This window comes from Sminthopsis crassicaudata, chromosome 1 (genome assembly GCF_048593235.1).
Source record: "Sminthopsis crassicaudata isolate SCR6 chromosome 1, ASM4859323v1, whole genome shotgun sequence".
Lineage (NCBI taxonomy): Eukaryota > Metazoa > Chordata > Mammalia > Dasyuromorphia > Dasyuridae > Sminthopsis > Sminthopsis crassicaudata.
Genome location: NC_133617.1, coordinates 395,475,630 through 395,597,525, shown reverse-complemented (window position 1 = coordinate 395,597,525; position 121,896 = coordinate 395,475,630). Strand labels below are relative to the sequence as shown.

The window sequence follows — 121,896 nt, the reverse complement described above, 5'->3', positions numbered from 1 at the left end:
GAAAAATAAAAAATGAAATAGCTGAATTTCTACCTCCCAGCTTTTCAATTGGGAAAGATTGACCAAAAAAGGATAAGGTAAAGACAATTGTAGGAGGAATTGTGGAAGAACTAACAAACTGAAGTACTCTTGATGGAGTTGTGAAAGTAGTCTTTCTATTCTGGAAAGTAATTTGTAATTATATCCCAAAAGTCACATTCTTTGAACCCCATTTTTTCCACTATCTTTCCCAATTAGAAGACTGAGAGGTTCACTTTCATTAAAAAAAAAAAAAAAAAATTAAAAAAAAACCAACCCACTTAATTTGATCTTTCCATGTCCATTAGATACATCCCAAATGTCTCCAATCTTTTGTGACTAAATTCCCTGAGAAATCCATTTACTTTTCTACTTCCTTTTCTTCACTCTTGTCTCAACTCTTTCCAATTTGGCTTCTGACTTTATTTTGCAACCTTTAACAGATACTTCTCTATCCAAAATTAGTGATCTCTTATTGCCAAATGTAATGGCCTTTTTTCAATTTTTATCTTTCTCGAACTTGGATATGTCCAATTTAAGAAGTTTATAAGACATCTAGTTTGACAGTCTGCATTACTAGGATTGATCCTATTAATCACCCTTTTCTCCTTGATATTCTCTTCTCTTTAGGTTTTCCTAGACAGAATATTATTTTATCTTCACAATCCTCCTACCCACCTGATAATTCCTCCTTAGTCTCCTTTGCTAGGTATAAAAAAAGGGTATTCCTTTGGTAGGTATTTATTCAGATAATTTTATTAATGCTCCATATCAGAGGCCATTATCTTAGAATAAAGTCTGAATGCATGGCAACCTGGCTATGCAAACCCTTGCTCTATGATGGGGGAGTGGGGCATTAGGGCCATAGAGGAAACAACATAAGGGATCTGTGTTCCATTTCCCTAAGTCATTGAGAGGCTCATGTCCAGAGGACAGATTGACAAAAATGGGTGAGGCCGGAAACCCAGCCCAGTCCTTTGCCTCCTGTAATATCTCCCAAGTAACCTCACCCATACATGACTTAGGAGATACTTACAGATACTAGATATTTCTAGACTATCACTCCCTGGGGGGAGGGGGGGGTAGCTAGGTGGGGAAGTTAAGATAACAAAGTCAAAACTCCCAAGTAGCTCCAAGGGTAGAGCCCTCACATCCTCTTAGGCTCTTTTGCATATTTATGTTCTATATTCTCTTCCAAAATAACCTTTTTGCCAGAGTGCATTTTGGGAGTGGGAAAGAGGGTTCTCTCAGATGTCTGTGTGTATGCAGCCCAACTTGGTAAACCCCCCACATCGGGTTCATGGTAGTTGGCCATCCCTAGAACAAAGGAGGAAGATATCTAATATGTTGACTAGAGACAAAACTCTCAGATTGGTGGAAGGGAGAATATAGGGAGCTGGGAGGTTTGTAATGAAACTTTATACAGCTAGAGGATCAGGAAATCATTGTATACTTCAACAACAATACTATATGATGATCAATCTGATGGATGTGGCCCTCTTCAACAATGAGATGAACCAAATCAATTCCAATAGAGCAGTAATGAATTGAACCAGCTACACCCAGCAAAAGAACTCTGGGAGATGAGTGTGAACCACTACATGGAATTGCCAATCCCTCTAATTTTGTCCGCCTGCATTTTGGATTTACTTCACAGGCTAATTGTACACTATTTCAAAGTCTGATTCTTTTTGTACAGCAAAACAACTGTTTGGACATGTATACATATATTGTTTTTAACATATATAACATGTATTGGTCAACCTGCCATCTGGGGGGGGGGAAGGAGGGGAAAAATTAGAACAAAAGGTTTGGCAATTGTCAATGTTGTAAAATTACTCATGCTTATATCTGGTAAATAAAAACTATTAAAATATGAAAAAAGAAAAGAAAAGAAAAAAAGAAACTTTATACAGCTAGCTGGTCCACCAAAGGCCTACCTGCTGGAAGATTGTTGATCCACCCCCCAACACTTCACCATTAAATGACCTTAAATTAGTTACTTCTGTTGGGGGACATCTGTTTCTCCTTCTTATAAAATGAGAAGGCTCAATTGGATTAGGTCCTCTCCATTTCTGACATTACATGTTCCTTTCCAGATCTACTATTCTCTATTCTAAGGCCCCTTATAAATACTACAGCAGCATGGTAAGATGGCAAGAGAACTTGGAGTGAGAAGATGTTAGTCCCCACTCAAGTACTTATTAATCATGTGACTTTGGGCAGATCTTTTAATGTCTCTGAGATACAATTTCTGCATCAACAAAAAGGAAATAATAATGCCTGTCCTAAAACAAAGCTTATATCCATTGACTGCAGATTAGCTAAATAAATTATAATGTTGTATGAATGTAATAAAATGTGGCTGTTATGTAAAAAGCAACAAATAGGGATATGATTAAATAAATAAAGGAATAAAGGAAATAAATAAAGGAAAGCATGAAAGGACTCAAGTAAATTGATACAAAATCAAGTTAAGTAGAACCAGAAAAACAATATAAACAATGACCATAGCAATATAAATGGAAAACAACAATAAAACAATCAAAATGGAATGTTATAAAATTACATTGATTAGGCCTGACCAAAAAATGCATCTCATTTTTTTGTTGCAGAAGTGTGAAATTATGGAACACAGCAAATAACAACATGTATTGATTAGTTTTGCTGGTCCAGCAGGAGTTCAGAGCAAAGATCAAAGCACTGTCTCTGTTTGTGTCTCTTTCTCTTTCTCCCTGTCTCTCTGTAACTCTGCCCTCTGAGTCTCTCTCGCTCTCTCTTCTCACCTTTGTTTCTCTGTCTCTGTCTCTCTCTCTCCCCCATCCTGTCTCTCTATGTCTCTCTGTGTGCTTCCCTGTCCCGACCTCTCTGTCTCTGTCTCTCTCGTTCTCTCTTCTCTGTCTCTGTATGTCTCTCCACTACTATCTGAGGAATGGTACAGAAAAGGAATGGGATGAAGTAGAATAGTAGGGGATAATAATGGAATTGGGGAAGAGAAATGAATTTTATGGAGATGGGATTGGAAAAGATGGGGACAAGGATAGAATGGTTTGTAACAGGAGTAGAATAGGTTGGGATGTGAATACGATGGGGATACAAATTGATTTGGGCGGTAAATGGGGAGGAACAAGCAGTTAGTTAGTTAACAAGCATCTGTTAAGTGCCTACAATGTGACAGATATTGTGCTGAGCCCTGGGGATAAGAAGACAAAAATAATCCCTGATCTCAAGAAGCTCACAATATATTAGGAAAGACAGCACATAAACAATTATGGACAAACAAGATACATACAGTATAGGTAGAAGGTAATATCAGAGGGAAAATACTAGCATTAAGGGGGACTGGAAAATGAGCAGAAAACAAGATTTTCACTGAGACCAGAAGGAAAACAGAAAGTGGCAATGAGGAAAGAAAGCATTTCAGGCCTGGGATACAAAGTTGGGAGTTGGACTGTCCTCCGTGAGGGACAGCAAGGAAACCAACGTCAGGAGCAGAAGGGAGGAAAGTCAAGATGGGTCATTTCTAGAAGAGGAAGAAGTAAACTTCTGTCCATACTTAGTAGATAGAGCATTGGAGTTGGAGTCAAAGATAAGTTAAAATTCAGTCATACTCTTGCTAGCTGTGTGACCCTTGGGAGACACTTAAATGGTCTCCTCGGTTTTCTTATCTGCAAAAATGAGAATAATAATAATAACATCATGTTATTATTATAAGAGAAAAATATAATAATGGCATTTACCTCCCAGGGTTGTTATGAGGATTAACTGTTTTTTTGCAAAACTTTAAGCGCTATATTAACACTAATAATCATCCTCACTATTACAATTGCTGTTGTTACTACAGTTCCACAATCCGAGTTTGCGAGGTAAGGGATGGGAGGGCGATATACAGGTTAGGGATTCCGGGCTGATGCTGAGTTTGCACAGGTGATCTGGCCCAGGCGGGAATGCAGCGCCCCCTGTTGCGGAGACTCGGCCTCGCACCACCTGGGCTGGTGACTGCACGATCCGTGCCAGCCAATGAGCTCCACCTCCTCAGTGCCAAGTCTGGGACATGCCATCCTCGGTGAACCCCTGACAGACAGACGTGGGAAAGAAGGATGGCTCTGTCCGCGGCAGACAAGTGCAACGTGAGAGAATTCTGGGAAAAACTGGGTGAGAACACCAAGGTGTACGGCACTGAAGCCCTGGTGAGGTGAGGCAGCAGCCAGCACGTGAATCCGCCACTTCCCCTGGGACCCCTCCTTTCTCCCCGCTCCCCAGCCTCTGGGAAGCCAACCGCGTTCTCGCGTCGCCGCCGCCTCTCGGAAGCCGCTGGCGATCCCTTCCTCCCCGGCCGGCTCTCCATCCTTTGCCCCTCTCCCGGGTCCCACCCGAGAGAACCTTCAGCCTGCCCTCCTTTTTGGTTGGCAGGACCTTTCTTTGTTTCCCCGAAACCAAGACCTACTTCCCCCACTTTGACCTCTCCCGGGGCTCCCGCCAGGTTCAGGCCCATGGCAAGAAGGTGGCGGACGCACTGACTCTGGCCGTCAGCCACCTGGATGACTTGCCAGCCTCCCTTTCATCCCTGAGCGAGCTCCACGCCCACAGACTCAAGGTGGATCCCATCAACTTCAAAGTGAGTGGAGACCCCGGGCGGGGGCGGGGGGGAGCTGGATCTAGGGAGAAGTCGGGCTTTGCCCGTCATCCAACTAGGTCAACTGTCCCCAAGTGCGTCCCGGCGCAGTTGGAGAGGTCGTGGGTGAGAGCTGAGCCAGTGAAAGGGGGAGAGGTTCGGTCCAGAATTCGGGGCTAGTGGCGTCCAAGAACCGGGCCCCCACAAAGATCCGCCCCGGTCTGATTCTGCACCGCCCCTTCTCTCCCCAGCTCCTGTCTCACTGCTTGCTCGTGACCCTGGCGAGGCACCATCCAGGCAACTTGAACCCCGAGGTGCACGCTTCTCTGGACAAGTTCCTGAGTTACGTGGCCTCCGTGTTAACGTCCAAGTACCGTTAGGCTGTAGGGGACCGCCAGAGCGCGATGTCGGCGGCTCCCTCCGCCAGTTGTGATACACGTGAAACTTAAAATAAAGGCGAAATCTATGGCAACCTAGCTGTGTGCGCTGGAGCTTTGCGTTGGGGAGCATCTGTTCACAACTGCAGCCCCTTCCCCAGCTCCAGAGAAAGCTGAGCTGTCTGAGTGACTACACCTAGATCCTGACACAGGGGAGAGGTCTCTGGCAGGGCTGAAGGGCTGCTGTCTAGCCCTCCTTCCCAACCTCAGAGAGTGCAAAACCTCTCCCATCGATTTTCCTGCCTCGGTTTATCGTTTCAATGGTTTTGATTTTTATTCATATATTTTGCTCTTCCATACTAATCATTTCTGGATATAATTCCACCCACCCACCCCAGTCACTCCTTGTAAAGAAACAAACGAAAAGAGAGAAAACAATTCAATGAATTAATGAGCACATCAACATCCATAGAACCCCCACACTCACTCATCCTCATAAAGAGAGGGAGAGGCATTTTCTTATTTTCCCAAGCTGCAGCATTCAGTTCAGTTTTGCTGTAATTTGTATTTTTCACCATTTACATTGCTAGAACCATTTTGCACATATATTGTTTTCCTGCAGCCTCAGAACCCAGAGTCATTCACGAAACACCCCACTCTCAATCTCCCTCTCTATCTTCATTCTTCTTGGGTGTTAGGACAATGTGCTTTTGAACCCAAACCTGGGGAGACAGTCTGGTACACAGATGCCAGTAACCCTCTCCTGTCCCTCCAGAAACTGGGGCTTCTGGATGGGCAATAAGTTTTAGGGCCACCATTGAAACCCTAGCCAGGCCCAAAGGGGCTTGGGTTTGAGAATAGGACCTTGGGAGATTAATCAACGTGCTGCATCTGGATGAGTTCAAGAGTTTGGGCCCTGGTCGGGCAGAATTTGTGGGCCCAGCCCCAGGAAAGAGTTATCCCCACAACCAGCCTGGGTCTGGCTCCAGATTAGGAGGCATGTGGTCACACCTCTGCCTTTGTCTCACTAACTCAACTCTAACCTATCCTTCAACACCTCCCTCCCCTCTCTTATCACACTATCACAGGCCCTTTAACTTCTAAAACCATCTTGGGCCCAGAGCCCAAGGTCACTATTCTCCCTAGACTTAGTGCCCCCCAACTCCCACAGATCCTAACATCCTGCCCTTATTGCCCTCCTGAAAGGACCCTCATCCCTCCTTAATGCCCAATGTCCTGAGGAGCACTCCTGAATTTCTGTCCTCACATCCCACCCAGAAATGCCATAACCTGCAGTCAAATCCTACTTCTGACATAATACCTTTGTGACCTTGAGCAAATCTATGGACCTCAGTTTTCTCATTTGTAAAGCATAGGAGTTGAACTAGATAACCCTTAAGGTCCTTTCCAATTCTGAGTTTAAGATCCAAGGTCTTTGTAGCCCAGTACCTGGATGTTACCTGGCAGTGACATCAGGGGTAAGTATCTGAGTCATCATCTTCTGATAACTTTATGTGCTAAAGATCCCAGAAGGGAAAGACAGCTTTTGTCCTCTCTCTCCATCAGCCCAATCCCGGGACTGCCTCCCACCTAGTTCAGAATGGTCTGAAAGAATCTGACAGGTGTGAGGAATGCAGGTTTGGTTTTTTTGTTTGTTTGTTTGTTTTGGGGGGGAGTTAATTAAACATGCCTGCAAATATATCTAAACCCAAAAATATTTATAGCAGCATTTTTTTGTGATAGCAAAGAAAGGGTAACTCCCCATTGTTTGGGGAGTAGTTAAATAAATGGTAGTATATGAATATAATGAAATAATATTGTGCTGCAAGAAATAAGATGTGTAATGAATACAGAGACACATGGGAAGATCTATACGAACATAATGCAGGATGAAGAAAACAGAATCAAGAAGATACTATGTACCCTAAATACAAGAATAAAATGTGAAGAAGCACAAGAGAATAATTTGTGCACTCTTTCTATCACAGGGACATTATGAGGAAAGCACATTGTATAATCTAGAGCATTCTAGAAATATGAGCTGTTCTTATTTCTAGTTCACTGATATTCATTTTCTGTTCCCTGGTATTTCCTCAGTTCAAGTTGTTCATTTTTTTCTTATTTTGATACTTGAAGAGTTGATCATTTCAGTTGGGCAAGGTCAATATAGGCATCCATTCATTCATTTAGCAGACTAGGAGCTGCTTGCTCGGGTCATGGTGTCTGGGAGGGTCCTTGATAGGCATATTTTTAAGGGCCCTGGAAACTCTGGATCTACAGTCCAGGTTTTTCCAAAGGAATTGCTTCTTTTGACCAGAGTTGGGACCTGACAAATCAAGGTACTTCAATTCTCTCCTGCCCCACACACCCCAATAAAAATCTTGTCCAGGGATTAGACACTTTATTACTGTGAAGGGACCTTCAACTGACCAAATATTACTTCTGTCACAAGGTTGCCTTCCCCAAAAACTTCTCCTAGGGGTCAGGTCAGCAAAGAATAACATGGACCTGACCCTAGTCTCAACCAGTGTGTGTGTGTGTGTGTGTGTGTGTGTGTGTGTGTGTGTGTGTGTGTGTGTGTTTAAAACATTCTGTAATCCCCAACATAGAAAGGGAGCTCCCACCATATCTGCATGTGTGAGAAAACCCTGGCTGCCCTGCTCTAATTATAATTTTGCTCACTTCACTACCTGAAAGAGGTGAGAACAAACTCTTCCATTAAAAAGCAATAAATGGAGATAGAAACCTGAATTGGGAATTAGAAGATCCAAGTTTCAATTCAAAAAATAAGTAACAATTAATAAGTACTATTTTTGGATAGATCTTTTAATTAATTTGCATTGTGAGCAGGGATAAGGACAGGGATAGGACATATGAGTTCACTTATATAGGGCCAATTCTCCAACAATGCAATTGGCAATTTCTCAAACAAGTTATGGCTTTAGGAAATTGCCTGGATCGTTGAAGATTAAGTGATTGGCCTGCAGATACACAGCCAGCTTTGTCAAGGGTAAGAACTGTACCTCCCTTCCTCTGAAGTTGTAGCTAACTCTATTCATTATACCATTCTACCTCTCATCCATAAAGTAAAAGCAAGAAGAGTTACAAAATGTTTTAAACTTTATAAAGCACCTTCTCTATAATGGTCTTATGAAACAGGTCATATAATTTTATTGTACCCATTTATGAATAAAGAAACTCAAATTGAATGATTTGTCTATAGTTATAAACCCTATAAACTAGGATTTGAATAGCATCCAGGATGAAACTAATGAAACACTGCTGCCACTAGCCAGACAACTTTCAAGGTTAAAAAATGATAGATTTTGATATTAAACTTTTGCTAGTTTGCCATGCTGCCCTAGCTCCTTAAGGGTAGATGCCCTGAAGGTTCTTTTACATTCCCTCTTATATCTGTGTCCTTTTTCTGCGTTATTTCACAAACTCACATAACTTCAATTGGCAGTTTCTATGAATTTGACTCCCAAATCTCTCATTACATCAACCTCTCCTGACAGTTTCTATAAGTACTATTATTAATAAAGTACCAGTAACTGCTGTGGGGGAGAAGGTAGAGACTTATGATTTCTTTTATATAGGAATGCTCCAATGAGGAAAATCCCTTCAGGAATGCAAGTTAGCACCTTCTCTCAAACTTACAGCCTTTCAAGAGCTGTCTCTCAATGAGTGACTTGCTCAGTGTCACAGTTTGTGGCCAGGTCTCTGGTCTCTATGCTGGGAAATGAGGCTTCCTCTCATGGAGGTAGATGCTAGTTTTAAATGACCACTCCTGCCTTTGAAGAGCAGAGAAGGAGCATAAAACATGGCATATCACATGGCAAGTGCATCAAAGCGTGCAAAACACAGGGCTCTCCCATGTCAGTAGGGAAGTGCTTTGTAGCAGATAAGGCTCCAGTGGGGCTTTAAAGAATAGATTGATATTATGGAACATTATTGTTCTGTAAGAAATGACCAGCAGGATGATTTCAGAAAAGCCTGGAGAGACTTATATGAACTGATGCTGAGTGAAATAAATAGAACCAAAAGAACTTTGTACACAGCAATAAAAGAATTATATAATGATCAATTGATGGGCATGGCTCTCTTCAACAATGAGATGAACCAAATCAGTTTCAACAGAGCAGTAATGAACTGAACCAGCTACACCCAGAAAGAACTCTGGGAGATGACTATGAACCACTACATGGAGTTCCCAATCCCTCTATTTTTGTCCGCCTGCATTTTGGATTTCCTTCACAGGCTAATTGTACACTATTTCAAAGTCCGATTCTTCTTGTGCAGCAAAATAACTGTATGGATATGTATACATATATTGTTTTTAACATATATAACATGTATTGGTCAACCTAACATCTGGGAGAGGGTGGGGGGAAGGAGGGGAAATATTGGAACAAAAGGTTTGGCAATTGTCAATGCTGTAAAATTACCCGTGCATGTATCTGGTAAATAAAAACCTATAATTTAAAAATATATATATTAAAAAAAAAGAAAGAAATGACCAGCAGGATGATTTCAGAAAGGCCTGGAGAAACTTACATGAACTGATGATAAGTGAAATGAGCAGAACCAGGAGATCATTGTACACGGCAACAGCAAAATTATAAGATGATCAATTCTGATGGAAGTGTCTCTTTTCAACAAGGAGGTGATCCAGACCAGTTCCAATGATTTTGTGTTGGAGAGTCATCTACACCCAGAGAGGGGACTGTGGGGACTGAGTGTGGATCATAATATAACATTTTCACTCTTTTTGTTGTTTGTTGCATTTTATTTTCTTTCTCATTTTTTTAATCTGATTTTTTGTTTACAGCATGATAATTGTGGAAATATGTATAAAAGAATTGCACATGTTTAACAGAGAAAAAAATAGGTTGGCATTCAACAAAGAGGGGAGGGAAGACTGAATAAAGAAACAGAAACTTTAGTTCCAGTTGTGCCATTTACTTCATACATGAGCAACTGGGGTATTTGGTTTCTTTGCTCTCTGTTCCAAGTATCAGTTTTTTCATCTATAAAATGTAAGAGATAAACTCACCAGGGCTGCTGTGAGGGAGGTTATGACAGATCCTAAAGGGGAAAATGCTCTGCAAGGGAAATGCCCTATGTACACCTGTGCACCAGCTTTCTACTTTCTCATACGGACTTTTACTTCTATTGTAATCGTGTTTTTCAGCTGTGTCTGATTCTTTGTGAACCCCTTTACAGTTTTCTTTGGCAAAAACACTGGAGTAGTTTGCCATTTCCTTTTCCAGACCATTTTATGGATGAGGAAACTGAGGCAAATAGGATTAAGTGACTTGCTCAGTCATACAGCTATGTTTGAGGCCAGAAGAGACTTCTTGATTCCAGTTCACTTTGCAACCTAGCTGCTAACACACAAGATAAATGACAGAATTTGGGAAGGGGGGTTTACTACTGACAGAGCCAGGAGTCCAGAATCCTTGAAGTGGAGAGAGGTAAGGGGAGAACAGATTCTGATCAGCTGCCCTGGACTAAGCAGGCTCCTAAATCAATCAATAACCATTTAAGTGCCTACTGTGAGCCAGGAACTGTGCTGAATTCTGAAGGCATAAAAAAGCCTTCAAGGAACTGACAATCTATTTCTTGTCTGATCCGAAAGACAAGAAATATTTAGAAACAAATTATGTACAGGATAAATAGGAGAGAGTTAACAGAGGGACATCACTAGAACTGAGGGATTGGAAAAAGCCTCCTGTAGAAGGTAGAATTTTAGTTGGGACATGGAAGGGGGTGGGGGGGGAAGAAGTTCAGGCATGGAGCACAATCAGAAAAAAAATCCTAGGAGCAAGGAGAGGAGTATTAGGGTCACTGGTCTAGTATTCCAGCCTCTGCCTTTGCCACTGACCACTGGCTACTGGCTTATGCTGAGTCCTGTGCACAAAGTTCAAAGGAAATATGACTTCCATCTGCGGCTTAGGAGCTGAAAGGATAAGACAGAAGGGAAGGCTTCAGTTTCCATACAGAGCCTTGATGTGGAATCCTTGATTTTCTCAGTACAAGTATTCTGGCTGCATTTATATCTGGATGGATCAGTAAGTGGGATTAGGCAGAAGATTTCCACATCTGGATCAGAATATGGGCTGGGCACAGGGTCAACATGTTGTACTAGACACAGATCAATATCATAGGTCGTTAAAGGGAACTGGACACTGAAGAAGGCATAAGAACTATTTTCTCATAAATGATCTTAGGAGTTCCTATACAGAGGAGATAACTATGTCTATACTGAGCTTAGTCCATGTGACCTCGAGAAGTTTTTTGTAGGCTTTCCTACCACAGAATCATGACCTATATACATGGATTGTACTTTGAACTTGATAGTAGTCAAATCATTTAACTTAATCAACAATATAGTATTTTTTTAACTCGTTTAAGAGTATATCTGAAAATTTTAGTTTTCTACTTGGTTTTGGTTTGAAGTCCATTAAAAAAGGCCAAAGTCTCCCATTTCATCCAGGTCATTTCCAGTCCTCCTGATCTATATCTTTCCACTGGACCCAGGTAGCTCTGGAGGGGAACGTGAAGCAGGTGACCTTGCCCAGCCCTCCCTTCCTCACTTCAATCCAATTCACTTGCATGTCATAGCATCACCCCCTTAATGTCATGATCTTCTTCAAGAACAAAAGACAAATACAGAACCTTCTAAAACACTTCATTTCTGGAGTTCTAAAAATCAGCTCTGTAGGGAAGTCACTTTAAGCCCTAGCCATCTCCCTCCATCTCCTAGCCCCCACAACTTCCTCTATGTCCCAGAGATGCTGGAAGGAAGACCTGACATCTGCACAGGCAGCTCCCTCATTAGGAGGGAAAAGAGAAAAAGTGAATTCCAAGGATTCTTGGAGTAGAGATCTAATGGGGCTATGAATTAGGTTGATCTGGCCTAGAGCTCTAGGGAAAGGGGGTGATGAGACAAAGGTTGATGGTGCTTGTGGGGGAATATTGTGTGGTTGCTGAATTCACTGAATGGGAGTGAACTGGGGTGAAGGTATTGAAGACATTGAAGATGGATTCAATACTAGGAACATAGGTTGAAACTGAATAAAATAAGGGAGCTTCTTGGAAAATGGGGAAGCTGCAAGAATAGAATGAGGAAGACAAATAGCGCTGGTGGTCAGGGAGAGCTGAATTACCGAGGCTGAGGGCAAGTTTGTGGGTTGGACCTAGAAGTCCTATTATCCCAGCAATAAGATAATTCTTTTGTCAGACATATTTCTATATTTGTGAGGGAATACATGATAGAGTAACGGGTAAGGAGATAAATCATAGACATAGTGCTAATGTCAAGGGAAGAAAATTTTTTTCATAGAAGATGTATAAGTTGATGGTAGCAAAAACTCGGATATGAAGCTCGGACTCATAGGAAGATCATAGTAAAAAATAGTGTTTTTAGTATGAAAGAGATAGAGTCCAATAAGAAAATTGGATTTACACACATATATTTATCTAGGTTATACTGTAACACATGTAAAATGTATGGGATTGCCTGTCACCTAGGGGAGGGGGTAGAGGGAAGGAGGGGAAAATTTGGAAAAATGAATACAAGGGATAATGTTATTTAAAAAAATACTCATGAAAAAAAAAAAAGAAAAGAAAAAGAAAGAGTGTCGATATGGGTAAGATTAGTAATAAGGAATGATCCTAGGAAGAGGATGGTTGTGATAGCATTTATAGCAATGATGTTTGCATATTCAGCTAAAAAGAATATGGCAAAAGGACCAGATTTTCCCTGGCACTACCTAGGGACAGACCCACTGAAATCAAAAAGGGCTTTAAAAGAGCAATCTTTGATCAAGAAGAATGAATAAGGTGAATTAATGAATTAGCCCTTTGGTATTCCTCTCCCAACCCCCAAGCCTCTGGCCACCTCCTCAGTGCCCTCAGAGCTGACCAATAGGAAAAGAGTTGGGTGGGGCCAGGACTGTGGCCGGAGGATAAAAGGAGAGCCCTTGAGCCACTGACCACAGCACTCAGCTTCACTTCTCTCTCCTGCAGTCTCTACTCAGGCCTGCTCCACCCTCTACCAACCAACCATGGTGAACTGGACAGCAGAAGAGAAACAGGCCATTTCAACCATCTGGGCCAAAATTGACATCGAGGAAGTGGGAGCCGGTGCTCTTAGCAGGTGGGAGAAGAGACTAGGGCTGTTCCCGGCTTGGGGCTAAACTGGGTTAGGCTGGGGTCATGAATGCTTTCTCTGCTAACCAGAAAGATCGGGAGGTAGGGAACTGAGGGAATATTGGCTAGGGGCCTGGAAAAACCCGTGGCTGACCGTTCTTTCTCTCTCTCTCTCTCTGGTTTCCAGGCTGTTAGTGGTCTATCCCTGGACCCAGAGGTACTTCAGCAACTTCGGGAACCTCTCCAGCCCACAAGCCATTGAGGGGAATCCCCGGGTCAGGAATCATGGCAAGAAGGTGCTGACCTCATTTGGGGAGGCTGTGAAGAACCTGGACAATGTGAAGGCCACCTTTGACAAGCTGAGCGAGCTGCACTCAGACAAGCTGCACGTGGACCCCCAGAACTTCAGGGTGAGTGCCCTTGTACTTCTCCAGAGTTTGGGGGACAAGTCTTACAGATGCTAAAAAACTGGAGGGTCCTTGGCTGGGCATACAGCCCATCCTACTTGAACATCTCCAAGGACAGGGAGCTCACTCTTTGGCTTTTTTTCTTCTCCATAATGGCTTCAAGTATTTAATGAGATCCTATCTCCTTCCCTTTCCCAACCCCACCTTGTCTCTGAGCTCACAATCCTCCCTCCCTCAGGGACCTCGAAACAGAAACCCTCTTCTCCTTCCTGGGAATGTTGCTTTACCTAAAAGTGCCAGTCAGAAGGGTCCTCAGACATCATCCTAACCTAATCCCTCGCATTTTATAGAAGAGGATACCTGATTTGCTCCATCCCCCTAGAAGGAATCATTCACTTAGTGCAAGCCAGAGGCTTCCTTCTGCCCTGGCACAAGTTTTCCAGAGTTACTATTGACCCAGCTTCGGTTCCCCTAGGGGCACAACGCACTGTCCTTCCCCAGGCTTGCAGCCATTCCCCCACTGTACAGGAATGCCCAGACCTAATCCTCTGTCCTCTCTTCCTTCCAGCTCCTTGGAGACAACCTGATCATTGTCCTGGCAGCCACCATGGGCAAGGACTTTACCCCCGAGGCCCAAGCTGCCTGGCAGAAGCTGGTGGGAGTGGTGGCCTCTGCCCTGAGCCGAAAATACCACTAAACACCTCCGGGACAACACTCCTAGAGTTGGGGGTGGGTGGGATATGTGCTACCTCCATACATAGTGATTATGGTTAATACAATAAAGTTGATTTACTTGACAAATCTCTGTCTAGTTGTCTTTTTGGGGGAAGGTAAAAAGATGCTTTTGAGGGTCTATAAAAGGGAGCACAGCTGCTTCTCCAAAAGGTTAAATAGGCTTTTCCTCCCCACAAACTTCTCACTTCCTAATTCTGACCACGGAGTCCATGTCAAGAATTAAGGTAATCAAACTCAGAAGATCCAGGGGCCAGGTGAGGGACAAGTAACCGCCAGGACTACAATGCTGGGCAGGGAAAATATGCACTATGGGAAAATAGTGCAGAACCAATGAGGCCTGGAAGCCTCCCAAAAAAAATCCAAAAAACCCCAAAAAACAACAACAACAACAACAACAACAACAACAAAAAACAACTCTGGCTTGGAGGCAGATCCAGATGGTTTCTGCAAGTAGCCTACTTATCCCCAAACTCCTATTTCCTTGCTCTGCACAGCAGTTAAACAGGAAACCTCCTGATATTCTCCATGATGAAAAAAGGATCAGGTGACAGAAAGAGAGAAAAGTGGCTTTGGATTCTTGAAGCCTTGCAAATTGAGACACCCAAGTTTGAACTGAGCAGATCTGTATTTAATCCAGTCGGGCAGAATTAGAAAACGACCGTGTTACTAAATTCATTATTTCCACAGAATGGAGTGATCATTTAGAATAGCTGTTCTCATGTTGCTGTGAATTAGGACCATTTTATATTTCTAAGCTTTATGAAGATGTTTGTTTTCCAAGATGATTTCTAACCCATAAATATAACAAAGGTTATTGAATAACCTTTAAACGGTTCTGTCTCAGTTTTAGTGATGTGATAAAAAATAAATTAATTAATAAATACCTGGGAGAAAACTCTGATATCCTAATTGGATGATCTGGAAAGAAATTTGTAATGAGGATGCTTATGGTGCTTATTAAGCACATCCTTAATCTTTCATTTGGAAGCAAGTCCAAAGAATGTTATCCTAATGTTATTTTCTAAGAGAGGAAGAAAAAAGGATTTACTCCAGCCATTCTGGAGAGCAATCTGGAATTATGCCCAAAAAGTTATCAAACTGTGCATACCCTTTGACCCAGCAGCGCTACTACTGGGATTATATCCCAAAGAAATACTAAAGAAGGGAAAGGGACCTGTATGTGCCAAAATGTTTGTGGCAGCTCTTTTTGTTGTAGCTAGAAACTGGAAGATGAATGGATGTCCATCAGTTGGAGAATGGTTGGGTAAATTGTGGTATATGAAGGTTATGGAATATTATTGCTCGGTAAGAAATGACCAGCAGGAGGAATATAGAGAGGGTTGGAGAGACTTAAATCAACTGATGCTGAGTGAAATGAGCAGAACCAGAAGATCGCTGTACACTTCAACAACAATACTGTATGAGGATGTATTCTGATGGAAGTGGAAATCTTCAACATAAAGAAGATCCAACTCACTTCCAGTTGATCAATGATGGACAGAGGTAGCTACACCCAGAGAAGAAACACTGGGAGGGGAATGAAAATTGTTAGCACTAATATCTGTCTGCCCAGGTTGCATGTACCTTCGGATTCTAATGTTTATTGTGCAACAAGAAAATGATATTCGCACACATGTATTGTACCTAGACTATATTGTAACACATGTAAAATGTATGGTATTGCCTGTCGTCGGGGGGAGGGAATAAGGGAGGGGGGGTAATTTGGAAAAATGAATACAAGGGATAATATTATAAAATATATATATATATAAAATAAAAAAAAGAAAAAATAAAAAAAAAAAAGAAAAAAGGATTTACTATGGGAAATTCCCAATTAAGACTATGTTGTTGGGGGTGGGATGTGAAGAATTTAAGACTTTCATTTTAACTTTGAAATTATAAGTTAATGTGACAACTTTAATTTTTTGTTTTTATAAGAATCATAAGAAATATTAAGAAAATGGGACAGATTTAGAATAACGTCTGAAAATCAAGGAAAATAAAACATTTCTTATATGAAATAGCAAATAAACTTTATTTAGTAGATATGAAAATGTCAGTTTCATGGTAAAGTAGGATACAAATGAGACAATCCTTGTTTATCACTAGTGGATTTCTCTTAAGTAACAAAAGTTGAGTTGTGAATCTGCAATCTTTATTCTACTATCCTAGTTAGGATATTTTGTACAACTTAAAATTTCAAGGGGTGGAAAGACATTGTAAATACTGTCTTAAATGCTGACAGTTTTAAGCATTTTTCCTGAGAAAATCTATTTGAGCATGTATATAGGTCAGGTTTGATTGCCTTAACTCACTCCAGAAAATAAGAAAGTGGGTTGAAATTCAGTACAGTTGATTTCTTTAAACCTAGATGATTAACAGATTGTCAACTAAAAAAAAAAAAAAAAAAAAAAAAAATTTGTCAGTGTGGGAAAATCAAGGACTAAAGCTGATGATCAGTATCTCTTCCAGTAGTAGTCTGTAGCATAGAACAACTGGGAATAAAGCTCTTTAAACTTTTCTTTTGAATGTTTAATAAAAATTAGTTAAATTTAAAAAGAAAAAAGAACTAAGGTAACTTTTGGTAAGTTGGGTCACAGGGAGTTTCTACATGATTCCTGGGTTGCCTTATAGAGCAAAAAAGAGGAACCTGCCTTTTCTCAAAATTTTTTCATCCTTCAAGGTTGACCTCAAATCTGAACTTCAGTAAATTTACACTGATTTCTAAAACACTTTAGCATATGCATCCCTCATTTGGCCTTTAGCTAAGGCTCCCTGGCACTGTAGTTTGTCTCCCTAACAAGACTGAGTTCTAGGGAGGGATGTGTGTTTCATCCCCACTGCCCAGTACTGTTCACTGCTAGGGATAAAACATATACATGTTGAGTAACAGTATTCTATTCCCAGCTCTGGGGACTCCTTTTTAGGTTATATCAGTGCTGTAGAGCATCTTTTGTTCATGGAACAGAGTATCAAAGCTAAGAGTAAACAAAATATAAAATCCCAATGATTATCACCATATTTGAAAATGAATACCAGAAGAGAGAATGCAGCTAGATTTAACTAGATAAAAAGCTGACCTCTGAATCAGAATACATTGGATTCCGTTCTAGCCTCTGATATACTGTGTAACCCTCACAAAAGCCATTTAACCTTTCAACGCCAAGGGGGCAGCTAGGTGGCACAGTGAATAGAGCAACAGCCTTGATTCAGGAGGTAACCGAGTTCAAATCTGATCTCAGATACTTGACACTTCCTGGCTGTGTGACCCTGGGCAAGTCACTTAACCCCAACCTCAGGAAAAACAAACAAACAAACAAAAAAAAACCTTTCAAGCCCCTAGCAATTCTATTAAAAGATTTCATTGCAGGTGACAGCCAGTCTGCTTTGGGAGTAAAAATTCCCTCATTAGGAGCTCCCTTTGATCAATAAAGTCACAAGTCAGGGTTCTTTTCAACAATGAGGTAATTCAGATCAGTTTCAATAGACTTGTGATGAGAGAGCTATCTACACCCAGAGAAAGGTCTATGGGAACTGAGTGTGGATCACAACATAGTATTTTCACCTTTGTTGTTTGCTTTTTTTCTCATTTTTTCCCTTTTTGATCTGATCTTGTGCAGAATAATAAATAGGAAATATGTTTAGAAGAACTGTACATTTAACCTATATTGGATTACTTGCTGTTTTAGGGGAGGGTGAAGAAAAATTTGAAACACAAGGTTTTACAAAGATGAATGAAAAAACTATCTCTGCATGTATTTTGAAATATTAGAATATTAGAACATAGAATGCAGATCCAAATGGGAATCTGGAAATTATCTTGTTCAGCCACTTCATTTTATAGAGGAAATAAGCACAAGGAGAAATTATTTTAGAGGTCATTTCTAAGACTAGGGTCAAGGAAAGAGTTCTTAGTAACCCTTTCCTTTATAATCCTCCTCCACAAATCCACTTTTATTTCCCTGCAGGAACTGGAGTGTAAGTTGGACATGGCCCCATAGCAAAATGTTTTCTTAAATGACTGAGAGAGAAAGTATAGGCCAGTGATAGGAGGGAAGAAAGTGGGTCAAGGCCCCTCTTGCTGCTTCCAAGGCTTCAGATATTTTAGCACTTCACTTGGGATCCCCCCCCCCCTATCTTTATAGCCCAACATGAGATGTGTGCACACACACAGAGCAGATGCCCAATGAAGGAGATGAAAAGTGCACTTATCACAATAGGAACAAAAAGTTCCTCTCCCTGTTAGACAGCGTCTCATATTCTTGAGGCCAAATTATAAAAATGATTTAAAATCGAATATTTGTGTGTGTATTGACTCCTGTGTAATATGCTGTGTCAAGTGTCAATCTTCATTTAACAAAGACATCAAGGAATTATCTCAATTACGGCTCTAGACTGAACCAGCTATATAATCCATACCTGCTTACCAGCAACAAAGAATAAGCCTTCATAATGCTCCATTATTACTGACAAGAAATGAGTTATTTTATGTATTTTTTTTGTATTTATTTATCTCTGTACTTATTTCCCTCCCCTCATTAGAATAAAAGCTCCTTAAAGGAAAGGACTGTTTCAATTTTTGTTTTTATATCTCTAGTACATAGCACAATGACCAACACACAGAAAGTTCTTAATAAATCCTTGTTGAATTGGAGGGGAAAAAAAGCTAGACATCCCTCATCTTGTTTTCTCATCTCTAAGGACTGGTTTACAGCAATAACAAAATCTAATTGGATGAGCAAATGTTTGTGGCAGTCCTTTTTGTAGTGGCAAGGAACTGGAAACTGAGTGGATGCCCATCAGTTGGGGAATGTCTGAATAAGTTATGGTATGTGAATGTTATGGAATATTATTGTTCTGTAAGAAATGACCAGCAGGATGATTTCCGAAAGAAAGGCCTGGAGAGACTTACATGAACTGATGCTGAGTGAAGTGAGAGCAGAACCAGGAGATCGTTGTACATGGCAACAAGATCATATGATGATCAGTTCTGATGGACTTGGCTCTTTTCAACAGAGATGATTCAGGCCAGTTCCAATGATCTTGTAATGATGAGAGTCATCTACACCCAGAAAGGGTTGTGGGAACTGAATGTAAAGCACTACATTTCACTTTTTTGTTGTTTGCTTATTTTTTTTTTTCTTTTTGATCTGATTTTCCTTGTGCAGCAAGATAATTGTATAAATATGTATGCATATTGGATTTAACATATTTTAACATGTTAAACATTTAGGGGAGAGTGGGGGAAAAACTGGAAGACAAGGTTATGCAGGATCAATGTTGAAAAATTATCAATGCATGTTTTGAAAATAAAAAAGTAAAGTAAAATTAAAAAAAAGTTTGCCCTAACGGATCATAATCATCAATAGCTTCCCAGTCATCACACGGTGTGACCCAATGTAAATTCTTCTTTCCCTGCCTCTCAACTATGTCCTAAAGCCATATTAATTACTTTGCTGGCTCCCTTTTGTAGTATTAAGGTTTATAAAGGGCTTGACCTATATAATTTCCTTTGATCTTCAAAACACTGTTACTACTAGTCATCCCATTTTATAGATAGATCTGATCTGGCCAGTTAGTAATGGCTTGATGGAAGTACTTGAATTCAACCAGTACTTTATTCTGCTCCCTTGCCTTTACAAAGGCAATAGATGCAGAACACAGGTGGGACCACACACACATGGGAGATGGGATAGAGAGGTTCTAGGGCCTATCTCCAGTCTTAGTTTAACCATTGTTAGCATATCCTGGAGTCACAGGGCAATGTGTTAAATGAGGCTTGTTTGGCTAATGTAGTCTTTTTTCTTAGATTGTGTGTGGTCATAGCTGCTACCTCTGGAGGTGGTTAGAGACTCAAACTACAGCCACCTGGGTGTTCACATAAACTTGGATGGATAGATGGCATGTGCTGGTCCAAAATGATTATGTATTTGGCAGATTTGATGGAAGCATCAGAAATTTGACCCTTCACAACTAAACAAACCTCTGTCTCCCATTACAATGAAAGATCTATCCAGTGTATCTTCATGGCAGTCTTGCTTATCAACTACAGAGAAATATCCGGGCTAGTAAAACGAGGTGTTTTTGTAGTCCAATTTCAAATCTGCTTTCTGGGCTTGTTCCTAATTTCTAAGAATACCATTAATTGACTTCTAAGAGAACCCCACATAGTATTTTGGGGGAAGGGTCACCAGCAACTCCTCACCTCCACTTCAGAACTATTTTGGCCTGGCAAAACAAAACAGCAAACAAAACAACAAAAACCACAGCTCCTTAATTCAACAGAGACAAAACAGGGTTTAAAAGTTTTATTAGATGAGTAAGGGAAGTAATTAAGTATGCTGGTTATCAAGTTTAGGCCAATGGTTACCAAAAAGCAGTTGTTAGTTCCAACCCCTCTGGTCCAAACTAAAGTTCCTATTCCTTGCTCTACTACTTTTAAACTTGTTTTGACTCAAAACATGTATTACACAGCTATGTGCAAGGTACTATTTCCTTATTATCTCCTCTTCCTTCCAATTTGTTAAAAGAAAAAGATTCTAAGGAAATTAATGTCTCCTTTGCAAAAGAGTAGTTACAGATTAATTTCCAACCTCACCCACCCCTTTTAAAAAACATCACTTAATATTAGAAAATTTCTAAATCTTCCAACAGAAGTCACTATCCATTTAACAGCTACATTTACCCCCACTGTATTGCACAGGTTTCAGATATTTTAAAAGATGTGATTCTATAGGTGTGGGTGCTTCTTCTATAGATCTATATTGCAACCCCCACCTCAAATCTTATGATTAAGTGGTTCAATTTCTGGCCAGGCTACTGGCCAAAATAATCCTTATCTATGTTCAAAATAATCCCATTTTTAAAGCTGCCAGCAGACTCTACTCAGTCTGTATCCCAAAGAGATCATAAAAAAGGAAAAAGGGCCCATGAGTACAAAGGTATTTGTAGCAGCCCTTTTTGTAGTGGCAAAGATTTGGGAAATGAGCTAAAAACGGCTAAATAAATTATGGTATATGAAAGTAATGGGGGGCAGCTAGGTGGCACAGTGGATAGAGCACTAGCCCTGAATTCAGGAGGACCCGAGTTCAAATCTGATCTCAGATACTTAACAGTTCCTAGCTGTGTAACCCTGGGCAAGTCACTTAACCCCAGCCTCAGGGGGAAAAAAAAAGTAATGGAATATTTTTGTTCTATAAGAAATGATCAGCAGGATGATTTCAGAGAGGCCTGGAGACTTACATGAACTGAGGTTAAGTCAAAATGAGTAGAGTCAAGTGAACATTGTACACAGCAGCAAAATAACTAGACAATCAACTGTGCCAGACTGAGCTCACCTTTCATCATTGTGAGTAAAAATGCTTAATTTCATGGGAAAATCAAGACAAGACAGCTTTGTACAAGTGTTAAGAGAGAACTGCTTTTCTGGACCCCTTTCTAACCAGCAAAGGACTAATTGCTTCAATAAAATGATTATCTGGAAGAAGACTATATACATTGTAGACTCTGTTACATAAGAAAACTCTGACTTTCTTTGGGGAATTTCACTTTCTTTATCTATAAAATAAGGGGTGTAAAGAAGGAGTTGGAAGGGATAGGAAGGAGCTACACACCAAAATAATGTTTAGTAGATTAGGCTTAAAAAAAAAAAAAAAGTAGTAATCCTGATCCCAGATAAAATTAGAACTAAAATAGATTTAATCAAGAGAGAAAAATAGAATTACACTTCAGCTACATTAATCATTGTTTTAGACTATTTAAAACATTACAAGATTGGAATATTGTTGTAGTGTGAGCAATAAGTTGGTGGATTTAGAAAAATATGGAAAGCCTTGGACTTATGAAGGTATCATCTACCTTTGGAGCAATAAGCATAGTAGTCTTACCCAAAAACACATGAATGTATGTATGATTATAGAATATGTCATTATTAGACATTGTGTGAATATATATACACTTAAATATGTATATCCATACACAAAGATAATCTATTCAAACTTCATTGTAGCCTTCTTGGGAGAAAGCAAAGGGGAGAGGAAGGGGGGAGTAGGGAAAAGAGAATAAAGAAGTGCTCAGCATAAAACAAAAGAAAATCTACAAATCAGCAAAGATGAACAATGTGCAGTATTTATTATATAGGCTTTCTTGAAATTTATTTCTTTATATATTATAATTTATATTTTAACTCATGTTCTGCTATGCATATAACAATGTTGTTTTTTTTTTTCTATTTCATATTTTTTTAATTAAATAATTTTTTTTAAAAGTGAATTGCCAACTTCAATGTCAATAGCGTGTGGTATAACAGAAGTGAGTGTGAGCTTAGGTTCTACTGAACAAAGTATCCAGAACAAAGAAGGCAATAGTTATATGATTTTGTTGTGGTTACCCCAAACTGGAGAACTGTGTTCAATTCTAGGGACTGATATTTCAAAAAAGACATTAGTAAGCCCTAGCATTCCTACAGGATAATCAGGATGGATGTCAAATTTTCTATATGCACTGGCAAAAACCTTCATCATCAGAGAATAGAACAGAAGCATGACCAAACTTTCCTATTTTCTCAGGAAGGAAAGAAAATAAACATTTTATATAGTACCTACTATGTGATAGGCACTGTGCTAAGTACTTTACACATATCTCATTTGATATAACAATCTGGAGAGGTAAGTGCCATTATAAATTATCCCCACTTTGCAGTTGAGAAACTGAAGCAAAGACTTATTTATCCAGGGTCATACAGTTAGTAAAGCATGACTCCAGGAATGACGCCCTACTGTTCCACTTTTATTTCCTGGGCATCATATTTAAAATGAGCTTGCATAACTTCCCATCAAACCCCACTTGAATTCCTCTAACAACATTATAAACTGGACAACAAATCACATATTTAAGGCTGTAATAACATGCAATCTAAGCCTTTCTTTTATAAAGAAGAAAACTGAATTGCTGACAAAAACATGTCCAGGGTCATATAAGATTCAAACCAGAGTAAAAACCTATGCCTTTCCATTTCATTCTTGCATCTGGAATTGGAAAAGCTAGGCCTAATTCTCTATGCTATCACTTACAAGGTTGTAGGGCTTTCAGCAAACAGCTTCATCTCTCTCTAAATCTTATTTTTCTCATGTGAATGAGAACACTGAATACTCAGGAGAATAATGAATACTCATTATGTGGATGTAAAAAAAAACCTTTTAAATGATAAAAAGAAGTTATAACATATCTTACTTGTATAATTATTTTCCATTTTGCATAGATTATTTAAGTGTGCTTCTAAGAGAGGGTAAATTTATTGAGGGAAGAGACTGTACCTGACCATTCTTTACATACTTCCACCTAGTCCTGGGAGCACAATAAATCCTTAATGCTTGCTGATAGCAAGTGAGGAGGCAATTAATTTTGTAAAATGAAATATTCACTCAAGTTCAAATCTTAAGACTTCATCGTGATATGGAAATGACTGAGTTCTTAAAAGGTTTTGACAACATAGCACAAAGTCCAAAACTCCACCAAGTTAAAAAGGGTTGGATGAGAGGCAAATAAGGGGAGCAATCTACTAAAGCTCTGAAATGACATTTTTGGCTACTATAATTTGAAACATAAACGGAATGTAATCTATAACACTTCACACATGCTTGACAGCACTCTTTTTATCTTGATATACGCCATCCTCAGGGCCACTTGTTTTCTTCAAAGTCAATTTCTATGAAGCTTTTCTTGAAATCCAACTATCATTATATTCATTGTATTTCTATATGATACATGGTGTAAGCTCCTTGAGGGCAGTGCCTGCCAACTTTTTCTCCATATCCTTGTTGACAAGCACACAGTTGGCACTCAACTCACTGAAAAAATAGCTATGTAATGAAATCATTGCTCACATATGCAAAATTTAAAAGGACCACATAAATCATCTAGTTTTTGAATTACAGATGAGGAAATCAGAGCCCCAGAATTACTAAATAACTCAAAAGTATCAAGTTAAAGAGCAAATATTCTGTGATTATTTCCCTAATTCCCATTAAGATGACAGACATTAACAAATGGGAATAACTTTCTACAATACGCTTTCACAAAAGACTCTGCATTCCAAAGAGAAAGCTATCAGATTGAAGAATGCCCAAGATTCTTTTTCCTCCCTTCCTCAGAATCCTTGATTTAGCCTTTTAAGATCAGCTTAGCTGTCAATTTCTGCATGGTTTCCCTGCTGTGAATGCCCTTCCACCCCAACCCCAAGGAAGACATTGTATATGTTTAGATTCAGACACTTGCAAACTGCTTTCACCATGAGAATATAAGTCCTTGAGGGAAAAGAACTTAATTCTTTTGTGCTGTTACTACCTAGCACAGCATAGATCCTTAGAGACTGCATCCAAGGATTTATATGTTTTGGCATTTCCCATTTATTGCCCCAACAAAAAAAAAAAAAATTGACATAGTTCCAAGAAGTGAGGGAGAACACCTGTAGTGTGGCATTCAGGAGTATTTTCACACCCAAATGCAGTCATGGGATAAGCAAAACCTTTGCTGGAGTGCACAGGTCTCAGGATCCATACTGAAAGCTGCTCCTAAAGAAACGATTCAAAGCTTGACAGAGCATGTGGGACCTTGGCACATATTTTACAGGAGTCTTGGGATAGATAGCCACTCAAAACCTTGTTAAATTCTTCTAGATCATTCTAGAACCGGCCAACATTTAAGTCTCCTCTACCTAACTTTTGTTGTAAAATTGGAACTTTAATCACTTGTTTATTCCTTCGACAATTCAATTCTTAAGTGTCTTTCTTGAAAAAAAGGGCCAAAAAGCTGACAAAGAAGAAAGCATGCTAATTTATAATCAGAATACCCAAATTAAAATTCTAGCTCTTTTTAATGTGACCTTGGACAAGTTAATGCTTCTCCTCTGGATATGAGTGTTTTGTCCTGGAAATGAAAGTCTTGGAATTTAAAGATCTCTTGGGGAAATAATCCTGTGAAGAATGAGTAGTCTTGCTATTAGGAAAATGTGGAAAAGTCAGGGACCAACCATTCGATACAACATATGAGGATGTAACAAACATCCTATCTTTTTTCTATTATAACTTTCTAAACCATAATTCCCCACTAAATCATTGAACACTGGGAAAAGAAGACCTAAAGAAGCAATCTTGCTGGCAGTTGAAGATGGTGTGCTCTTCTGAGTATGCAGTAAATGTCACCTAAATTACAGTGCCCTTGGAATTCAAGACTTAACAAGATTCAACTATACATTTGCAAAAATAAAAACAAAGGTCTCCTGGTTAAAATAAAAAGCTAAACAAGAAATTACCCAAGTTCTACACCAAGCGACATAAACATAAATCTTTAATGTGAGTTAAGACTGGCAAGAAAACAGCATATTTTACTTACATTTGTATACTTAGACCAAAACTCCTCATAAGCAAAGGTGCCACAAAAGAAACAACTCCCAGTTGTCATAATATTTGCAAAATGTTGCACAGACAACAAATCGATGTAATGTGGGTTCCATTCTACCACTGCCTTTTTAATGTGGAATCAATTATCAGATGCTTTGGGACATTAGGTCCATTTTGTTCAAGAAAGAGAAACTCACCATGGCCATAGGCTTGTCCTCTCCTTGGGGTTTGGGAGTAGGAGGGGAAGGTCCATGAGGGAAGTATTGGGAGTACATGGAAAAGGAGAACCCTGAACATAGTAAAGACTACAAATAACCCATAATTAAAATGTAATAGTTGTTGGAAAAAACAGAACTAGATTCCCGCAATAGCTAAACATGCATCAATAAGACCAAACAGACCAAGAACAGCTTCTGTATCTCCACAGAAACTTAAGGTGGGAGAGCCTATGTTAAAAGGGAAAAAAAAAGTTTATTAGAAGCTCAGCTCCTCAAAATTCTCAACACTTAAAACTTAAAAAAAAAAAAAAAAAAAAAAAATGGAGATTTCTTCAATATCTACAAATAACATGTTCACCAATTTGAAAATATTCATTTGGTTCTAATATAAAATACCTGCTGTATGGGATTAAAACAAATTAACCTGTGGGATAAAGTTTAAGAGACTCTTGGCCGCCTCAAGAAATGGAAGAAATCAATTCAGATGAAGACGTTAGTTATGTGGAATTACATAGTATTTTAAAGAGAAAAAGAAAAAAAAAATTTATGGTAACCCTAGAAGCCAAGGTGTTCACAGCACCAACTTTTTTTTTTTTTTTTAACAGTGCCCCTACTGATGAGAATTTCTGAATATATAATTTGATTACATATTGATTTGTCATTGTCTCAAATATAAATGGTAAACAAAGAGAATACATTGTAGAGTGCAGGTAATGACACAATCCGGATTTTTTAAAAAGGTGTCAACCTGTACTATACAAAAATCAATTCAGTATACATAGAACCTTTATATGTTGAATTCAGGTTTTAACCAAGAAGGATCCAAAGACTAGAGAATGAAGAAAAGAACCAAATTTATAGTCAATCTGATTCTACTTTTTAAGAACAAATAATTTTAAGTAATTCAGGGCACCCTACCTATAAAAAACTCAAGGTGCTCCAATTATCTTTCTGAAGCAAAGGTGTACAATAAGGGGCACAGATAACAAAATTCTGGATTTGAAGCATCAAAATAATAGAAACTCAAAATGAAGAAGCCAAATAGTTTAAATTCTTGATTCTTCTGTATATAAACCTAACAAAAATAGCAAATTCAGCACCAGTGGTAGTAATGTAAATAATAAGTTAGTAAGGTAACTAATCTTATATAATTCAAATCTCTGAAAGGTCAAGGTGAATGTTTTCTAAATGTTATAAATTGTGGAACAAAAGGAGGATGAGAAAAAGGGAAGTAAGGGGGAGGAGGGAAGAGAAGAAAATGATTACATTTCTGACCATGGGGCTAAATGCTGCATTAATTAGGGTGAGGCAACCAACAAGTTACATGGGTGTCACTGGCCTATACTGAAGACAATCCATCAGATCAGGTTTTTTAAAATTCTTACTAAACAAAATTCCAGTAAACAGTATGTAACTGTATCTCTATAAACTCACAGCTATCTTCAAAACAATAAAAATTTAAAACTACAAAAGATGAGCTGTATTCGGCAAATATAAATGGAAAATTTAGGCTGTGTGTAGAATGTTTTTATCAGACTATTTACAGTGCAACACAGAGTGTGAGTTCAGATCTCGCCAGCTTCCCTTTCTTCTGATCTATTTAAACCAGCGTTGCCATTTGTACCCTCATGCCTTTGTTCAGCAAAGCTCTTTTCCTTTCTCTCTTTATCCTGGGACTTCTCTCTTGAAGATTGATCTCTAGATCTAGGAAACAGAAATACAAATCAATCAGTGTACACTGAAAATTTTTGATGTGAAGATAATTTCCCTTCCTGCCTATTAGTAAATCATAGGAGTAGGACATAGTAAACCATAGATATTAAGTCCTTTGTAGTGACAACTCAGGCATAATTTTCCCATTAATTTGATGTCAGAATATTATTGTTCAACTGTGAATTCATGTTTGACCATAATGGTCTCTGTTCAAAAGTCTAAGCTTATGACACACACTTACATTCTACTTACTGCCAGAGTAAAGATCTGCTCAAAGTCAGGCAACACTCACAAGCGATATACTCCCAGTAATCACATAATGACTATTCCATGAACACTGCCTATCCTCTCACTTTTCAAACCCCATTCTGAGTTCCAACTTCCATCCTCTCCTGTGAATTGCTAAACATTTCCATGGTAAATGGCAAAGAATTAATACAGGTCTTTTGCATATTGAGTATTTCCTGTAACCTCACACCAACCCACAGCTTGGCTAAAAACTTTTAAGACCCAATGACCCTGGTAACACAAAGAGAAGGAGCTCACTCCTGGTTGCTGCTACGTGAAGGAGTCAGAGTAGTTACTTGTGTTTCGAACTTCTGTCTCTGGAACCTCGGCGATGACCCCTGCTATGGCTACGTGAGCGGCTACGGTGTCGCCTGTGTCTGTCCCGAGATCGTGACCGGGACTTTCGTCTCTCACGAGAGCCTGACCTTGACCGCCTTCGCCGCCTGTCCCGAGATCGTGACCTAGTGGTGGCAAAAACCAAAAAGCTAAAAATTCTTAAAAGAATAATACCATAAGAAACATTTACAAAGCATGTGTTTTATATAAATTCCATTTGAACTTCACAACCCAAAGGAAAGCAGATATTTCCCTCATGGAAAATGAACAAACATAAACTAAAAGATGAAGTGACTTACCTAAAGGCATACAGCTGATAAATGGCACAGCTAAGTTTGAACTCAACTCTTCTCAATCTCTTAATTTAATATTTTCCCTTACTGCACCTTGGTTGTTCCATATAAAAATGAACTGTCTTAAAAACATTACCAGTTCCAGAGCTTTTTAGCAACCTTATAGCTCTTATATAAGGGCCTTGTTGACAAATAGTATCTGATGGAACAATCAAAGCTAAGACAAATATCAAAAAGCTTTCATTTAAAATTTCTTTTTCCAGTTCCAAAATTCTCTCTCTCCAACTCTTTCCTCCACTCAATGAGAAGGCAAAAGATATCAAAAAGCATTCCTACACAGCTATAGGAAATGGTTTCCTATGAAAATAATGGTTTTCCTCCTGCTGCAGAGCTTGAAAAATAAATAGGCACATAGAATAGAGGGCCTGGAGTCAAAAGACCAGAGTTCAAATCTGGCCTCAGACACTTACTAGTTGTGTGACCCTGAGTATGTCATTTAACTATTTGCCTTATTTTCCTCAACTGTAAAATGAACTGGAGAAGGGAATGGTAAACCACTCCAAGATCTTTGCCAAGAATACCCCACAAAGAATCAAAAGAATAGGACACAACTGATCAACGAAGATGTTATAGAAGTGATTTTTTGCTCAGAATCTTTGATTTCTCAAATCTCCTTTATATTTGGGATTCTATGTCATTGGTAAATGCCCTTGGGTTGTTGGCTAATTCATCCTGTCTTCTGCCTTTTTTTACTTATATTTTCATAATTATTTAATATTTCATTTGTAATATTCTACAATATTCCCACAAAACATTCCTAAAGACTGAGACTGGCTAAAATTTCAAGTTAAAAAACTTAAGAATAAAACATATGTGTATGGAGTTCTCACACTTATTATGTGCAGTAGACAGTAGAATTCCTGAAGTAAAAAGCATGTCCTCTCACATTACCTTGGTCTCTGTTCCTGTTCTTCCTGGTTCCTCTATTAAGTTACCACTATATCTAATTCACAATAAGGAAAAAGTCTCACCATATATATACACCTACCTTCTTCGATCTCTAGTTCTTGATCCAGACCTAGAAAAAGATGCAAACATTTCATTTTCTACAACCATCATATTGAACTAAATAAAGGAACAAATATTTATATGGAGCCTCTGGACATATGAAATGCTTTCCCCACAATTACAGGCTGAAGCAGGTGACGTTACTCCCAGTTTAATGAAACTGAGTCTGAGTCTTAAAGAGTTTGATTTATCCAGTTACATACCTAGAAATACAGGAGCCAGAACTTTTGACATACATGTTACAATGTAGCTCCACAAAGAAAATTATATTAAGGTAATAATTATGTTTGAAAATAGTTATTAACATAGCTAACTTGGAAATGTTTTGCATGACTGCATATGTATAAATTCTATCAACAGCTTGTGTCTTTATAAATGAGGGAAAGAATTTAGAGCTCAATATTTTTTTAAAAATTATTTTTACATGTAATGGGGGTGGAGAGAAGAAGAAATATTAAAAAGTTAAAAAAAAAAAAAAAAAAGGTAACGAATCCCTAAAATCCAACTCTACTAAATGTACCTTTAACAATACCACACTAATTGCATGCTTACTTTACAAATATTTTCTATTTTTATCTCCTCTTTCTTTAGGGATAAAACATGCAGAGGTGAGATAAGGGATTTAAAAAAAAAAAAAAAAAATCAGAAGGAGCCTAAAATATTTTTGTTGATTAGTTTTAACTCTTTTATCCCATCACTCCCCCTTTAAGTATTTTATGTTCTAGTTAACTGTTCCCTCAACTTGTCCTGTCCTGCCTCATTAAATTCACAAGCAACTCCATAAGACTGGATCATTCTCTTTCCCCATTTCTATATGCTAAAAGTCTTCACTTTTTTTTTTTTTCCCCAAATCTAGCTTCTCCATAAAATACTTCCTGATCTGAAAAACAGCAGTTTAACATTGCTATCCCCACTAGTAGCAAAAGTACAAAATCTGAAATCAAAAAACCTAATGATCAAATCCCATCTGCCACCTATATCTATTTACTCTGTGAGCTGGGGAAAATCACTTTCTCTGGCCTGTTCTCATCAATAAAACGAAGGGGACTAAACTCAACCTCTCTGGTCCTTTCTAATTCTGAATCTTAGATCCCATGTCATCTGTTCACCAGAAAGAAATCTTTCCACTGCTTTTATCTCACTCTGTCATTGCAACATCTATTTGTCCATGTGTACAAATTTGTCCTGCACATTTGATTATAAGCTTTAAAGTGTTTTCATCCCTAGCTCCTAATAGGAACTTAGTAAATTTTGGTTATATTAAATATGTAGAATCTTACTCCTGTTTTAAGGAAAGCTGTTAAAACCAGGGCAGCTAAGTGGCACAGTGATAGAACATTAGCCCTGAAGTCAGGAGGACCTGCATTCAAATCTGGCCTCAGACACTTAACATTCCCAGTTGTGTGACCTTGGGCAAATCAATTAACCCCAATTGCCCCAGAAAAAAAAAAAAAAAAAGAAAAGAAAAGAAAAAAGAAAGAAAGAAAGCTATTAAAACCACAAATTTTTTACAACTAGCCTATGTGCCGCCTTGATTTCCCTTGTGACTGCTGAAACTCACCTTCTGCCCAGCCTTTCTTCTCGCTCTCGCTCTTCTCTCCTCCTCAAACGATCTTGATTTCTTTTCTCCTGTTTTTCTGCCACTGTTTTCTAAGAACAGAAACACTTTTAAGATTTAAATATTGTAAAATTTTAAAGACAAAAACCCCCAAGAGAATGGCTTTACAAGAATTCAAGGGTTTTTTTTAAAGGGTCTTTATTCTGCTAAGTAAAAGACTAAGAAACTGACATAGAGAGGTCAATTTCTTTAGGGACATTTCACACATTCATGATGACACAATCAATCCAATAAGCAAGTACTTCTAGATTTCATCACAAAAATTTCCCAATTATCTACTTATATTTCAGTGCTTAGCAAGGTACCTGGCATATAGTAAGCACTTAATGCTTAATTGACTCACATTGCTTCAAAGTGAGTCAACCCAACTTCTTAGTGGATTCTATACTTTTCTATTTGTAGTTGTGCTGCTGAAATCTCTGGTGTTGAGTTGCTTGCAAAATCTTACCAATGACCTGTGTTCAAGACGAAGCATGCTAAATACACCCAGGGCAAGCACATCTAAAAAACTGTCAGTTTTAACCAAAAGAGCATCCCATTTAAAGTGTGGTTGTGAACTATTCTGTGCTAGAACAATGATCTATTGAGTATATAAAGCTGCCAGCCAGCCTAAAAGAAAGTAGGGAATCTTATTCTGAGAACTAAACTAAATAAACTAAAAAGAATATATCCTTTAATATTATCTTCTTGTTCTACTTTCTAAGCAGACTGACACACAGTCCAGCCCTGGGTGATTTGCTGAAGTGGGACAGAAAGACTGTGGTCTCAATATATTAATATGACAATAGGTAAAATAAAAAACCTCTTCATAGACATTCTTTGACCAAAAAAAAATCTGCATCTTAGAAACCAAAGAGGAAGATCTAGAGTGCTGTGATATGCCAGAATTAACAGATTTAGAGAGAAGCTTCTATAAACCAAAAGTGAACAGTCCCTATACTCAGTAGTTAAGAAATTATATTAGAATTTTAAATTTAAAAAAATAGAATTGGGATAGTGTGTCATATTGGGGGAAAAAAACAAAAACAAACAAAAAAACCCCCACTGATCTTGCAATCAGAAAGACTTTCATTAGTTAAGGTCCTAGTTCTTCTACTTACTATCTATGTGACCTGACTCTCAGTTTGGTCCTTACAAAATCGAGTTAATACAGAAGCTACTTACCTTGGAGGGCTGTTCTTCAAAGACCAAGCATATGTGAAAGTACTTTGGTAAAATGTAAAACATTATATAAATGCCAATTAAAAAGTAATTACCTCTTTTTAAAAAGAAACTTTCAAAGTTTAAAAATTCAAACATGAAAAGATTTAATTAAAAAAACTGGTATGTTAAAAGCCAATTGTTTCAGTATAAAATATGAAGCATCCAGTTAGAGATCTGTAAGACAAGGTTTCATTCTTTTGATTTGGCTCCAATGAAACCAAACATACTCCAAAGAAATTGAAAGGAAAGAAAAGACCTCCTCTTTTAAACAGATAATACAATGAACTTACCCTCAATTGATCCAGTTTCTCACGAATCTGAATAAATCCCAAGTGTAATTTGCCCCCGAAGTGATCTGCAAGACGACGATCATTATCATGGAGACCCAGGTATGCAGAACACACCTCACAAACTCGAAGTTTCTGCTGCTGGAAACTAGATGCTGGCATGGAATTTCGATATTCTTCCTAAGTAGCAGAATAGGGAGAAAATTGGCTCAAGATTTCAAACTCTTAAATTCCCATCTCTCTTGCCTTTCACTAACCACTCTCATTCTTCTGAAATTGTCCTTTGTCAGTTTCTTAACCTTCAGTCCCTTGATATCCATTTCTATTATTACTTTCCTGGCTATCCCTCCCATTCTGATCTCACTTGCTTTCCCTCTATCTAGTGTAATATCTTTTTACATTAATTCCTATAATATGATCTTTTCATTTCACTTTCCATATCTCTATCTCAACACAACTGCACTCCTCTAGTTTATGTTGGGGCTAATTGATGCAAAAGAAAGCTATGACAATAGGATGTATAATTAAGTCAGGTGATCTAATTTCACCTGGGCCAGCCACTGAGCAATCCCTTTAACTTTAATAAGTCCTGGGAGTTAAGGCAGTTACCCCAAAACTTTTCTACCTTCTGTAAATATTATCCACTACTCCTCACTCAGAGGATGTTCCCTCCTAGTCCAACACAAACTTCTTAAAGACCCCAAGGTATACTCAATTAGCGTCTCTTTGACCAGCCTAGCATAGTTTTCATCTCCTGTCTTCTCTGGAAGATGATTATTTTGGTAGAAAAGCCAACTAGTTTACCCAGATTTCAAATGTCAACACTGAGTATCTATGGAAGAAAGTTTCAATGAAAGTAACAGGGAAGATCTTAAGTATAAAGGAGAAAAGTATTACTGAATGGTGGAGCCTTCTACAGAGCTAATGCCATCAAACATGAAGGATAGATTACAGCTCTACTAAAAACTATCACACAATGATAATACTATTTTTAAATATCCTTTATACATTTTACAAAGTATTCCATAAATAGTGAAGAGGAAAAATTTGCCCTGAGCTCAGACTATGTCAGGTAGGACCTGCTGGTTTCTGACTTTCTTCAGCAGTATGGAGTTGTACTGCTACATTTTTCTTATATGCTTTTAAAATTTTTCTCCTTTCCTAAAAGATAATTCTTTCACATGCAGTCCCTCTGGGACCTGGGTTCTATCAGTTCTCTCTATTCTTTTCTTTCCCTTCTACTAACAGACTCAGTTTAAATTGATACTAAAAACAACCTAATTCCTGAAAGTTATCATCCCTTTCATTTCATTCTGACAAAATTCAGGTGTAGTTTGTTTTCTACTTACATACCAACTCATTCATCATTGCTATCATCTAACTTCTACCGTAACCATACAAGCTCAAAGATACTTCTAACTGCCGAAGGACTTTGCCATCATCTTCCACTGCTACCCATACCTTCTACCAGGAATTCCTTAAGTGCCAAATTTGATGGTCTTCCCATCACTTGCCCTGGCAAAAAATACAGCAACTAGTCACAGACTATGAATTAGAAATGCTCTCTTTCCAGCCTGAACTGGCTCTTCTCTTCCTAGGCAAATAACTTAGTTTTCTTATTGGCTCACACATAATACTCCATTTCCTTTTCTTATTGGCTCACACATAATACTCCACCATTTCCTATCTCTGTGCTTTTACAAAGACTGTTCCCTCAGGCCTAAAATGTATGTCCTCTCCTCTCCTCCACTTCTTAAGAATTCCAATTTACTTCATAGTCAGATCTTCAACTAAAGTCTTTCTCCATCCTCTTTAGCTCCAAGTGTCTTCCACTCAAACAACAAAAATTACTTTGTATTTTTATATAGTTACATGTATAGCGCTCTTTCTCCCCTCTGTTGAATATAAGTTGAGAGCTAAATATTATTGCATTTTTACTTTGTTCACCTATATATTTAGCAAATAACTCTTGTAACAAGCAAATAATCCTTGTAACTCTCTCCTACAATTTCTGATGCTTCTATTTAATAAATCTACTAACTGGGGGCAGGGGGAGGGTGTGAGGAGAGAGAACTACTTCATACCTATCAGACTGCCTAAGATACCAGAAAAAGAAAATGATATATGTAAAAGGGGATTGGGGAAAACTGGGACACTGATACATTGTTAGTGGAGTATGAACTGATCCAATCATTCAGGAGAGAAATTTGGAACCTTGGCCAAAGGGCTAAAAAAAGATCATAAAAAAGGGTAGAGGATCCACATATACAAAAATATTTGTAATAGCTTTTTTTTATAGTGGTAAGGATTTGTAAATTGAGGGGATGCCCATCATTTGGGGAGCAGCTGAACAAATTACAGAATACTATTATTCTATAAGAATTGATGAGCAGGCTGATTTCAGAAAAACCTACATGAACTGATGCTCAATAAAATGAGCATAACCTGAACAATGCATACAGAATAATAGATTATGTGATGATCAACTATTATAGAACTAACTTGTTCTCAGCAATACAGGGATGCAGGACAATTCCAATAGATTTGTGATGGAAAATGCCATTCACATTCAAAGAAACAACTATGGAGTCTGAATATGCAGATCAAAGCATACTTTTTACTCCCCCCCCTTTCTTGTGAATATGTTAATATGAACAATATTAATGTATTTAACATGACTGTACATGTATAACATGTACTTGCTGTCTTGGGGAGGGGGATGTAAGGGAGGCAGGGAGAAAAAATTTGGAACTGGAAAATCTTACAAAAATGAATGTTGAATATTATGGGCAAGAACTTGAAACAAGATGCTAAGTCACTGGAATTGATGGAGACAATGATTATGTACTTAGTACTTTATTAGAGTTCAAGAGCATATTAGAGTTTAAGAGCATATATAAGGAGGACCTCCCACAAGCGCAGAGAAACCCACAATCCCACTCTCAGAGGCAGAGGCAGATTCATTCCATTTTTTCTACCTTTGTGCTGGCTGGAGGCTTTGGATTCAGAGAGAACTAAAGGCAGAAGGCAGAGACAAAGGACTAGCGGCAAGAGCTCTTGGATCCAAGGAAAGAGAGAGAGGCCTCTAAGAAAGCTAACCGGGCTATTTTGAAGGAGACAATAAAGGATTTGGCTGCATTTCAGGTCATTATTGAACTGAACTGAAAGGAAGGCTGCCTCCAGAAGCCCCCCAAGAAACCTGCTCCAAGAGAAGATTATATTTTAGAGAAAAACATTACAGTTGAGAACTATTTTTACATATAATTGGAAAAATATAAAAGAGCCACATTGGTTAAGATGGCTAAGAAAAACCTCTCCTCCCAAAGATTTAGTTTCATATTCTCAATTTTTTGTTGCATAGTTTCATGCTAATGTTTCACCAACATTTCAGTGGAGAGGATGTGGGAAAACTGTGATAATAATGCTTTGTTGGTAGAGTTGTGAAATGATCCAAAGATTCTGAAGAACAATTTGGAATTATGCCCAAGGGATCATTCTCTTTGACCCAGCAGTACCATTACTGGGTCTGTATCCCAAGGAAATCATAAAGAAGTGAAAAGGACCCACATGTGCAAAAATGTTTGTAGCATCTCTTTTTGTGGTAGCAAGCTGTAAAAAGAATGGATGCTTATCAATTGATGAACAAACTGATTTTAGAAAGGCCTGGAAAGATTTATATGAACTGATGCTGAACAAACAAGCAGAACCAGGAACACATACACAAATCACAGCAAGAATGTGCAATTGATTAACTATGGAAGGCTTGGTTCTTGTCAATGGTTCAGTGATTTAAAGCAATCTCAATAGACTTTGGACAAAAAAATGCTATCTGCATGCAGAAAAATATCTAAGGAGACTGAATGTTGTTAATCAACATATGGTATGTTCATTCTTTGTTTTTTTTATCTCTCCCATGGTTTTTTTTTCCCTTTTGCTGATTTTTCTCTCCTAACATGATTCATAAAGCAATGTGTACTACAATAATAAAATAATGCTTCCCAAAATTCCAACATCTTTTCTTTCCCAAAATTCCAACAACTCAACATCTTTTCTCCCAAACTCTTACAGACTCATGAATTTCTGTTCACTGTACCACAGGATCCTTCCAGTCTTTTAGGCTCAACTTCATTATCTTTTCATACAAAAGTTAATGAAAAAGGCTAAGTCAATAATTATCCAAGATCTAATCTTGCATCTTTCCTCAACTCCATTTCTGTTCCAAGATGCCAAGATCATACTTCACAGTAATTCTTTCTCACCTAAATCACAATCACGGCATCATAGCATTGGATTATCACTATTCGATCAATCTGATGCTACCCAATTGGATATGATTGTGATCTCTCCTTTCCCTGGAGGCCTATAGTATTTTGTTTTTAATAAAATCTAAAGAATTCTTATTTATTTCTCTAAGTTTTCCTACCACAGTTCTTCAAGAGCAGAAATATGAAATTACATCTATCTCTATGTATCCCCTGATGAATGATATCTGATTATTTACCAGATTGTTATGTATCCTAAACTAGTCAACAGAAGTATTAGTCCAAAGCCACTGCTTACATAATCAACAACTTTTTGCCAATCACTTTCCTCATCCAGCCAGGAAAAGAAAAAAAAATCAGAATGAAAATATTGCCAGACATTCCAGTAGTTGGTTTTCCCAGCATTTGAAAAAGATTAACTACATCTGAGAAAGACTGGAAGCATTTGCTTCAGCATGACATAGAGATGGTGTTGGTGTGTGTATGTATGTACACATATACATACAAAAGATTGGCTAAACTGGATTCCAAGCAAATCAATACTACAAAGCTTTCAACTTCCACCGTATGGATGTTCAAAAGTGGCCAGGAACATGACCAAGATTTCAAGACCTGAATCTATCATTCACTGTGTGACAATGGGCAAATCATATCACCGCTTTTGGTTTCTTTACCATCCATTAATTAGGCTAAGCCAATTATAACTGCCTAAAGCTTTCTGTGAACTTTAGTGACTATCACTAAATGACAAAAACTACTATGAAAATCACTAAATATAAAAAGGCGTGGGTTTCAAGCAGTTGACTCATCTATAAAATAGAGATAATACTTCCTCAATTTTACAGAGTTGTGAAGCTCAAACAAGATGACAGTAAAAGGCTTTATAAACATAAAATTCTATATTAAGTTAATTTTTTCAAAAGATTTCAAAAAAATTTCAAAATTTTTCAAGATTTCAAATGACAAAGAAAAAGTCAAAGAAAAAGAATGTGAGTAAATGCCTACCATGTGGGGAATGACTGAATAAGTTATGGTATGTGAAAGTAATGGAATACTATTATTCTATAAATAAGCTGACTTTAGAAGGGCCTGTAAAGATTTACAAGAGCTGAAGTTAAGTGAAACAAGAAGAACCAGGAATAAAGTATACACAGTAACAAGATTGTGCAACGATGTACTATGAAGACTTGGTCCTTAGCAGCTCAATTAGATTACAGCCCAACCTCTGGGATGGCTGGGGAAAGAAATCTGAGAATGTGCTTCCAGAGATTTCTGAGATTATTCTTTTCCAGAAGAGCATGAACCTTCTTATCTAAGCAATTCCCATACTTAAAATGTGTGCTCACATAATTTAAACAGAGATGATCTAAGGAGGAATATTTGTGACATATCTCCAACAAGCACTTACATAATTTGTTTGAAGACCTTCCAAAAATAATTCAATTGTCAAACTGCCACATCAAGAACTCCTTATAATATAATATACTGAAGTTTGTTTCCATACAATCTCTATTCAATGGTCCTATTGCTTCCTTCTATGGCTAAAAAGAATAAGCTGAATTCTTCTTTTGCTGAAAAAAAAAAATCTGAAAACATATTTCCCTGCCCATCTACCAAACCTCTTTTTACTTTAAGCTAATGAGCTATATTCCTTCCTTGCAACCTCATCTTTCTCACACCTGTCAAATACACAGAATCCATTACAACTCAGGATGGCCTTTCTGAAATAAAGCTTCATTCCTGAACTACATACAATATCTAGATATGATTTAAGAAAGGGAGAACACTGGCTATCCTCATGCAGAACACACTATAACTAACAACATTAAGACTAGGATGCTAATAATTTTGGTTTTTGCCTACCATGTCAAACTACTTAAAAAGTATTGCTATTATTTATTCAAATAAGTATCTTGAATCAATGGTAGGATAGTATAATAGTACAAATTAGTAATCAGCTGACTTCTGTTTTAATCTCAGATTGAGCTTTTTACTAGTCACATTTCCTTGATCAATGCATAAAAATAAAGTTTCCATTTTCTCACACAAAAAAAGATAATATTATCTGCCCTGAAAACTTTTATGAGAGTTTTAGAACTTCCTAACAAACCTCAGCTTCTTTTTTCTTTGCTCGAACTTTCTCCACTTCCATAAGGATCTTCTGGGATTCATCCACATTTCCTTCTGCCCCCAACTGTTCAGCTTTAGCAAGCAGTTTGCCAATTTCTTCATTTAGTTCATGTACTTTTTCTGCCTAAAGAAGAAAAAAAAAGAATTGTAAATAAGTCTGAAAAACTCTTGTAACATTCCTATTGTGGTTTCAGAAATGTGTACTCAAGGAGTAGTCATATGGAAAGAATGCCAAGAGTTTTGTTCTTGTTTATTTACATCTTCTATCATATTACTAAGAATGGAACTTTTTCTTTCTTAAGATAAATATCAATTGCTGAAGCTTTAAATTTCCAAAGTGTATTCCAATTTTTCTGCTATTCCCAGTTTAGTTTGTGTTCACAATATCTGTTTTAAAAAATAAACCTCACCTCAATCATAGGTCAACCTATTCAATTTTCATTAGTCAACTGTCATAAAAAGTAATCTTTCTAGGGTTAAAACATACAATGAAAATACACATTTTTCAGTATATAATAATAGATTGTAATTTCACCTCAGCACCATTTAATTCTCTCCCCATTCCAAGATGAAAAACCACCAAAGCAAAAAAGAAAAAGGTAGTACAGCAAAAAAACCACAAATGAATGGGGAACTGAATATGGGTTGAAAAAGCACGTAACATTGGCTAAGTGATTTCTCAGGTTTAAAATGGCTGGGTGATTGATTACTAAGGTCAAGATTAACACTGGACTACATAAATTCTGATGTTCCTTCTAATTCTAACATTCTATGGTGCACTATGCATGTATTTTATTAATTTGTTTTGCCATTATACATAATGATTATTTTCAACAATTTTTACTTTGTATATAACATTAGCATTAGAAAAGAATGATGATATAATGGCAAAGAAAAAGAGAAATGAAATTCGAATTAAAAATTAAATCACAGGCACCTTCTACTGAAAATTTCAGGATATTTTACAGTTGGAAAGAAACACTTTTTTTTCTGTTCAAAAGAAAAGTTTCATTAACCAAAGACAAAGAGGTAAAATACATATATTTCTAATGCAGAAATGATAGTCAATTGGTTCACAATATTTACAACTCAAAGGGATGTATTCAAGAATCACACAAGGTAGATCCAAGATTTGAACACAATTCCCAAAATCTAAATTCAGTGGTCTTACATACACCACAATTATTTCATATCTTAGATTATTTGGGAGAATCTAGGGAGTCCTAAGACAGCAACATTCAGGGACATACTATTTTGGATATAATTAAAATACTAGAATAGTTCAAGAATCTGATTTCCATCAATGTTTCATCTATTCAACGCTATCAAAATCAATTAAGATTTAATAAGTGTTCTTCAAGAATTCCTATAGCCAAAAATTTAGCCACCTTTGCTCAAATGTTAATGAATTTGAAGACACATTACCTTCCAAAAATAACTCAATTACCAAGATGCCACATCAAGAACTCCTTATAATATATTGAAGTTTGTTTTCATATAATCTGTACTCAATGATCCTATTGCTTCCTTCTTATGGCCAAAAGGAATAAGCTGAATTTTTTTGATGGAAAAAAAAGTCTGAAAACATTTCCCTGCACATCCACCAAGCCAACCAACTTATGAGCCGCTTCTCAAAATATGAATATTCCACACCCTTGGTCTCCTATCTCTACAGTAAGAGGAGGGAGGTACATTTTCTCACCTCTTCTCCAGTTAAAGGAAGGATATATTTAGAAATAAGAGTGTGTGTGTGTGTATTTAATGCCTGTCAGAAGTGAGTCTTGGCACTGCCACTGAATAATTGCATAAAAATTTCTACTAAAGATTCTTTAATAAGTAATGTTTAAGTAACACTTCCTTTGTCTTTTAAGACAATTCACTTACACTTCTTGGGCCTGTTTTCTCATGTTTTAAAAAAGGGAAGCATGCAAAGGGCTATAAAATTATATTCCCTCTGATCTTACAGTTTTTCTACTAGGTCTGTATACCAAAAAGATTTTAAGAGTGTAGAGGACCCACATGTGCAAAAATGTTTGTAGCAGGTCCTTTTTTATAATGGCAAGGAACAGGAAGCTGAGTGGATGCTCATCAATTGGGGAATGGCTGAATAAGTAATGGTATATGAATATTACGGAATATTATTGTTCATAAGAACACATGTAAGAAATGATGAGCGGTCTGATTTCAGAAAGGTCTGTAACATGAACTGGTGTTGACTGAAATGAGAACAACCAGAATATTGTAAGATAATGTGATGATCAACCTTTTCAACAATAAAGTGATCCAAGGCACTTCCCAATAGATTTTAGAGAAAGTATTATCCACATCCAGAGAGAGAACTATGGAGACTAAATGTGGATTAAACCATAATTTTCACGTTTGTTACTTTCCCCCTTTTGATCTGAGTTTTTTTGGGTAGCATAAAGAATATGGAAATATGTTTAGAAGAATTGTGCATGCTAAACCTATTTTGTATAGCTTGTGTCTTAGGGAAGGGAAAGGAGAGGGAGAAAAATTTGGAGCATAAGATTTTGCAAAAGTTAATGCTATGAACTATCTTTGCATGTATTAAAAAAAAGAAAAAGAAACTAAGGGGCAGCTAGTTGGTGTAGTAGAGCACCAGCCCTGAAGTCAGAAGGAATTGAGTTCAAATCTGATCTCAGATACTTCATACTTCTAACTATGTGACCTGGGCAAGTCATTTAACCCCAACTGCCTCAGCAAAAAAATAAACAAACAAACAAACAAAAACCACAAAACACAAAAACAACAACAGAAACAGTTCAATAAGTCAGGAAACATTTATTAAGCCCTTACTGTGTAAAAAGCTAAAGAAATAAAATTTAATATTGTGACATCCAAAAAGGGGAGGCACGGCAACACTGATTACTTTCTAGTATCTGACCATCCATTGAAAATAAATAAGCAAGCTCCATAAAAACTATCTCCAAATTGATGAATCTCACACCCACTTTTCTGCCTTTACCATGAAAGTAATAATGTGCATCATGTGGCTATCTTTCCTAACCCCACGATCTCCAAACATTTCCGAGTCTTAAGAGTATTCCTTCAATTTTATCTATTAGACAGTATTAAACACCTTGTAGATTTTCAACAAATTCTGCCACCTTCTTTCAAAGCTGAAATTTTTAAGAACCATGCTTCTTTCCTCTTCAAAAGAAGAACAAAACTACTAACAGAATTCAAGGGTAATTTTTCTTCTTAATTGGGTCATTTTTTCCACATTAAATTTACAAAAGGCATTAAATAGTAAAATGGAGCACATTTAGCTATCTTGGGGTTAGTCTACATCTTTTACAAGGCACAACTGATCATTAGATTCCCATGCAATTTATTTCACTGAATAAGAAACATTGACAGATGTTATGTACCTTTTGGGAGCTTATTAGTTTAGAAGGTGGTAGTCAGTTTTCATGAATGCTACACATTCTAGATTACTGAACTTTAGACAATTCATTAGACAAGTGATTTTTTTTTAAAGATGTAAAATTCTAAAAGCTCTGCATTAATAGAAATGTAGGAATTTAATACAACAATTTATTAAATGATGATACCTTTGCAGAAACCTCAGCACTGATCTCTTCTTGTGTTTCAGCAAGTCGTTTCTTAGCAAGTTCAGTTCTCCTGTCACATTCTGCAATAAAGGACTCCAGATGATCCATTGCCTGCATTTAAGATAAACAGACAACTATGATCCCATTTTTTCTTGTAGCACTTGGAATTTTTTAAAAAGTATAACCTGAAGTTAGTTTCTTATAGCTGGGAAGATGTTTTAAGAGAAAAACTTCAACACATGGTTCCTCCATTTCCTAAAAAATAAAACAAACCCCACAAACTACCTAAATATTTGAAAGAAGCATATTAGAAAAAGTTGATTTTCTTGTAAATCTATTTCTTATCTGTTCTTCAATCTTTTAAAAAAGTGAGCTCAGGAAATACAAGAAATTGTGACCATAATGGGACAAATAATTCAAATGAGGAAGCCATAGTTTATTTTTTAGAAAAAACATTTATTAGAAAATTTTCAGGAAAAATTAAATATTCTCCAAGATCTAAAGAAGATTAAAAATCACAAAGGACCTTTGCTAGAGTTTCATAAAGATATATGTAATATATATTATATAACGACTGATGTGGTATTTCATCCAAAAAAACAATTTATTGATACAAATAGGATAATTTTAATCAAAAAGGAATAAAATTTGAAAGGAGAAATGCTTTATACCATACAACTGGGAAAAAAATGAAAAGATACCATTTTAGATAAATGCTTAAATGACATTTCTTAGTGGAAAAATATTTTCGTAGGGATGGACACAAATGGACTAACCAGACAAATAATCAGCACATATCTTCTGTCATATGATCAAACATTTTGGGCTGGAAGAGTCATTACAAATGATCCACTCAAAATTATCACCTCATTTTACAAAAGTGGAAACAACTATCCTAATATAAAATGAGCTGCCAAATCAGTTATTGACTAATTTTAACTCTCCATTGTTTTGACTTAAAGTTCAGTATGCCTTTCACTATGCACCATACTACCGGATGATATGCTTAAGGATATTTGAAGTCTAAATATTAATATTTAATTATTTAAGTTATAAATTCAAGCTTGTAAAAAAAAAGTTTAATTTGGAGGATGATGACAAATTTAAATATTCAAACGAAACTATAAAAGGTGGCAATCAGCCATTTTCTATCAAGGTCAGAACTAGGACAAAAGAGATTGAAGTAAAAGTGATTATCTTTCTAATAGGTTGTTTTTTTAATAGAAGGCCAGACCCAGACATAGGGAAGCCTTCTTTAGAAGATCTTTTAAAGTTACAGATCCTCATTTTCCAGAATAGTTTTAAGAAATAATATGAAGGGAAGGGATCCTAAGTGTTAATATTTAGGATCCCAACTAAGAATACTAGTCAGTTAGACCCCCCACCAAGTGTTCTGCACATGGTAAAAACTTAATAAATGCTTTAATCAAGTTTTCAATTTTAATTTTTCAGTGGCTTATATTTACACTACATGCAAAATCTCAGTATACTTTAACTAGAAATATTTAGAACTCACTTTGCTAATAAAGCTAAGTTACATATTCTCAGGTAATATGAATATTTTGTTAACCATTTAAGCAAAAACTCAAATAAAAGATCAAAAAACTAGGCATATATATACTACAAACCAAAACCAAATTTAAAAAATTAAATTTCCAGATATGCTCTTAAATAACTTAAATACACTGTATTGTTAAGTTAAATGACTTGACTATTATATAGTTCTGAATATAATACATGTACACAGGTCATGATTCTTTATGTTAGGAAATATTACTGTCATCACCATGTCATTTATTTTCTTAATTCTTCAGCACCTCATATACTTTTTACTCTTACTCACATATGCTGCTGAAGACAGCTAATCAAAAGAATACTACAAATTTGTTATCTGATGATACTGGAGAGGCAATCTTTTTACTCCTTCCTTAGTCTGTATCCCACTGTTACAACTGTTTGAAAATCTCTGTTCTCTCCTTAAGCATTCATAGTAGCCCTTTCACAAACTCAGCCCGGATACTAAAATTCATTTCTAATCTTTACCCAGTTACTGGTTCTTTCCCTCCTGAACACAAGAATGCTCAACTCTCTCTTCGTCCTCAAAGAACTACTAGAATCCCATGGTATTGCTTCATATTTTCCTTTTCTTTCTCAAAATCTTTTGAAAGGCTATCTATACTTGGTGCCTCCTCTTCCTTCCATTTCACCTTCTTCTAAACCAAGGATTATTAACCATAGGGTCTTTACTATCAGAAGAGGCTTATGCAAGTGATGTTATATAAGTAAAATCAACAGGCCTCGGCAACACAATGTACAAGGGGGGAGGGGGAGGGTAAAATACAAATAAAGGGTTGATGATACCTAGGTTTGAAACCTGGACAGTGGTGCCTCAATAACATAAAGTTGCAATGGTGGAAGGTTTGGGGGAAAAGATTTAAGATGTAGGACAGCACCTTGTAGGATACCTACAGTTAGCAAACATAACTTTCATGAAGATCTAGTGAAGGAGACCAGGAAGAAACAATCATAGATAGAACCAGGAGAAAATAGTATCACAGAAATCTAAAGAAATGTCAAGATCAATAGTAAGAAAACTTTCCTAGAGATTAAGAAGGAATAAGATTGAGAAAAGGCCATTAGATTGGAGAATTTAAGAAACATTGGTTAACTTTGTAGGGAGCAACTTAGTTTAATGATGAAGTTCTAGAAGCCAAACTACTGAAAGTTGAAGATGGGGGCAACTAGATAGTGCAGCAGATAAAGCAATGGCTCTAAACTCAGAAGGATCTGAGTTCAAATTCTGCCTCAGACATTTAATACTTACTAGCTGCATGACCCTGGGCAAGTCACTTACTCCCAATTACCTTGCCAGAACAAAGAGAGAAGTGGAAGTATTAATTGTACATGATTTCCTTAAAAAATTTAGCCACACAAAGAAATGAAAACTGAGTGGATGTGTATAAGTTAGGGAAAGCTGAATAAGTTATGGTATATGAATGTTAAAGAATATTATTGTTCTATAAGAAAATGACCAGCAGGATGATTTCAGAGGTCTGGAGAGACTTATATGAACTGATGCTAACTGAAATGAATAGAACCAAGAGAACACTGTACACAGCAACAAGATTGATTATATGATGATCAATTCTGATAGGCGTGGCTCTTTTCAACAATGAGGTGATTCAGATCAATTTCAATGGTCTTGTGATAAGGGGAGCCATCTACATTAGAGAGAAGCCTCTGGGGAACTGAGTGTGAATCACAACACAGTATTTTCACCTTTTTTGCTATTACTTGCTTGCTTTTTTTCCCCTCATTTTTTCCCCTTTTTGAGCTTTCTTGTGCAGCATGACAATTGTAGAAATGTTCGCACATATTTTAACATATATTGGATTACTTGCTGTCTAGGGAAGAGGAGAAAAGGAGAAAAAAAATTGGAACACAGGGTTTTGCAAGGGTGAATATTGATTACTACACAGGTTTTGAAAATAAAACGCTGTGATTTAAAAAAAAAAAAAAAGAATTTAGCTACAAATTGAAGGGAAAAAAAAGAATTTAGCTACAAAAATGAAGATGAGAATTTCTGAGGATGGGGAAAATATACAAATATTTTGTAGGAAAGAAGCCCATAGACAAAAGGATATTTAGGATGACAGAGAAAACAATCTATTAGAGAAGGGATAGAATGTGACCATTAGTGCAAGAAAGGGGATTAGCCCTGGCAAAGAAACAGGCCAATTCTTCATAGGAAATAAGGGTAAAGGAGGAGAAAAAAGACAGAAGGCATTTGGGTGCTAGTTGAGGAGGGGAGACAGAGGTCTAGATGAATGGACTGAAAAAACATTTTTTTTTTCCAGTAAAATATGAGATAAAGTTCTCAGCTGAAAAGGTAAAAGGAATCAAAGACATGAGGGATGAAAAGGTGTGGAAACAGTGAGTTAATTAGAAATCTGTAAAAGGATTGCCTGGCAGGAACAAGGGCTCAGGTAAAGTCATATAAGGTCAATGTTAGTGGACCCAATCAGCATTTTTTTGTAATCTTCTCCAGTTTTATTTAGCAGCATGAACAAAGGAAGAAGATAATGGCCAGGTAGAGGCTGAGGTCTAGTTGGTAAAGATCAATATATGGGGGCAAGAGACTAAAGAAAAAGACAAGAGAATTTGGTTCACCAAGGGATCAAGATGGGGAAGGGAAGAAAATATAATCAGTGCAGAGATGATTGCCTGGAAGTAAACTGTGAGATAGTGGGGATTGAAGGTCATTGTGTGGATGAAAGAATGGTGCTTGATTAGGATCAGATAATGCAATTTCAGAAATCGTGAAGAAGTGATGCATCTGTGGGGGAATGGCAAAATCAAGATTATGTGTGGTTAAGGTAGAGTGGAGATCATGGGAAATAAGTAAAATGAGGAATCGAGGTTAGTATGTGTGAAGGAATACAGTATGAACTCATTGAGAAAGGGGAGCATCCTAAAGGTTGCTAAATAGATAAAAAATTTGATTGGGTGGTATTGGATTGCACGAACAAGAAAGAATGAGAACCAAACAATAATTACTTAAGCAAAATTGGTGGAATACCAGCAATACTTAAGCAAAATTGGTGGACAGAATTAAGAAATACCTGTTCATTTCATTTTGCTTTAAACACAAGGGGACATTGTTATTTTATTTTTAAAGTTTACATCACAAGGAGGCTGATTTTCAGAAAAGTCTGGGAAGTCTTAAATGAACTAATGCTGAGTAAAGTAAGCAGAAACAGGAGAACATTGTACAAAGAAACGGCAAGGTTATGTGATGATTAACTATTAACTTCTCAGCAATACAGTGATCTAGGACAATTCTAATAGATGTGCCATCCATATCCAGAGAGAACTATGCAAACTGAATGGATTGAAGCATAGTAACTTCATCATTTTTGTTGCTTTGTTTTTTCTTTCTCATGGTTTTTTCCCTTTTGGACTGATTTTTCTTGTACAACATGACAAATATGGAAATGTTTAGAAAGATTGTATATCTAATTGCTTGCTATCTTAGGGAAAGAGGAGAAAAAATCTGGAACAAAATCTTTAAAAAAGAATGTTTAAAACTATGTTTACATGTATTTGGAAAAATAAAATATTGAAAAAAATAGTTTATATTGTTTTGTATGAAAAATATTAAGTGGTACCTATATAGTCCCATGTAAATATTTTCAGTATATTCAGATGTGTTTTCCCTAACAAATTGACTACTTTACTGGGCTTATAATAAGCTGCTCCCATTTTAACATTTTATTTAATGTATCACATATTACATTTGATGTATATTCTATATCATAAAAGTGAGTGCTATTTATACTTGATAAATATTAGAATCCTTCATTAAGGGCTTACTATCAGATAATAAGCATTTATTAAGTCTCTACTATGTGGCAGGCCCTGTGCTAAGTAACAGAAACAAAAGTGAAAGAGTCCCTAATCCAAAGTCGTTTACATTAAGAAAAAAGAGCATGCATGCACACACACAGATCTGTGTGTGTGTGTGTGTGTGTGTGTGTGTGTGTGTGTGTGTGTGTGTGTGAGAGAGAGAGAGAGAGAGGAAGAAAGAAAGAAGGGGGGGAGAAATTTAGAAAATACTCAAAATAACTTATTAGGAAAAATACTAGTAACTGGAGGAAGGAGGAAGAGAGGATCAGGAAAGGTTTTCAAGTAGAATAAAATTCTTTAACTGAATCTTAAAAGAAAATTAGGAATTTAAGAGGAGCTAACAGGGAAACCCCTGGGGTTTATTAAATACTGGAATGATATGGTCAGATCTTTTCCCAAGACAACTGTATGGAAATATGCAAGAAACCTAAGTAATCCTTAATATATAAATTGCATGATAATTCTTCTAACAATTCCCAAAAGGCAGAAACAAATTCATGCATTATCTGTAGCATAAAGTTGAAAATTTAATTAATATAACAGAGCTTTGTTTAACATTACTAGCACTATCCTTCAATCAAATCAATCAACAAATATATATCTGGAACACACTATGAACAATTGGGGAACAAAATGTAAACCATAAAAAGTAATAACTTTTATATGGTAACAAAAGCTTGCTTTCATTTGGTTAAAATATTCAAGAGCATAAAACAGAAGTGTTACCAGGAAGAGGAAAAAAAACAACAAAAAATTGAAGTCAATGTTCAAGAATATTTATGGAAAATTATATACTTCTTATTTGAAATGTTAGCTTGATACCCAATGAAAACGAAAGTAATATTATTTTCTTTACATTGGGTAAAGTGTTTTCCTTACATTAAAGATACGAAAGTCCGTGTCTTTTTACTTGTCTAGTTGTCACGTGAGAGAAGTAGAGCCATTTGTGGTTTCTATGTGAAAATTTCTATCAACTAAAAGTCCCCAAAATATCTTTTGCAAGGACACAGAGAGAAAAAAAGCACTTCATAAATAGCTATATCCTCAGAAAGAACTGAGGAAGCTGCAATTTTGTTTCTACAGAAGAATTTGCAATTCCTAAAAGTTAGCCCCAGAGGAGAAAAAAAAAAAAAAATCAAATAACACAGAGTTAATAGATATAAAACATTAAAACTTTTCTTTCATGCAGATGCATCATTTTAAGATCAAACTGGTCAGCCAAAAACAACCCCTCCCCCCTAAAAAAACAAAAACCAATCTCAAAAGAGGAAAAACTACTATTTTTTTTCCAAATCAGAAAAGGGATTCAATCTAACTGCAGATAATTTCATGTGATAAATTTTTTCATTCTTTTATCATTAAGAGTGAACCCCAGCAGGAGGTTTTAAAAAAAGATACTATTTTACTGACTCTCCCCTCTTTCAAAGACCGAATTGTGGCATAAACCTTTGAGTTTTGGGATTTTTTAAAAAAAAATTTTTTGCTGAGGCAATTGAGGTTAAGTGACTTGCCCAGAAGTCACACAGCTAAGAAGTGTTAAGTGTCTTAGGCCAGATTTGAACTCAGGTCCTCCTGACTTCAGGGACGGTACTATATCCATTAGGCCACCTAGCTGCCCCGGAGTTTTTGTTTTGTTTTTTAAAGTTATCAACTATTCTGATGTCTGAGAAAATATAGGAGCATTAAGTCTTCTTAATAATGTAGACTGTAATTCAGAATCAAAATACTATATCATCTTTGATGATCCATATTATCAACACATCTGGAATGGGATGACAGTGTGTGTGTGTCTTGAAAGTATATACTGATGAGGCCCCAAAAAATGATACTAATTGCCCAAGACCTCATATGTTAACGAAGAATGAATGCGGAATAACCTAAGCTCAAGATGTCTTTTAACTAGTGGTACAATTTAACTAAAGACAAGTGAATTAGAACACTGCAATTTTATTGTATAGTAAGCAAATGTCTCTCTCCTTTAAATACATTCAGTTCGACAGGATATTCAGATAAGGTTATATAAGATTCATAAGAATTACAGATTTAGAGCTGGAAGGTCTTGGATTTCATTAAGTTCATGCTACTGATGAGGAAAATGAGGATGCAAAAGGTTAAGTAAAGGTAAAACAGGAGATAATAGTATAAAGTGAGAGCTGGGATTTAAAACTAAGTCACAGAATCTCAAAGTTTCAAGGGACCTCACAGTACTACTTGTCCAATCCGTAGCTGAACAAAAATCCACGCTACAACATACCTGACAAGTGGTCATCCAGCCTTTGCTTGAAGACCTCCAGTGACAGGAAACCCACTACCTCCTGCAGCCCATTGCACTTTTTCAACAGCTATAATTGTTAGAAGTTAAATTAGAAAACGATAATCTCAAAGGTCTCCTGCAGCTCTCATTATGTCCACCTTATTTGTCAAGTCATTATGAAGTAAACAATCTCTAATTCAACAGGTTAATCCTGGATATCTGGGGACTGTTTTTGCTAGTCTGTGAATAAATGAGAAGGTGAAGACTGAGTTAATCCAATATTTTAGTTTCTTATGTTGACCTTTCTGAAACAGTTTGCATGAAGAAAACACGTGACGTAAAAACAAAAGGCATCAAAACAACTAACTTTTTTTAAAAAGGACCAATTTAATGCACAAGTGTCAAAGGTTTTTAACAATCAGTTCAAAAGAATTTCAAACTGTTACCAATAACAGAATTGCAAATCAGAACTCTGGTTTTTACTGTCACTCCCAGTAATTTGGTAATGACAAAAAGATGGGAAATCAATATTGGGTGGTGAGAGGAAACACTGGTACAATGTTACTAGGAAGTGGTCCAATGATTGAGTGTTGCTTTTGTAACTGTGAATAAAAATTTAACAACATGTCTATACATTTTGACCCAAAGATCCCACTACCACAAAGAGATCCTATAAACATTAAAACATTTAGCAGAATTTTTAAAGAAACAAAAACAAAGTAGATACTTATTGTTCAGGGAATAACTAAACAAACTGTGGGACACAAATGTAATGGAATATGTAGATACTCATTGTTCAGAGAATAACTTAAACAAATTGTGGAGCACAAATGTAATGGAGTATTAAAATGCCTTGAGAAACAATGGAAACAAGGAATACAGAGGATGGACACATATATGAACAAGTACAGGCTAAAATAAAACCAAACAAGTAAAAACATACACAACAATATAAATATACAGAACAACAAAAACAATTATTAGTTCTGAAGAGATGAGAAAATGCACCTCATTCTCTTCTTAGCCAACATCAGGAACTATGAATACTATTTGATGATATGTTCATTAACTGATAGCTGATTCTCCCTCTTTTTATTGTTACAGGGATGGTTCTCTGGGTAAGGGAGGAGTGATATTTTTAAATGCAGTTAATGTATATCCCCATAATAGATAGAAAAAAAAAAAAATTTATGTTTGTGAAGCACCAAACTGTGCCTCACTCCAAAGAGTTGAATAATAGTGCTGGTAACTTTCCATTCAATGGATTCAAAGAAAATACTTATTTCTATATGCAAATTGGCTTCCATTGCCCTAAGATTACCTAAAAAGATTTCCCACTATCTTTTAAAGTAGCACCCACATTTGTACTACCACAAATGGGATCACAAAAAGGCTTACAAAAATAAATTCAAAAAATTTTAGAACTGGAAAATATCTTTAAGAGATCAATCCAGTATCTTCATTTTATAGAGAAAGAGGCCCAGCTTCTCAATACTAATCTAAAGATTTTAAAGTGGCCAATGTACTTCCAGCATTTCACTAAGTATACCCCCTTTCTCCCTATAACCTGGTTGACTAGGTAATCCTCACATATATACATTTACTCCTCTTTTATGTAATCAAGTAAAAAATCCTCCGTGATTCTCCTCTCACAATGCAGATCATTAGATATTTGAACAGGAATTAAATTTACAGGAGACTAGAGCAATCTATAGCTCTGTAATACCTCATTTCTAAGATGTAATCTATAACTTCTGACCTTTGGTGAAATGTCAGAAAGATTCACATATGAATTATTGAATATAATTTAAGATAAATTCAATTACTGATTTAAAAAGGGAAAGAAAACACTAATCTAGCCCACTTCTCTTTTTCATACACAAAAAAAGCATGAGACCTTAACAAATGCTTTGTTAAAATTGAAGTTTCCTATTTTCATCATTCCCTTGGTCTATCATTCTAGTAAGTCATTAAAAAAAAAAAGAATATGATCTGCTCTTAATGAAGCTATTCTGGTTCTAACTGCCACTTCCTTTTCTAGATAATATTCATTAACCACAGAAATTAGGTATTTTCCTTTTTCCATTACTACAACAGCTCTCCCATCTTTGATGACCAGTTCTTTCATTAAGCTAAGTTGTACATAGTTCATCTGGACCAGATGGTCTTCAACACTTCAACTTGAGCTTGGCTCTCTAATAACTTCAGAATTATCTATTGGCTATTTCTGTCCTATCCTTTGCGATCTAAAAATCATCCCTATTGTCAAAGAAAACAAAAGTAGCAAAAGGGATGAATAATCTTACATTCTTATCACCTCAACCACTCTTAACATACCTGATCTGAGTCAAGGTTCCATCCTCTCTGTGATTTTCCTGTTTTTTTCCTCAAACTTTCTATTGTCTTTAGCTTTTCTCACCAGACTAGAATTCATTAACAGTGGGGTCACTTGAATACTTTTATTGTTTTTGTATCCGTATACTATTGTGTGTCCTTCTATATTCTGTACTTATTCACAGAGTGGAGGCCATCAGTTAGGGAAGGAGTGTTATGGAACATTAAGAAACACTCAGCAGGCTGATTTCATAAAGGCCTAGAGAGACTTACACAAACTGATACTAAATGAAATGAGGAGAACCAAGAGAGCATTGTACATAGCAACAAGAAGACCAGACCATGTTATGATCAACTCATGGATTTGGCTTTTTTCAGCAATGAGGTGATACTGGCCAATTCTAACAGAATTGTGATAGAGTCATCTGCACTAAGAAAGGGAACTGTCAAGTCTGAATGTGGATCACAACATATTATTTTCATTTTTTTTTTGCTGTTGTTGTTTGCCTGTGTTATTCTATCATTTTTTTCCCCTTTCTGATCTGATTTTTCTTGTGCAGCAGATAAATTCAGAAATATGTTTAGAAGAAATTACACGTTTAACCTATATTGGATTACTTGTATAAGGAGAAAAATTTGGAACACAAGGTTTTGCAAGGGTGAATGTTTAAAATTATATTTGCTTTTATTTGCATGGATTTTGAAAACAAAACTGTATTATAAAAAAAAAAAATTTTAATAAAATGACTATTTTCTCTGAAATCTTTTATCTTCTCTCTAAAATTCCAGGGTGAATATTGTAATCTGTGTAGCTTTTCTTTCCTTTTTAATCACAAATTCTAAAATGCAATCATCACTTTCTTCTAAGATTTCTAACACTGCAATCCAAGCAAGATCCCCAAAATGAATAAAGGACTCATTTTACTTTATCATTATCCAATGAACAAGTGACCACCTGCACCAACTGCAGAGACAGAAGTTCTGGTGGACTACCAGCGCTCACCACTAGTGGAGCAAGGGAGTGACAGTGCCCTGGTCCATCAGTACTCCTTACATGCCCAACCAGAATCAATCAACAAACATTTATTAAATATCTGTGTGGACAGAGGATGCAAAGAAAAAAATAATTCCTTGAACTAAAGCAACTTACATTCTGTAATGGGAGAAAAAAAATACAAATGTAGCCAGAATAAATAAAAATAAGGTAATTTAGGGAGAGTACATTAGAAAAGTGATTGTAAGAGATGGTACTTAAGCTGAGTTGTGAAGTAAACAAGAATTCTACAACTCAGGTCAGCATGGAATACATTCCAGGCATGAACAATAGCCTATTAAAAGGAATAGACAAGAGAAATTAAATATCTTGTCTGAGGAATAGCAAAAGAAAGTCAGGAGAATAAGCCTAAATAGTAATAAACCTAAAAAGGAGAATAAGCACCTAAATAATAATAAACCTAAAAGTTAAGTTGGTTGGTATCAGTTGATAAGGGTTTTAAATATGTCAGTTTTTATGAGATCCTAAAAAGTATTTTTTCAAAGACATACTCAAACCTGTGCTTTAGGAAAATTAGTTTCTCAGCCATGTGGAGTTTCATAGATTCAATAAGAAAGACCACATAGGAAGTCAGTAGAATAGCTCAGGGGAGTGACAAGGATCTAAAACCAGGATGATGTCTATGTTAACCAAGAGGAGAGAGATATGAGAGAAGATGTGGAAGTAGAAATTCAAATAAACTTGGGATGATCAGATATAAAAGAGTGAGAAGTCAAGAAGTCAACTTCTCCAATACACAATCCTTGGAGATGGGAAAGATGGACTAAAGATTTTCAAAATAAAGAAAGCACATAATGCTTGTGTCCCGCAGTACCCAACTATGTACTGCACGAGTCTTCACTTCTCATATAAGTACACATGTAAGTATTAAGTTTCATAGGGATAAAAATATTTCTAAGTTTCTTATGGTATTATTTGATGACTTCTCAATTTTTCTGGATCTTAATTTGTCATCTGTAAACTAAAAAGGGATTTGAGGGAATAGACTAGATGGTTTCTGAGGTCTATTCCACTCTAGAACTATGATTCCATAAAGTATGAAATAAAAATACAAGATCCTTCCAATTCTAAATATACAAATCTAAGAATATATATTTTCAAATTGCCTTTTGTTAGACTCACCTAAATAAAAGTACCTTGTAACTATCATTTCTCATGTATCTACATCTTCAGATTTCAACTTGAATCAGGTTGTTTTCTTTCTTTCTTTTTTTTTTTTTTTGGGGGGGGGAGATTATTTTTTCCCTAACTTTATTCTCCTTTTCAGAAGTCACAAGAAAATTTAAAAACTAAATAAAAGTTTTCTAAAGTGGTTTTTAGATTCAAAATCTGTTAGATAATTTGTATATTTCTAATACATGTACATGTGTACTAACTATATACAAAAGCAAAATTTCAGTTAATATGACTGAGCATTATATGATTATATAAAAATTAAGTACAATTTATCTATAAATTTGACAGTCAAAAAAAAAAAAAATCCCAATCTTCTCTTCCTAATTCTCCAAATCACTACTTTCTTTAAAGTCTTCAAATAAGATAATATATAATTCCAGTTTTCTCTTTTAAAACTTCATTTTTCCTCAAATTTTGATAACACATGGACTTACAACTCTCTAAATTGCTACTTAAATCTCTTTTGATCCTTGGCTCCAATTTAATCTTTTATTAAGTTCACACATTAGCTTAGTTCTCTATGGTTTTATAAATCTGACCTTTTCCCCTTGTCCTACTCATTTTCCAATGCCAGTTTCTTTACCAGTTATTGTTCATGTATGTGACGAGGAAAAGGAGGAATGGAAAATGGCATGAATCTGTATGCAGACACATAGCAAAAATGTAATTTTAAATAAATTCTGAACTATATAAAACTTTACGACTTTCCCCCCATAACATCCAGTTCCCATACCATCTATTGAAATCCCAATATTTCCAGTCCATTACATTCCAGCATGTCTGAATGTATGTGGGAAGAATACATCAGGAGAGCAACTTCAGCAACAAGCTATAAAAAAAAAAATGTCAAGCTAGGAATTTAAGTACTCACAATGGGATTGGATTAATTTATATAAAATAAGACTTACGTCCAGTTCAAAAAACAGTTCTCTTTCTTTACTTGCTATTTCATAATCTGCTCGAAGGGCCAAGTCATGAATTTTTGTACATTCTCCTAAATCCATGCGCTGTGAAGAGGAAAAAAAAAAAAAAAGGCAACACGTATTAATGCATGAAATTTTACCTATTACAAAAAGCAACTAAAAAAGACTGGCATATTTAATTATTCATTTGATTCATCAAGGCTTTCAAATTCCCAAGCCAACTTTAGAAAATTAAGAAAAAGCTTTTTCTCTACAATACTCTAAACTTTATGAATTTTTACAGATATTACATTAACAGCTAAGGAGGGACAAATTGCTATTAGTCTCACGTTATTAAGGAATAATATGTATATATTACATAAGACATGGAAAAAACACCATCATACTATAATTAGCTTACCTTTGCCAATTTTATACTGCCATCTGTCATGTCAAATTCATTCTGTTATCTGCCAAATGATTAGTGCATTTGACCCATAAATCTCAAAAAATTCATATTAGGAAGCAGTTGATTAAAAGCAATGAATAACCAAAGGATTCCAACATTAGCAAAGCTCTCAGAAGATCCGCTTCAACTATAAACCAAGGCAACAATCAATTTATAACATCCCTGCCAAGTAGTCATCCAGCCTGCCTCTCCCTAAAGAGCTCATAATAGATTAATACAGTCCATTCCATTTTCAGACATGTCTTGTTATTAGGAAGTTTTCTCCTCTTTCTCTAAATCTGCCTTACATATTCCATGAGGCCAAACTGAACATGTCTATAAAACAGATTAGTCAAGATGACCAGTTTGATCAACTTTAAGTTTTCATACAGATAAACAAAGACAATATTTAAAGTTAGTCCTAAAGCTTCCTAATTGTAACCATTACTACTGATGATACTAAATGAAGAACTTATAGAGACAGAGAGAGAGAAGAAGAGGTAATCAGGCAAAGGTAGAAGCAAAACAAACATGGAGATTTAGGTTCATATGGAGTTTTTATGTATCTAAAAGAGGTACAGACAGCTACATCAACTTGGGGTCTCCAAAGCTCTAGATCTAGGAAACTCTCGAGTTTCCTTTGTGAATTATTCCTGACATGTGCAAGCTACCAAACTTATGAGGAAACAGCTAGAACTGCTGTGGTCAAAACTCCTTCCCTGTAATCCTGATATTCCCCCAAATCAGTCATCTATGAGCATTCAGTCTTTGGTCCCGACTTTTGGAGAAACAGACAACTGAAATGACCTTGACAAACAGAAAACTTATCAAAAAAGCCAACTTATTTCCATTTAACTCTACCTAATCTTCTAGTCTTTGAACTTTAGAATGAAACTACCTTATCTCTTCCAATAAGTGTGAATAAAGACCTTCAGATCTCAGCAGTCATATATTCCAATTTGCCAAAAGACAGATAGAAAGTGACAGAGCTGATATTCAATTCCAGTTAAAGAGGGGTTAAGTGATCAAGAGCTACCCTATCCAGGAAAGTTGGTTTAAGCTCCAACTCTCTTCAACCATGGATTACTTAAGTCTTTCTAACCTTTAGTTTCCTCTTTAATGGAATGGAGATAATACCAGTAAAACCAACTTTTATAAGGTTATTATGAAGTTAAAAAAATGAAAGGCATATGAATTATGAACTTTAAAATATATAAAATTCTTTATTATTTGCTCCAGCACTGTTTACATAATATACAATCTCTATGGTATTTGCCTTTAGCAGCATTATTTTAAAGAGGCTTTTCCTCTCTTCTTTTGCCATTAAAAAAAAATATCAAGTCTCCCCTCTTCCCCCCCCAAAAAGCCAAATTTATCTCCTGATAATGATCTAGTTCCCTCTCCTAAGGAGATGATTTATTTAAAAAAAAAAAAAAGAAAGAAAGAAAAAAGAAAACAACATTTAAGCAAAACTGATTGACAAATCAAATGACATCTCTGTACATTCATTCCTCTTTGTAATGAGAGGAAGGACTGATGTTTCTTTTCTTTCTCTGTTTTCTGGAACCATTGTTTACTGTAAGTTTCAGTTTTTTCATGATTAGCAGATAATTTTGATTTCTGCAGAATCTTGGAGTTATCTATATGTGAGCAGCAAATGGTGGGAGTTTTCCAGAGTTAGTTGGGCAAGACATGATTTGACAAAAAGAAGGAGAAAAGAAGGAGGATGATACATCAGAGCAGGACCACGTACTCAACATTAACTCGGAGTTTAGATGAAAAGAAACAAAGTGAAAGCCAAGTAAGATCAATGGCCTGAACAATACTGAGGAAAAAAAGAAATGGGGGTCCCAACGAGGAGGAAGAATAGATTTAGAAGTGAGGCACAAGGAGAAGTAGAAAGACAGGTTATGCTGACATAAAGGAAGTTCAGAAAGAAAATTCAGAATTTCAGAGCATGACCATCCCTGCATAAGACTAAAGTGGAGTTAAGATCATCATAAGAGGTAAAAAGAGTTTGAGGAGCTGGAATTTGTATATTGAAGTATAAGGACAGGGATCAGTTCCAAACACCTTCACTGTGAACAAATCAGTTACACTTTGAAAAGGAAAAAACTTTTAAGCCCAAAAGATGAAAAATTCTTAACCATACAAAGGGTCAACTTGTGGGATGACCATCTGAAATATACTTATATTCATTTTTCTTAAAATGAATTCCAAATATAGAAACAAACGTGGTTATTCTTGCCCTAAGTTTTTCTTAAGATTACTCAGGCAACATTTGATTCAAGTCTCTTATTACAAAAGTAGAATTTTTTAAAAATGTACACCCCCCCCAGACAATAATTGCCCCACTTCATAATTCTTCCTGCTTTTTTTTCCTAAATAATCATAATCATTAGTTAAAATAAAAATAGATAAGAGGATTTTTAGACACTTAATTCTATCCCATGGACTATTTTAAAAGACCTACCATGTACAATAATTTACAGTTAATTACTTAAGAGAGACCCTAAGAATTTTCATCAGAGATGACAGTGTAGCCTATTCAGCTAATCAAATATATTTAATGGAACTAGATTGATCAGACTAAATTTCAATCATAGATAAAAAGAGAAAACATGGAAATGCAAGAAGTTTCCCCCAAAGTACATTCAAATTCAAAAAACATTTTACAAATCTGGCTTTTTTCATCCTTACTGTTAGCACCTAGAGGCCCTGAGAGACCATTGAATTCAACTGCCTCATTTTTATCAGAGGAAAATTCATCCCAGATTAAATCCTTTTATCTAATCACATAGCACTGCAGTTAAGAGAACAGAGGACAAAATGACTTTCCTTAGTCCAGATTCAATATACCCCAACCCTGCTACTAGTTCATGCTCTACCAAAGTTCTAACAACTGGGCCCTTAAATGAGCTATAATGACCAAATTCTGCACTCTGTACTTCATTTGGCCTTGATAATTGAATTCTCATCTAATTCCCTTGTGCTCAAGTCCCTGCCTTAATACCTTGCTTTATACTGTACCCCACTTCCAATAATATTAAGGTTCTGTTTTGCTATCTCATTAGTTCTCAGGGATTAGAACCTAGACTAAACACACACAGTTTTAGTATCTTAGTTCCATTACCTATGACCCTAAAATTCAGAGACATGATGTTATCTGCTCCTGGGATCCAAATCACCTGAGCAGTTCTTAATTGTGTCATTGACCCAACTGATCCCACTCCTCACCTCCCCCCAATCTCATGTAGTATATCTTCATACATAATAGAAATACCAAATTTCAGTCAGAAATCAGTGAAAATAAAAATATAATTTTTTTCACCATGATTCCCCGCCCCTCTTCTCTCAGAGTATATAGACTCCCAAGATAAGAACGACTGCTTTAAAATCTTTTCCACCATTACCTAAGTAAGAAGAGCAATTCAAAGAGTATTGCATACAAGTATGGGAGCTGTCCCCTTTAGTAGGATACGCCTTTAAGTAATTTCCTCTAATCAGTACTAGAGTAACTAGAGTATGAAGACTATTTGCACCAATTTAAAGCTTTCTCTCAGAACAATATTCTACATATATATAATTACTATGCTATATAGTGTGTATTGCTATTTATTATAAAAGAGACAGTTTTCATATTATTCTAGTATTTTTGGACTATATCTTAACTAAGAATGTTATTGAGAATTTTTCCAAACTCAAATTCATTCAGCTATGTGTCCTCCTCCCTTATTCCTTCAGTAGGCAAGTCTTCCAAGCTCTTTTTTTGTCAGATTCTTTTGGCAATCTGATGAAGTTTATGAATCTCTTCTTAGAATGTTTTAATGAATAAGAGACTGCAAAGGAAAGCAATTACATTGAAACACTAAATGTTCTTTATCAAAATATAACATCACTTCACTCATGAATCCCTAGAAGGTATGGATACCAGGTTAAGAATTCTAGCTTTTTGAAGGGATTTTAATAAGCCCACAACTACTTTAAAGTCTACAAAAATCATAAAGTATATGTTCATGGTAGAACATGCAAAAAAACTGGATACTGCTTTACAAATATTAGTAATCAATAATTATTAGTTATCTTAAACCTAGATTTGGTAAAATGAAATCTAGGAAGGGAAACTCTGAAGTAGGTGGTTTTAGGACAAATAAAAAAGGAAGTACTTCCATACAGAAAATAACAAAGATGGTAGAAAACAGGGAAATCTTTAATCTAAGATGTCATATAAATAGAAAATAGGGTTAAATATAGGACACCAAGGACCCCCACTCCTCCTCAATGGTTGTAGTGAGAAAGTGCTTTGTAAACTACAAAACATGAAAATGTGAGCTTTTAGGACACTATTACAGGTAAACTAAAACTGTTGTAAGATATAGTCCACATTTTGCTAACATCACAAAAGGCAACTTCTCCCATAATGTTCCAGTATCTCAACAATTCTAATATTTAAATTAAAATTACTCCTACACAAATTTTTTTTTAGAATTTTTTTTCACAGTATATATGTATGCATGAGTAATTTTTTTTATAATATTATCCCTTGTATTCATTTTTCCAAATTATCCCCCTCCTCCATTCCCTCCCCCGATGACAGGCAATCCCATACATTTTACATGTGTTACAATAAAACCTAGATACAATATATGTGTGTAAATGCCATTTTCTTGTTGCACATTAAGTATTAGATTCCGAAGGTATAAGTAACCTGGGTAGATAGACAGTAGTGCTAACAATTTACATTCACTTCCCAGTGTTCCTTCTCTGGGCCTACACAAATTCTTATCACAGAGAACAGTGAATCATATGAAGCACCACTCCAGTGAAACAAAACTATTGTATATTAGAGGAAATTTAAATGTAAGAACAATAGTAATCCTGGGAATTCCCTTAAGTTGCAGCCAAGTCTGATACCTAAGCTGACAAATTTCCCTTTAATGTATAGTTTTCATTCTGAAATAAAGTACATATAAGTGAGAAGCCATTTAGTTATAACACTAAGTCAGAAGTGAATATTGCTTTCTAAACAGGATTACCAAGCATAGTTGTTTGCAAAGAATAAGTATTGAACACTTACAAGGAATATGAGTTCAAGTTAAGAAGTTAAAAATTTCAAAATATCAGCAACTGTACAAATTCCAGACCAGAAAACTCAAAAGACAACTATTACAAGAAGCCTTTGACAGAATAAAACCTACTCAATGGACCACTGTCATCATCTTGTTTCTTTTGCCCCCAAAAGGACATTTGAAAACTACTTCAATGACACCAAGAGTAGTAGTTAGCAGATACTTTTACCCTTTTGTAACATTATCCATTGTTACTAGCTGAGTAAACTAGATAAAATTAGCCAATCTAACTTTACTATAACTAAGAGCATTCTAACCTGGATCACACAGAATTACAATCCTAACAGCAGCTTCTGTTTCTATAGTGTTTTCCTCACATCCACACCTTAAAGATTAACCCTATTTTATTGTTAATAGTTCTAGTGAGGCTATCTTGCCCAAGATAATTCAACTAGAAAGTAGCAGATCATGACCAGAGAACCAGGAGTTTTTTTCTCTCCCAAAGGGCAAAAGGAATCTAAGTTCTCAAAGCAGTTTTGCTCACCACTCCATTCCCTTGTATCTCGTCTGAAACTACCAAAAACAAGTGTACTGATTCTTTCAGTAACTTACCTCTATTAAATTCCATTCAAAACTTGCTTCTCACTTCTCAACTTCATAGCCAATTACATTTCCTTAAAATATGAACCCTAAGAGAACTCTCCACTATTCCACCCCATAATCTCTGTGTATTAGGAAATTTCCAAGGTTTTATTCCTTAGTGAAAAACACACCACCAAAATAGAGTATTCAAGAAGTCAGGAAAAACTAGAAACTTATAGTAGCTACCCCAAGCATTGAAGAATGCTAAAACTGTAAAAAAGGCTTCAGAGCTTAAATTATTAACCTTTTTATATCATAGACTCTCTGGTGGTCTGATAAAGCCTATGAACCACTTCTCAGAATAATGTTTTTAAATGCACAAATTACAATTTTCTTATATTTTTCTAAGTGGCCTATACTTACCTCAATACCAGAACTATTTGAAGATAATCAAAAGATGTTTAATTATTATGTAGTACTTAATAAAGTATTACTACAAATGGGAACTTAAAATTAATCTCACAATAAATATGTACTCTAAATCTGAAAAATGTCAGTGCTCAAAAAGAATGAGATTTCAATAATTTTTTTTAAAAAAGTTGAAATGATTCCTTTTCAGCTTCTTCCATGCACAATTCTAGAATCCTGGATTGTTCCCACTACTGCTTTCCTATCAGAATGTTTATGAATGGTGAAAATTATGATCACTACTAAGTAACAAAAGACTGATATATAAATAGCTGTAGCATTATCAAACACCCTATTCAAACTGTAGCTACAAGCTATGTTAGTCAAGTTACCAACTTTTGTAATACCAAAGATTAAACTAACAGTGCTTTTCTCCTGGCTCTCCAAGTAATAAAAGACAAAGTAATAACTCATCAGAAAAAATCCTCTCTTAGAACATGCACATCATCCTTTAATACTTTTAAGCATCTATATAGCTTTGTTATTCTCCACCAATACAGAATTGCTACTATTCTATAATTTAGTAGATGGTTTTCAGGAATTACTGTGGCTTAAAAATTCATCACCCTGCAGCTAATCTGGTTATAAATGTTTCTGAATTTAGCTAGTGTTTTCTACTTTGATAGCAGGGAATAGTAGCCCAATGAGATGGTCCTCAGATGAAAGACATACAATTCATCCATTAATAGTATCCATTTCTAATGATGCTATGTTAAGAATTAAACCTCTTCTCTTCTAGTGGTGAAGTAAAGAACACATAAGAAAATAAATGAGATAGTTTATCACAAAATAATAGTTGGTATTGTGTGAGTCAGAAGCATTTCATTTGCAAACATTTGTACTATAATGGCAAAAAGCCTTTAAAAATCTAAGTTCATGCTCAGTGCCAAAATAAACCCTTTAGTGAATGTATGCTATCCAGTCTTCAAAACTATTAGAAAAAACACTACATCTAAGGAAACCATCACTAGTACTTGCAGAACTATATGTAAGGCCTTGCTTTAATAGGGAGATTAAAAAAAAATTTTAAACCTCTAGCCCTCAAGGAATTTATACTCTACATTTTTTGTCTATTCCTACAATGATATATATGTAAAATAAACCAAATCAACCTTCTAGTTAATAGGAGGGGGCATCCTTCCCTAGTTTAAATCCTTGGGCTACACAGAGAGGGCTTTTTTTAAAGGTTTAATGATCAGTTCCATAGAGATTTAGCATAAGAGTAGACACTTTTCCCCTCCCCAAGACAAGCAATCTGATATAGGTAATATAGGTTAACTATGTGCAATCCTTTTATTTTCATATATGCCATCATGTGCAAGAAAAAAAGACCAAAAGGAACAAAATGAGAAAGAAAACAAAAAGGTGAAATATTATCCCTTTGATTCAGTCTCCATAGTTTTCTCTCTACATGCATGCAGTTTAGTCTTTATATCAGTCTTGATTGTCCCAATGTACTATTACTCAGATCCTTCAATGGATTCTTATAGCTGAACAAAATAAGGTATAAACTCTCTACCTTTTGAGGCTAATACATTTTGGCTTCAAATTTCTTTTGCAGACTTAAGCTTATACTATGCCCCTTTATATTCTCTGCATTTAACCAACTGTCCCTGTTTTCATTGTCCTTTCCTGCCTATTTGTTTTTTAATTTAATCAATCAACAAATATTCGATTTTTTTGGTTGGGGGAGTCATAGAAATATAGAAATACTTCCTTAGTTTCTTTTGATGATTGCTAACCCCTCCCCTAGATGAGGAAATAGGCTCCTAGGAGGAAGTTCCCTAGAAGATCTTGCCCTGATTGATGATGGGTTAGCCCACCTGTTCAAAGCTTTCACCCATCTCACCTCCCCAGGAGAAGTACTCAAAAACCATCATCTGGGCTTCCTCACTGTCAGGGTCCAGCAAGCAATTATTTAAGTGTTTTGTTGTTCTTTAGTCGTCCTGTCTGACCTTCCCCTAGTCAAACTGAGACTTGTTGAAGATTTTAGCTTAAAAATGCCACGATGACCCATTGTATCCCGGGCCATCTCCAGTCATCTTGATCTAAATCTGGCCATTGGACCCAATGGCTCGGGAGGGAGAATTGAGGCAGGTGACCTTGCCCAACCCTCCCTCACATAAATCTTGGCAAGCCCTTCATTCCTATCAGCAAAATTGTGCCCTACAGTCTTTTTAATCCTTAGAAATTATTAAATAAAAGTGGCACAGGTGTGCCGTTTTTCTTTCCATTTTAAATCTGTATTTCAGTATTTCAAAGATATTTCCTAGAATTATGTTAATATTTACAACCAGCTTTCAAAAAACAGTTTAAGCAGAATACATTAATCTATATAATATTTTCACCATCACTTTTAACTCTAGACAATAACATACCAATCAATCAAGCTCTGATTTGTAGAAGTTGCCAATTTACAAGTTATACTCATACAGAAAATTTAACAATTTAACAATTAGCTCTCAAGAGCTAAATACTTCTGTTCTGATACTCTCTCCTATCAACAGGGCTTATCAATGTACCCCTCTAAAAGTTTTCATGCATTTCTGTGGCTGAAAAAATTAAACATTACCTAATTAATCTAATGACAAGAATCTCTTCCATTAGCCAAGCAGACTGATTAGTCCTCAGCTTACAGACCTCTTTAAATCCTAGATTTATTGTTATGGCCTACCAGAGATTACTTCTCCTTAACAATCTTCAAGAAACTTGAGCCAACTTCACAGGAGACATGAGTGTCAGACTTCAGTGAGAAAAATTAAAAGCAAAATAAAATGGGAAGCAGCTCAGTGGTACAACTGGTCCTGGTGTCAGGAAAACCTAAGTTCAAATCCCAACTCAGACACTTACTAGTTGTGTGGCCCTGGGCAAGTTACTTAACCTGGACTGTCTCCAAAAATAAATAAATGAAACAAAAATAAAGTGTAAAACTGAAGAAAAATCCATTCTGACTGGCTTTCACAGAATGCTTTTCTAAAATAGTTACATGAGTAAAAAAAAAAGTTAAATTGTAACACCTATTGGCTCAAAAAGAAAAAGGAAAAGAAAGGGGAAAAAAAAAAGAGTCATCAACCTAAATTATTCAATATTGATGAGTGCTAAGGGTCACAGAGGGTCTACAAAAACAAATCAATCTGCTTGCCTAAAATAGTGGCAGTTAATATATAAATCTAATATACAAATCCTATGGTTATTTCAGGAAATAACAATATCTTCTTAGTACTCAATATGACTAGTTTTCTGAAATCTAATGATTTTATAGTAGTAAGATATATAATAGTCCTATTATACTCAGACATCTTTCTTAAGGTTTTATATATATAATTTTAAGAGCACCAGAAAATCTCTACTAGGCTAATTAAAATTAATCATTAGCTTCACAGCTTCTCCTAAGAAAGCAATTCTTTAAGACTTTAACATACTATGAGATATCACGTACCGTTCCAGCCAGAATGTCATGAGGACAGCAATCCAGGAGATGACTCTTGCAGACACGATCATCTGTAAACTTCACCCTCTGTCTGGTTTCGTCTCCTGAAATTCATGTTTGTTTTTAAATAAGACAGTATTATCATATTAACCATGCATGGGTATCTGCTGCAACAATTCACCTGGATTTTCGGACTATCAATTTTGTGTACTCCCCATCAAATTCACTGAAAAACAGGGTCTAGAAACATAAGTGGAAATTGGACTCCTGATGGATTTATGGGTTTCTTAAGTACATCACAACAGAATATGGGATCTTACCAAAAGAGGTCTGACTTGCCCATTATGTAAAAGTCAAAATGACCACAATTAAATGGTTTAACAAATATCAAGTTTACCTGGACCCTCCTCAAGGAGAGCAGCTAGGGATGGTGATACCAAAACCCATGTTTCTCAGTGGGCCATCAATCAAAAAATATGACACTTACACCTCCTAATTTCCACCAGCAACAGGTACTTATTCATCTATTTTCTTGATGTGGACAACTGAGTAGGCAGTGTTTTTTGTCCAAAGTCCAGGAAAAGTATCCAAACTTCATTGTAGAACCCTTTAATCTGGGTATCTCCCTAGTTCCCTTTTCCCCACCCTTACAAATATTTTGGCATTTAGGAGTCACTTTTAACAAGACAATATGAGAAAGGCAGAAAGAAACTAGGTTAGTCAATACACACTGCGAGCTCCAACACATACTGTACCCATCTGCATTCTTCAAGACCTCAGCTGCAGAATTTTATGCCCGCTGTTGAAAAGTTTTAAAGGAAAAGTTTTCTTGCCCACACCTGCAGTAAGGAAGTCAGGGGAATGATACATAAAAGTAAAGGCAAAGTGGCAATGGAATGTGACAATTTTAAAGCTAATCTGTGTATATGACACAGATCTGTGTAATACTAAAGTAGGACTATATTTTAGGATTTGCAAGCATCCAGGATTAATGTAGTGTCTTTTTTATTGAAAATGTTTTCTTTCTAAACTACACTTTTAAAGTTACTTGTGAAAAAAGCAAACACTTTTTTGTTATAACAGCTTTAAAAATTGGTTGTGACTCACGGCTCGATGAACATGAGGCTTTTCTGCAACTCCCTTGCAGATTGATGTAGGCAGGCAAAGATACACTGAACCTTTATAAATAAAATAGAGGGGCCACAATTGTTCAGTTTGTATGAAATAAAAATATGGGAAGCAATTCAAAAGCAACTCAATATACAAAGAAAGCTAAAAAGCACTTATTCATCTATGAAATAAAGTGCAAAGAATCTGCACAGCCCTGAAAATGTGCCAGTGTGAATTTACAACTTCATTATTTCCGTAGAAAAGAAAACACAAACCACAACTGGAATATAATTTTGATGTTTTTTTTTGTTTGTTTGTTTGTCTGTTTTGCAAAGGATGCAACAGCTTTTCTTCCTGAGACAATTAAAATTTCTCTTTCCTAGCTATAGTACAAACCTACCTATGTCTGTAAGGAGTTTAGACTAAACACTGGTTTCTCATGTGAAGGCTTAAGGTGGTAATAAAGTCACTTTGCACAAACCCCCATATTAGAAAAGCCGACCTTACAATTTCTCATAATGAAATAAAACAAAAATGGCACTTAGATATATTATATTAGGCTCCCTCTCTGATAGAACTTCTTTCCAGAGGAAGCCCAGGAAAACACTGCCACATGGCCTGGAAATCATACTGTCTGTGATCAAGAAACTCAGGCCCTTCGCTAAATTCCCTAATTTTTTCCTAGGGTGGCTGTTTCTAGGCCAATTAAGCAAGGGTATGGGTGCAGGAGAGGAGGAAGTAAAAGTCGGCCCTGGGGCAAAGAAAAGATGGTCAAAAGCGGACTATACCAGCTAGTTAGCGGTGGGGGTGGGGGTGGGGGGGGTTTGTAAACCACCAAATATAGATACAAATCAGTTACTCTGAGCCGGCAACTGACACCCTCTAAGTTTCGCTCAGGGGACATGGGGGGGCCAGAAGCCATGAAGAAAGATTCAAATTTCAGGAGGGCAAAAAGAACCGCCAGAGCCTCCAGTGGAAGGATGTGCGTGGAGGGAGGGAGCCAGCGCCCCGCGGCTTCTCAGTCCGAGTAAAAAGAAAGGGAATGAGCCACAAAAAGGCCCAAGCTGGGTTAGGCTGAGGAGGGAGTGCGGATGCATGCGTGCCGGGGGATGGGGAGAGAATGCAGTAAGGAAGATGCCCGAGCACCCGAGGCTTCGGCCTCCAGGAGGCAGAATCCGGGAGGAGACAAAGGGACCCAGGGCCTGGGCCTCCGAGAAAGGCTAGCCGACGCGGGGAGGCCAGAGGCTGCGGCACAAAAGGCCCGGGCGCCTCGCCGGGGCGGGCGGGGGAGACAAGAGAGGGAGCCCGGGTCACCTGGGGCGCACGCGCAGGGCCGAGCAGGCCAACTTCCCCCTCCTCCCTCTTTCCCCCTCTCCCCCCGCTTTCTCCCCTTCACCCCCTCCACCCCCAGCTTCGGGCCGACCGAGCCGTTCAGGCCTCACCACCTCCTTCCCCCCCACCCCCCACCTCCGCTCCCCGCCATCACCGCCCGCCATTCCCAGCCGCGGGCTTCTCGGCCGCTCCCTACTCACCGTCCCGGGCCGTGCCCATAAGCTGATCCAGCAGGGCCCGCATCTGCGCCTGGGCCGACATAGTTGGCTGCGGCGGGTGAGGAGAGGGAGAGAAAGAGCCGCGGGAGACCTAGCCGGAGGTTCCTCTCACGGCGCCAGCGGTAGTGGCGGCCCTCGGCTCCTGCGAGTTCTAGACGAGTCGTGTCGGCCTCGAGAGCTCTCCTTCTCTCCTACTCTCTCCTTCCCTGCCGCGAGGGATGTTGGGAGGAAGTGCGTATGCCCTGAGAAACAAAGGCTTCTGGGTGTTGTGGTCTGGTGGAGATAGGATTATAGATTCAAGCTCTAGTTTTCACCTAGTGATGGTTAGGAGCGAGCACTCAATTTCTTTGACGCAAATTCAAACTCTGATGTCTTGTGGGGGACAATTTACCCGTCTTAGTATTACATTCTACCTAAAAGGGTTTAAAAAAATAAAAGAATCAGTTCAATTTTGAGGGCCTACTATGTGCCCAGCAGTTCCACTGCATATTGTGGTTATAAAGACAAATTTGTAACAGTAACTAGTCCTAGAGGAATTAGCACTTCCAAAAGGGAATAACTGTGCACAAACTGTTAAGTAACAACTGGAAGTAATCAGGAAAGAAAAGAGCTCTTAAAGTCAATCAAGGGAGCTGGGAGAATGGGGGCTGCAGATAGGGAGGACAAATAGCCTACGCAAGGTCATGGAGATAGTAGAAGGAACGTGTTGTTAGGGAAATTTCCTACAAGTTTTGTAGCTTGGCTGCTGTAGAGAGAGTGCGTGAAGGAGACTGTCTTAATGAAAAAAAGAAAATAGCATTTACATAAGGTTAGCAACAGAAGTTTGCCAAGGGCAAAATAGAAAATAGCATTTGTTTAGCACCTACTATGTGCCAGGCACTCTGCTTGGTGCTTTTACAGCTGTTACCTTATTCCAGCCCTATAACAACCCTGTGAAGTGGGTGCTATTTTCATACCAGTTATCTCACCATCCAGACTAAGGATCTATCTGCACTCATCTGCAAAGTCTGAGCAAACACGATGAGTTTCCCCAGTTAGGTAAGGTCTCAACTAGGTGGAGGAGCAAGTTAGATCTCATCTCAGGCTCAGTCTCAGTCTCAGCCCTATTCTTTAGAGGCTGATTTGATCTAGTAGAGAATGAGGAAGTGGGAAGGGGGAAAATCCTGTCTCTCTGCAGTATTAACAATTGGTTATTTAATAATCATTTCTCTCAATACCAAATAGAGTGTCAGCTCTGGTAACAAATGAGCAACTACTGTTAACTCCAAAAATACCAAAGAGCTCACATGGATTAAAAGCAAAAAACTTTCTTTATTCTATTTGAGGGAGAGAAACTAGCCACGTGTTGGGAGCCTCCTCTACCAGAACAGAGGAAGTAAGGCTTTACCTTGTTTTATATATTTGGGCCTAGATAAAGAATCAAGCAGTAGCAACAGCGGTGAGACACAACAGCAACAGTGAAACAAGGTTGTCTAGTGGCAGAAAGTCCATTTGTAGCAGGGCTTCATTTCTGGACCTGATGGCACTTGCCCCAAGCTAAGGGACGTCAGTTCTGTGTTTTAGTTGCAGCCAAGTTCATCCAGGACAAGGATTGTTGTTTTGCCAGGCTCAGGACACAGCTTTCTTGCTGGGCCTTAACTCTGAAAAATAGGAAGTCTAAAAAGAGAGAGAGCATGATAAGAGGCATTAGTATTTTTTTTAGAGGTGTCTCTGAGTTTCCTTAGCAGTCTCTGTGCCCAGCACTGTGCTCTGAAATTATAAAGAAAAGCAAAAAACCAGTCCTTATTCTCATGGAGCTTACAGGCTAATAGAAGATACAACCTACAAACAAGATATTTATGGGATAAGGTGGAGATGATCACAGGAAAGACACTGAGATTGAAGTTAATGAAAAAATTCTTCCTATGGAAGGTGAGTCAACAGAAGAGTGACATTGTTAGAACCTATTGATAGGAATATCAATTTAGCAGCTGTGTGGAGGTTAAAATGGAAAATATAGAGATAAATGAAAGCAGATCCATTAGGAGGCTATTGCATTAGTCCAGTTGAGAAAAAAGTGCTTCGCAATTATTATGTTATTTGATCTTCACAACAACTCTGGGAAATATTATGCTAGTATGATCCCCATTTGCAAATGAGAAAATTGAGGCAGACAGAAGCAAGGTGATTTGCCCGGAGTCAGACAATTGGCAAGTGTCTCAGGTCAAAATTGGGCTTGTGTCTTTCTACCGAGCCCAGTGCTTTATCCACTATATCTTCTAGATGCCTGCAACTAGGTAAATAGATGAAGGCTAGAAACATGGGAATCAATCCCTCTATTTTTGTCCGCCTGAATTTTTTATTTCCTTCACAGGCTGATTGTACACTCTTTCAAAGTCCGATTCTTTTTGTGCAGTAAAATAACTGTTTGGACATGTATACATATATTGTATTTAACTTATACTTTAACATATTTAACATGTATTGATCAACCTGCCATCTGGAGGGAGGAGGTGGGCGGAAGGAGGGGAAAAGTTGGAACAAAAAGCTTTGCAATTGTCAATGCTGGAAAATTACCTATACATATATCTTGTAAATAAAAAGATATAATAATAAATAAATAAATAAGAAACATGGGAATCATAAACATAGATTTATTAAGGGTTTCCCTACATGTCCAACACTACTAGGCATTTTGAATGGAATACCAGTCCCTGACCTAAAAAGATTATAGTGTCGTAAAGAAAACAAAACCAAAGCATAAGAAACATTTTTTTTAATAAATTTCAGGCATAAATGAGACAATTTAATGAGGGTCACAATTAAGAGAATAGTTGTTAATCAAAAATCAACATAGCAGGAAACCATCACTTAGAGGAACAAATAGGGCTTTACCTGACAGAACTCTGATATATAAGTGGGCAAGTGTTTACTTTTGTAGGACTACTTCCTCAAATCCAGTTTCTCAGGAATGTGGAGACCAACAGAGGAGACTCATGACATCACAGACCCTCCTGTCTTCTGCAGATGAGAGAGTAAGGTTAAGTGCTGTTAAAATTCTTACAAGGTGCTAAGTAAGTGGAATTGAAGAGACAATGGTTAAATCTAGTTTAGCATTGATTTAATCCTACAACAAATAATGGTTTCCTAGTGATATAAAGATTGGTGTATACTCTGTGTGGAACAAATAAGGAGGAGTTGTCAGGGTGAGAAAGGAGAAGCCCACTAGAAGCTCTTGGAGCCTCAGCCAGGATTCAGTCGAGGAGATTCAGAAGCCAGAGAAGGCAGCCTAAGCTCAACAAACCAAGATTACCTCTAAGAAAAACTAGCTGAGCCCCAGTGAAGGAGATGAGACTTTGAAGGAGACAATAAAGGATTTGGACTTTAATCCCTGGCTGCATTTGGGGTAATTACACTGAACTGAAACAAAGCCTGCTTCCAGAAGCCCCCCAAAAACCTGCTCCCAGAGAACATAATATTTTTTCTTTTTTTTATTATAACTTTTTATTGACAGTATAAATGCTTGGGTAATTTTTTACAACATTGTCCCTTGCACTCACTTCTTTTCCAACTTTTCTCTTTCCTCCCTCCATCCTCTCCTCTAGATGGCAGGCAGTCCCATACATGTTAAATATGTTATAATATAACTTAAATACAATATATGCGTGTAGAACCGTACAGTTTTCTTGTTGTACAGGGAGAACTGGATTCAGAAGGTAAAAATAACCTGGGAAGAAAAACAAAAATGCAAACAATTCACACTCATTTCCCAGTGATCCTTCTCTGGGAGTAGCTGATTCTGTCCATCATTGATCAATTGGAACTGAATTAAATCTTCTCTATGTTGAAGATATCCACTTCCATCAGAATACATCCTCAATATACTTTTGTTGTTGAAGTGTATAATGATCTCCTGGTTCTGCTTATTTCACTCAGCATCAGTTCATGTAAGTCTCTCCAGCCTCTCTGTATTCATCATGCTGGTCATTTCATACAGAACAATAATATTCCATAACATTCATATACCATAAGTTATTCAGCCATTCTCTAATTGATGGGCATCCAGTCAGTTTCCAGTTTCTGGCTACTACAAAAAGGGCTGCCACAAACATTTTGGCACATACAGGTCCCTTTCCCTTCTTTAGTATTTCTTTGGGATATAAGCCCAGCAGTAACACTGCTGGATCAAAGAGTATGCACAGTTTGATAACTTGTTGGGCATAATTCCAGATTGGAGAACATTGTGTTTTAGAGAAGAATATTACAAAGTGCCTGGGCCAAAGTCATGAAGATGGCAAATAATGGAGATAAGATTTGAATTCAGATTTTCATAACTCTGAAGCATAGCATATACTGACTACTCCATACCACTGCTTCCCAGTGGTCTTGATCATTTACGGACTGTAAGAGTGCTCTGCATTTTTTGTCAGGGTTAATGAAACTTGTCTTATATTCAGTGTTTTGATCCACAAGGCACTTGTGTGGGAGCTGAGAAGCTCCAACAGACAAGTCATATCCTATCGTTCCCACAGAAAATACTGGATGGAAACAGAAACTATAAAAAGAAGACCTCTTCACCTTAAACCTGGACTCTGTGAGCCCATAGCAATGTCCATTCTCTCTTGAGTAGAGGGAAGACATGGTAAGACCTGGGGTTTAGGAAAATCTGCTATGTATAAACCAGAGGCAGAGAAATCAACTAGAAGGCTATTATAATTGTCTTAATCTGAAGTTTCGAAGGCTCAATAAATCAACTAATAAATGGTTTTTAATTTCATACTAGGTTCTTGGTTTTGTGCTAGATGGTGTATACAAAGAAAAAGCAAAATCTCTCTCATGCCTGTATAACAGCATATCCATACATTTTTGCTTGCTACCTCCTGCATTGGACTATGAACTCCTTGAAGAAAGGAACAAGTTTTTTGTTTTTGTTTTTGTTTTTTTGTCTCTTTTTGTATCCTCAGCACTTAGGATATAGTAGGCACTTAAATGTTTATTGACTGATTGACATATATGAAAAATGTTTTGAAGGCAGAATTATAGGACGTGGCAACTGATTGGAGTGAAGAGTCATGGATGGCACCTAGGCAGTCTAAGTGAGTGGGAGGATGGTGGCACCCCAGCAGTAACAGGGAAGTTTGGAAGGGGAAAAGAGTTTGGAGGACAATACAAAGTTGTTTTCTATAATGATGAGTTTAAGATGTTTGTGGAGTTATCCAGTTTGAGGCGCCTAATAGGCAGTTGGACAGAGTAAAGCTGCAGGTTCAGAGAGAGGCTGGAGCTGGCTGAATAGATCGGAGAATCATCTGCATAGAAATAATCATTTAATCCATAAGTTCTGATGAGATTCACAAGGAAGAAGAGAAGAGGACCCAACTTTCAACTTTGAGGACACCCATGGTTATCAGGCTCATTTTGTAGGAGGATTAAGCAAGAGAGACCACGAGGGAGCAGTGAAACAGCCAATAGAGAAGGCTTCCTCCATGGAGGCTGCAGAGGCTATGAGAATAGAAAGCATTTCTTTACAGTGCTTTTCAGAGCACTTTACAGATACACCCACCAGGTGGCACCACGGTGCAACAGAGTGCTGGGTCTACTAGAGGTAGGAAGTTCAAATCCAGCTTCACATTCTAGCTGTGTGAGCTCTGTTTCCCGAGTTGTAAAAGGAAGGATAATAGCGCCTACCTCACAGGGCTATTGTGAGCATCAAATGAGACTGAAATCGTAAAGCAATTAGCATAGCACCTGGCAGACAGTAAGTAGGCGTTTAATAAATGCTTGTTTTTCCCTTCCTTCCTTAGTCCTTGTACCAACCTGGAAAGTAGCCGATATTATCCTCATTTTTACAAACAATGACACTGAGGCACATAAAGATGAAAAGACTTGCCTTGGCTTATGCATTTAGCAAGTATTTGAGGGAGGTTTGGGTCTCAGATTCTCCTAAATCCAAATCCTTCATTCTAGTCACTGTGCCACCTGGATGCTCCCAAGGGAAGTTTAGAAGAATGAAGAAACCCAAGGTTTGTTAATTAAGAGATCCCTGGTAACTTTGGTGATCAACAGTTTAAACAGTGATCAAGTAAGAAACTCAGATTATTGAGAATTAAGGAGAATTAATTAATTTGCCAAAGATCAATCAGTTGATCAACAATTTTTTTTTTTAAGTTCTTACTAGGTTCTAGACTTTGTGTCAGGTGCTGGATACAAAGAAAAAACAAAATCTCTCTCATGGAGCTTACATTTTAAGAAAGAGAATGCAAATAGACCTCAAGTACACAAAAACAAGATAATATTCAAGAGGATAGCCTCCCATAAAAGTATTTGAGCTGATCCTGAAGGAAACCAGTGACTCCTTATTACCACCAGGATCAAATATAAAATCTTCTGTTTCGTTTTTAAAGCCTTTCCTAATCTCCCTATTCTATCTTTCTCCAGCCTTTTTACACATTACCCCTCCATGTACTCTGGGATCCAATGACATTGGAGTCTTGCTCCCCTCCCACAAGATATGCCCTACTTTGTACCCTTTCATTATATGTCCCCTTATGCCTGAAATGACCCTCCTCATAATCTCTCACCACATTTCCCTGGCTTCATTGAAGTCTCAGCTAAAATCAACTTCTCTGCTAAAAATCTTTGATGGGGGCAGCTAGATGGCACAGTGGATGAAGTACTAGTCAGGAGGTCTTGAGTTCAAATGTAAACTCAGACAAATCTACCCTTAACACTTCCTAGCTGGGTGACCTTGGGCAAGTCTCTTAATCCCAATTGCCTCAGTGAAAACAAAAATATTTGATTAAGGTGTTCAATCTTAGTGTTTTCCCTTCAAGATTATCTCTAATTTATCTGGCCTCTATCTTGTTTGTATGTAATTATTGAGGTGGTCCTAGTAAGAGGTGGAGTTAGTAGAGAAAGATTAAAGTATGGATGGAATTGTTTCCTGAGGCAAGCAGGGAAGAGCCCAGATGGGGATCAGCTCAGCCTTATGATCTCACCCTCGGTGGAGTAACCACCACCTTGCTATGTCCAATCAAAAGTCCAAATTATGTCAAACCCTTAAGGTTAAATTTCCCCTAAAATCTGTCCATGGCCCATGTCATCTTTGCTGAATCCCTTTGGGGATTATAGCCCACCAGGGCACTCGACCTCATAGTTTCTCCTCACCTATCCTCACCTATCCCCCATGCTTCATCGTGTCCTTCTCTTATACCTAACTTACTTTTTTAGGGTGCTAAATCCCTCTATGGATTTAACCTGCCAGTTAAGGGCATGTTCCCACCTCAAAGAGTATTCCCTTTCTCCTGGTTAATTGTGAATTGTACTAGGGAACTTGTTCTTTCCATTAATTGTTAAAACCCTTTACTAATTATTCTCTCCCAACTTTATTTCATATTTATCACTCCTGGTGTCTATTGCACTACTTTATTTATTTATTTATTTATTTTTTGTACTCTCTTTTAAATAAACCTACCTTTTGCCAAAGAAAATGGCCATTGTGAATTCTTCACATGACCAGACTCCAACATTTGGTGCCTACATCAATCTCATCATTTGGTGAACCCCAAATATATCTTTTAGAACTAGGAAGACTAGCTTAAACACATCATTTATTTGTATGTTGTCTCCTCATTAGACTCCTTAAAAGCTGGGAATATTTTTGCCTTTCTTTATCTCCAGTATTTACTTAGTTCAGTACCTGGTACAAAATAAGTGCTTAATTTATTTTAATAAGTTAAATATAGTAAGCTAGGATTATGTAGCATTTTTTCAATTTTCTTCCAATTATATGTAAAAACATTTTTAACATTTCTTTTCAAAATTTTGAGTTCCAAATTCTCTTTCTTAGTCCTCTGCACTCTCATTGGGAAGGCAAACAATTTGATATAGGTTATATGTGCTATCACATAACATATATTTCCACAGTAGTCATGTTCTAAAAGAAAACATAGACCAAAAAACCCCAGGAAAAATAAAGAAAATTTTAGTATATTTCCATCTTCATTCAGAGTCTATGAGTTTTTCCCTCTGGAAGTGGAAAGCATTTTTCATCATGGAGTCCTTTAGAACACTTACTTAAATCACTGTCTTACTGAATACAACCAAGTCATTCACTGCTGATCACAATACAACATTGCTGTAACTGTGTACAATATTTTCTTTTTTTTTCACTTTATTTATTAAAGCTTTTTATTTACAAAGCATATGCATGAGTAATTTTTCCAACATTGACCCTTGCATAACCTTTTGTTCCAAATTTTCCCCTCCTTTCCTCCCACCCTTTCCCTAGCTGGCAGGTAATCCAATACATGTTAAATATGTTGAAATACATGTTAGATCCAATATATCTATTTATACAATTATCTTGTTGTGCAAGAAAAATCAGATCAAGAAGGAAGAAAAAGAAAAACTGAAAAAGAAAACACAATGCTAGCAAATAACGACAGAAAGAGTGAGAATGTTTTGTTGTATTCCACACTGTTCCCATGGTTCTCTCTCTGGGTGTAGATGGATCTCTTCATCACTGCACAAGTGGAACTGGTTTGAATCATCTCAGTGTTGAAGAAAGTATGTACAATATTTTCTTGGTTTTTCTTACTTCACTTGCATCAGTTCATGTAAGCCTTTCCAGGTTTTTCTTAAAGCATCCCACATTTGTTACCACTTGTTCAACCATTCCCCAATTGATGGGTATCCCCTCAATTTCTCATTCTTTCACATATTATCTCACAGCTAGTAAGAATCTGAGGCATGAATTCAACTGAGGTTATGGCTTCCTGTCTCCAGAGTCAACTTTTAGCCATTTCACAAAGCTGCTAATGTTCTTTAAACATCAGATTCAAAATCATAATATAATTTTCCTGCTTTCTCTTCAAATCAATTTCCTCAATTACAATCTCTTCCCTCTAGTCATAAAGGAAGTATCCTCCCTTGATAATGCTAGACCTTTTTCTAAGTTGAATTCCTCTTAAATCCAAATGGAAGTTACCATATCCTTCTATATATTCTTCCCACAATTAACTTTCCTGACACTTGTCATTCATGGTTCTCCTACCTGACTTTTCTTCCTTTATCCCTTTTGCTACCTCCTCATCTTTATTTTACTCTTTAAACATAGAACTCTAAACAATATCCCAGGCTCTGTGCTAATCTGTCTCTAAACTCCTTTCTCACTTATCTTGCATCCATAATGATAAATTTATAACTATCATTCAACTGTTTCTCAGCATTCTGGTGCCAATGTTTTAACAACTTCTCAACTATCTCTACTAGAATGTCTACTAACACTCCAAGACTTAACATGTCTAAAACTGAACTTACTATCGTTATCTCAAACCGTTCTAACCTCTCCCTCATAACAGCATCACCCTGGTACCAGTTTCATATCCCTGGAATGATCTTTGGCTTTTTCTTATTTTTCACCCTAAATATATAATCAAGTTGAAAATTCTAACTCTACTACCAGCAGGTAGTAGACTAGTATTATAGTAGACTCTACTAATATTCAAGAGGGATATTAGTTAAATCATTTCATTTATCTGGACTTCAGTTTCATCATCTATGAAATGGGGATAATAATGCTGTCTCCTTCACAGAATTCATTTGAAAGAAACACTGGATAAACCAGAGTATGCTAAATAAATGTTATTACTCTTTTTATTGACAAAGGCCTGTAATTTTCATCTTCAACTCTATTCAATGAATATTTAAGCCCTCTTCTCATTAAAACTAATAATTTCTAGTCACATGAAAAGGTGCTCTAAATCATTATGATCTGTGAAATGCAAATTAAGACAACTCTGAGATACCACTAATATCTCTCATATTGACTAAGATGACAAGAAAAGATAATGACAAGTGTTGGAGAGGATGAAGGATATGTTAAACATGTACAATTCCTCTATACATATTTCCACAAATATGCTGCACAAGAAAAATCTGATCAAAAAGGGGGAAAAAATGAGAAAGAAAATAAAATGCAAGCAAACAACAAAGTGGGAAAAAGTTTTCACAGTCCTCTCTCTGAGTGTAGATGGCTCTCTTCATCACAAGATCATTGGAACTGGCCTCAATTATCTCATTGTTAGAGTCACATTCATCAGAATCGTCTAATATTGGTTTTGACAATGTACAGTGACATCCTGGTCCTGCTCATTTCACTCAGCATCAATTCATGTGAGTCTCTCCAGACCTTTCTGAAATCATCCTGCTGGCCATTTCTTACCAAAAAAATAGTATTCCATAACATTCATATACCACAATTTATTCAGCCATTCTCCAATTGATGGGCATCCACTCAGTATCCAGTTCCTTGTCACTAAGGAAAGGGCTGCCACAAACATTTTTGCACATGTGGGTCCCTTTCCCTCCTTTATGATCTCTCTCTGGGATACAGGCCTAGTAGAAACACTTCTGGGTCAAAGGATATGCACAGTTTGATAGATCTTTGAGCACAGTTACAGAATGGATAGATAAAGAAATGGAAACTCCAAGCATATGAAATGACACTCCAAATTACTTGTGGTAAGAAAAGTGTGACGTTTTATCTAGGACTTCAAAGAGGAAATATCTACTGTTAAAAAGACAATTGGAAGTTTGTTGATGAAGTCCATTGGTTCATCTATTCTGGAAATCAATTTGCAATTATGTGAGAAAACTTGCAAAATTCTTCTTATAGTTTGAGCTAGCCATTGCATTGTTGGTCAAATGTCCCAGAAAGATTGTAGATAAATAGATATGTAGATAGACTTTATGTTTAAGTAGATAGATAATAGATTAAAAATCTTCATAGTCATTGTCACTATTTTTGTAGTAACTAGCAACAAAGACAAAAAAATAGAAATCTACCGATTGGAGAAAAGCTCTATAAACATTACCTTCTCCAACTCATTTTACAAATGAGGAAACTGAGGCAAACAGGATGAAGTGACTTGTTCAGGGTCATACAACTAATGTCCTACTGTAGTCATGCAAAATAAATTTCCACATTAGCCATGTGCCAAAAAAGAAAGAAAGAAAAAAAGAAAATATGCTTCAGTTTTCACTGTGAGTCCATTGGCTTTCTTTATCTGGAAATGGCAAATATATTTTATCATGAATTCTTTGAAATTGTATTGGTCATTGCATTGATCAAAAATCAAGTCTTTTAAAGTTGCTTTTCTTTATAATATTGCTGTTATTGTATAAATTGTTCTTGTTTTGCTCACTTCACTTTGCATCAGGTTTTTCTGAAACCATACATTTCACCATTTCTTAGATCACAATAGTATGCCATCATATTCACATTCCATAACTTGTTTAACCATTCCCCAGTTGATGGACATCCTTAGTTTCTAATTCTGCCACAAAAAAGCACTACGATAAATATTCTTGTACATATGGATCCTTTTTCTTTTCAGTTTCTTTGGGATATAGTTCAGTGGGAACAGGGAAAAGACAGCTGAGAAATAGAAGTGAAGACTGAAGATTAGAACTATCCAAAACTGAAATTGAACTGTTTCAAGAGAGGGTTTACTCCTAGCTAAAGGTCTTCAAGGAAAAGCCAAATTACCTTCTGGATACCATGTAGAAGGATGTCTTTAGATGTGAGTTGGATGGTGATAATCAATGAGGGCCTTTCCAATCCTAGTAGCCTGTGATGGCAGTGCATTCTTGGATAAATCACTTTGTGACAAGTAAAAATCCAAGAGACATAGTTTCTGGGTAATAAACAATTTTATTAATTATGGCTAGCAAATAATCAATAAAATAAGGTCAGTGGCCCTCTCAAAAACCAAAAATCAATAAAGAATTTTCAAAAAAGAAAGAAAAAAAGTTCTTGGTTTGGTTTACTTCACTTTGTACCTATTTACAGGTCTAATATGTAGCTATGAAATATATGATATTATTTCTTATTATGTTACATGTATATATCATAATTTATTTAGCTATTCCATAATTGGTCTCCTGTTTTTTAATCAATACAAGATGGTTTTGATGAGTATGGCAAATAGTATAATCTGGAAATAGTACTCCCCATGTCTCTACTGCTTTTATTTCTCTTGATTTTCTAGATCTTCTATTTTTCCAAATGAATTTTGTTTATTTTATCAATTCTGAAAGTAATTCTTTGATAATTTGATAGTTATAGCATTTTAAGTAAATTAATTTTGGTAGTATTGTCATTTTTATTATGTTAGCATAACTGAGAGTTCTGAATATTCCTCCAGATTTATAAATTATTCTTTTATTTAAGGAACATTTTTAATGAAATTTATTCAAATAAATTGTGTTTTGTTAGATATTTTGTACATTTTGAAGTTTTTTGGAATATTTCCCTTTCTAGTACTGCCTCTTAGATTTTGTTATTATATAGAAATGCAATTTTATGGGTTTATTTGTATACTATGATTTTGCTGAAGCTATCCATTTCTCAATTATTATCTTTAAAATTAAATTAAATCCTATTCTCTAGGATTTTCTGAGTAAACTATAATGTCATCAGAAAGCAGGGTTAGTTTTATCTCTTTTTAAGCTATCTTTATCTCTTAAATTTCTTTCTTTTTTCTTATTATTTTGCTAACATTTCTTGAAACTATGCCAGATAATAGTGGGGAGACCAGGCATCCTTTTACTTCAGTATTTATGGGGAAAGGTTTTTAGCACACCTCACTTTATATAATCCTTGCTTTTGATTTTGGGTAGATATTTTTTATGACATTAGAAAAAGCTTCTCTATGTTTATATTTTGGAGAAATTTTGTTCATTGTTTTTAGTTTTTAGCATAAATGGGTATCCTAACCAGACTGAATACAGGCTTAGTAGTTTTATTGGTCTTTTCAGAGAATCAGCTTTTAATTATATTTATCTTTCTGCAGGTTTTTTCTCTGATAATAGTTTAATGTCCAAGCTATATAAAAAATTAATATACATGGATACCTAAATGTGTATGTATGCTTCTGTATGTGTGTATACACAAAAGACCAGAAAAAGTCATTTCCAAATAAATAGTGTACAAAGGATATGATCTCAACAGGCAGTATTAAAAGAGAGAGAGAAAGAGAAAGAGAATGCACTTAGATCCTGATTAGTGTGAGTAATGAATTCCCAGAAATAACTTCCTGTTAGCACTATTTTTAGTTATGGTAATTAATTCAAGACTAATGGAAATATGCAGTGCAAATTCAAATAATATAATTATTTAAAGGTAGAATTCACATTTGGACTTAGTAAATGCTCTAAAACCCTAATAATAAAAGAAATAACAAATCGAAATAACCCTAAAGTTTCACCTTATGTCCTACAAATTGGCAAGTAGATTAGAAAATATGAATAGTAAATGTTGGAAGGGTTTTGAGAACATCCATACTGATGTATTGTTTGTGAAATGATGAATCTGTCCAACTATTTTGGAAAACAATTTGGAATTATGCAAATAAAGTGACTAAAATGATTATAATACCTCAAGAAGGCCATTGATGTTTTTGTTTTGTTTTTCTAGTAAATTTATTTTTAATACACATTGCTTTATGAATCATCTTGGGAGAGAAAAATCAGAGCAAAAGGGAAAACCGTGGGAGAGATTAAAAAAAAAAAGAAGTGAACATAGCATGTGTTGATTTACATTTAATCTCCATAGTTCTTTTTCTGGATGCAAATGGCATTTTCTGTCCAAAGTCTATTAGGATTGCTTTGGATCACTGAACTACAGAGAAAACCAAGTCTCGTATTTGATCATCATACATTCTTGCTGTTATTGTGTACTATGTACTCTTGTTTCTGCTTGTTTCCCTCAGCATCAATTAATGTAAATCTTTCCAGGCCTTTCAAAAATCAGCTTGTTTATCATTTTTTAATAAAACAGTAACATTCCATTATCTTCACACACCACAACTTGTTCAGCCATTCCCCAATTAATGGGCATCTACTCATTTTCCACTTCTTTGTTTCCACAAAAAGAGCTGCTACAAACATTTTTGCACATGTGGGTCCTCTTCCCTCATGATTTCCTTGAGATACAGACCCAGTAATGGCATTGCTGGGTCAAAGGGCATGCACAGTTTTATAGCCCTTTGGGCATAGTAAGGAGACCATTAATAAAATCCCCACATACAGAATATTTAAAGCAGCACATTTTTTGAGAACAACAGATTGGTAACAAAGTAGATGCCCAGTGATTGGAAAATGCTGAACAAAATAAGGTTTAGAATGAAATAAAACAGTATTATTCTGCTGTAAGAAATAATGAATATAATACAGAGAAGCATAGAGAGATCTAGATGAGGATGGAAGTAAGCAGAAGAAAGGAAATAAAATACACAGTGACTACAACAATATGAATGTAAAGAACATTCAAAAGAAGTTAAAAGTGAATGTTGCAAAATTATATAGAATAAGCCAAGAAGATATCTCCACTCTACCCCTTTGCAGAGGAACGAGGCACAGAAACATGATAAAATATGTTTGGGGTTTTTTGAGGTATTATGCTGATTTCCTTGTTGTTTTTTGTTTGTTTATTCATTTTTGTTATATGGGATGACTCTCTGAGAATGAGGTGGAGAGTTATAGGGGGAAATTATGATGTCAAAACAAATAACCTCCACAAAACTTATTATAAAACAAAAAAGTAGGAATGAAGTTTCAATTCATTCTTCAAACTTCAAACTTCCATCAGCCTTCACACTATTTTATAAAGGCATAGTTTTTGAACTACTTCAGTACTAGTTTAAAAATGGAAAACAATAAAACCCTACGAGAAAAAATCAGAAACATTTTATAAACCCCCAATACAAATGTCCTAGAAAAAATTTTACTTAACAAAAATTGCTGGAAAAACTGGAGCTTAACCTAATCTAGTTTTAATTGATTCTCATTTCTTTTGGTTTTGCCTCTAAAATCAATCTTCTGTTTGGGAAACAAATATAACTTCACAAATGTGGATTCCACCATAGCTTTTGGGATTATATAAATAATATTCCTCCCCCATTGTAACCAACCTCATATAGATTGGGAAACATCCCCCTATATCTGATTGACTACCAATTACCGTAATTATAGTTTCAAAGCATAGATCTGGAAGCAGAAGTAAATACTTAATACCTAGATCCCTGTACCAATCACCACCCTAGAACTCCTGAACCTTTAAAAGAGAACATCCCAATCACTTCAGAGATGGAACTTTTCTTGCACAAAAAGGGAAATCTGGGAAGCAATTTTAAAGGAAGATGATGGTTTTCTATCCCACATCTGGATTTAAAGGAACACAGCATGACCAAAAAAAAAAAAAAATCTTTAATAAGTAGCCTACAGACATATACAATCATATATTGGCCCACAACTCTATTGCCTTTGGGCAGAATTGATTTTGCAGTAGAAAAACTGACCCAGACAAATGTATGCAGTAGGGAGCTGGGGTACAAGTATTGTAGATAATCTTTATTTTCTGTATGCTGATGAAGTAGGAATGTCAATAGAGTTGCTAAATGATTGATATTTATTCTCCTCATTCCCTAAAACCCAAAAGTATTTTGAATACTGTGACTGTTCTTAATATGTTCTGCAGTGGTTCAATTCTGAATAAAAAAGGATATGCTTACAACATAGTAATTCCTGTAAACTCAGTAAACCTGTGAATGCACTTCATCGCCAGTCCATCGAAGGGTGTGTGTCTGAGAACTAGAAATATTACAGAAAAGCAGAATATAATTCTTTTTAAAATAGCTTTTTATTTTCAAAATATATGCAAAGATAATGTTCAACACTCACTCTTGCAAAACTTTGTATTCCAAAATTTTCTTCTTCTCTTCCTCCTCCCTCCTCTAGCCAGCAAGTAATCCAATGGAGGTTAAACATGTGCAATCCTTCTAAACATATTTCCACATTTATCATGCTGCACAAGAAAAATCAGGAAAAAAAAACAACAAAAAAGATGAAAATACTATGTTGTGATCCACACTCATTCCCACAGTTCTCTGGCTGCAGATGGCTCTCTTTGTCACAAAATCATTGGAACTGGCTTGAATTATCTTATTCTTGAAAAGAGCCACAGGTGGGTTTTTTTTTTTTTGTGGCTGTGAAAGTTCTCTTGGTTCTATTCACTTAGCATCAGTTCATGTAAGCCTTTCTGAAATCAGCAGGATCATAATTCTTAAGTAAATTATCCTGATGTTTATTGCAAGATAGATGAGGATAGGGAGAGAAGCTAAAAAATGTTAATTTTAGGTCTATTCCATTAATTCTAGCGTAGCTGGGTGTCCCAGTACAGGATGGATGGGCCTGATAGAGCCAGGAAGAACCATCTTCCAGGTAAATATACTGGAAAAGATACTTAACCTTGTTTGCCTCAATTTCCTCATCTGTAAAATGAGATTTAGAAGAAAATAGCAAAGCCACTTTAATATCTATGCCAAGAAAATCCCAAATGGAGTCACAAAAAGCCAGACGAATGAAAAATGACTGAATTTCACTAATCCAGACCTGGGAGGAATAGAGCCTAATAGGAAATGTTTCTAACCTATATCCGATTGCTTGCTGTTTGGGGAGGGGGAAGGAAAGAGGAAAATGTGGTAGGCAGTCTTACAAAAACGAATATCAAAAATTATCTTTACATGTATTTGGGAAAATAAGACAATACTGAGAAAAATAATCTAGGATAAATAGAATTGTTTTGGGGAACAGCCAGAATATCCTTAAAAATTCTACTTGTTGTAGTCTTAAGTAATCTCAGAGTCGCGGGAAAGAAAAGACTGTTTCCTTGGTTTTCCATTTGCCACGCACCAGTTACAGTGGGGGGCCAAGATTGGAAGGGACTGCCGAGATAACTGGTCCGAAAGCGTTATTTGCTGATGACTCTCGGGCGCGTGGTGAATGGAGTGCCGGGACCCGGGAGGAGACCTATCTACAGTAGGAAGAGTTTGGACTCGAACCCGGGTTCTCCGCCGTCTACTTCGGCTCTCTTTTCAACCATTTTACAGATAACACATTGAAGCCAAAAAAGAGGTCACAGGTGCCAAAGAGAGCGCATCAACACCCGTGTTCTGAGGTAGCCTTTCCCGGGCTAAGGTCTTGGGCGTCTCTCAGGAGGCTGGGAAAGCGTGTCCCGAGTGGTGGCTCACGGGCCCGGAAAGGACCCGCGAAGCATTCCGTGCAACCGCGCTCCTGGGACGGTGCAGGAGACTGGGATCCAGAGCCAGCATGAGACCTGCCCTTAATGTCAAAGCACTGGCTCTCAGGCGCCCGGCACCGCATCCGGCTGCGGATGTTTGCAGTGGTGCAGCGAGGATGCCGGGAGGGAGCCACGACCTGCTTCCCTCGCCCCAGCAGGGCGGCATCCCGAGTTCCACCTGTCTTGGGGGGAGTGTCTAGATCTCGAAAGAGTGGGGAAAACGCCCTGGCTGTGGCCCCGCCCTTGGGACTCGGAGAGGCGAGGCCACGCCCACAGCAGGGCTTCGAGAACGAGGTTGGGGGCGGGGGCGTCGCGCCGGGGCCACAAAGGCGCGGAGTTGTAATAGTTGCTAAGCATTCAGGAGACCTAAGGCACGCGTGGCCCACCGCGAATTCCCTCTTTTTTATGAAGGGCGGGGCTCCCGGGGCGGAAGTGACGCGACCGGGCGGGGCAGGGGCTGCGACCTGCACCGGCTTGGGACTCGGGCGAACTGACTGGAGGGTAAAGTTGTGGCAGGTGAGTGAGCCAGCGACCCTTCTCGTCTTTACTCTGCTCTTGCCGCCGCTTTAGCGCTCCCCTTCCTCTCCCTGCCCCCTCCCCCTTTCCCCTCCGGGTGTCCTCCAGTACCGCGTATTCCTTCCCTCCCTACGTTCCGGAGAGCCTCATTTCTGCCTCCTCTCCCTAGTCCTCCGCTCCCCCTCCCTCTTTGCTTTCCTACGGTGTTCTCCCCCTCCCCCCCGCGTCCCCAAGTAACCCCCACTAGAGGGCCAGCCCCAGTCCTCAGGGCGGGCGCGGACTCTCCTCCGACTCCCACCGGGAGGCTCCCCAAGACCGGTTCTTGAACTCTGCAACTCCCTGCGCCCCTCCCTCCTTCAGAAACTCGCCGGGCTCGGAGGGGATGCGGTGCAAAAGAAGCGGGGTGGGGAGGTCTTCCCCACTACCAGGGGTCTCCCGGAGAGGAGCTCCGCCGGCGCCTGCCCGTGCGCCCCTCCCGCGGCGGACCCCAACCCTTACTCCCTGCATCCTGCAGGGGACTTCCCTTATGTTACTGGGATTACTGGGCTATTTCATCTTCTTTAAAAAAAAAAAAATATATATATATATATATATATATGCACACACATATTTGTCTATGTGTATGTTTCCATGCCTTTTGCGACCTAGTTTTAAGTGTCTAATGTATCTTTGGTCTCGTGTTCTTTCCATAAATAAGTAAATTCCGTAGGAAATGTTGATTCCTCTGCCTCCTCTCTCTCTGTAATCTTACCCTCGCTAGATTCATGTCTACTCGTATAACTATTGGGCCAACCCAAAGCTGAATCATGGGCATGGGATATGAGGTTGATTCTTTGAGCTGCTCAAGGGAAGATTTCGGTGTTTGCAAGAGCATTCGACCACGTGCCCTTCCTGAGCGCTTCCTCTGGGCGGAACTTGTTTTAATATTTTCTACTTTTATATGAAATATTTATGTTAAAGGGTTTTTTTTTTAAACTATAAGAACTCTTTGCAGTGAATCAAATATTTATCAACTCAATTGACTTCCGTGAAGACACGTGGGTAGCAAAACATGGTCGCCTATTTTGAGATGCTTATGGAGAATTCTTTAAACTTTGTATTAGAATATGCACATTGGTAGCAAATATTATGTTGATTGTGGGATGCATGCAGAAAAATCTTTTCTAGAATATGTACATTCTTTTAAGAATCTTCTGCTACCACTTCCTTTTCCTAAGAATGAAGAAGACTAATTTTGATTTAAAATAAAAATAGGTGAACATAGAGTTGTAGGGAGAATAATGTGGTTTAAAATTTGGGATAAGATACTTAATCCAAGCTCCTTTTTAACTATATTAAATAGTTTATTCGATGTAAAAGTATCTCCCCTGAAACATCTTCATGCTATTTTCCATAGGCATCTGTGACTTTCTGTTAAGATAAGGGATGAAAGTGTACTATGTAAAAATAGTCTTAATGACTGCAATAGTGACTCATGAATAAATAATACAAGACCTTTACTTATATGGAGCTAACAGCACATTAAACTATATATCTTATTGGAAAGATGGGTTTGTCCTTACTCCCTGTGGTAAAAACACTGGATGTAGAAGTGAGGATAAAGAGAGCACTGATTTGAGACTCGGGAGACGTGGATTCCAGCTTTTATCTAACTAAATGTGTATACTTAAAAGGCTTGGTGAAGAAAAATATTAATATTGTACTTTTTATTTTAGGCACAAGTCTGACATTTTTTATTAATCTAACATTAAAACTAGGCATTTATAGTTTAGAGAATATAGAGAGAATATATTTAGAGAATGTCCAAGTTGATGTAGTCCCACATTCAGACACGTCTACCCCAGGAAAACTTGAGGTAATCTTTTTTGGAATCTCACAACAAACAAAAGGTCACATGTTAAAATGAGTCTGGAATAAACATACCCCAGCAAGTTACTTAATCTTCAATTGAAACTACTCCCTTCTTTCCTTTACTCACTCTGGTTGAGGAGACTTTTTCTTGTTGAAAGGACTTTTTCTTCCTTGTGATAAATCTCTTAATCCTTTCTGAATTAAGAAGTGGGATCTTCACCAAAGTGGGCTATTATACCCTCTTGGGGACGAGAAATCTAAGAGCTTAATTAGACTAGTACTACTTTTTGTCCTAAATTTGTTTTCCATCCATAATCCACTTCCTGGAACTTTATTGTTGAACCTCTACCCTATTTCCTAAAGGAAAAAGTCCAGAGGGGTTTTTAGATTGAAGAAAAAATTCTTTCTTGTTATCTTCAATTGTTCAAAAGAAGAAGGTTTAATTTTTTTTTCAATATGTCCAGCTATTTATGGCCCAACCTCCCTGTTTTTCTTGTTGTTTTACTTAAATAGTTTGGATTTTTAAAGTTATATCATTATAGTGATTGGCTTTATAAACATAGGTAGGAGGTTGGAGCTGAGAGAGGAAAGTACTTGAAAATGTTGGTAATGGAGGAGAGAATTTCTCCAGGATAAAAAGAGGGGGGAAAAACCTTATTTTTTCCTGTTTTTTTTGTTTTTTTGTTTTTTTGTTTGTTTGTTTTGTTTTTTATGATCATAGTGACTACTCACAATCTCTCTTGACACTTAATTTTTTTTGACTCAGTTTACTCATATATAAAATGGGATTATAATCTCCTAGGGATGTTGTGAAGATCAAATGAGATAATTGTAAAGCACTTAGCACAATGCATAGCATATTGTATATAGGTTAGCTATTATTATTAATGACATTAACAGCTTGTTTACTGGTCAAAAGTGCTTTCCTCATAACATCCCTGTAAAGAAAGCAAAGCAAGAGTTAACTTTATTTTACAGAGGAAGAGAAAAGCTGGCAGAGGTATGAACTTGTCCAAAAAACACAACTTGAGATAAAAGGTAGAATTAAACTCTCTCAGGGTCAGGCCTCTTTAATTTTTTTTTGCTGTGTTCCCTATGCTTCCATTGTGCCTTATACTGGGTAGGTGGTTAGTAATGTTTATTGCATTGAAGTGGATTTAATAGGAGTAAACAATAAATGTAAACAGATCAAAAGAGTGGATTGGCCAGATTCCTTAAGATGTTTGTACAGAAGACTTTCAGCTTGAGAAACTGATATTTTATGAGATTATTCTATATAATCATATATTATTTAGAGCTTTAAATCATAAGCCTAAAATGAAATGGAGGGGAAACCAGCAAACAGTTGGCCTGTCCATCTTCTTTGCCTTAGGACTGACATCTTAAAATTGTTTCAGATAGGTATGTACTCTTAAAACAGTTCCTGTTTCTGTTGTTCCTTTCTTTTTCTTCTCATAGATCATAGTCTTTATTTCCCACTGTTTCACCTTTTCATGCTGCTGGAAGTAATTGTGTGCCTTTTCTCAGAAGAGTAATCCAACTAACAGTGACATTTGGTGGGGCACCACTAAGTAGCTGAATGAAACCTAATACTTAAAGATGATGTCAAGACCTTATTTAAGCCTTCCTTAAATATTTGATTATTACTTTTAAAGTCAGTTGATTTGTAGCCATAGCTACTAGGTGACCTTTTTATCTATTAACAAAGTGCTTTTGCTAACTGGAAAACAAGATATTATTGTTAATCTGTAACCTTAGGATTTCCCTGAAGACTTTCTCCATTAAAAAGACCAGTGTACTTCCTCCAGACAGCTGTCACCTATTTTTTATTTATGTGTTGGCACTTTTTTTCTCCCTAGTGAAAATGAGGCTAAATATGAAAAAGCACTTGATGTTTTCTTTGAAAAAAAATTGAAGAAATTGATGGAGGGATAGGTTGCACAATATGGTAGAAAGAATGCTAGCCCGAGAGTCAAAGGGCCACAGTTCAGATATTCTTTGGAATATTACCCTTGTGGCCTTAGGCAAGCCACTTAACACCCCCAGGTCTCAGTTTTCTCATCAGTAAAATGAGAGTTGAATTAGAAGGCCCTTTCCATGGCTAAAGCTGTGACCCTATAAAAGGGGTTTCAGCCCCATAAACATTGAGTCATCAACGGTAGAATGTATTACAAAAACTGAAAGCTAGCTGTTTGCAAAGAATTTTAGACTTGGAGTTAGGAACTTCCTGCCTTAGTTTGCCACTTTAAATATTTTACAAGTTATGTGATTTAGTGAGGGAATTAGTCCAACAATCTTGGTTTTTATAGCTATAAAATATCTAATGCCAAAATTAGATCCTTTCTTAATACTGTTATATGAGAATCAAAAGAAATAATGAATGTAAAGTATTTTGTGAAATGCCTAAAATGAACTAAGGTTAAGAGTTCTCTGGTTTTCATAATATTGTTTCTTCTTGGTTCTCTTTTAATGGATCCTCATTCATGTTATACCCCCTAATTGTGTGTATACCCCAAGCCTTTGTCCTGGATCTTCTCTCACTGCTCTCTTGCACTTGGTACCCTCATTAGCTGCTGTAGATTTAATTATCATCTATGCAAATGACTCCTAGATTTACATATCAAATTATTGGCTTCTAAGCTTCAGTCATAAATGAGTCTGTTGCACGTAGTCATCTCACAATTAACATATTCAAAGCATTGCTCATCTTTCTCTAACCTATCCCTTTTTCTGTACTTATTTCTATCAAAGGTACCACTTGTAGGCATCAAAGTTCAAAATCTCAATATATTCTTGACTTCTTATTCTGCCACACCACACATCCAATTGCCAAGTCTTGGTTAATTTGATTCTGCCTTCACATCACATCTTTCCCCTTTTCTTCTTATATGGATACCATTCCTAGTTTTCATATCATACTTAGATTATTGCAATGGATCCTAATTGGCTCCATCTTAACCTCTAAGATCCCTTAGTATTAATTCATTTCTGTGGTCTTGTCATCCCTTGATTCACATTGTTATTGCCTATATTCTTTCCACCCCCCAATTGTATTTAGTATGCTCTTATATGTGTACTTGTTGTCTTCCTTAGTACAATGTAAGCTACTTGAGTACCCAGTAGCTAGCACAGTGCTTGGCACATAGTAATTGCTTAATACATGTTTGGTAAGTCTATATAAGAGGCAGTTGTTTAAGAGGATCTCTTTAAGGCTCAATCATCTCATTATAGATCTTTTTTTTTAAAACTCAGGATGCTGCTTTTTTAATTTGAGAGGAAAAATATTAATAGTAATGTTGGATTTTTGTTAAACCAAAAGATAGACTTAATTCTTTTTTATTATTATAGCTTTTTATTTACAAAGCATATGCATGGGTAATTTTTCAACATTGACCCTTGCAAAACCTTCTATTCCAAATTTTCCCCTCCTTCCCCCCACCCCCTCCCCTAGATGGCAGGTAGTCGAATACATGTTAAATATGTTAAAGTATATGTTAAATATAATATATATGCATACCTATATAGTTATCTTGCTGCATAAGAAAAATTGGATCTATAAAGAGTAAAAAAAACCTGAGAGATCTCAAAAACAAAAATGCAAACAAACAACAACAGAAAGAGTGGAAATGTTATGTTGTGGTCCACCCTCTGTTTCCATGGTTCTCTCTTTGGGTGTAGATGATTCTCTTCATCACTGAACAGTTGGAATTGGTTTGAATCATCTCATTGTTGAAGAGAGGCACGTCCATCAGAATTGATCAACATATATATATTATTGTTGTTGAAGTGTACAATGATCTCCTAGTTCTGCTCATTTCACTTAACATCAGTTCATGTAAGTCTCTCCAGGCCTCTCTCTGAAATCATCCTGCTGGTCGTTTCTTAGATTTAGTACATTTTAAGGATTAATTCATTGTTCATCTTCCCTCTTTGTTCACACCCCACAGGGCAGCAAAGAAAAGGAAGAAAGAGCCACCAAGAAAGAGAATATTATTTTCAATTTGATTGGTTTTCAGATGGCTGAAAACTTAATTCAAAATTGGCATAAAGTGTATCATTATCATGAAACTGTCTTTAAAAAATGCTGTAACAGGGGCAACTAGGTGGCGCAGTAGATAGAGCACCAGCCCTGAATTTAGGAGGACCCGAGTTCAAATTTGGTCTCAGATACTTAACACTTCCTAGCTGTGTGACCCTGGGCAAGTCATGTAACCCCAGCCTCAGAAAAAGGAAAAAAAATTTTAAAATGCTGTAACAAATTTATAATTAAAGAATTATTTGGATCCTATATCAAGATAAGGTTGAAATGGATTTATGATTTAAAAGAAAGGGTGATATTATAAGCAAATTAAGAGTACAAACAATAGTCTTACCTTTCATATCTGTGCAGAAGGGAGGATGTATTCCCCCCAAAAGGGAGGATGTATGGCCATACATACAAAGATATATGGCATTATGAAATGCAAAATGGATAATTTTGATTACATCAAATTAAAAAGATTTTATAAAACAAAACCAATGCAGCCAAGATTAGAAGAGAAACAATTGATAAATGGTCAAAGGATATGAATAATTTTCAGCTGAAGAAATTAAAGCCCATTTCTAGTCATATGAAAAAATGCTCTAAATCACTATTTTTATAACTTTTTTTAATTAAAGTTTTTTTATTTTCAAAACATATGCATAAATAATTTTTTATTAAAGCTTTTTATTCACAAAGCATATGCATGGGTAATTTTTCCAACACTGACCCCTGCATAATCCCCTGCCACAAATTTTCCCTTTCTTCCTCCATCCTCTCTCTCACTTGGCAGACAGTCCAATACATGCCAAATATGCATAAATAATTTTCAACATTCATGCTTGTAAAACCTTGTGTTCCAATTTTTTCCCTCTCTCCTTTCCCACCCCTTCCCCTAGATAGCAAGCATGATTAGTAATCCAATATATAGTAAACATTTAAATCACTTATTTAAAAAATTAGCTTATTTTTACAAATACATATATAGATAGTTTTCAACATTCACCTTTGCAAAACCTTGTCCCTCCTCTAAACAGCAAGCAACCCATGATAGATTAAACATATGCTATTATTCTAAACATTTTCATAATTGTCATGCTGTGCAAGAAAAATGACATCAAAAGTGGGGGGGAAAAACAGGAGAGAGAAAAACCAAGCAAACATCACAACACCCAAAAAAGGTAAAAAATATTGTGCTTTGATCCATATTCAATCTCCATAGTTCTGTCTCTGGATATGGATGGCATTTTCCATTACAAGTCTATTGGAATCACCTTCGCATCACCTTGTTCTTGAAAAGAGCTAAGTCCCACACAGTTGATCATCACATAATTTTGTTGTGTACAGTGTTCTCTTGATTCTACTCACTTCACTTAGCAATAGTTCTTACAAGTCTTTCCAGGATTTTCTGAAATCAGCCTTTTTGTCATTTATTATAGAATAATAATATTCAATTATATTCATATGCCATAATTTATTCAGCCATTACCCAACTGATGAACATCCCACTTACATTATTGATTAGAAAAATGAAAATTAAGACAACTCTGAGGTACCACTTCATACCTTTCAAATTTGTTAAGATGACAGAAAAAGATAATAAATTTCCGAGGAAATGTGGGAAAACTGGGACAGTAATACATTGTTGGTAGAGTTGTGACCTGATCTAGCCATTCTGGAGAGCAATTTGGAACTATGCCCAAAGGCATAGGGCAAAGGGCTATCAAAACTGTGTATATACCCTTTGGTCCAGCAGTGTTTCTATGGGTTTATATCTCAAAGAGATCTTAAAGGAGGGAAAGGAATCCACATGTGCAAAAATGTTTGTAGCAGCTCTTTTTGTAGTGGCAAGAAACTGGAAATTGAGTGGATGTCCATCAGTTGGAGAATGGCTGAATAAATTACGGTATATGAATGTTATGGAATATTATTGTTCTATAAGAAATGACCAGCAGGATGATTTCAGTGAGCCTGGAGAGAATTACATGAACTGATGCTAAGTGAAATGAGCACAATCAAGAGAAGATTGTACACAATAACAATGAGATTATGGGATGATCAACTGTGATAGACTTGACTGTTTTCAACAATGAGGTGATGTCAAGGCAGTTCTAATAGATTTGTGATGAAAAGTGCTGTTCATATCCAGAGAGAGAACTATGGAGACTGTCGAGCAAAACATAGTACTTTTGCCTTTTTTTGTTATAGTTGTTTGCTTATTGTTTGTGTGTGTGTGTGTGTGTGTGTGTGTGTGTGTGTGTGTGTTTTCCCCTTTTCATTTGATTTTTCTTGTGCATGATGAATATGGAAATATATTTAGAAGAACTTAACACATTTAACTTATATTGTATGGCTTACTATCTTGAGAGATGGGGTGAGGAGAAAGGGAGAAAATTTTGAAACAAGGTTTTACAAAGGTGAATATTGAACATTATATTTGCATATATTTGGGAAAATAAAATACTATAATTTTTTTAAAAAAGGAAAAAGGTAGGGGCAGCTAGGTGGCACAGTGGATAGAGCACCAGCCTTGAATTCAGGAGGACCTGAGTTCAAATGTGGTCTCAGACACTTGACACTTCTTAGCTGTGTGATCCTGGGCAAGTCACTTAACCCCAGCCTCAAAAAAAAAAAAAAAAAGAAAAGGAAAAGGAAAAAGGTGAATGTTGAAAACTTTTTGCAAGTATTTTGAAAAATAAAATACTATAAAAAGTGAAAAAAAGATTTGGGAGTGATGTTAACAAAAGAATTCTATAAATATAATTTTATCTAAATAGCTTTTTGAATAATTTTAGAGTTTGTTTGGTTTTTTCATTAGAAACAGCTATATTGCTTGATAGAGGTACTACCTTAACAGTTATTTTAAATAACTTTCAGTGTACTCTCATTGTAAAAACTAGAATTCCCATCTTTCAGAGACCTTAGTTTGTTCCTGAAGATAAACTTTTCCAGACTTTTCTCACATATCATCCCTTCTGTTACTCCTTTATATTCTAGACGAACTAGGATTTTTCATTGTTTATTTCATAGACCTCTGGATTTCTACCCAACTTAGAGATTTGAACTAGAATTCTAATTTCTCTGGGCCACTCTTTTCATATATGTAAAAGGAAAGGATTGCACTAGAATCTCATTACTAGATGCTCTCTAAGGATTTTTCTAGCACTAAATCTATGATTCTAGAATGCTGTTATTCCTGTGATTGGGCCCCATGCTTAGCAGTCACTCTCTTCACTTCAGCTTCTTAGAATCTTTTGTTTCCTCCAAAGCTCAGTTTAGGTGCCCACCTTCTGTGTGAAGCCTTTTCTCATCTTCTCTCCAACATCTCATACCCTTTTTTCCCCTAATCCCCAAATCTTGTTTAATTAGTTGGTGTGTGCTAGGAACTGTGCTAGATGCCTGAAAATACAGAGAAAAACTAAACAGACATAAGTTTTGCCCACAAGGAGATTACATTCTAATAGTGGAGTAAGAGGAAGATAAGCTTAGGGAAAAGGCACTACCAATGCCAGGGGGGACAGGAAGGACTATTATAGAAAGTTATTTTTTGAGATGTGTCATGAAAGCAAGCCTGGTAATGCACACTTAGGTTTCTCCCTCTATAAAATATAAGGTCTAGAGAACAAGGAGTGGGTTTTTTTTTTTTTTTAATTTTTTGGTCTTTATATCCCTAGTACCCAATGATACTTGGCACATAATGATACATAGCTTAGTAAGTACTTATTGATTGATTTGTATAAGTATTTCTATTCCCCATTCAATTCTAAGATTTTTGAGTGTAGAGACTATGACTTATTTCTTCTTTATCTTTGTGTTTTCTGTAGCCCACAATATAATGTTATGTATTTAGTAAATATTTGTTGAACTGGTTATAATTTGGCTTACATTTTCCTTCTCTTTACTTTTTAGCTGTTTATAAACTTATTTTTTTAATAAAGCATTTTATTTTCAAAACATATGCATGGATAATCCTTTGACATTAACTCTTGCAAACCTTGTGTTCCAATTTTTCTCCCTTTCCCCCACTCTCTCCCCTAAATGGCAAATAGTCCCATATATGTTAAACATGGTAGAAATCTGTATATATAAACTTATTTTCTTATTTATTTATTTATTCTGCTTTTTAAAAATTTTATTTATAAATTTTTTGACAGTATTTATGCATGAGTAATTTTTTTTTTGTAACATTATCCCTTGTATTCATTTTTCCAAATTATCCCCTCCCTCTACTCCCTCCCCTAGATGACAGGCAATCCCATACATTTTACATGTGTTACAATATAACCTAGATACAATATATGTGTGTAAATCCCATTTTCTTGTTGCACATTAAGTATTAGATTCCGAAGGTGTAAGTAACCTGGGTAGATAGACAGTAGTGCTAACAATTTACATTCACTTCCCAGTGTTCCTTCTCTGGGTGTAGTTGTTTCTGTCCATCATTGGTCAACTGGAAGTGAGTTGGATCTTCTTTATGTTGAAGATATCCACTTCCATCAGAATACATCCTCATACAACCTTGAAGTGTACAGCTATCTTCTGGTTCTATTCATTTCACTCAGCATCAGCTGATGTAAGTCTCTCCAAGCCTCTCTGTATTCCTCCTACTGGTCATTTCTTACATATACCATAATTTACCCAACCATTCTCCAATTGATGGACCTCCATTCATCTTCCAATTTCTATCCACTACAAAAAGGGCTGCCACAAACATTTTGGCACATATAGGTCCCTTTCCCCTCCTCAGTATTTCTTTGGGATATAAGCCCAATAGCAGCAATGCTGGATCAAAGGGTATGCACAGTTTGATAACTTTTTGGGCATAGTTCCAAATTGCTCTCCAGAATGGTTGGATTCTTTCACAACTCCACCAACAATGTATTAGTGTCCCAGTTTTCCCACATCCCCTCCAACATTCATCATTATTTGTTCCTGTCATCTTAGCCAATCTGACAGGTGTGTAGTGGTATCTCAGAGTTGTCTTAATTTGCATTTCTCTGATCAGTAGTGATTTGGAACACTCTTTCACATGAGTGGATATAATTTCAATTTCATCATCTGAGAATTGTCTGTTCATCTCCTTTGACCATTTCTCAATTGGAGAATGGTTTGATTTCTTATAAATTAGGGTCAGTTCTCTGTGTATATTTTGGAAATGAGACCTTTATCAGAACCTTTAACTGTAAAAATATTTTCCCAATTTGTTACTTCCCTTCTAATCTTGTTTGCATTAGTAATGTTTGTACAGAAACTTTTTAGTTTGATGTAATCAAAATCTTCTATTTTGTGATCAATAATGATCTCTAGTTCTCCTCTGGTCATAAATTCCTTCCTCCTCCACAGGTCTGAGAGGTAGACTATTCTCTGTTCCTCTAATCTATTTATGATCTCATTCTTTATGCCTAAATCATGGACCCATTTTGATCTTATCTTGGTATATGGTGTTAAGTGTGGATCCATATCTAATTTCTGCCATACTAATTTCCAGTTTTCCCAACATTTTTTTTCAAATAATGAATTTTTATCCCTAATGTTGGTATCTTTGGGTTTGTCAAAGACTAGATTGCTATAGATGTACCCTTTTTTGTCCTCTGTACCTAATCTGTTCCACTGATCGACTGGTCTATTTCTTAGCCAATACCAAATGGTTTTGGTGACTGCTGCTATATAATATAGCTTTAGATCAAGTACACCTAGACCACCTTCATCTGACTTTTTTTTTCATTAGTTCCCTTGAAATTCTTGACCTTTTATTCTTCCATATGAATTAGTTGTTATTTTTTCTAGGTCATTAAAGTAGTTTCTTGGGAGTCTGATTGGTATAGCACTAAGTAAATAGATTAGTTTGGGGAGCATTGTCATCTTTATTATATTCGCTTGGCCTATCCAAGAGCACTGAATGTCTTTCCAATTATTTAAATCTGACTTTATTTATGTGGCAAGTGTTTCATAATTTTGCTCATATGATTCCTGACTATTCTTTGGTAGATGGATTCCCAAATATTTTATACTCTCAACATTTGTTTGGAATGGAATTTCTCTTTGTATCCAACCATTCTCCAATTGATGAACATCCATTCATTTTCCAGTTTCTAGCTACCACAAAAAGAGCTGCCACAAACATTTTGGCCCATACAGGAGTACCTAGTATTTTAAAACTCATATCTCTTGTTTTGTTGTTATAATTGAATTTTTTAAAGCATATCTTTAAACACAACTTTCTCACCACTAGTCTATTTCTTTTTAATTTTCTGTATGATGTGTACTCAGCATTCTCAATGTCACTTCCTTTATAATCTTGAATCTATTTGCTTATCAACTGGCATAGCTAATGTTTCTAAGGCTGAAATTTTCCTATCTAAAACTTTTAATGTTTTATATAGATAATGATTTATTTTTAAAAGTATCTGATTTCCTGTCTGCAATTAATCTCTACTTCTTTCATCATTAGGCTAATATTATTTAAATAAAACAGCTTTTATATAATACTTTCTCTTTTTAATAATATTTTCAATATCAACGTACTTCACAAGGTTGTTGATAAAAGGCTTCAGTATTTTTTTCAATTTACTGCCTCTCTTGGCATAGATAATTTATTTTATACTTATACATCTTCATATTGGTGGTCATTTTAGGCCACCAAACTCTTCAAGGCTTTTTTTTTAAGCTTTTTAATTTTCAAAAGATATGCATGGATAATTTTTCAATATTAACCCTTGCAAAACCTTATGTTCCAATTCCCCACCTTTTCCTATCCCCTCCCTTAGATAGCAAGTAATCCAATATTTGTTAAACCTGCTAAAAATATGTTAAATCCAATATGTGTATATATATATTTATTCAATTATCTTGCTACACAAAACAAAAATCAAATAAAAAAGGAAAAAATGAGAAAGAAAATAAAAAGCAAGCAAACAACAAAAAGAGTGAAAATGCTGTCTTGTGATCCACATTCAGTTCCCACAGTCCTTTCTCTGGATGTAGATGGCTCTTTCCATCACAAGATCATTGGAACTGGTCTGGATCACCCCATTGTTGAAAAGAGCAATGTACATCAATGTTAGTATATTGACATCAGAATTGATCTTCACATTATCTTGTTGCCATGTACAATGATCTCTTGGTTCTGCTCACTTCATTTAGCTAGCATCGGTTCATTTAAGTCTCTTCAGGCCTCTCTGAAATCAATCCTGTTATTTCTTATAGAACAATAATATTCCATAACATTCATATCCCATAACTTACTCCGCCATTCTCCAGCTGATGGCCATCCACTCAACTTCCAGTTTCTTGCCATTACAAAAACATTACAAACATTTTTGCACATCTGATTCAAGGCTATTTTTAAGGAAAAAATCAAGCATTCTTCATTTATACTTGGTGTTGGGTATGGAAACATGGATGATATTTAGAAGGGCCCTGAAGAAAACAGAAATTAAGGAATTAGGAAACCACTTAAATCTATAGACCTGGAAAGTAGATCTAGGAGAGATAATCTGCGGATTATTGGACTTCCAGAAAACTATGACCAAAAAAAGAGCCTAGATTCTATTTTACAGGAAATTATCAAGGAGAACTGTCCAGAGATAATAGAAACAGAAGGGAAAGTAGATGTGGAAAGAATTCATCGAACTCCTTCTGAAATAGACCCTAAAAAAAGAACACCACGGAATATAGTGGCTAAGCTGCAGAATTACCACACAAAGGAGAAAATCCTGCAAGCAGCTAGAAAAAAACAATTTAAATACCAAGGTACCACAATAAGGGTCACCCAAGATCTGGCTGCCTCCACATTAAAAGATAGAAGGGCCTGGAACCTGATATTCCGTAAGGCAAAAGATCAAGGACTGCAACCAAGAATGAACTACCCAGCTAAGTTTAGCATCTTTTTCCATGGAAGAATGTAACGTGCTCTCCTGGCAGTTACAATTACTAGTCTGTCCTAGACCCACCAGAGTACCTTTGACCACTGTCCTTTGCAGTGTGAGCTCTACCCGGCTCGCCTCCTCTGAGGCCCTCCAAGGTCTCTGGCCACAATCTCTTGAATCTATAGCTTAATAACCGGTAGCGCACTCAAGAACAACCACGTGTAATCTTAAAAGCCTTTATTATACCTACTCACATAATGCCCTGACTGATGCCCTGACTTGTTGGTTCCCGGGTGAACACCTGGTCAGAAGACCCATGTGTTCACTACCAAAACCCTTACCTCTTTTGGCTACCCATCTTGGCTTGGCCACCCAGGCTAGGGAGCCAGGGTCAAGAGCTCGAGGTTAAAGAGGGCGGTTGCTGCCTGCAGTGGGCTTACATAGGGCCTGTGAGGTCACATACACAGCCAATCAGTGAGAGAGTCACCCATTACGAAACTATCTCAATATGGCCAGGATCCCGCCCAAGGGCAGTCCTAATATCCACAGAAATTACTTCTGGGCCTCAATCTCCCGATGCACTGTGTCCACCCATTTAAAGGGCCCTTACAGAAGAAGATGGTCATTCAATGAAACAGAGGAATTCTATATGTTTCTAAGAAAAAAACCAGACTTAAACAAAAAATTTGATCTACATCCACAAGGTACACAGAACCCTTGAGAACTGTAACTCTGTTGTGGGTATATAAAAAATATTCAAGGATAATTTGATTTTACTGATATAAAAGAAAAAAAGGGGGGTGTAGTAAAGGGAAGGAGGTCGGTTCAGAAAAAGGGGAAGGAGTGATAAAAAGAGGGAAACTACATCCCAGGAAGAGGCATAGAAAATACACCATATCTGAGGGAACTTAGTGAGGGGGAGAATCATTGTGTGAATCTTACTCTCATCAGGAGAGGCTCAAAGAGTAAATAATTAACATATTTGTTTTTCAGAGAATTTTCTCTCACCTCATTAAAAGGGGGGAGAGGAAAAGGGAAAAGGAAAAGGAGAATTAGGAAACCACTTAATCTCTCCTTTGTTTTCTCTGAGGTAGTTTTTGTCTTTTTTCAAATCTTTAATCACATTGGATACCAGGTAATATCTAAAATAAAAAAGGTTGATAAAGATAATGCAGCTGTTAACTGATGGGAATCACATGCAGGTATTTGCTCTGTTAAAGGTATGTGACAGAACACAGCAAATATCCTGATAATAATAAATACTTTAACTTGAGCCTTTTCTTTCTGATTTGGATTTGTATATATTGGTCTTTGATGGTCTTTTATAAGAAGCAGCATAGCTTGGAAAGAAAGCAACTGCTTGGAAACCCGGACTTAGAATTCTGTTGATTACTTTGTGATTCTTGTCAGATGTTTTACAGAATTCCTGCAGTCCTCTTTGTCCCTCTTAATTATGTACTGCCCTATGGTATTGTCACTTCTCAGCAGTGTGGCATATCCAGGAAAGAGCACTGGAGTGCCAGTCACAGGTCTTGGCCAAGCTAGCTAGCCATATCTTTTCTCTCTTAGGAGACTATCAATTCCTGAAGGTCAAGAGATTGTGTGTCTTAGGCATCTTTGCCAAACTTTTATATTCTACTACTTGGATACATGGGCTACACAGCGGAGACCTGAGAATGCTGGACATGGACTCAGGATGTCTGGGTTTGCATTCTGTCTGAGACTTTGGGTTCATGGCCTCCAGTTCCTCATTTATAAAATGTTGGAATCCAACTCAGAGCCTCCAAGGGTGGTTCCAGCTCTAAATCTATGCCCCTGGAGGATCCTTTCACCTAAAAGTGAATTATGATTTTTAAAATGTCATTAATGTATATAGTTTTAGTACTTTGCAAATATATTTAACTATATGTATTATGACCGGGACTAAACCAAGGCAAAATTATGAACAAAGTATATTTTAGGACATATTCCCTCTTTTAAAGTTCCTTATTCTCAAATTGTTGTTCAGTCATGTCTGACTCATGATGCCTTTGGGGCTTTTCTTGGCAGTAATTTGCCATGTCCTTCTCCAGTTCATTTTAAGGTAAGGAAACTGAGGCAAAAGGATTAAGTGACTTGTCCAGGTCACAAAGGTAGTAAGTGTATGTCGGAGGTTGGATTTGAACTCATGTTTTTATGACTCCAAGCTCTGTGCCAGCTGTCCCTCCTCACTTATTCTCAATAAGAATATATCGTAAATTCTTTCATATTAATGATTTGAAGTACCAAATGCGTTAGTGAGTAGAACTGCTAAAGTTGAAGTCATGAGACCTGAAAATAAATCTTGCTCTAGACACGGATCAAACTAGCACATCAGTCTCCTCATTTGAAAAATGGTTCTTGCACTACAGACTTCATCCAGTGGTTTGAGAGGAAAACACTTTGTAAGTGAAAGGGAGCAGTTGTCTAACTTTGGGTAAATCAAGTGGCCCCCCTTTCTTCATCTGTAAAAGGATGGGGTTGGATAGTTGAGCTCTGCAGTGGGCCTCCCCCTTGATTATGATATTGTTTTACTACCTTTTCCAAGAATATTTGTATTTTAAAAGCAGTATAATGGGGAGACAACCCCATAATTTTTTCAAAAGAAATATGCCAAAGAGGCAGTTTAAAATATTGATGTTAGATATTTTTGAATTATGAGCTTTTGTGTTTTATAGCAGCAAAATTGGCTTGTGTCCTTGTCTATTTCTCCTTCTTTTTTTTTTTTTTTTTTTTTTTTTTTGAGGCTGGGGTTAAGTGATTTGCCCAGGGTCACACAGCTAGGAAGTGTTAAGTGTCTGAGGCCAGATTTGAACTCGGGTCCTCCTGAATTCAAGGCTGGTGCTCTATACACTGCGCCACCTAGCTGCCCCGTCCTTGTCTATTTCTCAGTAAAATAGGATTCTATGAACAGAGACTTTGACCACTTTGAGGGTAATTGATAATGGCTTGCAAATTGTACTAGTCTAGAGTCCAAAGGTGTGGCCATTGAGAGAATATGGCTCTCATTTAGCAGAGCCTCCAGATGATTAAGATTAGGGTGTGGTTCTGTTGTGTGGTACATGGGCTTCTTTTCAGTAGTGCACAGAGTATAACTGCAGAACAGTTCATTTTTACCTCACAGTTCTGGGTACAACTGACCCAAAAATAACTGTGCCACAAGCTGGTGGGAGAAAAAGGAATGTGATCATAGCTGTCTAAAGAACTTGTTGTAGCCTATTATGAGAAAGTCTAACCTGGTGCTTTTGATGTAGACTCTTGATAGGAATTCTGCTGTATAAAGAGTTTCTCTGAAAGGTATTAATAAATTGTCATTCGGGCCTTCCTGGCACCTCACTGGCATATAAAACTAGATACTTGGATATCAACACTAATCAGATAAAATGCAAATGACCTACTTCTTTGAGCTTATATTATGGTGCCAGAACCTATAGCATTATGGACTTAGAGCTGCATTTGCTAAAATATAATACTTAGATTTGATCTACATCAGTTCAGATATGTTAAATGATTTTGTTTATAAATGTAGATTAAAAGATTTTCACTAACTTCTGAATTTTGTTACAAGTTTTTATTTAACAAAATTTTTCTCATTATAGAATCCCTTTTCTCTCTCTCTCTCTCTCTCTCTCTCTCTCTCTCTCTCTCTCTCTCTCTATATATATATATATATATATATATATATATATATATATATATATATATATATATATATATATATTGAGGCTGGGGTAAGTGACTTGCTCAGGGTCACATAGCTAGGAAGTGTTAAGTGTCTGAGATCAGATTTGAACTCGGGTCCTCCTGAATTCAAGGCTGGTGCTCTATCCACTGCGCCACCTAGCTGCCCCCTCTATAATTTTTTTAACATATATTTAGGAACCTTTTAAAATAAATTGGAATCTCAAATATTAGACCTTAATTAAAAAAAAAAAAAAAGACCACCAAATGTCATGAATTTTTTTTTCTTAAATTGTAGATTTCTCTAGCAGCATTTTTTGGTAGTGAATTTAAAACAAAATATATGCTTATCAGTTGGGAAATGACTAAAATTGTGGTACATGAACATAATGGAAAAATACTTCATCTTAATACGAATAATTTAGAAAAGCATGGTACAAAGTTAAATAAATGAAATCGGGAAAATAATATACACAAAGTCAGGACCCTGAATGCTATGTAATTAGAATAATCAAGGTTAGTCTCAGTGAAGAGATTAGAAAATATATCTCCCTTCCCTCCCCTCCCTACAAGGTGGGAATCTATATGTATGAAACATTTCAAATATTGTCAGAGATGGTTGATATCATGGGTAGATCTACTGGACCACCTTTTTTTCAGCCCCCCAAAAAATTATTTGTTAGATATGATTGTAGAGTTAGGGATGAGTAAGGGAAGTGTTTGAACATGAAGATATAGAAATAAAAGACTGAACATCTTTAAATTATGAATTCACCTTTTAATGTGAGCAATATTCAAAGAAAGGGTGCTTCCTTCCCCTCTTCCCTGCTTCTCAAAAAGCCAAAAATGTTGCTGGATTTAGGAATCAAAAAAATTTTTTTTTTTTCTTTGCCAAATATTTGAGTTTGTTTCAAAGAGAATCAAATTTCGCTGTGCATTTTCAAGCAAATTGTCTTGATTTTGACCAGCATTCTAGAATTTCAGACAAACCAAACATATGGTATAAAGAAAGAAGGCATTTATTTTCTGCTTAGGGGAGGGGCCATATTTATATCTAGCTAAGTATCCTAAAGTATATCTTTTTTTTTTTTTTCTCTATAGTACTTTTGATATAAGTCTCCTGCTTTATTCTCCTATCAGTAGAAAATATAGAGAACTTAGTTGAAATGACAAACTTTTTGGGGTGAAATTTAGGAATTTGGCCTAAAAAGGCCACTAAAAAGTATAAGATTTGAAGTGACTTTTTCTGTTAATGATCTTTAGAGCCAAGGATCATGGTTGGTTCTTAACAAACAATCACAAATGAGATTATGTATGTAAAATAGCTGCAAATTTTAAAGTTGGTAAATGTCAGTGATTATAGATTCTTGATGCCGAATCTTAGGTAAAATCTGAGTTAAAATCCCACTTTCACATTTGGCTGTGTGACTTTGGGCAAGTCACCTTTCAGTGCCCAAGATTAATGGTGTCAAACTTTAAGAAAGGGATCCCTGCAAGCCATTTAAATCTTAGAAAAACACAAATTGACATTGTGTTGCGTCATAATTTTATTTATTTTGTTAAACATTTCCCCATTACATTTTAATGTAATTGAAGCTGCAGGTAGGGAGTTTTGGGGACCACAAGCTGGATCTTTCTGCTGTACCCCTAGACCCAGTTTCAGAGAAGGTGCATTCCAAAGGGAGTTTCCTCACCAGAGTTCCCTGTAGTACTGTTCTAGTTCCTATCCCTGTAATTAAATCCTTCTCTCTCTCTTTCTCTCTCTCTCTCTCTCTCTCTCTCTCTCTCTCTGCCTCTCTCTGCCTCTCTCTGCCTCTCTCTGCCTCTCTCTGCCTCTCTGCCTTCTTCCATTTGTTTAACAAAAATGTTTCACTTGGCACATTTCTTCTTCCCCCTCCCCCCCCCCCCCCAGGAAACTGGGACTTATGAAGACTAAGGGATCAGATCCTGCCTTCAGAAATTATTATAATTTGGTCCTGGATAAACCATGTCACTTCTCAGAGCCTTAGTTTCCTCATGTATAAAGTGAGGGTTAAAAAACCCTCATATTTACCTCACAATTTTCTGTGAAGCTCAGCTGATGCAAAATATCACTTAGTATTGATTAGAGAATTATAATTTTACAACTTTTTTCCATTAGCTTTATCAGAAAGATACAATTTTTAAAATTCTTTTAGTTGTTAACCTGAACTTGGTAAAAATCAACAAAAACCAGCCTAAACAAAATATTCTCTCTAAAATTGGTATGCCTGTTGTTGTTGAGTCACTTTCAGTTATGTCTGACTTTTTGTGACTCCATTTATAATTTTCCTGACAAAGGTAAGTGGCTTTCCATTTCCTTTTCCAGCTCATTTTAACAAAGTTAACTGACTTGTCCAGGGCCACACAAATAGTGTCTGAAGGCAAATTTGAACTCAGGAAGATGTCTTTCTGACTTCAGTCCCAATGCTCTGTGCATTATGGCATCACCTAGATGTCTTAATATGCTTATAGATTTTTTAAAAATCTGATCTCTACCCAAAACAAGAACTTCACTTGGGAGATAATCTTGTTCCTATGTGGCTTTTTTCTTTTTCTCTTCCCCACCCTTCCTCACTCTTCTGAAACATTTAGTATTTAGACAACACATTTCTTTGAGAATCTTCACATTATTGGCTACTGGCTAATCTTAATATTGGAAGTATGATTTTTTAAAAAGTACTTATCTCTTATTTAGCTGGGCCTATCAGATTTTTAATTTTGCAAATTTTTCAAAAAGGCTTTTGAAAAATGTTTGTTTTTTGCTATAAAACAGCTTGCTTTGTTTTGCTAAACAGTGGGTTAATTGGGCTCTTCTTTTTAATTTTGTATAAATTATTCCATTTTCTCCTTTTCTCCTTTTAAGTCGTCACTACTGTGATCCTGATGACTGTAAGTTAGTTCTGAAAGTCAACATATTTCTAAGTTGGAATTTATTATATCTCTAATAGTGTAAAATATTGGCTTTTTCCTTGTCTGAGTCCTATGGATACTTTGTATTTTTATAATATGCTAAGTTGTTTCATCTAGTACTGAATCCTAGAAATATTGCCAGTTTAACTTTTTGGGTTTGTAAATTCATTTACAAAGGACCTGTGCCAACCAGAAGGGGGTTCCCATATCTCCCTGCCCTGCACCAAGCCTCAGTAGCAAACTTTGAACTTTATTGAGTAGAAGAGTAAAGTGGTTAGATTTGTACTATAGAAAAATTATTTTGACATATCTTTGAATAGGATGTTCAGTAAAGAGGCTACTGCAGAAATGAGAAAGAACAAGCACTCCCACCTACAGAGAGAGGATGGGAAGTCCACAAGTGCATATGCTTTCAGTGTTTTTCATTGATTTTTTTCCCCTCTTTTTCATTTCGTTTTAAAAATACATTTTATCATATGGGATGGCTTTCCAGGAGGGGGAAAGATAATATAGAAAACTAGACATTATAAAACTAGACACACTACTGATAAAGGGATTTGATCTCACAGAAACTAATCTTTCTGACTCCAGGCCTAGCCCAGCCATGAGAATCTTTGTACAAATAAATACTCTCCCCACTCTCTCTTCAGTTATTTACTTAACATATATTTCTCCCCAAATAGAAATAGTTCCCTAAATCCTGTTACAAAATTCTATGTCCTTCATAAAGACTAAAACAATTTAAAATCTACCTAGCAATTTCTATACCACCCCCATATGAGGTATCATTATTTTTAATATTCCTACTTTTAATAAGATTTAATAGTACCTTAAAATTATTTTAATTTGTACTAAAAAAAAAAAAAAAACCTAGCAAAGCTGTTTTCCCAACTTATTTAAATCTAGTTTTTCCATTCATTTTGGATCTTAGTCTTGTGGCTTTATTCTTTTCCACTTCTGATCCTATGATCCTTTAACATTTCTTAATAGCTCATTTACAATATTGACTTTTATTATCTGTAACAATGAGTAGGTTGCCATCAGTGGAAATAGTACTTACACTGATAAAATAAGAGATCTTTTAAAGCTTTATTAACCATAATAATGTCATTGGCCAAATAGAGTACATTTATAGTACTTTGCAACTTGTCTTGTGACTTTCTTCCAACCAAAGGGAGGGAGCAGATCAGGTAGGATTCGGTTATCCTTCTCATTTTACAACTGAGACTTAGGCATATAAAGGTTAAGTGATTTAGCCACCGTCTAAGTGCTTAAATCCAGCTTTTATGATTCTAAAGCCAGTTCATTGCTGTTCCTACTACACTGTCATTTTGACTTGTGGGTAAATTGGATTTAAGGCAGAATTGCACGAAGTCATCAGCCTCACTCTTCCAGTGTCATCACGTCTAATGGCAGGACAGAGTCAAGATAACTGGTAATGACTCCAGAAGCAGTGGATGACCTTGGTGTCTTTGATGTCTAACCAAGTGCTCCACAACACCTGCTTCAGCCGCCTTCATGGCCACTGGAACAGATTGTTCTCATCCACCCATTCCACCAGGGGAAGTCTTTACTTGCCTGGAGTAGACACCCCTCTAATTCCCCGTAGGGTTTGAGACCCCTTGGTTACCCTCCACCTGGTTTAGCTCATCTGCCCAAAAGGTTTACTGGGATGTGGCCACTGGGCATTCCACAGCTTCTTGGAGACATAGGTGGGTTAGGTGGATCAGGTGGACACCAAAGATGGAAAGCAGCCCTCAGCCCAGAAGTACTAGTTTTTTCTGAACACATCCTGTTGTTTTACATAAACACCAACACTGGCCTAAACCATTGCTTCTGGATTTAAAATGGTAACTATTCAGTGTTATTTCCAGAGTACTTTGTTTGACTTCATAGTAAAAAAAAAAATTAAAAAAAAATCTACAGCTATTTCTAATACAGCCAAATACTAGCTTATTTATTTGTAATGCTTTGAAGGAGGCCAGGGTTTTATCTCATTTCTTAGGTTTCTTATTTTACTCACAATCATTTGAACAAGTTAATCTTTTTTAAAACACCAGTGAATTGCTTGTGACAATGGGACATAATAATAGAGTACATATTATGATAGATTGTATAACATTCTCATTCTAGAGATGAAGAAACTGAGGATTATTAGCATGGTATAACTTCTCCATAGTCAAGAAGCTGTTAAAAAGAGGAATGTGGACTCCTATTTCTAAGACCAGCACTCTAATCATTTCCCTAATGAAGCAGTTGATTTGTTTCTTTCCCCATATTTTATCATAATGACTTCTGAAATAATCTTGAAAATTGATAGAAGTAGGAGGTATTCTCAATAATCTATCAGATGTCAGTTGTCCTCATGTGTCTTTTTAGAATAGAACTAAACTGTTTAGTTTATAAGTGGCAGACTTAGCTAACTTTCTAGCTATTTCCCTCATTAGCATTTAAAAAGTTCTATTTTCCCCTTTCTGAAATCAGACTACGAAATTGGACATAGGATGACATTTATTCTCTTTAGTGTTGTTTTTAAATTCAGATTAGATAGTGGAAGAAAAAAATAATGAATCATTTAATAATGTCTCTTACCTGTTGATACAATTTAAAAATATTTTTTCAATTATATGCAAAACAATTCTTAGCATTTTTTTTTAATTTTGAGTTCCAACTCTACTTTTCTCCTTATTGAGAAGGCAAACAATTTGATATAGATTATATATGGGCTATCATGTAAAAAACATATGTCCATATTAATCACGTTGTATTAAACACGGACCCCCCCAAAAAAAATCCCAAGAAAAAAAAGTCTTAAAATTATGCTTTAAACTGCATTCAATCTCCTATCAATTCTTTCTCTGAGATAGATAACATTTTTCATCATAAATCCTTCAGAATTGTTTTGGATTATTGTATTGCTGAAAAGTCATTCACAGTTGATCATTATACAGTATTGATGTTATTTTGTACTGTATCAGTTCATACAAGTCTTTCCAGGTTTTTCTGAAAGCATCCTATGCATCATTTCTTATAATACAATTGTATTCCATCACAATTATCTATCACAGCTTGGTTCCTATTCCCTAATTGATGAAGATTCCCTCAATTTTCAGTTCTTTGCCACCACAAAAAGGCTACTATGTTTATTTTTTTTGGTACATAGAAGTATTTAAAAAATTTTTTTTATAAATCTCTTTGGGATATAGATCTAGTAATGGTATTTCTGGTCAAAGAGTATGCACAATTTTATAGCCCATTGAGTGGGCTATAATTACTCTCCAGAATAATTTGGATCAATTTACAAGTCTACCAACATGCATTAATGTCCCAGTTTTCCCACATCCCCTCTAACACTTGTCATTTTCCTTTTCTGTCATATTAGTCAATCTGATAGATGTGGAGTAGCACCTCAGTTTTTTAAAATTTGCATTTCTCTAATCAATAGGAATTTAGACCTAGCTGACATAATTTTAGCAGAAGTAGAAAACCTTTTTTTAAAATTTCCCAACAAGATTTATGTTTTGGCATCTTATTTTATGAAATATCACATTGAAAATTAATAAAAATGTACTTTAGTTTCTGAATTCAGGAGGACCAGAGTTCAAATCTGGTCTCAGACACTTAACACTTCCTAGCTGTGTGACCCTGGGCAAGTCACTTAACTCCAATTGCCTCAGCAAATATATATATATATATATATATTCCATAATGTACATAAATACATATTAAAGAAACAGCTTGGTTGATATGATAACACTTTTTAAAAAATTACTTAGTGTAACATGCTGTCTCCAGAAACTGCCGATCGCTCTGTGGTCTAGAGGAGAGAATTCTTCCTCCAGAGAGCCGCTTCAACTCTGGCCTAGAGCAGAGACTCTTCTTTCCTCCAGAGAGCTGCCTCAAGTCTGGTCCAGACAAGACTCTATCTCTCGAGTGCCCCCCCCCCCCTTTTTATCCTCCCAGAGAATGGGCGTGGGATAACACAAGGGCTTCAGGGGAAAATTACTTCAACCAATGAGATTGCTCCTCCTAAGCATGCAAGCTCCTCCCCAGGAGGTCACAGAAGTAAAATTCCCAGTAAAAGCCAGCTAGAGAATTGTCAAGTACTGACTTAGCACTTAGTAAGAACTTATCATCTCATTATCTCATTAGCTCTTAGTAAGAATCTAACAAGTTTCTAATATCAAAATGTTAAAGGGTTGTGAAAATAGCTTGGGCCAACCTCCTATTGGGCCCACATTGGAAAAGATGATCTTGTCAGTTGAATTTCTTTTCTGATAGCCTGAGGAAGGAAAGAGGCCCCATTTATCCCCAGATATAGTGATGAGAAGAACTTTCTTCCTTCCTTTCTTCCTTCCTTTCTTCCTCCCTTCCTTCCTTTCTTCCTCCCTTCCTTCCTTTCTTCCTTTCTTCCTTCCTTTCTTCCTCCCTTTCTTTTTTTCTTTTCTTTCTTTCTTTCTTTTCTAAAGATAGTTTTCAACCTTTACCTTTGCAAAGCCTCATGTTCCAAATTTTTCTCACTCTCCTTTCCCACTCTCCTTTTCAAGACAGCAAGCAATCCAACCAATAAAGGATAAATATATGCTATTCTTCTAAACTTATTCCCATATTCTTCATGCTGCGTTCCTCCCTAAAAAAAAAAAAAAAAAAAAAAAAAAAAAATCAGATCAAAAGGGGAAAAAAAAAACCACAAGAAGGCGGGGAGGAAGGAAACAAACAAACAACAATAACAAAAGTAAAAATACAATGTTTTTATCTACTTTCAATTTCCATAGTTCTTTTTCTAAATGTGGATGGCACTTTCTATCACATATGTTTTGGAATTACCTTGAATCCCTTCATTGTTGAAAAAAGCCTTCCTCACATTTTTCCTCTCATAATATAAACTCCAAGGGCTTCTGATTAACAGTAGAGTAATGAAGATCTTATGCCTGGGATGGGGGTGGGGGCGGGGGTGGGGGTGGAGGGAAGGTTGAAAAAGTTTCCTAAACTGTGGATGTGACTATTCCCTTTCTACTACCCAGTCTGGATTCAGTCCAGTCCAGTCCAATGACTTCCAGTTATTTCTAGGATTAAATGTAAATTACTCTTTTGACATTTAAAGCTCCTCACAACTTGGTCCCTACTTACCTTCCAGTCTTCCCACACAGTCTCTGCTTTAGTCCAACCAGCCTCCTTGCTATTTTCTTCATACCTGACTCTCCTTCTTCTCATCTTTACATGGCTGTCTCTCAAATCAGGAATGCTCTTCCTCCATACTTCTGACTTTTCTCATTTAAAGTTTAACTCAAGCACTGTCTTCTGCCAGCAGCCTTTCCTGCTTCCTCCAGCTGCTGATAGAATACAAGATAACTTTGTATTGACTGTGTGTGATGTGTGCAAATCTTTCAGAATATAAACTTCTTGAGCATTTGAACTATTTGTTTTGTCTTTGTATCTTGAGCACCTGATATAGAATAGCTTTAAAAAATGCTTGATTTCAATATTCAAAGGAGTGTTTTCAAACCCATATAGCATTATGATGAATCAGTTTTGTTTGCTTCCTTTCTATCCTAGTCCAAGATAGCTCATTAATTCATAGTTTGGTCTCTGATGTAGAGATAGTCCTTCCTTCCTGTTTTTCCATTTCCATCTCCTCTGATAGATACAGCTGGGCTACGTTATTCAAATTACTTCAGGACTATTTCAGGAAAGATCCCTTTATGTGAGGCCAAGGGAGAAAGGATATTTTGCAATATCTGCTACTTGTCTCTTCTCCCATGGCTTCCATGATATTGCTCTCCTGGGTCAGCTCCTATCTGTCTGACCATTCTTTCTTTGGTTTCACTTGCCAGTGCTTCATGTTGGCTACTATGCATGAATAGAAAGATTGAATTCCTTGGTGGCAAGGTTCTGGCAGAGAAATAGAGAATTTCTAGCAAAGAAATCCCAACAGAGAGGTATAAAGTCTTGTTAGGAAAATAGGTGAGAAAGCGATAAAGAGAGGGTAATGCTGAAAGAAAATATCATTTCAGCAGGCAGAGGGTTCTTTGGCATAGCATGGCATGGCATGGCATGGCATGGAATGTTAGGTCCTCTGCAAGGACTGAGCCCCAAGGTGCCTCTTTTTATAATTGAAGCCTTGGTTAGAAGCTGGAGGTTGCTCTTGATGGGGGCTAGGAACAGTTTGAGCTGGAATCGGAATAGAAAATCTTGGAATTGAATGAGTGTTTCTGGGTTAATTTCCCATTCAATGGGGTTGGAATCTCTAGCTCCAGCTAAGTAGGAGTAGTCCTGGACTCAACCTAGATAACAGAATGAAACCACTTTCTCTGGGGCAGGGGTCTTTTGCAGACGTGGGGTTCAAGGAGAATCTCTCCTTCAAGGAGCTTCATGGCTCACCCCCAAAGTGAGAAAGAGAGTTTTGGGGCTCCCCTCGTCAATTCTTCCTTTTTACTGTAACTCTTGAAAGACTGGAAGAGATGGTGTTGCTTTATGTGCTTTGTACTTCTAATAAACTCCCTATTTGTACTAGGTGTCAATAAATGTCCAGTTGAAATGAATGGTTTATGTCCTATAGACAGGACATTCCTCAAGGTTAATGTATAAAACCCACATTTCCTTTCTCTCCATTTTGAAGACTCTCTCTTCCAAAAAAATTTGCTTTTCACAATTTAGACATACCAAAAGTTCCTTGCCTTTTTGTAAGCACTGATCCCCACAGAGCTTACAAAGGCCACTCTGTTTTGGAACAGTTGGTGGCTTTTTCTTAAGTCACATTTTCCTGCTGAATTGTCTCCTTACATATCAGATTGGAGGGGTTAATGAGACCCCTGTACCTTTGTGGGAGATTCATTGTTTGATTTTCCTCTTTCATTTCATTCACTTTGGTGTAGTCAAAAGTGTTTTATAGAATCTCAGAGTTGGAAGGGACTTCAGAGACCACTTTAATCGACCTGTACTTGATAAGAATCAACTCTACAACTTACCTGACAAATTCTGAGGTCATTAGCTTGAAGACCTCTAAGGCAGGGGGAATCTACTACTTTCCATTATGGATAGCACTAATTATCAAATTTTTCTTTGTATGTATCAAGTCTATATTTGTCTCCCTGCAACTTCCTTCCATTACTCCTAGTTTTATCCTCTAAGCTGGCCAAGCAAAATACTTGAAGACAGCAATGTTGTCTTTTCTTTTCCAAGTTAAACAACTCTGGTTTCTTCAACCAGTCATCCATTTTATGTCATGGACTTGAGGTCTTTTACCACCTTCTTTGCCTTCCCCTGGATACTCATCAGCAACATCATATTTCTAAAATATGATGCACAAAACCAGACACAGTATTGTAGAAGTAATCTGACCTAGACAGAGTGCACCTTCATACTTATGGTATATACCAAGTCTCTTTAATGAAGACCAAAATTAAATCAATTTTCATAGCTGTCATATCAAACTGAACTCATAAAATTTACTAAAAATCCCAGCTCTTTTTCATCTACCACCCCAGATCTGTCTATCTAGCAAACTACTATCTGGCAAGACTTTTTTTCCCCTTTTTTCCCCTTGGTTTGTTTTTTAGAGCATAACATTTTACAATTTATCACCATTGTATTTGATCTTAGTCACATGGGTTTGGATGCATTAAGATTATTTCACTGGAGAAAGTATTTATACCAAGGAGATCTTAAATTCATTTAAGCAGATTTAACCCAAAGTGAGCCTATCAGGACATTTTTTTTTTCCAGTTTCTTCTTTACTTTTCTCAGCTATCAAGATAGTTTTTAAATCTACTTGTTCCTTTGTGTCACTTGCAAATTTTATAATCATGCCCATCTCTTCCTCTGTCCAAATAGCTCAGGACCAAGTAAAGATATTTTGAGCATTCTATCACAGTTTATCTTCTAAATTAACATTGAGAGGATTAGAACAGCAAATGGTTAATTGTGGGAACGAAGTGGATCCTGTTGACTTATTTATATCTTGTGCCTGGGTTCTGAAGGTAAATTATTTTTTATTCAGTTATGGATCTAATCCAATTTCTGTCTTGTGAGAAAAGTATTCAATTGTTGGAATTTGGAGAAATTGCATTATATTGTTTGAACCTAATCCTCGATGGGTGGGAACCTGGACCAGCTCTACCTGCTTTGTAGAGACCTTAAACAAGAACCTAAGTTATACTGATCAGAAACCCATTCAGATCCAAAGATTAATGCAAGGAATTTCCTCACATGTGTACATTTCAAGCAACCCACATGTCTTATATGAAAACTGCTGATCAAGCTATTATTACTTCCGTGTTCCTTTGATTGTTTATAGACCCTTGGGGGAAATTTTCTGAATTCAGGGAATTGTACCTGTTCACTCTTCCTCTCCCAACTTGGAAAGCCCCTAATATTTTCTCCAATTAGTATTGTTTTCTTTTAAATTGATTGGCATTATTTGATTAATTATTCTTAATATATAAAAAACCCTCTATATCCCATGTATTAGAGATCTGGTTCCAGTTTGTTAAGCAATTGGAATGCATTGTTTAATAAATCGAAATGCTTGGAAAATTGAACTTTTTTCTTTCTCACTCATTTCATCTTTCACCTGACACAACATCAAATGACCATTGAAATAAAGTTTGATCTCTACCTAATTGTACTATTGTCTAGCCCATATTTCTCTTCCTTTTCTGTGCAAATAGGATGAAAAACTCAAATGTTTTGCCAAAATTTAGTAAATTATATTTATAATATAGTTCCTTTATCTATGGATATGTTAAAAGGAATCAAAGAACACTGTCAAAAAAAATGTTAAGTAAAATTTAAAGAACACACAAAGAGAATTGGAATCAAACCCAACAGTTTAAAGTATTTGCTTTGCAAGAAAAATCATATCAAAGGGGGAAAAAAGACGAAGTAAAAAAATCAAGTAAACAAACAACAACAAAAGAAATACTTATGCTTTGATCCATATTCAGTCTCCAAAGTTCCCTTTCTGGATGCAGATGGCTCTTTCTACCGCAAGTCTCTCTTCATCTTACAGAAAATTGAGACACTGAGAGGTTAAACGACTGCCTAGGATCACACAACTAGTCAGTATCTGGGATGGGATTTGGACATATATCTTCCCAATTTTCCAAATGCAAAGCTAGCTTTGCTTCCCTCTATCTCTTTGATCTGAGTTTTGTTACTTTGCAAAGTTGTTTTAGTTTGTATCATTGTTGACATTGTATATATACATTTGGATATATTCTTTATTCTTCAATTTTAAAAAAAATTATTAAAGCTTTTTTTTTTTTTAACTAAAACATATGCATGGGTAATTTTTCTTTTTTTTTATTATCATAAGATTTTATTTAGTTGGAAAATTTTGTACATAGGTTGGCAGAATGGAGCTTTCTTGGTCACTACTTTAAAAAAACAAGGTCCAATATATTTTCCATACCTTCTATATCTTCCCTTCCCTCTCGATATATTGAGAATACATTCTTCAGTACTCTAAGAATTGTTACCTGCTTTTTTTTTTTTTTAATAATATTATCCCTTGTATTCATTTTTCCAAATTATCCCCCCCTCCCTCCACTCCCTCCCCCCAATGACAGGCAATCCCATACATTTTACATGTGTTACAATATAACCTAGATACAATATATGTGTGTAAATACCATTTTCTTGTTGCACATTAAGTATTAGATTCCAAAGGTATAAGTAACCTGGGTAGATAGACAGTAGTGCTAACAATTTACATTCACTTCCCAGTGTTCCTTCTCTGGGTGTAGTTATTTCTGTCCATCATTGATCAACTGGAAGTGAGTTGGATCTTCTTTATGTTGAAGATATCCACTTCCATCAGAATACATCTTCATACAGCATTGAAGTGTACAGCGATCTTCTGGTTCTGCTCATTTCACTCAGCAACAGTTGATGTAAGTCTCTCCAAGCCTCTCTGTATTCCTCCTGCTGGTCATTTCTTACAGAGCAATAATATTCCATAACCTTCATATACCATAATTTACCCAACCATTCTCCTATTGATGGACCTCCATTCATCTTCCAGTTTCTAGCCACTACAAAAAGGGCTGCCACAAACCTTTTGGCACATACAGGTCCCTTTCTCCTCCTCAGTATTTCTTTGGGATATAATCCCAATAGCAACAATGCATCTGGATCAAAGGGTATCCACAATTTGATAACTTTTTGGGCATAGTTCCAAATTGCTCTCCAGAATGGCTGGATTCTTTCACAACTCCACCAGCAATGTATTAGTGTCCCAGTTTTCCATGGGTAATTTTTTCAACACTGACCCTTGCAAAATTTTCTGTCCCAAATTTTTCCCTCCTTCCCCAACCTCCTCCCCTAGCTGGCAGGTAGTCTAATACATGTTAAATATGTTAAATCCAATATATGTACACATATTTATACAGTTATCTTGCTGCACAAGAAAAATTGGATGAAGAAGGAAAAAAAAATCTGAGGGAAAAACCAAAATACAAGCAAACATCAATAGAAAGAGTGAAAATGCTATGTTGTGGTCCACTCTCTGGGTGGAGATGGCTCTCTTTATCACTGAACAATCGGAACTGGTTTGAATCATCTCATTGTTGAAAAGAACCATGTCCATCAGAATTGATCATCATATAGTCTTTTTTTTTTTTAATAGTTTTTATTTACCAGATATATGCATGGGTAATTTTACAACATTAACAATTGCCAAACCTTTTGTTCCAACTTTTCCCCTCCTTCCCCTCTTCCCCAGATGGCAGGTTGACCAATACATGTTAAATATGTTAGAGTATAAATTAAATACAATATATGTATACATGTCCAAACAGTTGTTTTGCTGTACAAAAAGAATCAGACTTTGAAATAGTGTATAATTAGCCTGTTCTTTTGCTAAGTATAGCTGGTTCAGTTCATTACTGCTCTATTGGAACTGATTCATCATATAGTCTTGTTGCCATATATTTTGATCTGGTTCTGCTCATTTCACTCAGCATCACTTCATGTAAGTCTCTCCAAACCTCTCTGAAATCATCCTGCCAGTCATTTCTTACAGAACAATAATATTCCATAACATTCATATACCATAACTTATTCAGCCATTTTCCAACTGATGGGCATCCATTCAGTTTCCAGTTTCTTGCCACTACAAAACATTTTTGCACATGTAGGTCCCTTTCCAACATTTAGGCCCTGTTGTTGAGGACATTGGCTCCTTCTATGCAGGTACATTTGAGCACACATTCAAGTTTACTCTCTCCCCTAGGATCCTCCCTAACTCTAAATCCCATTCTTGCTTCCCCTCTTTCTCCTTGCCTCTGATTTTTAAGTGGTGCTTTCCCACTGTCAGCCTGGCTAGACCCCTTTTAGTTAGCCCACATGCTTTTCATGAAATAAAGTGCTCCTTTTGGCTATGAGAATGCCTTTGTGAATTTTTCACATTCCAAATCAATTTCCTAACCTAATGCTTCTTCATTTTTATTAAAAGTCTTTAGACAGCATGTGGATGATGCTTGTCAGAGGTGCTATAAAAGGGGATTTCTATCTGACTGTAATTTGGATTGTGAAACACCTAGATAAATGTATCATGTGTTTAATATTATTAATCTAGTATATACTATATATAATAATGTAAATATGTATAAAACATTTTGCATTTCTTAATTTGTTTTGTTGTGTTTTACTCATGTCCAGCTCTGACTCCATTTGAAGTTTTCTTGGCAGAGATACTGGAGTGGTTTGCCATTTCCTCCTCCAGCTCATTTTTACAGATAAAGAAACTGAAGCAACCAGGGTTAAGTGATCTGTCTAGGCAGATTTGAACTCAGGTCTTCCTGATTCCTGATCCTGTGTTCTATCCACTAAACCACCTAGCTGCCCTTAAAACTCTTAAGGGCTACTTAAACATGGGCCACTATCATTCTCTCACCTCCTTGTATCCTTCCTTGCACACCCCCATCCCCTGAATTTTGAGCTTGAAAATTTCTGGTTCTCTCAAGCATCAGATGAACTTTGTTTCATTTCCTCTCCCATTCTCAAATTTTGAGTAGGTGGGCTACGGGTTTTTGCCTAACTCCTTTTCTCCAATACCCTTACTAGGCAATTGTGCCAAGAGGATGAGTCTACAAGTACTTTGTTATTATCTAACCTTTGGGTGAGTTTTTTTTTTTTCAAATTTTGTAGAATTTGTTCAATCTGTTGAACAAAATAGAAATGTCTTAATGATAAGAGAGATTTTTTTTTAAGAGCCTCTGGCCCAGATAGAGTCTTTCTGTCATTAGAGATCAATATTAGAACTTTCTAGATGGAACTCTTTCATATTGATGCCCTTTCAAATCATAACATTGGGCTCCTTGATCTAAAAACTTTGTCCTTAAATGGACCCAAATCTTAGTACTCCAGAAGGTTGTATACTAAGCCCTTTGTTGGTTGATAATATAACTAATTCTGATTTATTAATGGTCTTGACTAGGTGTGGAACTGTATAATGCCCACATGATGGACAAAGAATTAGAAGCTGAGATCCACCCTTTGAAGGCTGACGAAAGAAAATCTCGGGGGAATTTGGAAAGTAGAACTGAAAAGGATGGTTCCTTTAAGAAAACATCTCGTCGTTCCCGGTTTGCCCAGTGCCGCACAGTCATTTTTTTCTTTTCATTATTTATCTGTCTCTTTGTGGTATTCATCATCTCATTCATCATCCCATGTCCAGATCGGTCTATGTCCCAAAAAATGTGGAAAGTAAATTATAATGCAGCAGGTAAGTCTATTTTAAAAATGCTCATTTATGTTTTGCCCTGCCTTCCACTGGACTTTATTATGAAGAGCCAAACAACCATTATTTTCTATTGTGTACAGGGTTGGTGGAATTAAGCTTTTTTGTATATAAGAATGGCTCAGAACATGGTTCCTTAAGCTTTTATTATTGCTTCCTTTTAGTCACAAGAAGGTGTTAAAAAAAAGAAAAAAAGAAAAATCAAAACACTGGAAGGAAGAAATGAGAAATAATCATCCCTTCCCCCAATTTAACTGACTTAAACTTTCTGTAAATAGCCAGGTGTTAAAAGAAATACAATTGGCCCCTTTTTATTTACTTACAGATGGAGTAGTAGACATGAAGCCTGCCATTAAAAAAGTGAAATGATACCTAGAAAATTTTGTTTTACAATCTCTTTGACCATGATGCCACCTGCAATTATCAGAGAGCATAAATGATACTTTACTCCTTCCTCACTGAAACTGGAACCTTCTAACTTTCTTAAATTGTTTATTAAATACAATGACTGAGTGAGGTTTTTCAGGACATTATGTTTCTTGCATAATGCTCAGGAAAACAGGAGCATGTGGTACTATTTGAGTGGATATGAATTTAAATAATTTTGAGAATGCTTCTTTGTGCTCAGTCGTGAGAGGGCTTCTTGATAGTGCATATAAAGAGCATTGTAAGCTACAACATACTGTATAAATGTGAATTATTACTGAACTCTAAAAGATCATTCAGGGTCAGAAATTGAGCTAAGCAACTTCAGGAATAAATTGCTCTTGAGTTTTGGGGATTATGCGCTTAGAACTTGCTTTGTTGACTTTTAAACACATTTCTATGTCCATTGGGTCCCTCTGTGAAAGAGAAAGGAAAGGAAATAGTTCATGGTGTTTTTTTCCTAAGCAAAGTGCTACTAGAATATAATAGAAAAATTATAGATCTGGTTAATTATTTTATCACTAATCATCTGTCCCCTTCATACAGCTATTAACACAGAGATTTAACATTTCAGAGCTTTTCTTTCTCCTCCTTTACTCCGTGTTTCCATCCCAGAGTGCTAGGAAATGAAGAGAGTAGAAAGGAGACCTGGAAGAAGAAAATGTCTTCATTGATATTCTTTATTTACAAAAAGTTTTTTGTTCTTTTCATATTAGAGCCTGTTCTTCCCTTTATGTATTACTGCATGTGTCTAAAGCAGTAGCCATGGAAGTTGAACAGAAAGGACCCATATGGACAAAAATATTTGTAGCTGAACCTATGTTGTAGTAAAGAACTGGAAACAAAATGAGTGTCTGTTAGTTGGGGAATGCCTGAACTAATGATGACATATGAATTAATAGAATATTATTATTGTATTGTAAGAATTGATGAAAAGGACAAATTCAGAAAAACCTAGGTAGACTTATATGAGGCAGTGCAGAATGAAATGAGTAGAAGAAACAGAGAATCATTTTTACAATAACTAGAGTTTCTCAGAACATACTATTTTCACTTTATTTTTTTTCGTGGATTTTTTCTTTGTTCTCTTTCACAACATGACTGATGAAAATGTTTTTTACGTGACTGTGCATATATAACTAACCTATATCAAATTGCTTATTATCTTAGGGAAGAAAGAGGGGAAAATAAAAATTTGAAACTCAAATTTTAATAAAAAGGAATGTTAACAATTTTCTTGTCATGTAATTGAAAAAAATTGTTTAAAAAATGATTATAGTTTTCTAAAGGAAAACAATTTTGAAAGACTGAAAAACTCTTCTTAATTCAAATGACCAGCCATGATTCCAGAAAACTAAGGATGGAGCATTCTTCCTACTTCTGGGTAGAAAAATGATAGATTAGAGATATGAAATGAAATACATTTTTAAGACACAGCTAATGTGCACATTTGTGGCAATACTTGGCCATACTTATTTGTTTGGCAAGGGCTTGAAAAGTTAATGGGTATTGAAAGTGATAATAAAGTGAAAAAATGAAATATTAAAGAAAAGGCAACAGTAAATTTAAAAGGGATGTATATTCTAATGGAGAATATCACCTAGTTCTTATTCAGATTGAGTTATCAAGCCACTTCCATGTTTTCATCTCTAAAATAGAGAGGGAGGGGATGAATCCATTGCTCAATGAAGTCCTCACCAATGCTTTGCTCAGCCAAGAGTTGATATCATTGTCTATTTGTTACTCTTTTTCAGTAACCTATGACTTCATGGCATTTAAAGATATAAGTGAAGACACAGTTCAAGATGTTTTATTTCTTTATAAAGACGGCAGCAGTGGCAACAGTAGCAATTCTAACAAGTCCTGCACAAATGAAGGTAATTTTGCTTGTTAGTAGGAAGAGAATCTTCAGGGACTTCTCATTCACTCTTCTGAATAATCAAGTAGAAAAATCCCTTTCCTTTTTCTGCCAGACACATAATATTCAAAAAAATGTTTGGCACCCAGTATATAGATTGATTGACTTTGTAGGTAATGATTTTTGGAGCAGTGTTTTTACTGATCAATTGAAGATGTAAACCTGGAAAATGAGGAGGCATATGTGATGTGTTCATTTGACGAATATTTGTTAAGTGTCTAAGGTGTGGAAATGTCATCTCTGTTTTCCTTGGTTTCTTCATCTGTTAAAAATAGAAAGTATACTAGCACCTACCTCCCAGGGTAGTTGTGATCATCAAATGA

At 36.5% G+C, this 121,896-nt stretch overlaps 4 protein-coding genes across 9 annotated transcripts in view; 3 read left to right on the top strand and 1 right to left on the bottom strand.

The window, feature by feature from the left end:
* The first annotated feature begins 3,945 nt into the window (after positions 1-3,945).
* LOC141549848 (hemoglobin subunit alpha-like) lies at positions 3,946-5,109 on the top strand. Its single transcript, XM_074279835.1, has 3 exons — positions 3,946-4,213; positions 4,432-4,636; positions 4,885-5,109. Exons 1-3 carry the CDS (start codon positions 4,119-4,121, stop codon positions 5,011-5,013), a joined length of 429 nt encoding a protein of 142 aa, XP_074135936.1. The 5' UTR covers positions 3,946-4,118; the 3' UTR covers positions 5,014-5,109.
* Positions 5,110-13,001: 7,892 nt separating this feature from the next.
* LOC141549847 (hemoglobin subunit beta-like) lies at positions 13,002-14,375 on the top strand. Its single transcript, XM_074279834.1, has 3 exons — positions 13,002-13,174; positions 13,355-13,577; positions 14,143-14,375. Exons 1-3 carry the CDS (start codon positions 13,083-13,085, stop codon positions 14,269-14,271), a joined length of 444 nt encoding a protein of 147 aa, XP_074135935.1. The 5' UTR covers positions 13,002-13,082; the 3' UTR covers positions 14,272-14,375.
* Positions 14,376-27,438: 13,063 nt separating this feature from the next.
* LUC7L (LUC7 like) lies at positions 27,439-68,696 on the bottom strand. Of its 6 annotated transcripts, none has more exons than XM_074279832.1 (11): positions 68,465-68,696; positions 66,930-67,000; positions 65,832-65,926; positions 55,832-55,930; positions 42,700-42,810; positions 39,105-39,248; positions 32,736-32,912; positions 31,186-31,274; positions 29,605-29,634; positions 28,186-28,388; positions 27,439-27,630 (listed from the first exon to the last, which is right to left on the bottom strand). In XM_074279832.1, exons 4-10 carry the CDS (start codon positions 55,925-55,927, stop codon positions 28,220-28,222), a joined length of 816 nt encoding a protein of 271 aa, XP_074135933.1. In that variant the 5' UTR covers positions 55,928-55,930; positions 65,832-65,926; positions 66,930-67,000; positions 68,465-68,696; the 3' UTR covers positions 27,439-27,630; positions 28,186-28,219. The 6 variants fall into 6 exon arrangements, with proteins under 6 accessions (XP_074135933.1, XP_074135934.1, XP_074135930.1 ...); XM_074279833.1 differs by having other exon boundaries at positions 28,224-28,388; positions 68,465-68,643; XM_074279829.1 differs by lacking the exon at positions 66,930-67,000 and having other exon boundaries at positions 68,465-68,693.
* Positions 68,697-85,961: 17,265 nt separating this feature from the next.
* Positions 85,962-121,896, top strand: part of FAM234A (family with sequence similarity 234 member A) — a 59,839-nt gene continuing 23,904 nt past the window's right edge. The window contains exons 1-3 of the mRNA XM_074279827.1: positions 85,962-86,117; positions 118,927-119,214; positions 121,410-121,532. Of these exons, the coding sequence (XP_074135928.1) occupies positions 118,950-119,214; positions 121,410-121,532 (388 nt within the window). The 5' untranslated portion in view covers positions 85,962-86,117; positions 118,927-118,949. The remainder of the gene's footprint in view (positions 86,118-118,926; positions 119,215-121,409; positions 121,533-121,896) is intronic.

What these genes read in the sequence shown, in the direction of transcription:
- LOC141549848 (XM_074279835.1), top strand. Translation starts at nt 4,119, where the DNA reads ATGGCTCTGTCCGCGGCAGACAAGTGCAACGTGAGAGAATTCTGGGAA. An exon ending in GGCACTGAAGCCCTGGTGAG is followed by an intron (nt 4,214 to 4,431) that starts GTGAGGCAGCAG and finishes TTTGGTTGGCAG; the next exon opens with GACCTTTCTTTGTTTCCCCG. An exon ending in TGGATCCCATCAACTTCAAA is followed by an intron (nt 4,637 to 4,884) that starts GTGAGTGGAGAC and finishes TTCTCTCCCCAG; the next exon opens with CTCCTGTCTCACTGCTTGCT.
- LOC141549847 (XM_074279834.1), top strand. Translation starts at nt 13,083, where the DNA reads ATGGTGAACTGGACAGCAGAAGAGAAACAGGCCATTTCAACCATCTGG. An exon ending in GGAGCCGGTGCTCTTAGCAG is followed by an intron (nt 13,175 to 13,354) that starts GTGGGAGAAGAG and finishes TCTGGTTTCCAG; the next exon opens with GCTGTTAGTGGTCTATCCCT. An exon ending in TGGACCCCCAGAACTTCAGG is followed by an intron (nt 13,578 to 14,142) that starts GTGAGTGCCCTT and finishes TCTTCCTTCCAG; the next exon opens with CTCCTTGGAGACAACCTGAT.
- LUC7L (XM_074279828.1), bottom strand. Translation starts at nt 68,525, where the DNA reads ATGTCGGCCCAGGCGCAGATGCGGGCCCTGCTGGATCAGCTTATGGGC. An exon ending in GTGCTGAGGTTTCTGCAAAG is followed by an intron (nt 39,249 to 42,699) that starts GTATCATCATTT and finishes TTTCTTCTTTAG; the next exon opens with GCAGAAAAAGTACATGAACT. An exon ending in AGAACTAGAGATCGAAGAAG is followed by an intron (nt 28,389 to 29,604) that starts GTAGGTGTATAT and finishes TGCCACCACTAG; the next exon opens with GTCACGATCTCGGGACAGGC.